Genomic DNA, 143,403 nt, shown 5'->3' with positions numbered 1-143,403 from the left:
CCGCGATCGCCACCGCAGTGCCCGGGCTGTCCTCACTGGGACAAACTGGGGAAGGTCCCAGTGTCACCTGGCCGGGCTGGGACCTGGGTGCTGTCACCCCAGCAGCCGTCACCCGTGGGTGCAGGGGAGAGCGGGATAATGGCCCCAGCAGGGCTCAGGTTTGGGGCTGCAGCGGGTACAGGTTCCCAGCCCCAGTGGGACAAACTGGGACAAACTGGGATGGGGTAATACAGGGCACGTCCCCTGAACCCACTGCCCTGTTGTGTTGCATACGTTTGCATGCAGAGTATAATTTTTATATATTTATATGTGTGCAGTGTCTGCATGGCTGCACACGTGTGTACGTGCAAGGCCTGCACTGTGCACGTGCACAAAAAATGTGTGTGTGTGCAGCCCGGGGGGGGTTTGCAGCACCCTGAGCGTGGGTGCGTGCCCACGAGCTGTGCCCGCAGCCCGTGCCCGTGCCGGTTGTGCTGTGCACAGCCCAGCGAGGTGTGCAGCACCTCCCGCTCGAGACGTGGGGGTCTTTGTGTGAGCTGCACGTGTGCGGCGGACCCGTGTGTGTGCGGCGTGCAGTCGTGCAACGCAGCGGTGTGCTGCCCATGCGTGTGCAACGTGCCCCGAGCGATGGGAGCCCACCCCATGCGCCCAGCCTACGGACACCCAAAGGACCCAAAGTGGTGCCTTCACCCCGCTCCCCGACGTGCTCCAAGCACCCTTGGCCCTCCGGGTGCCGCCGTGCCCTGGCCACACCGCACCGCGCTCCCGTGGGGTCTCCCCTGCGTGGGTCCGGGTCCCTGCCCCGGGACTGCGGCCCCCAGGGGCTCTCCTGGCCCGGCCGTCGGGGATGCAACACCCGCGGCTCCCCCGCTGCCACCCCTCGCCCCCCGACGGGCGCTGCGCTCCGGGGAAGGGGGCTCGGGCACCCCCGCCACCGGCAGCAGAAAAGCGAAGGGGATCGAGCGGCGACGGGGCACGGGCTGGGGTCCCCCCTCGGGTCACTCCTCGCCCCCTTCTCCCCGCGGGCAGGGACCAAGCGGGAGGAGAAAGCGAGCGGCGGAGGTGCGAGCCCAAAGAAACCGAGCCGGGAGCGCGGCGCACGCCCCCCTCCGCCGCCCCGCTCCCCCCGGGGCCCCCGAGCATCCTCCCCTGCCCATTGGCTCCGCGGCGGGGGGGGGAGCCCCGGGGGCCCCCCGGCCCTATATAAAGGCAAAGCTGGGGAGGCTCCAGAAGGGGTTAAAAAAAAAAAAAAAAAAGAAAAAAAAAAAAGAAAAAAAAAAGGAGCCAACAACGAAACAACCCAAACCCCAAAGCCAGCCGTCGCCGCCGCAGCCCCACGGAGGAGCGTCCCGTCGTCGCCGTCGACCTCGTCCTCGTCCCCATCCTCGTCCCCATCCCTGTCCCCATCCCTGTCCCTGTCCCCGTCCCCTCTCCCCGCCGCCCCCAGCCGGGCAGCGCTCCCCGGGCGGCCCCCGCGGCCATGGTGCGGTGCTGAGCGCGGCCCCCGGGGCCAGCGGGGCGGACCATGAACCTGGTGGGGGGCTACCAGCACCACCACCACCACCACCACCACCACATGCTGCACGACCCCTTCCTCTTCGGGCCGGCGGCGCGGTGCCACCAGGAGCGCACCTATTTCCCCGGCTGGGTGCTCAGCCCGGCCGAGGTGACCCCCGAGCTCCCCGGGCAGAGCCCTAATTACGGCCCCGCCGAGTACGGCCCGGCCGGCCAGGGGAGGCTGGAGGCTCTCAGCGGTCGCCTGGGTCGAAGGAAAGGGGTCGGGGGACCCAAAAAGGAGAGGAGGAGGACGGAGAGCATCAACAGCGCCTTCGCCGAGCTCCGCGAGTGCATCCCCAACGTGCCCGCCGACACCAAGCTCTCCAAAATCAAGACGCTGCGCCTGGCCACCAGCTACATCGCCTACCTGATGGAGGTGCTGGCCAAGGACAGCCAGCCCGGGGACCCCGAGGGCTTCAAAGCCGAGCTGAAGAAGGCCGACGGCCGGGACAACAAGAGGAAAAGGGAGACGGTAAGCGGGGGGCCCGGGCCCCTTTCCCCTGCGCTGCCCGGCCCCGCTGCCCAGCGCCCCGCCGGGGCTGGGGGAACACCCTGCCGGAGAATTTGCTTTTTTTTTTTTTTTTTTTTTCTCCCCCTTTTTTCCCCTAGAAAAAAAAATAGAATAAAAAAGCGGGGGCTCTCGGCGGAGGAAAAGCCGCCCCGACGGCTCCGGGGCTGCGCTCCCGGCTCCCGGGCGCGCTCCCCGAGGGATTTGGGGCGGGCGGGCGGGGGGCGCTTCGTCCTGCCCCTGTCCCGGTTGCTGCCCGGGGGGAGCCGCGGGTCTCCCCGCTGCAGAAAAAAGCCCAAAAAAGCCAAAAAAAAAAGAAAAAAAAAAGGGGAGAGAAAACAAATCCCCGCTCCGCTCCTCACCGCTCTTTTCTCCCCGTCTCCCCTCCCTCCCGCAGCAGCCCGAGGTCTACTCCTCGCAGCCCTTGGGCCACGGCGAGAAGAAGCTGAAGGGCCGCACGGGGTGGCCCCAGCAGGTCTGGGCTCTGGAACTGAACCCCTGAGCCCCGCTCCATGACCGACCCCTGCCCGGCCCGGCCCTGCCCGGAGCGCGGCGGCTCCCCCCGGGGCACGGGCAGCGGGGCCCCGCCGGGACGCGAGCGAGGGCCGGATCCTGCCCGCCCCGTCGGCGGCCGGGCTCAATCCACACTCGCCCCGCCGCCTTCCTTCTTGCCTTCCTTCCTTCTTTCTTCCCTTCCCGAGCCGGGCCGGGCCGGGCCGGTGTCACTCGGTCGCTGCTGTAAAGCCCCGAGCCGCGTGGCTGCGTTGAAACTACCTAGAGGTGCATTTGGGACCGCTCCTGGGCCGGGTTTTCTACCTCAGCTCCGCACGACCACTTCCCGAGGGACCGGGCGCGCCGCAGCACGTATTTAAAAAACTGACTGCTTCGAAACCAGCCGCAAAAGCGAACGAATAAAAACTTAAACTTCATGCAAACGGCCTCGGCTCCAGCCTCCTCTCCTTCCCCGCCGCGCGAAGAGCCGTGGCCAAGCGACCGAGATGGTGCTGGAAGGGGCAGGGGAAGGAAGGGGCAGGGGGGCTGCAGGGCTCTGGGCACTGTGGGGGCTCCCAGCCGGGCCCCCCGCCTCCATCCCGTGTTGCTGAGGGGTTTTGTGGGGTTGAGGCTGGGTCCTCTGTCGGTGCGCTGCCACGGGGTCGAGCCGTGCTAAGGGATTGTCTCCGCTACGGCTCGGCCGGGATCCTCTCCGCACGTCTCCTTCGGGGCTGTTTTTGTGCTGTTTGTGTGGGAACGATTTGTGTCACGGCTGCAATGTCTGCAGGGTGAGCGCAGCCATGGGGATGGAGCAGGACCCCGGGAGGGCTCGGCTCAATGCCCGTGTCCTGAAGGGTGGCCGGGGGCAGTGGGTCTCTCGCTGCCTTCTGCTCACCCCAGGAGCTGGCCGGGTCCCCACCACGGACCCGTCCCCAGCCTGCCCCTGCCCTGCAGCCCCTTCCCTGCTGAGCCAGCCCTGACCCACGATCACCCTGGGGAAGGACGGCAGGATGAGGCCTCCGTGCGGGCTGGACGGAGCCTGTTTCATCGCAGCACAGGCACCAACTCCCCGGCCCCATGCAGGACCCCGCTCTCACTGGAAAACCCAGACCCTGCTCCCCCTGCGTGGCTCCGGCACCGGCAGCGCTGTGGCAGCGGGACCGATCCCCGCAGCGCTGCCTCGGACGTGTTTTGGAAGCTGCAGTGTCCCCTCCTCGCTGTCCCAGCGCGACGGACGCAGCCAGCCGCGGACACACCGATGCTCACGCAGCCCCAAATCATCCCCGTGCAGCTCTTTTGCTTCTCAGGCATAAATCTTTAATAATTGTTAATAATTAAAGCTGAATCCTCGTTCCTTTATTCCGTGCGGCGGCTTTGTTACCGAGGACTTGCTGCCACGACGTGCGCACAGGGGCTCAGGGCCGGATCCTGCATCCCCAGCCTGGCCCCGCTGCCGTTCCTGGAGATGCCGGGATCAACCCGAACGCTCGTCAGGCTGCGCAGGGCAGAGAACACTAGGATGGGGAAGAGCCAGAAATTAATTGTATGGCTAATACGAGCTGGGAGCATTCACTTTTATATTTGAAACCACCTATTTTTTGTGATTAACGGCATATTAATAACGATGTGATGTCCATAAGCCAGGGCCGTGCTCATCGGGGTGTGTGCACAGCCCCCAAACGGCACAACTAAAGCTCACCGAGCACCCCGGCTGTGTGCAGCCTCCCCTTGCTCCCGAGCCTCCCCAGCCCCACTTCACGGCTGTTTCCTCATCTCCTCCACCGAGGCGGAGAGGAAAGCTGCCTCTCGGAGCAGAGCAACCCGCCCGCAGCGGGATTTTTTTTCATTCGGGCTGTAAAAAGTTCAGCGCGGCTCTGACTCCACAAGCGAAGCTAGAACGGGGCCTTTCCAAAAACAAACACATCTGAGGGAGAACGAAAAAAAGAACATTTACAGCAGATCAGCCCCAAATATCCTATTTTATGGCTAAGTTTCACAATCCCTTAAAGGGCTGGCTTTCTATGGGAACGTTCCCAAACCATCTCCATAATGCTGCAATCCAGCGTGCCATAAACGCGCCCAGCCCAGCCCCTGCTTACACGTGCCAGCCCGCATCCCCCTGCCCACCTGGCACCACTCGGGGCTGTCCCATGGCACTGGGTGGGACAAAGGGTTAACGGGGTGCTGGGACTTGCTCTGCTGTGGAGGGCAGGGGACGTGCACAGGAGCCGTGTCCTCAGTCCCAGCCCCACGGGATCTGTTGGGAACATCACTTGCAGCCTGGGGACCCTGCGCTGCCCCACCAAAAGTCCCCGGTGTTTTTTCTCGTGTGGGTTTCCAGCTCAGCTCCTGGGACGGGGACAGGCAGCAGAGCAGGCGGTGCTCTGCCTGCAGCAGGGGGATCGCTGCTGCTCTCCCCCCCTGTCTCTGGTGAGCTGTACCTGCCGGCAGCATACTTCTGGGAAACGTCTTGCCCGTGCAAGCTTCCCTCTCTCCTTTGTGATTTTCCAAGCACAAATGCTCCGTTTCCACTTCCGCAGAGGGTTTCCCTGCCCAGCAAGGGGATTTTCCTGTGAGGTTAGATCAGATGGTGTTTGAGGGTGGGTGAAAATGAGCGCTAAACTTTTCCGGTCCCCTTGTGCCACATTCCTGCCCCAAAGGCAGGCTTTGGATGGGGTGTATTTGCAAGCAGCCCAGTGCCTGGGGATCACCGAGCTGGGGAAAAGCAGACTGGGGGATGCCCCAGAGCAGCCTCATTTGCTCCCACAGCAAACCCCACCAGCGGGGAGAGAAGCACCAGCATCCTCGGGCAGGCAGCAGCCGGTCACTCCCAGCCCCCCTTCCCTCAGCATCCCCTCTTTTTTCCCCCAGAAACATTTCCTGAGTGGCACAAAAACCTCTCACCCACCAGCTCCACGGTTTTGGCCACCTGACAGCAAAGCCCAGTGGCCGGGATCCGCACACCCACGGCTCGACCCTGCCGTGAACTTGATGCCGCGGGGAAGCGGCAGCCTCCTGGGTTGCCCGGGCAGAAGCACACGCTCGCACGGCCGCGGGGCAGCATCCTACGTGCCGCATCCCCTCCGCTGGAATCCAGCCACTGGGGACGGTGAAGGGGACCCCACTGCCCCCCGGCTCCCCGCCCGGCTAAAGGGGCAGGAGCTGGGGGCAGCGGGGCCGGGGCACGCTTCCCACCCCACGCTCTGCACCGCCCGAGTTTGGTGCGTGGAGATTTGGGTCCTCGTGTTCTTTCGCATACTTCTGCCTTCCTGCCGAGCCGAGACCCTGCTTGTTGTTGTTGTAGGTATTTATGGGCCTGTTTATCTGATCTCCGGGGAGCCCGGCCTTATCTCAGAAGCAGCGAGGGAAGGGTTACGCTGGACAGCTCGGTAGACAGTATGGAGCCAAATAAAATACCAATCTGACAAAAAAAAAAAAAAAAAAAAAAGGAAAGAAACACGCAGCCACTGCTCACCCAGGAGCGAGAGAGGGGAGCTGGAGCAAAACGGCAAGGGCTGGGGGTGTCGGTGCCCCCTGCACGGCTGGGGGCAGGGAGGGAAGGGAGGGGAAGGGAAGGCAGAGGGAGAGGCACTGGGGCTGACTGGGCAGGGGCTGTGGGCTGGGACCCAGCTCAGCGCCTGCTGGCACCCGAAACAGCGGCAGAGCCCGTCCCCAGCCCCAGCAGGGACTCGCTCAAGGTCGCCCCGAAGGTCATGGCCAGGGCCAGGCAGGCTGCAGTGTCACAGAGCCAGGCCCCGGGTGGTGGCACGGGGCAGGGATGGGGGCAGCTGGGCTGGGGGTGTCCCCCAAACTCCTGCATCCCCTGGCTGGGGCCAGTGGGAGCCCCATTTCTGCTCTGCCTGCTGTAAACCGGGGCACAGCATGGCCAGCACAGGCAGGACGGGGCTGGATGGATGTCCCCATGCAGGAGGGGACCCCATGCCAAGGGGGGGTGTCCCCACTCCCCAGCCTGCACCCCACTAATTACCAGCTCTTAAGGAAGCGCCCGACAGTTTTGGGCACTTAGGGTAGCCCCAGCCCCTCTTGGGAAGGGTAATTGGGCCATAATTTGTTTTCGGTGTCAAGATGGCGTCAAAGATAAGACAAAAATCTCCAGGTTTGGGGGCTAAAGAGACAGGAGAAATCCTGACCCGGGGCCGACCTCGGAGGAATGGCCACAAGCCCCAGTGAGTAACATGGCAGGTGAAAGATTTACAGCCAGGGGAGCTTTTTGATCCTCTCCCAACACTCGGAGCCTCTGAGCCCAGTTGCTGGCTCCCAAGTCAGACTGTCTCCTGCGAGTACCACTCAGGTGAAGGTTTGCTGTCCAGCGGAGGGCCCCTCAGTTGCAAAGTTCAGGGGATTTTTCCTCAAATCTCCATGCCCGGTTCATCACGTGGTTCTGAGACCCACCCAAAGGGAAGATGCATTTCCAACCCGTAGCTGTAGAAACAGCCTCCAGGCTTGGGAAGACTGCGGCCACGAGGGCAGATAAAGGCTCCCACATTTTTTTTTGAATTATTTTTAAATAAAATCGGCTTTGTACACTTATGGCTGCCCCTACTTCGATCCACTCCACAAAAGCCCCTTCTCCAGTGCGGGGTGTTGGGAGAAGCATTCACTCCTCTCACAAGACCTGTGCTTGGAGAGGATTTGGCACATGTGCTTACCATGGCTTTATCTGCAGGAAGACCCTTCCTTGTCCTGCTCAGTGGTGGAGCAACCCTGTCAGCAAGCACCTTCTCCTGCAGTGACCCTTCGTGGCCATTTTCCTGCTGCTCTTCTCAGAGCATCTCAGCATGGCCCTCAGGTAAAGCTGGATGACACGTGCCACACAGCAGCCCACTCGTGGTTATCCAGGTGGCTCAAGCTGAGGGAGCACAAAGCAAGAGGGACCGACGAGGCGGGGAAGGTCCCTGCTTGCAGTGCTTCCTTTTTGCCTGCTTGTTCTTCCTTCCACATGAGGAATTCAGGTCCTGACCACCCTGAAAGGCTTTACAGTAACCAGAGAACCAGGGGAATTTATGGCGTCACCAGTGGCTGAAAGCTGAGGAATTGAGAGGAAAAAGGTTTTTTTTTTCTTAGGCTACAGCTACCTTGACAAAAATCCTCCTGGCCCATAACTGACTTGCAGGAGCAGCTGGGGGAGACACGGGGGTCAGAGCAGCCTGGTTTAGGTGCCTCAGCTGGGAGCTCCTTCCCAAAACAAGAAGCTGGGAGGAGTTACAAACCTAAGCTAGTGCACAAGGTTTGTATTAACCTTAAAATTCCTTCACCTGCTCAACCTTTCCCATTCGGTTCCTACTATTTTGGACCCATGTCTGTTAGAGAGAGTGGAGGCTTTGCTCTGAAGGATCACAAGCTTGACACAAACCCGTGCCTGGGCTGCTGCATTCAACAACCCACGCTGCAAAACAGCCAGGAACCAAGCCAGCTTTTTAGGGTCGAAAACAAGCAATTCCATGCACTTTTAGGCTCCTATTTGTAGGAACATGGCGTAAAGAGGTGGGAAAGTCCTTGCAGAGACACCTTTACTGGCCTCCTTCGGGGAACGCCACTTGGATCAGATGAACAGCAGGGAGGAATGGGGAAAACAGGGTCATGGAAAAGAGAAAAGGGAGGATGAGAAGTGGCCTGGTGAAGGACAGTGACTCCCCCAGCACTGTACTTTGTTCTAGCCTATAAGAAATGGTCAGTGAAGGGCCTTTAACGTGTTTTTAATCCCTGGGGAAATGGAGACACAGAGAGCTGAGGTGACTCAAGGCCAGCAGCAGAACACCAAACACTCCTAAATCCCAGCTTTTTACATGAGGGTCAGGGCGCATGCTCAGTAAGCCAATGGAAATTCCAAGAAAAACAAACTGGTTCTGTTGAGAAGGTGGGTTTGAAACAATGAAAACGTCAACCTAGGGGGCACAGGGATCCTTCCAGGGCAAACCAGATTGGGAAGAGCTGAACGGCCCCATTTTGGGACAGTGGGATCCTGGCTGCCCCCTGTGGCTGGGAAGGTGCTGGGCTGTTCCCCTCCACCTCCGTGCGGAGGGGCTGGACGTGCTGCCTGCTGTTCTCAGGCTCCTTGGTGATCCCCACCTGTGGCAGGAGCAGCAGAGCCATCCACCTACCTGATGCTTCTCTCCTCCCCAGTCTCAGCCCCTGCTTTTCTGTACTCTGGCAGTTCTGCTTCCACCTCGGTGCTGTCTGCTGAGGATGCCGCAGCGATCACAGAGCACTTCCTGCAACACGCAAAGGAAGCAGATCTTGGAAAATGTTCCAAAAACAATTAAGTAAAAGCACATTAGGGGGCTTTGAGGTACTTAGGGAAGAAGCCAACAGTGCTTGCAAGGATAAGAGATGTGAAATTGGCTCCAACTCCTGGCAAAGTGAGATTGAGTGCTGGCAGAACTGTGCAGTCATCCTTTATTGGGTACAAGGGAAATAAATTAAAAGAAGGAAAAAAAAATAAAAAAGCTCTGAGGTTCTCCTCTCCACACTCAGCCTGCTCAACCACATCTCTAAAACATAAAACCATTAAATCCACATTCACATTTTTCCCCAGTCCTCTGCGCTGCCCTTTTCTGCTGAGGAGCAGAGAACCGAAGCCTGGTTTCCATCAACATTGCGAGGAGGCCGTACGAAGGCTCACGCAGAGAATCGGACATGTTCAATTTCAATCTCCACCAGGGAGAAAAAAAAACACACCAAACAAGCCATTTTTATGATCTCCACATCCCACTACAGCGTAATCCCTCTTCCGGTATCTGACAAGTACGGGCAGCTCCTCCGCAGGAGCCATCCTTGGGACAGGAAAATGTCCCTGGTCCCCCCCAGGCAGCCGCACAGCCCCAGGCTGGGAGGTGCAGGCAGCGAGCACCCAGCACCCAGCTTGCTGAGCTAACACTGCCCTCGCACGGCAGCCAGGAGCGCAGAGGGGGGCGTGCGGGTTCGGGTTGATCAAATCAATCTGCTGCTGGTGCAGTTTCTCAGTGTAAATGCGTTAAAAAGAGACTGAGCGGATTCCTCTCCGGGCTTGAGCATGAAATCTTCTGTGGGTTGCTTGGCAGGGAGCCAGAATGAGATTAAGCGACATTATCTGTCTGTCTATACAAATCACAGATTCCCCAGCAGTTTGTTTCTATCACTGCAGTTTCCAGTACACTCTCTCTTGCTGAAGATGGCACCTGCGTAACTGCTGCTTGGTTGTTCTCCTTCAGCCTCTCCTCCCTGCACGAGACACCTCACGGTGCTGGCAGAAGAACCCACGCTCACCTGTTTGGGAATATAAATGACACAGCTTTTCCCTTTCCACTGGGGTGTGCTGCCCTTGTCCTCACCTGAAGACCTTTCCCTGCTACCTCCTAGAAAAGCCTGACAACATGCAAGTGATGCCCTGAGAAGCGACCTGCCCTTGCTCCTTGCGCTGTGGTGCCTGTGCCAGCTCTGGTCTTCTTCAGCTGTGAGCTCCCCGGGACAGGGACAACACTTGCAGCACGCTGCCTCGCACAAAAAAGCTCCCAGTTCTTTGCTAAGGCCTCCAGACATATCCATAAACACAGACGGTGAGGACACCGGGATGTTCCTGGTGTGCCAGCTTGGTCTCTCCCAGCTCTCCGATACATCGAGGTCTGTCTTTAACCAAGAGAGTAGACTCAGGAATAATTACTGATCGCTGTTTCTCACAGCAGAGTGAGAAAGATCATCACAATTTGACTCAGTTCTCTAAGGTCGCTTCCCAAGAATTCTCACTTCCTCACTGCCAAAAGCTAACACCCTGGACGTAGGGCAGGGGGGGACCGAACGCCTGCCGCAGGCACCACTCCAGTACGACCAGACACGTTCCGCATGGCTGGAAGCCACCAGCAGCAAACAGAAGAGCAGCAGCACAAGCTGCCACCCTCCTCCCCGCGGGCATTTCGCTGAAAACAAACAATGAGGAGTGCGCAGCTCAGCTGGCTGCAGGACAGCACCAAGGAATAGGGATACAGGAGGCCATGTGCGATTGTTTCAGGGAGAATTATCTGTGCAAATCTTTACTGCACGTGAACAGTGTGATTTAACTTGACAATGATATATTCGGGTCATGTATTTTGAACATAAAACTCTCAACATCCTCTCATCCTCCTCTGTGAGAGTCCAAGTGTCTGAAAAGCTACGCTACAACCTCTTTCCTGGCTAAAAATCAAGGCTAAAACATGCCTCAGACACTGCCAGCAGAGACTTAGGAAATGCCATGACAGAGTTCAGGAGAACAAGTACCGAATCCCCAATTTCTGGCATCACTCACTTCCTTGCTGCAGAAAAAAAAAAATAGACATCTTTGGTGTACAAAAATGATGTTCGGGATGAAAAACTACAGGAAAATGAAACAAAGCACTACACAGAAAAGGATCTCTCAATGGATTTAACGCTGGGATGCTGTGTGTCAGCATTGCTCAGGAGTAGCACCCACCTTATCAGCCGGGCACGCCGCTGTGACTGGATGACGGGAGCTGGAAGTCATGCATGAAACGCAGCCAAGGGTGTTCTCGAGAAGGAAACAGAAGCTCAAGGCTGAACTTTGCATAAAAAGATTCATTAGGAAACACAATCAAATGAGACATTGCACTTGACTGACTGTTCATGACAGGGAGGGGAAAAAAAGAAAAAACCTGTCATGGAAAAGCCCCAAATTCCCTGCACTGTAAGGTCCCCCAACTCTCCAGCTAACTCCAGCTTGCTCCTGAGGCTTTTTGTTGCACTCCAGAGACTCAGTGATTTATCCTGCAGCAACCCACGCAGTTTTGTCACAAAATAGCCGATGACCTGAGTTTTCTACTTAACGCTTGGCATATCCTAGTCAGCAGGTGCCATTCTCCCTTCCGCGTCTGCAATATTTTCAGCCCTAGGAAGGTGGGTGGGAAATGACGGTGAATCAGACAAGCCTGGCACAAAACATCCATGCAAAGCAAAACTCCATTGGCTCTGGAACCGAAAATGCTAAGGGCAGAAAGGCAAATGCAGCAGGGAACGTAGGCCTTGTTGCTAGATAGATCATTTATTAAAGTGAAATTCAGCATTTGATCTTTGTCAGACAGTACAGAGTTAAAGTCTCATACACAGTGGAAGCAGGACATTTCCTACACCTCAGAGAAATGAGTTCTACAGTCTCGCTATAAGTTACTAAGTCGCTTTAACAATACACAGCTATCTTACAGTTAAAAATACAAGGTGTCCAAAACATTTGGCATAAGATCAGCACAACACATGGAGGCCAGAAACAGAAGAGGGAACACAGTTTTTCTCTCCCAGTAAGCCCATTAAGAGACTCCAAGCCGTTCTGCCAGTTACCTGCGATTTACCTCCCCTGCACCGTGGCCGTGGAGCAGAGAGCTGTGCCTAGGACAGGAGCACACCCAGCCCCGTCGGGGTGCAGCAGGAGATCCCAGAGCCTGCTGAAGCACAGGACGGCCTGCGGAGCTGCTCGCGAGGGAAGTTCAAGTTTAAGGCAGGAGCCCCCCTTCTCTCCCCACTCTTTCTTCAACCACTAATTCATTCCAAACAGATGTGTTCGCAGGCAAGTCAAAAACGCGAGAGCGGGGATAGCTGTGAGAAGTGCGAGGAGTACCTCCCGTTGTAACAGTTCATTTGCACTTTGAAAGGGGAAAATGAGCCCTCCCCAGCTCGGTAAGCTAGAGATGGCTCACGGGCGTCAGTGACAAGAGGAGTGAGGCATCAAAAACATTCCTTCGCCTTTGGGACTCTTCAGTCAGCGCTGCGGGCAGTGCAAGGGCTCCTTTCGGAAGGGAGACCACCTCGTGTTACCCACTCTGTTAATGTGTGGAGGCAAAGTGACGCTAGTGCTCTGGGGAAGCGGAACGATCGGCCAGTGTAAACAAACAGTCCCCCAGCAGACCGCTCCTCTCCCCTCCAACCGCAGTTACTGCTGAAGATCTCCCATTGGTATTTACATTTGGCTCAACCAAAAGACGTAAAGTGCACAGCTCCCCCCTTCTTCCCCTCTCATAAAACATCCATTACGAGAGTCGACACAGAACAAACCTTCCCCGTGCTGCTAGCAGTGGAAGGGTGTTTTGCTCAGTCCTTCCGTGGGCCGCACGTGTCCTGTTTCTTCGTCTCTTCGCCACTGTGACCCACTTCAAAAAATGCACTTACTGCAGATTATTTCTGCTCTTCATTCCAAAGCCTCTCCAAAGCCAGCTTGCACTTTAGATTAACTTAAAATGCCAGACTTAATGTGTTTAGGTCAAGTTTTGCATGCCACAGTATCTACTGTTTTACACCCAGATTTCTAAGGAAAATTGGGATACCACAGTACTGGGGACAAGCAGCACAAACCTGCCCCTTCTGCTTTTCTCAGTCTGAGCATCTAAAGTGCCTGTCAAAAGAAACGTTAGCTTTTGATGCAATTGTTTAGTTCAGGTTGATATACGATATTCATGATGCAGTTTTTTTTTTTTAAATGCATTCTAACACAGCCTCCTTGGATATATTTGCATTTTTCAGCCATCAGATTGCTGCTTACTCCAGTCTTCACATACTTGAAACTCCCTCGAGTTGAGCTCAAGCCAATAACTACCAACAATGATTTCTTCTTCTTCCCTTAAAGTGAGCAGAGGGTCAGCATAGAGGATGAAATTAACTCTTAGAGATGTTTCTGCATTATTTGGATTTCCTACTAATGGCTTTGGATCTGGTCAGAGGTCTAATGAAGTTGATACAACTCTTCAGTGAGAATTGAATTAGTCTATGTAATTGAGTTTGGCTATGTAATGGCTTGAGGGCTTCAAAGACGATTCTCTGCCCCGGGGTGAACGTCACCTATGCAGGCTTGGAAGATGGAAGCTTCCACTATTATAAACAGAAGATGACGTGGTCATCCCCCATGCCCCAAGGCTTGAGCTCCATGGTTCAAAGCTAGACAGAATTTAAGGCCCATCTGTGAAAAGCAAAATGCAAAAAGGAAAAAAAAAAAAAATCCAACAACTTATCACACCAGCCAAAGCAATTTGGGTCTTCCACCTTTCCAACGAGTCCCATCTAAAAGTGCTGAGAAAATGTCCTACCTCATGGCTTCACAAGTGTGAGGTTCAAACACATTTACTTGAAGGTTTTTTTTTAAAAAAAGTTGGAAAGTCTGTTTTTAATTGGCATGCAGCATAAGGAATCAAATACACAGAACGGTATTATACAGAATGACAATTGCATTGTTGCGTTTTCTGGTTATTAGACACTAAATGCTTTTCAAGAATCACAGGCACCCTGAACATGGATATTGCTACTGAATTGACATGTGATTTCAGTTTATAGCGTGGCAGCCAGAAAGTGGCTAACCCTTCCAGCGAGACATCAGCTTTCTTTTGCTCAAGGCGTTTTTGCTCTGGCTAAGTTGAGAACAAGGTAATAAGGCATTTGCAAGGGTTTATAAGGCTATGGGGTCTGACAGCCAAAGACTCTTCTGTTTCTTTGGTATCCTGCCCCGAAGCTTTCCACCTTATAAACAACTGCTAATGGCTGGTAAACATCTCTTCATCATCATATTTCACTAAGAATTTTTCCCCAAAAGTATAATTGCTTTAAGAGAGAAACCAAGAATCACAATTTACATCCATTGATTATTTTCAGAAAAAAAAAGCTTCCTGGATACCACCTCTGCACAAAGCATTCCAGTGAATACACCTGAACAGATGGAACCTGCCACCGTATTTCCTTGAAAAGAATCATTTTGCTGCTGGCTGCTAAAACACCCCCAACAGATTTATTTACTTTTAGACATAAAATCAAATGACAACAACAACAAAAAAAACACAAATACAACAACAAAAAAGAAACCCCCAAACTACATTTTTTACAGTTTTGGTCTAGAAGTTACGATGAGGCACAACTCTCAACTCAGAAACTCGTTTTCCCTTGGTGATATCCTCTGATTACATGAGCACTTGGAATATTAACATGCAGTCAGAGAACGTACCACTTTACCTATCTGTCTTGAATGAGAGAAGCCAGATCATGTTGACTGATGTGGGAATTGCTCCACCCTTTCAGTAAGGAAAGGACCAGGATAATTGGGAAAGTTTTAAACATTCATGAAATACCAATGCAAGACATCCTCTCCTCATTCCGCAAGCCTCTCTCATGTCCAATGTTCTTAAAATCCATATGGAAACAAACAAGGAAATGCTGAAACCATCACACTCTCCAAAACTTCACAAATGGGGCATGTACCATAACAGATTATTGTGCCTATGACACAGGACTTTAAACACATTGAAGTTCATTTAACTTGATAGAATATTAGCACACAATTCACAGCTGATGTGAACAGCTTGCTTTAAATTGACGTGATTTTTAAAGAGACCCTGGGAGAGCTTCAGCAAGAGTTTCACTGCGTGAACCCTTCATGCCTTACAAAACACGTGATGCAGTACAAAGCTGGGATTGTGACCTGTGTGTTCTGTTCTTCAACAAAGCTTCATCCAGTTTGGGAATATTAAAACCTGCCATTGGCAAAATGCTAGCCAATGTTGTGTTTTTTTTTTTTTTTACTGTTCAGTTCATTGCTTAAGGCTTGTTGAAAATACACTCTCTACGCGGAGTCTTGGCATCTTTTGACAGAGCAGAGACATTGGTTAGGACAGCATGGAAACAGAGCGGTGCTTTAAATTGTGAGATCCCCTTGAGTAGAATTTGAGGTCGCAGGAGAACAGACAGTCACGAGCAACACTTTCATAAGCTCCTTTTGCCAAAATAACTACTGTGTTAGTTGTAAGGACACCTCGGCCTTAAATAACAGGATATTATTTCTTCCTACAGTGCCCTGTTAGCGAGCACCAGCATGCCACCCTCTGCTTCAGAGAACTCTCAGAAAGCACACATAATGCTCATAAAAGGCAAGAGCTCCAATACTCAGGATGCTTTGTTTGCTTGTAAAGGCAGATGAAATGCATCATGCTCCAGCCAGTTTGCTACCCTGCTTATGGCACTACACCCGTTAGCATGTCTTTACACTGCCAAGCCTCTTAATCCACACAGCAGTTTTGTGATATCTGCTGAAGCCTAGCTTCAGTGTGAAAATCCCGTCACCTGTGACTGATAGCTGACGTGGCACAGAGATTAAGAGACAGATGTTGAACCCATTCTTTCACCTATCATCACCCAGCCTTGAATACAAGGGAAACACATACAAGTGAATTAAATGAGCATTTCTACCAACGCAATCAAACCCAGCAAATAAGCTGTATTTGCCTTGATACCACATTCTGAAGAACTGCAGAAGTTCTTAAATGCTTACAGACAATTAAGTAGTGAGTTCTTAAATAAAAGAACTTAGAAAAACAGCGATTGTAGAAAGTTGTTTGGCTTCCATGTCGGGTGAAACAAGGTGAAAAAAATAAAATTTCAGACTAGTCAAGTAGCGTTCACTGGAGTACATTTGGTGAGCTGGAGCATTTGTAGAAGTTTGAGACTTGAAGCACTGACTCAAGGCAAGACAGAGCACGTGTAGGTGGGGAGCAAGCTTCAGACAAACTTCTGACCCACGCACCTCGATAATGAATTTCATCTCTGCCGCTATTCCAGTCCTGTGCCAAGACAAACTGCATGGTGTTTTGTGATGCAGTCTAAATTCAGTGAAAAAAATCCATCTGTGATCTAAATTACATTGAGATGCAGATTTCCAGAAATGTTTTAAAACACTGAGTTGGCAGACTCTGCAGTCCTACGAGTTTACTTTGTTTCCTCATTATCCTCATTTCTTGATTCCAATGTGACTTTTAAACGAGGGGAAGAGAAGTCTTCAGAAACATGCTGTGCACATGTTTTCATATATTCCTGATAAGAATGTCTATACTTTCCTGTCATCCAGACTTACTGCGTTTAAAAAAAAATTTACAATATACTTCAACAGTTTTTATATACCTAAAATGCACAATACCATCTGTTCCTTCAAGATCCCTCTTATTCCGAGTCTTGTTAATCTTCATTCTAGTTGCTTGCTACTTTCTGATTTCTGGTCCAGCCTGCTCTTGTTGTTCTTTACCATATAGATGAAATATGCAAGCGTCTCTTTCTCATTCACAGGAATATTCCTGAAGTGACGACTGACAGTCTAGAAGGAGAACATGCAGAAAGACAAAAAATCGGAAATTAAAAAGTGGAAATATCCAGAACTACGGGTTTTCTGTGTTTTCCTAAAATTATTTTATGGCCACTGAGCATAATATGCTTTTAGGCAAACATGCACCAATTCAAAGTGTCAGTCCTCATTTACCTCTCTCTCTCTCTGTCTCTCTCTCTTTACAGCTGCAATACGCATATGAACAGAGCAGTCTTGCTATGTCAGCACTATTTGCAGCCAACCTACAAGCAGAATTTGGAAGCCAGAATGTCCTCCTGCCAAAGCAGCATATTCTCTCTTCAGTGGCATTTCATGCCGAGATTATTTGGAAAAGTAAGCTTTCCCTGCATCATGGTATTTTAAGGAGAGTGTCAGAAATACTGAAACACTTTGCTTTGTGAACCAGATGTAGCAAAGATTTTGAGTCAAAAGAAAAATAAGCTTTTACTTAAGCTTTTACTGAAAGGTACACCAGAGGATTTGCAATGGGAAGATTAGAGTTCAGTTAAGGCTACTCCTCTCTGAACTGAGCATAAGCCCTGAACCATTAGCTGCTTTTTCCTCAGAAAGTGAATTAAAAAAAAAAAACACTGGAGCTGGATGAGGTCTGCCTCTAATAGGGAATAAGCTCTTATTGGTACCCAATACAGCTCCAAAGCTGAATTTTATTCCTCAGCCTGCATCAAGTCACTCCAAGAAGATTTATGGAAGTTTGAGTTTTCCTTACGGTGGGGTAGCAGCAGGAGTCTAAGAGCCTCAGGCAGCAGTGATTCAAGCATGGGAGCTGGACGAGGATCCAGCGTAGGGTCAAAGCTGCTCAGACTTCACAGGAAATCTGGGAAGTGTGTGACAACTTTAAGTTAGGCTCCCTTTAAGGTTATTTTCTGCTTGCACAGTAGTTTTATTTATTATTTTTTCCTCCTGAGCATATGAATGGTAAATTGCTCAAGTATGTAGCCTTTCATGGCAGGAGGTAACTGGCAGACAGTTCGTTATAACATGATAAATCAGCTCTACTAATGTGGACACACAACCACCCTACTTCGTTTACCTTGCTCCTACGTGCATTACACTACACATTCTCTATACTCTGTGCACTCATTCCCTGACTTGGAAAGAACTAGAAAGTGTTTCACTGTCTTTTTTGGTCTGATGGTTGTTGTTCTTTAAAGCAGCAGCAAAACTATTCAGTTCTGGGCAGACAGTTGTGACAACCTCAGCTTACAAAAACAACCTCATCATTCTTAACTGCTACAGTTCCTCCAAGTTTAGAAAAGACTTTTCGTAGAGAAAACCTTCAGATCAAGTGAGGAGAGAGAGCAGAGCAGATGCACACCATGCACAACTAGCCTGAATAACAGAGTTGCACAGTTATTTCTTAAGTGTGGTGTGGAAAAAAAAAAAAACAACAACACAGGAAAAGACCTTAAGAAAAAAAAAAAAAGACTTTTACATGTTAACTTACTAGAGAATCATAAGATAATCTGGACAAGAGAGGGAAATAAGCAATCGGAAGTCATGGTCAGATTTTGCCTTAAATAATAAGCAATTCCAACCAGTTCAAGTGGCTGTGAGGAAAGAGAAAATAATAGGGGCACTTCAGGTGACTATTAATGGGTATGCTTGAGTTCCAGCAGAACAGCGATTTTCAGATAATATCCAAGCCACTCAAAGCTAGGTTCTCTTTCTCTTTCCTAAAGGTATTAGAATGGGGACTACGAACAAGGAGGGAAAGGAAGCAGAGAAAAGCAAGTTACTAAAACATGCTTTCAATAGCCAGCTTCCATGTTTTCCATGACCATCTCCAGTGAAAGAAAGCACGCAGCTTTCTGTTGGCACCATCTCCTGAGAACTACTTCAGAGCACATGGGACGTGCTAACAGTAGCCACCACAGGTACTGGTGTCCAGAAAGTGGGCACCTCAGTATAGGAGCGAAAACGATTTTTAATGATGAAGATAATAGTACCCCTTGCCATCACTTACTTCTGCTAGCTGAGCCTTGTTGAGTCCAGGCCTTGTCTGCAGCTTATAATGTCTTTTGTAACGTCGCAGAGTATTCACTTGGAGCTGGAACAAATCAACCTGGAAGTGATACAGAGAACAGGAGATAAGCACTACCTTTAGCATCTATTAAGCATAAATGCGGAATAATCTAAAAAGAGCTATTTCCTCTTCAGGAGAAAAAGTTCCTTGCTCACATTTAGAACCACATCAGCTTGCCTTATGGACAAATCTAAATCTATTTTGTACTTGTTAATGTTAAAGGACCAAAATAGCCTCAGGGAAATACAAAATTTTGTTCTGGTTCACATGCTGTCAACAGAATTGCTGGCCAATTTCTGCTCTCAATTACACCTCTGCAACCTCTGAGCAAAGGGGAATCTTTTGTTCCCACAAGGTTTAAAAAACTCACATACAAAATATCAATTTAGCAGGCATCGAACAAAGGGCTTGTGACATAAAACAGAGTATGGAGAAGAAATGAAATTCAAATATTTCAATGGGAAGTGCAGAGTTTAAAAGCAGGGGGCAGGGGGAGGCTACAGGAAGATGAAGATCATGTGGGAGATGCCACGTTTCAAAGACAAAAGGAAGCTCTGCCAGAAACCAAGAAGAAAACATCATGAAGAATGACACACTGCAGAGATCCATATTTTGTTACGTGACGTGCATCCCTCCGTTTGTAATCACCAAACAGCTTGCACGCCCTGTAGCACTAGCGTTCTTAGGTGCCAGCTGGGCCTCCACCAGCCCTTCTGGTTAACTGATGTAAACTCTGTATTGTAAAGTTTCAGCAGAGATCCATACGGAATGGAAGCACAAACAGCTACAACAAAGGGTCACATATCCTTGAAAACAAAACAAACATTACTACTTTTTCAAAACCTCCACGCAGGAGGTGCAGGGAGACAGTTTTGCTGGCAAAACATTTCTTATTTTAATTCAGAAGAATGCCTTTTCCCAGCACGGGTGGCATTTCCAGCAGAGGGCTCTGCTGACATGGCCACAACTCAGCTGCTCTGTGAACATTACCTTTGCACAACTTTTTGCGTTGTCAACAGTACCAGAATCATCACCAAAACAAACACTGCACACAACGGGACAGAGAAGAGATGATTCTAGCGTTTTGAAATCCAGAAAGGAATATGCCAGTTTCCTTAAAATAAAAAGCCTTACAAATACGGTCTGTAATTTGAAGGTAATTTTAAATAGTGTTAAAAATAGTACATGCAAAGGCCTGCAGAAGCCTAGTAGCCCTGAGGATCACATTCCCAAACATAGACAGACTGACTGGTTCAAAGATTTCATACAGGGATGAAGAAGAAAATGAGGATACCACACAATCAATAAGAGTCTCCCTCAAAAATCAGAGCAACTCCACAGTAGTTTCAGTGGAGCTGCAAATTAAATTATTTTCTGATACACAAAAACATCCAAGTGAAACTTCATCATGCTCAAAACTGGTAAAGCATCCTACAATGACTCGGTGCCTACTAACCTCTGGGACATCTGTGTCATGCTCAGGAGAGTCACCTCCATCATCACTGGTCTTCCTTTTTCTTTTGTTTCGGACACTTTGAATAAAATTCTTGTGAAAATCACATATATACAGATGTCTCACCTACGGATCAGAAGTGGCAAAAAAAAGCAATCAAAACAGGTAGTGTAAAACAGTACTCAACAGCAGCCCTTAGACACCAGAACCACAGCGTGCGTTCTTACTACCTCATGACTGAGGGTAAGAGGCTGACATTAAGAAATTCCTAATCTGAAACCCCAGGCCTGGTATCATACACTTCTGTTAAAGATAACTTACATTACAAATACCAAAGAGCTCCAGTTGAACCTGAATCTCAGAGATAACATAGTTCTTTTTTATGGTTGTAGTCATATAACAGAAAGACACAGTGAACGGCCTGCAGGAAATGCATTTTCTTTAGGAGTAGCCAGGTAACTAACAAGTAAAATATTATTCTGCTTCACCCTGGTGAACTTTCTGGTTTGAATAGCACATCAGATTATTAACACAAGGGTTTCAAAACCTAGGCAAAACAAAACTTGGCTAATTACATCAATTAAAACAGACGAAGTAAGAGCAAAAGCATCTCCCTTCCACAGCTTATCTTACCCCTGAACTGATGTTTTAACAGATATTGTAACACTAAAATTCGTATACATACAAATGATCAAAATTATTTGATGCCAATAAGGCAAGAATATCTCCAGGTAACACAAGCACCCTACATTTAGAATCCCTTTCTGCAGCATACTTGATACTTTCCCTTCATTTTGAGCTCATTAGGCTGATTTTCTCTTTTTATTTATAAAGCCTTTCATCTAACAACAAAGAGTTTTTTCCTAGAATGAAACAACTATGCCACTAAGTAATTCTGCTGGGGACTACGACCAGGAAAAATCTAATTCTATTCCTAAAAACCACAAGGTTTCAAATTTAGTCACCCTCTTCCCATGACATTTTGTATTTTGGCTGTATAAAAGTGACCTGACCATCTGGAGACGCTGCCACATGGCCGGCCTCAGAACTTCACCTTCTTTGTTTTTAATGCTTTTAACCTTTAAAGATCAGATAAGAAAGGCAAGCAGAGCAGACTTCCGGAAACAGAGTCGCTTCTGAGAAATTCCTCCTGCAGTCTTCATGAGCTGCTGCGCTATACCTGCTCTCTACCCGGCAAACAACCCGCTTCTATCTTGAGCTGTCAGCTGTCACTTCGTGGAATTAAGCGGCCAGCAGCAAACCGGGCTGCTCGGTGCCGAACGGCAAATAACCATGTGGGTACTGTATTTGTAAGGCAGCACGCCGCACGTTGCTGCACATTGTGGCCGTGATGCAGCGGTTTGTATTTTAGTAATCTGCTCCACTGTGACTTTAATTAGTAAGAAGGGCTGTTAGCTACACGTATATAGAGATAGTGAGCTGTATCGCTGGTTTCGCCTAGCAGCACAAGCACGTTCCAGTACGAAACCGAAATTAAAGCAGCGCGGCAGCCCCCGGAGCAAAGCCGGCTCCCTGCGAACAGCACCCTCTGCGCAGAGCCTTCCCTCTCAGCCTCGGCTTTCGGGGCTGCCGCAGTGAGCCTCAGGAGCCCCTCCGTGCCATCAGGCACCGCTGCCTCTGCACCCAGGCGTGAAACCCTGTGCCCTAGCGCAGAAGCACCAGAGGCAGCAAGTTTGCGAAGCAAAGCACCGCAGTTCCTGCCACAAACCATCCCCACGGCTCCTGAGGCTCGGAGGACAGTGGGGAGGGGTGGGGGGGGCAGAGCCCAACTCGCCGTGCGGAGAAGCAACTTTAGGGCCGGGCACGGCGGGCGGCGCACTCACGCTTTTATCGATGTCCAGCTTGAGCTTCTTCTGCGAGATGCTCTTCTGGATCCTCTTGCTGAAGGACGCGTTGCCGGCGGGGCGCACGCAGCGATCCCCGTCGTCGATGAGGCAGCAGCTCTGGCCGTAGAAAGGGGCTGCGGGAGGCCCATCCCGGCTGTCCTCCTCGGTGCTGAAACCATTCATCGCCCGCCCGCCCGACCCTCGCCCGGGCCGCCGGGGGGTGAGAACCGCCTCAGCGCCTCAGCCCCTCAACCCGCCTCAGCCGCCCCTCAGCCCCCGGGGGGGACCCCGCCGCCCGCCCGCCGCACACCGCGGGGGCCCCCTCCCGGGGGGGAGCCCCCTCAGCAGCCCGCAGGAGGCCGCTCCGCCGCCCCCTCGGCTCGGAGGAGGCCGGAGCCGGGCAGGGCCGGGCCCCGAAACCGCCGCCACCGCCGCCGACCCCGCGGGGGAGCCGGGACCCCGCGCGCGCCGCCCGCTCCTCTCCTCACACACAAAACCGCCTCCCCGGCGGCGGAAGTCCCGCCCTCGCCGCCCTCCAAGCGCCTCGCCGATTGGGCGAGCGAGGTTCGAGGGGCGGAACCCGCCGCCGCCGCTCCGCGAGGCGATTGGAGGAAGGAGCCGCCCGTCTGCCTGCGCCGCCCGGCCCCGCGCTCGCACGGCTGCCGGAAGCTCGGGGCGGGAGGGGAGGGGAGGGGGGCGCGCGGCGTTGCCAGGGCAACGCGGTTCGCTCCCCCCCCCCCCCCCCCCCTTCCCTCCGCGGCCTCCCCTCAGGCGAGGCCCGGCCCCGCGCTGCCCCCCCGGCCCCGGCCCTTCCCCCGGGGAAACCGGGGGTCCCCCGCGGCCCCCATCGCCCCCCGGCCCGGCCCCGCAGGCCCCGGGGCTTCCACCGCCTCACAGCGCAGCCCCGCGTCCCGCCCGCCGACCGACGTTTAAAAAAATAAATGTGGTAAAAAATAATAAAAAAAGTGGTCAAAATAAAAAGCAAACGTCCAAATGTGTGCGTTTCTTTCCCCCTGTGCTCGTAAATAAGTCCCCGGGACACGCTCCTGCCTGGTCCTGGTGCCACCAGCACCTGAGGTGTAAAAAAATTATACTTTTCTAATTAGGAGGTGGACAGTGAAAAGATTGAAACTGGAAAAGTGCTTCCTAATGCAGGATAACTTGAAAGTTTGCATTTCTTTCCTCTCTGGGCAAAATAAAAACTAAAAGGACTGCCCTGTGGAGACAAGGCATCGCTTCTGGAGGTGCCGTCAGCTGCGGGACACCAGACAGCAGATACTGGCGAGGGGAAAAGCACTGCCTCCATCTGAATAAAAGGCTTTGTGCATAAACAGAAGCCGCTAGAGAACAAAATATTTCTGTAAAGTTTGAAATCATAAGCTCAGTGTGATTTAGTACCGAAGGAACCGTGCTGCACGCACCCCCATGAAATACCTCTGAAGGGAAGAGGCCGCTTGCAGCCCTGTGGGAGCAGCAGGCCCCCAGCAGCACCCACAGGGGTGTCCTACACCTAAATATCCGTGTTCCAGGCAGCTCCTGCAATACCACGTGTGTCAATAAATCTTGAGGGCAGGGCCCAGTCTCCAGCCACTTCCTCAACAGTTCTGACTCGTCTTAGTTTTTATTGCTGGTGCGCTCAGGCGATGAATAATTTGTTTGTGCTGCAGAACTACAGCGTGATCTTACAGGGACGACGCTCCCAGAAGCTGGCCACCCCAAGGGGAAGGTGGTGGAAACACACAACTCACCTGCAGACCAACAAGCAGATAGCAAGGGGCAAAGAGATGGCTGAAATAGTCTTGGATTGTCAGGCAGGACTGCCTTGACTTTTGGGAAGCTCAAAGCACAAACCGCAGGGGCAGATGATAACAGAAGCAAGCAACTAGATAAAAGGGAGCGTGTTTGTGTCAGGCAGGGCTTCCTCCTGTCCCCGTGACAAGGAGATGCTGCAGGTGCTCCCCTGACTGCTCCATGGAAAGCTGGGAGCAACTGGAGGAACAAGCACCAACAGTGCCTGAACAGGTCGGTACTTACCATCAGGCTGTATTTCTGCCTGCAATCTTATCCCATGCAAATGAAACCATTCTTTTAAAATCGTTTTGCAACACCTACTGAGAGGAAAAAAAAACACAAAACAACCAGAAAAATAAAAACAAACTTGCTCTTGTCACTGTCTGTTTGCTGTTTCAATGCTAACTACCTCCAGCTCAGGCTAACACAATGACATGTTTTTTTTAGTCTTCCAAAAAAAAAAAAAAAAGTAAATGGAGGTCTTCGTATAATTGCAGTTTATTTCAGCATATTAATCCTCATGGGAACCTCAAGATTTCACAGTCTGGTAGTCCAGAAGTAGCTTGCTGTAAAATAAACTGCTTCACAGAGACATTCTTTATTAGGTATCTATCACTAACCTGATCTAATAATTCTTTGTGGGAACTGCAATGAAGTGAGAAACAATGTTTCATAAACCCATCAGCACTGAGGCAGTTTTAGTGCCTTTGAAGCAGTAATAGCCTGCCCATCCAAGTCAGCCCCCTAATCAAATTAGGGAAACCTGCGCAGGCTTTTAAATCTTAGTTGGAGCAGCACTACCTCCTACAGATAAGTCTGCAATGTAGCTGTCATCTGGAACCTACTGTTTTAACAGCATCCATTCAAGGTTCTTGAGACAGAAATGCTACTTTCCAAAAGGTACGTGCTGCAGAAGATGCCCTGGAAAGAAGCTTTTTAATTTATTGTTTTCTTACACCCCCTCCAGTCTTGGACTAAAAGACTGCTCCCACTGCCCAAAGACCAGAGCACAAAAAGGGCAGTGAGCTGTTGAAAGCCCTCCCCTGAAAACCAAGGTGTAGGATGGATCTACCAGCAGTTGTACACAAGTTAGGCACACTGAGAAAGGAAACTGAGGGCTCCATCGTCCCCTAGGCTAGGCAATTGATGTGCAGCACTGCGCTCCCCCAAACTGCAGGAAAAGGTCTTCAGAAAAGATGTGCGTACAGGCTTGGGTGTTTTTTAAATTTAATTCTCATGGCCATTTACCATGGCGGCAAATACACAAGCTGCCTTTCAGGAAAGCTTTCTGTCGCTTTGAACATGTGGCTGATGACAGTCTGGGAAGGACTTGTCCCAGGCATGGTAGCTGCTGCCCAGGTGTCAGCCCCCAGTGACTCCAGGATGGCACAGAGCACCCCCTTACACAAACTTAGCTCTTTCCACATCCTCCAGCACAGTCCACATCTCCCTAGATTTCTCCTCAGGTATCCTCCTTCCCTTGTGGCTGCTGCTTTGTGTTAAACTTAGCTGAGGTGAGATGCTGCTCCTTGGATGGGCTGGTGTTTTGGGGTGCAACGGGGTGTTCCTCTTGGCTTCAGAGCTGCCTGGAAGCAGCTGAGGGGCAGAAGGGAACCCACAGCTCCTGCCCCAAAGGCACCCCAGCTGCCTGAATTTGGTAAGTATGCCCAGCAGTGTTCAGGCATGAAAGCAGTAAACCCTGCAAATTTATAACCCAATACAAAGGGCAGCTGGGAGGGATGTTTCCCAGTGGGGCTGGAGGAAAGCAGTGCGTAACGTGGCCGGAATCCTACAGCAGAGAAATGTCAGACCAGGGTAACTAAGCTTCTTCTCATAAGAAGCAGAGAGAAGGGAAATCAATCACCAGAGCAAAACAGGCAGGAACAGTCATTTCTGCATACACAGTTTCAGAAAACACATTAAAAATTTATTTTAAATATATTATAAAAGGAAGTCCATTCAACTTTAAAAACACTAGGCATTCTATCAATGATTCCCAGTTTATGAAAGCTACTACATTAAAGTGCTACAAGTCCTTTACCACCCCCAGATATTAGGCTGTTGGTCCTAATATGCACAGAAATAAATATACACTGATTCAAGAGGCACCATCCAGTTTTACAGATAAAATGCATGCAATACAAGAAATAGACGAACTTAGACCTTATCACCAAGATTGTGGAGAATGCATTTTAAAACAAATTCCCTTCACCACCCTACAGGCTAAAGCTATTTGTTACTGTTATAATAAGGGCTAATGTTTTAGACTAATTAGCTTGATCATTTTTTTAGCATGATTTTATTGTGGTTGAAGTTCACGTTTGCTTGCTTACTAATTGGGATTAGAACTTTTTTTTTTTTCCTAGAGTTGAACCAGTAGCTGTGAGACCACACAGATCCAGTATCTTTAAATAAAACTCCCAAATCCCTCACATCTGCTGGAATCATTGAAGCCTTTTGGGTAATACAGAAGCATCAAGAAAGCTCAAATGCAGTGATTAAAGCCGAGGAAGAGTTAAAAAACAGACAGGAATTTTTATTAGGATTTCCATAATCTATTGTTGCCTAGTTTCATACACACACAGATCTCCAAGTTAAAGTGTGGCACTATAAAGGAGCAATCAAAGCAGAAGGTGAGTTTATTTCAGTTACACCTCAAACTTATAAAGGAAGTCAATCTGACTGGTTAATGAAGAACGTGAAATGAATTGACAACTGAGCACTGAACGCTGATGGAAATTTTGGATCTCAGCTTTCCCGTTCTCCACCCATCGCATCTCTCCCCTCCACTTGAACCAGGTGAAGACTTGAAACTTCTTTTAAAAATATGGACTCGACACTAAGGTGGCAAGTAAAGCACTTAAAGCTAAATCTTACACAGGTTGGGAAATTGCAGCACACAGACTCGCCTTGCTCAGGATCAAGCAATAAGCCACTGGGAAATGGAAAAGGACCTCCTGCTCCTGCCCCCCAGTCCACCTCCCCTGTTACTACATATCCTGTGAAAGGCCTTTAAACCCTACCTCCACAGACTCTGATAATAACCTAAAGCTATTCACCATTTTGTCAACAACTTGCCAATGATTTAAGAAGCTTGCCATGCTAAATAACTGTTAAATGGAAAGCCAGCTTGCTGCTTCTCAGGTAAGGACTGACCTAGGCACCATCAGGCTTTGTCACAAGTAGATAGAAACACGGTAGGTGAGTGGGAACATGAACTGCAGCAGGTGGGAATGGATGGCACACTCGAATCCCCTGCTAGCAAAGCCAGACTGTTTCAGACATAACTACCAGCACTCTTTTGACTGCAAGCAAGCACGACGGGCTGACTGCTGGGGGCTGTTCTCTCCAGTCAAAACCATTCAAGTCTCTGTCCATATCCTGAAAGACAATTTAAGATACAGGCTTCTCCCTTTTAACCCAGCAGTTATGCAATTGCCCAGTATGACTTTTAGGATATATCCCTCATCTCCCCTCAGCGATGCGAGCCAGCTGCTCTAATGATCCGCACCGTGTTCCTGCAGTACTGCTGGCTGGTGCTGCCATTGTGCCTTTCAGCACATTGATGTCTCAGGGCAGCAGGGAAGAGCAAAGTCTGCTGACTGGAACTTTCCACTAAAGGAAAGCAAAGCCCCGAGCACAGACATTACAATAAAACAAACCAGGAAGAAAGATAAGGGGAGAAATTGCTTTCTTGCTACTTCTGTATTAAAGATTTGAACACACCCTTTAAAGTTTTCTCAGTGACGGAAGGTGTCGACTGTCTGTAAGACACTTTCACCAGAAATTTGATGTGTCCTTGGGACTATTTGTGATTTCTGATTTGGCTACTTAGAACATAAAAAGCAGGACCTTGCATGCCAGTGAAATGTGTCAGCCTTCGCCATGAGGTGAAACATCCAGCAGCTAACTGAAACATGCTCTGGTCTAGCTTTAGTCATCACAGCGTACCAAAAGGAAGCTGCCGCTCTTTCCAACTCTTCCTATGAGGAGAGACACCATCTGTCCTACCGCCCCCAAGTCATTAATGACATCAATTTAACAGAGGAAACTCGGGAGCTTCTGAATTACCGTCATCCACACAAATTTTGCACTTGGAGTCAAACATTTTAAAAAAAAGCACACGCACACAAACACTGCACGAGTCAAGCTTTCTCATACATCCTTAACCCCCCCAACCCCTTCCCCTCTTCTCTCTTGCCCAGCAAGGCACTAGGAAATGGTTCAAGTTTAAGCATTTGCTGTACATTTACATTTAAAAAGGCACATCTTTATTTTAATGATGCTGTATTCCCCCATTCGGTAAGGGTCACACTTTCTTCTATTATGCTGTGGAAAGGAAAGTTAAATGCCCAGGCATGAAAAAGGGCACCTTGCACATATGAGGTCCCCAAACCTATTACTGTCTGTAGACCTTAGAGATTAGCACCTGTATAAACCAAGAACTTCAAGAGCAAATCAAAGTATTATTATGCGACATAACACACATCCAGGGATCCCACTCTTGTCTGGGACTCTGATATTTAAAAGCAGCAGAATTTATGCAGCCATGGAGTGAGGGTTTGTTTGAATATTTCTGGGGGAAAATGGAAAGCATTTATTTTGCATTAGATAATCACTGGTATTTAATCTCCAGTCTTGACTTGCATGCAGATATGAAAATTTGCTTATGTATTCATGCTTTAGCAATTTTGCTTACAAATAACCAAAGGTAATTGGAATAATTAACCAGTTTGCCCAGCAAAGGCTCGATTAAAAGATGTAGACTGTGAAATACAGCTTCTATTTCTCAATCAGCGAATGGTTGGCTATATTAAGTCTTCTCATTAGTCAGCAAAGCCTCTAGGGTATTGAAACTTTTAATTGATGTAAATAAATTAACAGCTCAAAGCACAGTGAGCCAGTCAGAAGTGTACAGAATTTGTGGGGTACTTACAAATTCAGATGGCAAGCCTTGAGAAAACAGATGAGATCAACCACACTGAGAAGGACCCAGTGGGACCAGTCACCCCACAGCTCCGGTTTCCTCGTACTGGTGGTTGGCTGTCAAGCAGGAAACGCCTCAACAATCCCTAACCTTTCGGTGCTTGCTACTAAGAGCTGTCCTTTCTCACCAAATTAAGATCACTCTGTGGTAAAAGACCTGCTTGTTACTATAGTTCTCTCTGAAGCAAGCATCCAGCAAGCTAACCAGCTAGGACTCGAAGCTCTCTTTGCAAGGTGAGCCCAAGTACAAAGCAAGCCATGCATTTTAGAAACAGAAACTAATCCTCTTGTTAGAAAACTAAGCCACAGAAAGCTGCAAGCTGCAATCAGAATGCCCTATGTCCATGTATATCACTTGCTGATTGTGTTCCAATTATATATATATATAAAAATTGCACTGCTCATGGACAAACAGCTTCTTGTTCCACAGGTACTAAAACATTCATAAAGACACCTAGTCAGGCCATGTAGCGATCCACAGTCAACATTACTAGACTAACGAGAGCATTAATAACTTAAGGAAAGCAAGTCGGACACAAAGCACTAGGGAAGTGGCGCTCTCTCCCATAGAAATGAAAAGGGATCCTAATGACAGACAGATCGTAGGTACTGAGAACAAACAGCATCGACACTGCTCTCAATTCCATTGCAATACTGCTGCAGAACTGTCACAGGGAAAGCCTAGAGCCTTTTCCCTTTCTTCACTCCCAAAACGTTAGACGCTAATACATTTGGCAACCCCGGTCCCAGCCGCAATGCAATGCCCATTTCCCCCTGCTCTGTAACAGCATGAACCAGGTAAATTGGCAGCACAGGTCAGATACAGCTTCAGCTGTGAGGATACAAAGGTGGAAATGATTTTGACCTCACAGTCAATACATCAGACTCGAGCACTAGAGATGCAGGTAGTCGTGCCCTAGTCTGCTCCCAGTTTACAGACAGCACTGCGAGGCCTCAAAGACATCTAAAACACAGCTGGCAACAGGAGAAAGGGCTTCTTGCGGAGCTCTGCCAGCCTGACCAATTCTTGACACTAGGCAAAAATCCAGATTTCACAGAAAGGATATGTCAGAGCAGAGCTTCCCTGCCCCAACGAGGAGGGCAGGTCCATTAACCGTGTTTATCTAGAGTCCCAACGGGGTACACTGCTCTTGCCCTGAGCTATTCAGCCTTTCACTCCTGGAGGCGATTGCACACTACCTCTTGCTGCAACATTATTGAAAGGACGATTGGACAAACTGTGGAGCTGGATGATTATTGGAAAAGGCCTAGTTGCATTGATTTAGGAAGCATCTTTGCAAAAGGTTAACTGCACCATCATTCACAGCTTTTGCTAGAAAATGTCACTGCTGCCTTCAATATAAGTTAACTGAATTATTAAATGTTTTCACAACAACTTCGTTTGAAACCAGTGTTTTGTTTCATTTTTTTAAACACTCACTTTTAGATAGACTTGAAACTGATGGTCCTCTGTTCATCCTTCAGTGTCAGCACCTTCTTTTTCCAGCTTCTGGGATGAGATAATTCTGTTTCAGTGTCTGGTCGATCCCACAGCCCAACCACAAGGGTAATACCTTGTGCTGCAACCTGACTACACAAGGACAGGGTACCAGTGAAACCGGCCCCTTGATCCCACACCTCTGCTTAAGCACACAGATCTCCTGTCACAGTGAGCTGTACAGAAAGGGAGAGAGAGATTAAGAGCATGCTCCCCCAAACCTACACCACCACTGACCACAGGACTCATCACTGGAATAAACTACATACAGACTGATGAATAAGTGGATACAAAACAATGGCTAATCCCGGCCCTGACTCAATTATCCTGAATTAATCCGCTCACACCACCTGTGAATTAAGTTAGCCTCTAAAGGAAAAAATAAAGTTGCCTTCGTGTTTAATTCTGAGAAACTCTGGAGGTGTCCATGCTAAAAAGATGTGGTATAAGAGGTGAGTTTGATATCCAAAGGCTCCTAACAAAAACATTAACCTGTAAGAACTGTGCTCACTTAAAAACTCTCTACTAATCTTTCACCTTGAGGATTCAACAGTGAGTGACAAACTGACTGTAAAGTGAATGGAGCAGAAACCCAGATTCCTCATCGCTAATAACCACGGTGATAACCCCAACACTTGGCTGCATTTCCTCTAGAGCTCATTCCTTTATCACAGTCATCATTGGGAAAGTAATAACAGCCAACCTGTTTGAAATATATTTTGGTTTAAGGCAAAAAAAAAATCATTTCGTTTTACATTTTGATGTCTTTTTTTTTTTTTTTTTAATGTCTATGACATCAGAGGATTAAATTTTGTGTTCAAGATTTTACTTAGATGGATTTTGGAAGATAAAGCACCTAAGCGGGAATGCTTCAGCAGGTTGCATAGCAGCTACATAAAGTACGGTACTTTGAGGGTCCTGGAGAAAAAAAAGTCATTTAATGCCAGACCTAGATGGGAAATAAAACATCAAAAAAAAAAAAAAAAGAAAAGCAGTTGGAATCAACATTCAGACTCCTCTAAAAACAGAGTTTCTATTCCAGTCTCAGCACAGAAATGGCTCCGGCAAAGCCTTTAGAATTCCACCATGCCCAGAAGAGAAGGATGCAGCATCTTCACAATAAAGACTGGCCTGCTAGTTTACCTTCTCCTGAGATTCTCCCTTTTACCTTCATTAACTGTTAAAAAAAAGTATCCTTAAAAAAATTTTTCGTAACCCTCCCCAGTAAAAACTATAATTGTAAAATATATATATATATATGTATATATATATACAGTCAGTCTTTTTAAAGATCAAGGTTTCTGTTAAATTTTTCCAAGACGGTTGAGTTTGTATGTTCAAATATCCACTGCTGTGTTGGAGACGAGGGGTTGCAGCTGTTCATAAAGATCTTTCGATCACTCTCACTGCAGTCCATACAGCTGCTGCTTACTGGGTGGTACAGGGTCTTGTCCTGGAGAAGAGAAATTTCAGGTGAGGGCACTAAGCAGAGAAGCAGAGCTGTTTTAAAACTGACTGAAAGAAGTCTTAAAAACTAAGGCAAGCCATTTTGTCACTTGAATGTATCTGAAGAAGTTCCAAGCTTAACTGGTGGGTAAGTAGCACTCCCATTTCCACCCCCTCCCTTGCTGCAGTACTGAACCCAATCCTCCCACCTGCACTGGGAAGGTCCAGAGCTATTGCTGAGAGCAGGTGCTCCAGCACCAGGCTCTCTTCCTGCTGCAGCACTGTGCGTGCAGATTGCAAGGGCTAGGACACGGCATTTCATCAAGAATGTGCTTACCTGTTTGCAACAAAAGCATTGCTTAGCAGGAGGATGAATAAACCCTTATCTACTTTTGGCGTGACCTTCTAGTGCTCAGAAGAAGCCAGTAAACACAGCACACTCCTTTGCAAACTGGTTTTGCAAGGGTGTTGCATCACCTCCCCGCCAGCCCTGGACAGGACTGCACGGACAATGCCCTTTTACCCTGAAGAAGCTGCGCTCACCATTCCTAACCCATGAAGCAGGGCGGTCAGCTCTTTCTGATCAAGGGTAATTAATGGCACAGTGACTGAGAGATGAATAAAACACGGGTGGTGTCATCTGAAGGGAACTCAGGTGCCTACAGGCACCTTGCCACCTTAATGAACACACACGCGTGTGCACGCGCGCACAGCACACACTCACTCTTCTGTATCTCCAGAGCTGGTTCCCCTTCATCCCGTGGCAGTCGTAGAGGGTCACAGGGCTGCTGTGGGAAATGGCATCAAAACAAAACTTCTTGGTATGCTGAGGGTCCCCGGGACGGATGTCTTCTCTCCAGCTGAAGGTGAATACCTGCTAGGACAAAGCAGACCCTCAGGACGGCAGGTACCGGGCACAGCGCTTCCAGCAGCCCTACGACATCGCCTTCTTTGCCCACAGAGTGGGGATGGCTTCAAGGAAAGGACAAAACTATCCTGGAGAAAAACTGCTTCCCCCTCTGGGGACAGGGACTGCTGAGCAGGGGGATCTGTAAGAGCCACCCCGCGGCCTGCCGTGCAGCATGCTCAATGAGGCTGTGCTGCTGCACACAGCCATGCTAGTTAGCTTGGGTACTAATAGCAGCCTTGAATGTCTCTGCAATGCAGACATACATCATGGATTAAGTGAGCAGCTGACCAATTACAGCACTTCGCAGCTAGCAAAAAAAAAAAAAAAAAAAAAAAAAAAAAAGAAAAAGGGGAGAGCTACAGGAGCTCTGAGTTAACACCAGCAGTAAATATCCAAGTCTGCACAAGCAGCCTGCAGTCACCTTGAGAACAGTTTGCCCCGTGCCTTCTGGTACCAGACATCAGGAGGTCCACAGCTTCCCACCCCAGCTCACAGGAGCTTTGGAAGGGTAAACGCTAGGGCAGTGCTTCCTGGTGCTCTCTTCTACTGACCCTGCACTGACTCAGTCCTTCCAGACCTCTTTTTGCTGGGGTGAAGTGAAAGGAGGGATACCAAGGAAAAGAAAAGGTTTTAGCTCTAGTGACTAAGCATAACCTATCAAATGCCTGGCAAAATCATGGCTTTAATGAAAGCTGCTGGATGCCAGCACATGTTTAATCTATAGTGTTGGAACATGGGGGAACTGTCGGTGGATGTACCACCCCGTTCATGCTTGGCTCCCCTGGCACCTGCTTTCAGCCACAGCTTGAAACAGGAGCACGGTCTAGCTGCATCTTATGATGGTCACGGCTTTGCTTATCACATATGCTTTAAGCATTGTAAGGCTGAATCTTACAAGAGATAACAGACGTGTTTAAATGCAGGTGCTGGTGTGAAGCTTCTGCTTCCTGCTCTGACAGAACAGCGTCTCTGGCAAGGGTGCAAGCGTCCCCTGTGACTGGCACCAGCCAAAGTGGAGCTGCAGGGCTGCTGTCCAGCATGTCCCCCCTCCGTCCCCACGGGGAAGGGGCTCTTCTGGGGGCTCCTTTTGGCCCCAGGTGAGGGAATGGCTCTCTCTTCAGAGAGGATCTCGTGGGACAGTAAGAAAGACCAGTAACGCACAGAGCGCTACTACTTGAAGCAGCGTGGCCAAAACCTTTGGCACAAAGAAGCTGCTTTGCTCCTGTCTCCCTTTAAGCCTCTCTTGTGAGAGAAATTACCATAATCGTTTAGGTTCAAGGCAACACAAAAACCCCAAACGCATTCTCCTCCTCAATGTAAGCCAACACTAATTGTTTAAGATCCTCCTGACACAACAGAGGCTTAGTTTTGGACCGTGCCCGAGTAAATTGGTTTCTAGTTTTCATGCATCAAAATTGATATGCAGCAACACGTTATCTCCTAGTACTGAAGCCATTCCCCCGAAGAGTTACGCATGGCTCTGTAATAGAGGCATTGTTTTCTTGATCTTTTCTCAGCTCAGCTACTACACTTTAGACAAACTAATATTTCCCTCCCTTCTGCTACAATAAAGCTGTCGTTTCTGGCACCTTATATGTCGAGAGGGTGAATCTATAGCCCGGCTAGTTTCATCTCTCTCCAGCAACGGCTGGGTGTTTATAATGTATTTGCCTCCTGTCAGGAGGATGATAGTGAGCGGTTATTGAATGCTCCTGCAGCTTTATTAATATGCATGATGCTCCTCTATCACTTCTTTCAGCACAACCTTTGAAGTTAATATTCACTTTGTTACATATTACAGCTGCCTTGTTACCGGTTTCTTTTATTATTTTGGCATATTGTTTTCTTGTGCTTTCTTTTGTTTACTCCGAGAACTTCAAAGCGGAGGTAAAAGCCCTGCACAGTCTGCCAGGCTCCATACCACAAGCTAAAATGCCACATCGGGCTACCAAGCCCATCAAGTGAAATCAGCATTTGAGTCTTGGGGTGCACAGCACCCTCTGCTCACCTGACAGAGTTCTGCAAACGCCTTGCCTCTCAAACCCTTACCTGCACGTTGTTCCATGCTGCCTCTCCTCTGTCCTTCACGCAGCTTTCCAGCCTCAGTGGGGATCCCAGGGCTCCGTGCTTGGTATCCACACACAGCCCAGTTCCTACATTGCGAATCTGAAACAGCAAATTAGTTGCTGAATCTCCTGCTCTTATCAAGTGACAGCCAAAAGAAAAAAAGACTTAAACTGCCTCAAATAGTGGCGGTATTTGTATGGAAACAGTTTTACGATTCCTCGTTTAACTATATATCTGAGCTGGCAGATAGCAGCTAGAAGAAAGCACAGGAGCTCAAAATGGGACCCACTGCCAGCTGTAAAATAACCTGCAGGACACAGCAAAAACCATTAGCTACACAACTGCAGAGCCTGCTGTGCTGTGTACAACAATCCAATACTTCACTCCTGAGGTGCCTCTTCCCCCAGAACACAACTGACTTTCAAACCAGGGATGACTTTCCTGGCTTTCAGATGGGAAAACCAACGAGCAGAGCAGCTCAGAACAGTTGTGTAGCCCTTTGGAAATACAACATTTCTACTATTGCTCAGCTGCCTCCTATTCCTAGTTCTCCCCGTTGGCGTGTTTTGCCTTTTACTAAATGCATAACATGCAGACCGAGCCAAGTCTCCTTTTTTATTTATTTTTCTATTTCTGCACTAATAGAAACTGTTGTCTCACTGCTTTCATTGAGCAGGCCAACACAACGGTATGGGAATGCTGGTCTTTGAAACGCTTTGAGCCTGTTTGCCCACTGCCGACTTCAGACCCCAAACTTGCCTCTCCCCAGGCAGCTGCTGGAGGCTCCACCGGTGGGTAAAACTTGGGCAAGTCCCAGGCCACCTCGCTCATGAACCATTTGAAGCTCTTGCAGTTGAGGTTGTTGCGGAGCTCCTTCTGAGCCGTGACGTCCCCTGCAGAAAGGTGCCGGTACTCAGGCCTGCGCTGGTAGATGTACTCTGCGTACTCATCCATCCACACCTCGGCCACCCGCTTCAGGTTCTGTGGGGGCAACAGCCATGTGGGAAAACCAAGGGGAAAAAAAAAACAGATGAGAGATCTCTGTACAAACCATCAACATTAGCATTCAGAACAGCTCCCCTGTTTTTGCTCAGGAAGGATTTTCATTCACATCCACTCTTTCTCTCCAGCTTTAGGAGAGAGATTATTTTTATTATTCTCTAGTTCCAGGGGACTTTTAGAAAGATATTTTCAGCTGAGGTCAAAACAGAATCCTGGCACTTGGCCATTATATCTAGTTCCTTGTGGCTAAGAAAAACAACATTAATCAAAAGTTGGTTTTCTATTTTATTTTTCAGAATAAAAAAAAAAGCAACTCAGAGAAGGATGCTGGTAAATACCACTGGCCATTCAAAGGTCCCTGACAAAAAGCTTCTTTCTTATATCTTTCCTATTGTATTTTATATTCACCTAGGAATGGAATTTGTACTACTCCCTTCTGGAAAGCTTCAGTTCACAATATTCTTACCACTTTTTTTTGGTTTCCTTGTGTAAAAAGCTGTTTAAGAGAAACTCTGAGATACAGTAGGAATACACAACTTTCAGGGGATGACCACTGAGAACAGAAGCAAAGGGTTTACTCCCTGGCAGCAGAATACTTCACATTGATCTGCACAGCAGTCTCACAAAACCAAATATCCCCCCAGATCATGCCTGTCACATCAGTGTTAACTCCAGCTTTGTACTGGCTCTGCAGTGAGACTTCTTTTCTTCTGGGAAAAATACAGATAACTGCACACGCTGAATTCATGTATCGCTGTAATGCTACACCCTAAAACACCACCCTAATCAACTGAGCAAATCCATCCCAGCAATGCACACACCACCCTCCAGAGTCAGCCCTGCTGCGTGCCATCAGGCACCCAGGAGACCGTCAGACCTTCGAGTGCTCTCTGGCAGCACCAGGGATACTCTTGGTGCCACACAGAAACGTGACGTGTTCAGTCACGACTTCAGTGACCCAACAGCACTGATCTCCTCTCTTGGAGGCAGTCAGTCCAGCAATGGTCACCCACTGCCAAAATAAATTCGGGTGTTAAGAATGAACAGCGCGCTGACCCTGCCCCAAGTGCGGCCTACGCAAAACAAGAGCACGCGTTCACCTCAAGGTGACTTTTATAATCTTAGATGCCAAAAAACAGCCTTCCCTGCACCTGTCCACCATTTCCTTCCAGCACTGTGGGGGTACGCAAGAGACAAATACTGAATCAGAAGAAATATAGCTCCTTCCTGAAGAGATGGCACAGACAGGAGAGCGCTCTGTCCCTCTGACAGGTCATTGCTGGGCTGGGTAATAAAGTCAAATCTGTAACTAGGGCAATGCTATTAAACTGAGAAACATTTTAACACCGTACAAGCTGTAAGACTGCACGACAGCAGGGTACCTTCTTGTGGTTTATAGTTTTGCAGCCTTCCTGCTCCTATGATTTTTCTTCTCCCCACCAGAGGGCAATGCAATCCCTTCTCAATTTGAGAAATTAATTGGACAAAGCTACTGCACAATAAGCAAAGGCTCTTTCCTCTTCGGGGTACATTAGATTAAAAAATAAGATGGCACAGAACTTCCATTGCAGAGAATTACAGCTTGCTCATTCAGTGGTCTGTGATGCTTGAAACCGAGAGGTCTTTCAATCACCGAAACACAATCAGCACGCTGAAGCCTGCTGCTCCTGGAGAGCACAGCTAAAATGACTGAATTATTATACAAATAAAACTGTACCTTGTTTTTTTATTGGTGATTCCATACCAAGTGCCTGATTGCAAAGCTCCTTCTCAACACCTAGCAATAGCTGGTATTTTGAGCATGGAGCTGTCTGTACGTGTCTGTAGCTCCCCTAGACTCTCTTCCCTTTGTGCTAGACATCCTCCTCTGCAACAACTGCTCCGTTTGACCCCCGTATGAGTACAATTTGTGTACTACAAGCCTCAATTTTCCTCCCATTGTGGGGTAACAGACGACAATAGCACAGCCACATTGCGGATGGACATTTTTGTAGCTTGAGATGGAGAAAATAGAAGAGCTTTTGCTTTGCAAAACCTTCCAAGAGGCTGCTGTCTGATCACATGCAGGGTGAGGGGGAACATCGCTGCCACTTACCCTTGCCAGGCTGACTCCTGTTGGAACCTTGTAAGGAACGTATTTTCTGTAGATATGGCCAACTCTAGAGCAAGGGATGTCCTCCATACGACCCCCACACATCCATACCTGTGAAACAGCAGAGATGGATTCACTCTTGGTTATATGGAGAAAAAGAGAAGAAAGACTTTCAAGTTATGAAAAAGCTTAACCCAGATTTTTTTTTTTAACTTTAAAGTACACACACTCTGAAATATCCTCCCTCCTTGCTTTCGTCTCAAATCCTATAACTACGTGATTAGAGCCATGCAAGCCCTGATTTAGTGCAAGTACTATCAAGCACAATGGCTAAACAGTTTAATTTTGCATTTCTTAGAGGAAAGAACAGAAAATAACCCAGAGAACAGCACACTTTCAATTGACATATGTTATTACAGCAATAGCGATCATAATAATCAAACTGGACTGCCATATAAGATCCTGGGTTTAGACTGTTTATAAAGGAGGCCATATATATAGTACAGGTCAGGTCTTATGCAAAATGCTCCGGGGAATTCATGAGCCCGCTCCAGTGGCACAAAGCAGTAAAGACCTGCTACTTTTCCTGGTGGTTATCACTGCAAAGTCTGGGATATCACTCTTATGGTTTTATTGCTGACAGGCACTCATTGCTCTTGCAACCTTACAATTAAGCAGAAATCCCTTCCTGGTAAAAACATAGTTTGCCTTAAAAAGTCTTCAGAAAGTCAGTGAAACACACTGCTAGTTAAAGATGACTACCTTGAGGCTTGATTAATGTCTGGATTACACCCAGATGTTTCCTTCCCCATCTGGGAAGACTTCAGTTTGTGCCAACAGTCTGCAACAACTTTCTGCTATTCCTTATTTATAGCCTGGGTGTAGTCATTTTGCCCAAACAAGTGAAACCAAAGGAGACATTTCTGCAGCAGCTCATCTGCTCCATTAGGTTTAAGAAATATATCGATACGTGCTTCCCAGAGATACCTAATCAATAGTGAAAAGTACTCTTCACTATTCAAGCCAAATGCTTTTCTAAATTCGTGAAGCATGACATTGAATGGCCTTCGTTTTGTCCCTAGATCTCGTGTTAATACCCCCAAGGCAGCAGTATTAAAGAAGGCCTGCTGGTGCTGCAAGCTGATGCAGAGCTCTTGAGCTCTCCATTCACTGTGGCTAATTTGAGCCACCACAGTTCACCGTACGATGAGCTTAGTCAACAGCTTCACACATAGCAGGCAATTCTATTAATATTCCACGGTGACAATATTAAATACTTAGCTCGGCAGAGAAATATTTGGCCAAGGCTGCTGCATAATTATTAGCTCTGACACTAAAGTCCTCTGGAGTTTCAGCTCTGTCTACTGGCCCTAATAATTACAGTCATTTGCTGACTGTGTATAACTTAATGGAGGCTGGTTGCTCTCAGTTAGTGGAATATTTTTCACAGACAACTTCTAAAGTTCAAGGTACTTAATTACATGCCGTTACGGCGAGAGAGAGACAAGAAGAAAGTTGACAAACACTCCTACAGAATTGCATTCCTTTTGTCCCTGCTGTGTCTTAAGAGTCTGGTGCAGAAGAGATGAATATAAAAAAAGAAACTTGCACTCGGCTTCTGTGAAGTTTCTTGTTGAATTAGAAATGCTTCCTATTCTCTGTCTGCTGCGCGTTTTACTACAGAGAGCCACGATGTGATTTCACCACTAGGAAATTAACAGATAGACCGAGAAAAGAATAGTTTGAGATTATTTTTTTGTTTGTTTCTACGACAGAGGGTTTGTACAAAGCTGTAAGAGCTGCAACAGATCTGTCCAGAACCTGGGAACTAAAAAAAAAAACCCTGCAGGAAGAGCTGAAAAGCCTAGAGCTCAGTTGCACAGGCAGAAACACCCCTCACCAACCTGTATTTTCACATCGTACGCTGCACCAGCACCAAGTAAGCCCCGTTGGTTCACAACCAGCTGTGTTTTAGGGTAAAGCAATCCTGAATGAAAACACCAGCTTGTTAGCCCTGCTGCCTGCCCAAACGTTGTATGGCACACCGGGATGAAGGGGTACGGGAGGCTAGACAGAGAGATGAGATGTGGGGCCAAGAGCTCCTTGCTGGTACAAAAAGACTCCAGGCCCACAGGAAGACACTACATAAACCCATGTAATGACATGATAAGAAAAGCCACTCAACTGACTTACTGCATAAGTAAAACCTACGATCAGTTTTACGTGCTCCTTTCCTAATCATGCCTTACAATATTTACTCCCCAGAGATGCTGCAACACCGCTGTGTGGAGCCAGCAGAAGGCTTCTTAATTCCTGCTAGCAGACACCTCCGCGACCCTTTCCAGGTACTTTGCCAACTCAGTGCTTTTTTAATATTGTCTCATGCTGCAAGTGACAGTGTGGCACTCGCAGTACAAATCTAATTTTAAAAGCACGCTTTCCATTCATTCATTGCTGCTTTGATTTATTTTATTAGTGAGCTTCTTTGTGCGGTGACAGAACTCATTACAACCTCCATAAAGACAATTACCAGCCCTTATCTATAAAACTGGAAGAAAGGAGAGAGGGGAAGAGTGTGACGTGTATCAGTAAAACACAGCTAACAAAAGCATTAGAAAGTTAAAGGTCAGGGGAATCACATTCGAGGGCCTGTCAAGGAATAACTGCTAGCGAAGCAAACCCAAAATAGCTGCGCATTAGCTGAGAGAACACTTCCACTCGGCTGGCAATATTTGGTTGTTTTTAAACAAGGCCACAGTTCACAGGCATGACACATCAGAACTTACACTGCTAAAAATACAGCGCTGCCAAACAGCTGAAACGGCGCTGCTCTGGGGGGAGCTCCTGGTGCCTCCGCTCTAACACTGCCTGCCACTGACTGCATCCTCCTTAGTCCAGGGAGCCAGCTGCTTTTCTTTTTTCCTTTTTTTTTTCTTTTATTTTTTTTTTGGTTGCTGTTTTATAGAAGGGTGAGCTGGTGCCTAACCTCACTAGCTGACATGACAGCAAACATCAGAGCCTGAACTTGATGCGCTTAATTCCAAACAACAGTTTACTGGAACGCTGCAAGAACAAGAATTAAAGCTGGTCCGGCAGGCTGGGCTTTACAAAATGATCTAATCAGATCTCATTAGGAGAGAGCAGGAAATCTCTCTTCCTCCCCAGGCACAATTTCACCAATCTACATTTTGAGATAGGAACCTAGCAGCTGACAGATCTGCTGGAATTAACCGAAAACCCGGCTACAGTAAGGTCAGTGGGAATACTGCAGCAGATTTCTCTATGGCTACAATCTCTCCCTAATCATTAAAGCATATACAGGAAAAGTGAATAACACAGGTGGTATTATTTCAGTCTTCTCAGTGGCCTGGAGAGCCATAACTCCATATTCATAAAGTGACTCAAGAGCCTTTGACTTAGCTATGAAAGCAGAAGATAACACGGCACCTATTCTCTACATGGGAATGTTATTCTGATCCAATTCCCGTTCTGCCATTTCAGGAAACAATGACACGTAAGACAGCTAAACCTCTCCTCTCAAACACACAATACAATACCACGATTGGTGTGTGAACACAAATTATCCGGGTGTACAAGGTTTATGGTTTCCAGAGACTGCAGCACGATGAGCCAATGCTTCCCAAGACAGGAAGAAAAAAAAAAACACAAAAGCACACACACACAAAAGAGTGAGTCAAGCCTTGAAAAGAAAGCTGCTTCTGCAAGGCACAACAAATATAAAGCGCATGGGGTGGATCAATGGAGAGAAGCTGGCTGGGTGTCTGAGCATACACTGAAAGGTGGGAAGAAAAGGACACGGAGGAGAAGCCAAGGGGGTTCTCTGCGTAACGAGGTAAGTGAGAGGATGAAAGCAAGGGCAAACAGTAATTCAGGAAAATTGTAATTCTTTGCATTGTAAGCATCAGCTGCCATTACAGCTGGGACTTACGGCTCTATAAAAGATTGAGGTGACTAAAGAGGCGTTGGGATCTGTGTGTTTGCACAATACACACCAGCACGGCTCCTCCTTATCGTCTGGAGCATTTTCCAATAATTGCACAACGATAGCACTTTCCAATAATTGCATTTCACAGGGGGACAGGGGTGTGTGCATGCCCATTTTCCTGCTGGTGCTTGGTGGAAGGCTACTCCGAAATCTGACCTAAGCACTTAGGGTGAACAGAGAGCAAAAATTCTAGTTGACAGTCTGAAACTGATCTCTGCATCAATAGGATAGGAAGGGAGAAAGAAGCCACCCTTCACTGCAGCTGAGAGCCTTAGAGTTAAGCAGGATGTGCTGTTTAAAAAAAGAAAAAGCAAAATGCCAGGCCTGTTTCAGTGTGGACAAACGTGAGCTGCTGGGAAGCAGCGCCAGTATGTGCCTGGAATAAGCAGCAAAGGCCCCAGTCAGCACTAACTTCAGTGACACAACCAGAAATGTTGTCAGAAGTGACCACTGAACAGAGAAACTAGGGCTGTAGAGTTAGGGGCAGCAGAAAGGAAATGTAGCCAGTGCTGCACAGAAACACTTGTGCATGCTTTTTTATCCTTTCGTCAAAATCCAAGAGTGCACTCAAAGGTTAGTATTTGTTAATCCACTGAGATGAAGGAAAATGGTTCTCACACCACACAAACCTGCAGAGCACTTTGCCTGGAGCATCCTGCATGTAAGGCTTACAAAAGGATGCGGCTCGTTTGAATAGGTGTAATGCCAGCAACTAAAATTCAAGACTGAAATCTTCTGTTTCACCTGAACATGACCTGACACAGGAAGACCTTTAGAAGAATTGGTTTGATACACCGAGCTACTCTGCATATACACAAGTCAAAAGAGCACACATTTTTGTCCTAAATGGATAGACTGACTGTCATTTCTAATCTACAAATTCCTGTTTTAAGGGATCGAGATTGCTAGCCAGTATTTAGGGTTAGGACCCAAGTTAGGAAGTTTGTTTCTAATTTAACATTTGCCTAAATTATTTTTGTCCCCACTGTATGCTGTGTTTTCTAGTGAAGCTTTGTGTACACATTTCATCCAAGAAACAAGGCTTTTATTAATGGAATTTGATCCATCCCCTGGTTAAATGTTTCCTGAGGTGCTAAAGACTGATGGTTTCTCTGCTGGCTTGCTCTCAGCCTGAACGTTCCTTCAATGCATGCAGCAGAACTAGCTGATGGCAGAAATACATAGGATCTCAGAACAGAAAGGCATGAGACTCCTAAATAAGCTTGTTTATTTGCAGTCTCTCAGGCACAGAGTTCTGGATTTTAAAATAAAAGGAAAAAACTGTAAAGTACAGTCCATACATTGCCGAAAAAAAAAAGAATGTGTTTGAGGGGAAAAAAAAAATATCTCCTCCTGGTGAGGCTTGAGAAAGCCAGAGCTGATGCAGTGGTTGAAAGACCATCAGTATAAACCAGTACCTGCACCCACAACTCCCAGCCATAGGAATGGACTCTTTGTTAAAGCTGAGCTGTAAATTTGGCACGCTTAGAATCTGAATCTGCATTAAATAATAAATAATGTGAAAGTAGGTACCCCATGTCTATACCCAGTGCTTTAAATTATTTGACAGTGCCCCTTTAATTACAAAATCTCAGTCTGCTTCCAAAGGTAAGAACATAGCTCTAAGCTCTCCAGGAAACGTCATAGCTTCATAAATTCTATGAACAAACCTTCTATTCTTGCAATTCCAGCAGAATTATTAAATCTATCAGCCACAGATGAATGTATCAAATTTATCTCAATTTCTGAAAATATACCAAGCCTCCTTCAGTTAAAACTTCATTTTTTTCTGTTGCACAACGAAAGAAAAAAAAGGGGTTCTTTGCAGAGATTAATTAAAGCAAACTTATCCCTCCATAAATTACCATCTCTGGCCTGAAATAAAACACAGCGTGCTTCAGAGAGGATAAGCAAACAGATGAATGAAGCAGCCTTATTTCCTGCAGATCAAGCAGTGTGACTGTCTGCTGGGGCAGTAGAGACAAAGGGCTTGCCCAGCCACTGTCATCACTCTTGGAAACCAGCACTTTCGAAAAGGGCCAAGGAAAAGAGGCTGAATGCTGCCACTACCCCTCCTGCAGAGAATGACACCGTTACACAATTTTGTTACATGCAACACAAAGAATAAATGGCACTACCTGTAATGGCATCCCCAAAGAGCGAGTCCCTCCCTCCCTCCCTCCCTCCCTGCTGCTGTTACAGAGGAGAAGGGATCTCCACATTGGCTTTATTATTTTTTTGTGATTTTTTTGTGACTGAAAAAAAAATGTTTGCTGTATGGTGTTATGTTGTACATATGCATGGTCATACGGCTTGCTGTATATAGTTTGATATTGCCCAGAGGCATTGAGATCTCAGAATCTGTTTTGTTAGACATCATCCGTGACTTTGTCAGGGGAGACAGATGAGAAATTTCGGTTGCTGAAGCTAAACTGTGCACTATACGAGCATTGCTGCTGACTTCTGGGCCTGTGCTGAGGCCAACTAGCTTAGTTCAGTGGCACCCAGACACCTATGAGATATATTCATATACCCATTTATCCCATATCCACCATATATTCAATCTCTGAAAGAGAAACCATGCTGTGGCCCAGAGTTAAATGTTGAAATCTTTACTTAATCCTCCACAGGCTATGGGAAGGATTCCCACCACTGAAGAGAAGCAATGTGGGGCAACTCAGTGGGTTTCCTAGAGTATATTTCAGAGTGCCATATTCCGTGATAACACAGCTACCAGTGGTCTTTTTGGGTCACAGTGCCTTGTTACTATTAGTATGCGCTTTTGGCTAACTCTTACTTTAAAGCCCTCGAACTGAGCAGCTTGATCACGCAGTAAGTAACAGAGCTGTCCCCATGCCAGGTAGATAATGATGTGAAGTCACTGCCAGCAGCAGCGCTATTATTCCGATTGTTGATGATTTCTTTCAGGGTAATTAATAGGCTCGGTTCCTCGCAGCCAGGACTCAGATGGATTGAGCACAGACAGTAAGTTACTCTCATCGCTGGGAAACTCAAGTTCAGGCCCAAGGTACTCAACCAGGCGAGCAATGAGATGCCTGGATTCCTTTCACTGAAGGAGAATATTTCATCTTCTTGCTAGGGTGAGTGCAAAAAGCCTAACAGTTACAGATAGCTCCACGCAAGCTGACTTACCCTTGCTGGGAAGAGCACATGCATCTGCAGCTGTGAGCACAGAACGGGGGCACCCCAGCTAACGCTCCAAAACTGACCCTCATCATCGCTGATTCTTCTGCACACTATCTTACTACTCCCAGCTCTTTCACCTTTAGTCACACGCAAAAGCAAGGACAAGATAGATCATTCACATTCTGTGTCTCAGAACAATTCTTACTTTTCAAAACAAAAGTAATTTCCAGAGAAAATAGCTCACCTTAAAGGATATTTCATATTGCTCTCCTCCCCATATCTCCAGACCTGCATCATACCCTCCCAGCTCCCAGAACCACTTTCTATCGACTGCAAACAGTCCTCCAGCCATTACAGGAGACCTTAAGGAAAAACCAGACTCCATATTACAAACATATTCAAGGATACAGATCTCTAGCTAAACATTTAAAAAACAAAAGCAAGATTTCACAAACATTCTTTTCACCACCCAGAGTTCACAGTGCATTTGCTGCCCTGCAGGAACAAGCAATTGTTTTTGCATTATCTAGTAATTTCCCACTTGCAAATGAGGAGGACTAGACCAGGCTCATTTCAGAAGCAATAAATGCCTCTCCTTCAAAGAGGCAAGAGAGTTCACCATTAAGTGACAGAACATAACCTCTTCCAGAGGGACCCATATCCTGCACATTAGTGCTCTTTGTCTCAGTTGTATGATCAAGTCATTGAGCTTGACCTCCAAGGGTGTTTTTTTGTCGTTGTTTTTTATGCCGCAGAAGTAAAAAGGACAGCAGAACTGTCTCAATGTTGGCAAGCACAGCAACAGCAGAACATAACTTGATCACAGATTTACTTCTGCAATGCACTGCAATCATCAAAATTGCTGTAATTATTCTGCTAGGTTTTCTTCTCCCCCCACCTGGGAATGACATATAAGCTGCCACTGGCTTGTTGTTTTTGGCAGAGCATTAGGGATACTAAGTTATGTTTGAAAGATCTCAGTAATAAATGACCACATTAAATGTTACACATTACAGTTTTAAATGAAATGTTAACTTCTGCGGGAATTAAGGTGGCAAAAAATAGCAATGAAAAGGAGAGTGTTCACAGCTACTACACAATACAGTTCTTTTAAATCAACAAAGCAAACAGCTGCCAAAAACCAAGTAGCTTACAATCAGCTTCTGGCTTCTAATACACGGAGGTGTAAACCAACCCCATAGCAGGGTGTTATTTTGTTAGCCAGCTCTTAGCACGCTGCGTTTCAGTAACTTACTCAAAGGGATCACTGGGATCGGGTTTCTGTAACTCAGGAGGAATAGGGATCCTCTTGTAATACATCTCCCAGTCAAATGCACCTCGCATTGCGTCTCCAGCCTGAGTCTCATATCCAAAGTGGTCATGATCAATAACATCGATCATTGGACAAACGATAGTCTTGCGGTTTCGGGCAATGCGATCTGAAGATTGGAGAAACACATTAGAAGACCTGCACCAGTTGGTTCTTTTGACCATCAAATTACCGAAAAGAGCACCAAAATACCAAGTCGTCCGAGAACAATATAGCTTTCTCCCCTTTCATTCTCTTTTGAGCAGATGCTCCAATTTTATCAATTTATCTGGTGTTTCTGAGATAGCTGGGATATCAGAGCTAAAACTATTGACATCAAAACACCGGGCACTCTTGCTATGATGACCATCGCTCTGAGGCAGAATAGAAAAACACAGTCATGCCACCACAGATACCCAAACCACCAGGTTTAAAAAAAACAACAATCATTTACTTAGTTAGCAGCCTTGTTTTAATGAGTGACCGGGATGTGAACCCTTTCTGCACGGATTCAAAACCAGGGCAATAACCCATTGTACCACCTCGCTTTAATTGCTATGCCAGGATCTGGCAGGAAGCGATCCAGACTAATGGCATAACTACTCTCAGCAGGCTCAAGAAATGCAAGTTCACCTCCTCCTCTCAGCCTTTTCTTCCAATCAAATAATACAAAACAGGATTAATTCCTGAATAAACATCTGGAACTTCTTAAATACTTTATTACTGAGAAGGTCTCTTGTTGGAAGTTAACTTTCAGAGCCGAGGCGACAAACGATGTCTCAGCTTCCAATGCACGTCTAACAGAAATCCTTTCTATGCTTCAAAATTAAAGCTCAGTGTACATGTTCTCATTTAAATGGCATTTGAGCTAATTCTGCCCTCCCTCCCTAGAGCTCAAGAAGCAGCAAATGTTTTACGTTATTACCAGATACAAACTGTTGTGAAAGCACCAGCATTACCATCCAGCAATCCTGCTGACAAATCTGACTTCTTTCTCAAACCTCCACTTGATTGCTGCTGCCAGCATATTCCACAAAGCCACACCTCAGAGAGCACTTGCACACATCACTTGCAATGAGGTTGTAAAGGAGTTTGGTTTTCTTTAGGAGGAAGTTTCTACTTTCATACAGCATCATATCTGGCAGCCAAAGCAAACTGGATACTGCAGGATGCCCACTCTAAATAACGTGGGAAGAGCTGTTCATACAACTGGAAAACCTACCAAATCTACAGCAGGGCACAGATCACAGAGAACACACCCCTCCAAAACAAGCACAAAATCCAGATAGCATCATTCCACTCAGCTGAGCACTGCAAAAACAAACAAAAAAGGCAGCTCGCTACTTAAAACAGAAATTTCCTCAAGAAGCACCTGGGTAGAGGTGTGGCTGGCCAGAGGCACAGAGACACCAGGAGCAGAAGGCACTGTCCTTTCAATTTGTCATCCTTGAAACAAACTAACATAAAACTGATGCCTCCTTAAAGATGGAGCACTGCCTTGGAAAGGACTACACATTTCCACAAATACATACCAGCAGCTGTTATTCACAAGAAGTGTTTTCCACAGGCTAGCAGACTATGAAGCTGAATATAGTTATACAGGAGAAAAAAAACTGGAAGCTACTTAAAATCTGTACATAAAGGTCTTTTCTGAATCATAAAGCAATTGCTCTCTGCAAGCTGCAGAATGACCATGCTATTGTTTACTCTTCTAGCAAGCTGTAAATTATTTAAGATTTTGTTTAGCGAGGAAATAGAAGAATATGATCTTTACTCTTTAATAAAACTAAGCATATGAGAGGATTTTTGAACAGTCTAGCACAGAAAAAAAATCTTGTAATACAGGCAACAAGTTGCCAACAATTCACTCATCTTTCTTTTTTTTTTTCCTCTTCCTTTTTAAGATATTTTGTGTTTTTGTCCATTTACTCACAGCATGAGGAGACAACAGCAGGTAGAAATAAAAAAATCAACATAAATAGGCATTTAGGCATTGCCAGCTCTTTACCAGTTCAGTCTGCAGCCACGTACCACACTCAGCACCACCATGCTTACCTAACAGGGGTGGCAGCCAGTTGACGTTGGCCTCGCAGTGGGAATCCAAGAAGGTGATGACATCCCCTATTGCCATGGAGGCCCCCAGCATCCGAGTTCTTATCAGCCCTTCTCTTTTTTTGGTTCGGAGGATTCTCACGTTTGGGAACTGGGCCATATAATCTTCCAGGCGTTTCTTCAGGTGTTCTGCATGAAAACGAGGAAGTAAAACACTTTAACAAGTAATTTCGTCAAAATGTAGTTCCTTCTTTACCAGAAAATGATGCCTCTGGTAGGTAGGTCCACAGCAGTTAACTAATGCAGTAACAAGAAAAAAGAATAATAATTGTGTTTGAACCCAAATTTTAAATGTAACATTTTAAACAAGACTTCTGAAGATGTTCTCAAACTTCAGGAGTAATTAAAAAAAAAAAAAAAAAAAAGGAGGGACCAAGGAGAAGATGGAGGAGTACAAGACAAAAAAGGAAAAAAGCAGAGGAAAGAGAAAAGAAGAAAGTCAACTAGCAGACCTCTGGGAGAACTTTATCTGAACAGGCTGCAGGGATTTCTGCATTTTTCAGAAAAATAACATAGCTTTGAAGAGACATGGAAGAATTTACGTTTAGAATTAAGCTGCACTCAGTGCATTTAAGTTGTGTTTGGTTTCTTCTAAACACAAAACAGGACCATCCACTCATGCTTAGATACAAAAAGAGCAAAAAGCCAGATGTCCCTCCAAGCCAGCAAGGCAGGCATAGCCTCTGTATATATTTGGATGGCTACATAAAATGCTTATCAGAGGAGATATTTGCATTTAAATACGGGAATATTCATGCTACTGAATATGGACTGAAGCCACATTTGAAATAGCACAAACATTTGCAGTCACCATGATTAACAAGAATTCAGATAGAAACGCTGCAGAAAAAGATTACTGAGAGATCAAAACAATGGATAGCTTGTTTAGATGTGGAAATAAAAGCTTGGTCTACACAGAGAGTGAGGGGCATACAGCTGTCTTTACATCAAAGAGCGAAGCACCAAAGAAAATCCCAAAAATGGGCTAAGAGCTGATGCTAGCCTAATCACTAATGGCATCTGAAGTTCTGACTTGACAGCAAACCCCATTCACAGTGTGCCAGGGACTGTTCATTAATGCTTCGTACTATCTGCTGCCATCAGCCAAAGATCAGGGAGACAAGCCTCTCTAAGCAAAAGCCAGCCAGTCAAATCTAAGCAATTAGCTAATCTTAAAATCTCATACACTAAAAACTGCAACGGAAGCGATCATTCAAAGCCAAATAACCTTGCAGTTTATATGCCTTGACCTCAGGGAACCAAGCAGGAGCTTGCCTAGGTGCAGTGAGTGGTCCTAGAACACACACCACCCCTGCACCAACAGGCTGTGTAGTGGAGTCCTCCTCGACTCCAAAACAGGCACAAAAGGTAGGGGCTGAAAAGGCAGACAGTGTAAAAGCACCCCTGAATAGGGTGCTAGGGAAGTCCAGCACTGGAATAGCTCTGTGAAAAGAGGAGCAGGGCAAATAAATAAGTTATGAGCTCTCCTGCATGGTGCTGACCCAGCAATTATGCATTAGCATTTTAGCAGCTGGAAGAAAAAGCAGGTGAAATCCTTTTGACTACCTAAGTTCTGCACCTCCCCTTTCAAGCAATTATACCTACCTTCATTGGAAGATAACCCAAATTGACTTCTTTTCTTTGGAGGTAATACTAGCAAGCTCTTTACCTTTTTCAAAGCTTTATTTAACATTCCCCAGGATTTTATTCTCACAAATGCATTTTACTCTTTGGCCTAACAAGTCTAATTGTCCCACAATATCCACAGAGGTTTGCCTGCTCAATAAGGCCTTTAGTACTTTTTGCTGTCTAGCACACTTTTTCGTCATCCTTTTCAAGTCCTTTATGAATAGATCTTCACAAGCAACCAGAAATTTGGTCCACTCAATTACAGATTTTTCAAATAAGAGGCTTCCATAGAGACTAGGTTCATTATTAGTACATCTGCCTTCCTCATGAGGTAGCATATAGACTTAAAAAGAAGAAAAAAATAAAGAAAAAAGAGAGGGGAGAAAAAAAAAGGCGACCGCCACCATTGTCTAACATCACAGATCATCCTTTGCCATTGTTAGGTTATCACAGAAGAGAAAAATAGTCCTCACTTCAAGCAAAAACTATAAGGTACGGCCTAATAATTCTACCAAAGACAAGTTAAGTAAAAGAGTAGCTGCCAGTGCTCATTATAATAAAAGGAGGAAACTGTCACACAGAAGATTTGTGTCTGATCTGATTCCCCTACCGGTAACTCCAGATACGGTAGCATTTGCAAGATTAGATCCTGCAATATTTATTTAAAGCAGAGATATAAAACATGGGAAAGTCCAAAAAAATCCATGGCTCCAAAACAATGGAAAATATTCATGTCTCCTGTGACTCTGTTTCAACAGAAATGAGAATATGAGACTGTGAAAAATCCCAGAGGTTTGTCTTCCACCTGTGTGTGGCTAATTTTATGTTTTGTCATCATCTACCTTTCTGAGCTACCCTGGTTTGTTTTGCAATTTCTTCTGCGATGACACCTCCAGGCAGCCTCGCAGTTTCTTGTTCCATAGGAAAAAAACACTGTACCAAAACATTTCATGTTTGTAGCAAGTGGTCTGCTCTACACTGCATTGACAAGAAATGTGTCACAGACTAGAAGTCGTCTTATATCTCTGACGGATGGAAGAGGCAAGGACAAGCTGCAGGTACTTCATCTGCACATGCCTGTTCTCACTGATGCAGTGCCCACACGTTATCTAGTGCAGTCCTCATTGCTAGGAGAGATGATGCTCAGACAAGCTGCTCCCAATAGCTGTAGAAAAATCCATGCATGATCATTGCATTTTATAAGTTTAAGACTCACATATTACGAACAGCAAGCTAAAAGACTTTATTAACATATTTACTTCCTTTTACTGAAGAGTCACAGACTTTGAAGCAACCTCACTAAAAAAATACAAAACGCAGGGAAATGCACGTTTCAAAGAGAAGTTTTTCTTCTTTCCTTAACCCTGCTCTATTCCTGCTCCAGCCTGGCCTTCAGGAGCCCAGATGGAAGTTGTTTGATGTTTGTAAAAGAATGAAACAAATATTGTCAAAATTAAGTCAATTTTTACTTTTAAAAGAAAATTTCCAAAAACAAACAAGAGGCATTAACTGCTACAAAATTTTATGAGGCTTTAAAAAATATATTATAGCGTCTTGTCACACTGAGTAATTTTTATTACAAGGACAATTTTCTTTAATGAAAGTTGTTAGGTGAGCTGGATGGATTCCAATGGCTGTGCTTACTCTGGGCAAAGTAATATAGCCCAAACATATAAACGAGAGTAAGATTATCTCTAGATTAAAAACTAGGCTGGTAGCTTGCTAACAGACTTTGCTATAAACTTGATATACAGTGTATACATTAACAGTGCCAGCCAAGAATTTCTAAAAACTACCACCAGTCAGGAAATAGTTTCCTTTATTTTGAACTGTACATAAAAATCTGTGCAAAGGAAGAATAGAAGCTTCGGCAGGCCTGCGTAAGGTAAGCAGTCCCAAAGATTTTTTCCCTGGGACACCTTCCTGTGGTCTTGCTACTGCACTTCTTTCTTCTGGCCTCACCACCCGAGCAGAGCGACCCTCAGACACCATTAGGCTGGTGACCACCTGCAGCATGGCAAGGACTTTCCAAGGCTGGGATTTTTTACATCCAGCTGAGCTTTCATTCCAGCTACTGCACATTTCCCTACTGAACAGGCACGTAGGAAACATTACCACTTCAAAACCAAACATACGTAGAAGCTGGATGCAGACAGAGGAGCCTAAGGATTATCTTCTTTAAAGCTTAGAGAGGCAAATAAATGGGAAACGGGGCAACTTAGACATGGATCCACAGCACAGACCAGCTTAAATGGTACTGCAGTCCCAGGATCCATAAGACTAAACTGCTCAGGCAAAGCAGAAGTTACCCAAACCCATCCTCTCCCTGCCGGTCTCCATGCAGCTGTGGCTGGATCTTCTCCAGTGGGAAGGTTCCCTCCCCATCTCTTCTGCCTCCCAGTGGCTCAGCCACATTTTCAGAGAGGCAGGTGCAAAGCCACCGGCAGCTTTATAGCTTATTTTGAATTGATTTGGCTTGGACCAAAGGTATTTTCCCTCAGCTATCAGTGAATAAGATTCAGCAGTTGTCAAGTTTTTAACGTGTCCTTAAACACTGTTTTCCCTGTGTACTTTAAGTTAAACAGCTATTCCTCTCAAGAGCTGCCATGGGACACAAAGGAACCGTATTCCCCTGAGCTTACACAGTGTGGTTTTGCAGACAGCAGCAAGCTACTGTATTGCCACAGCTAACAGATGAAGCCTCGTCTGTTTTGTGCCCTTTCCCCTCCCACAAATCACACACCAAGAGCTGCAGCACCTGCTTAGAAGCAATTGCATATGGGGACACAGCTACAAAACCCACTGCTACGTGCGGCTCTGCAGCCATCCCTCCCCAGGCAAGCTGGGCGCACACAGCAGGCTGCTGCCAGAGGCCGAGAGCTCTGACAAGAAGTGCTCACATCAGGCCTGCTGAGCAGCCCAGAGCTTGGTTTTGCTTTTAAGTAGGGGCCCTGCAGGAAGCAGAGCTGATCGGTCTGGTCATTCTCATCCTGAGACACAAACGTAGGTGTTGCTTTGAGGAAGACACCGGGCTCTTATAGGGCAGACCCATGCTCAGGAGCAGTTTGGGACTCTCCAGAGCCTGACTGATCGAGAAGGCCTTCACCTCAGCTGCAGGGATTGACAGGCAACTGAGAAGTGCTCATCTGCTTTCTGTGCTTGGAAGGGTTTGAGTCAAACATTCTGAATCACGTGGCCATTGCTCAGGCTTTTGAGTTGTCAAGGTTATTAACCGGTCACAGGGCTGAAAAGACAGCAGAGTGTTTTGGTCCCGTTCCATGAAACCTTTATTTTCACAGATGCCTGAACTCACAGTAGCTGCAGAAAAAAATAACACTTTACTTTCACTCAGGAAGAGGTGTCCTCTGCAGAGGAGGGCAGGGTAAAGCTTCTAGGCCTCAACGCAGAGCTTGTATGACAATGGCGTGGTTGGCATAAAGACTTTTTGCACGTCCCTGTAAGATCTCTGCGATATTTGGAAGGGAATGGGGTACCAACATTTGTGATCTGGGCACAGAAACATATTTATTCGTTGTAAGTACCAGTCAGGGCTTGAAACTACGACAAAGATTTATGCCCAGAGAAAGGACAGGGGAAGTGCTTCCCTCCTAGTGCAGTGCTTCATGGTTCATGTGTTACTTCAGACCTATCAGTTCGGCTTCTGCATTTTACACTGTACAGCACATCTGTGACACCAGTGCCCTTGCTCTTATGAGTACTATCGACCTCATCAGACTGAGCAGCGCTGCAGAAACCAGGAACCTTCCCAGACACCTTCCTGCATTATTCAGATGCCACAGAAGTTCCCTCTGCCCTACCTCCTGCTGAGATACTTCAATTATGAAGAAAGGAAAGCTGCTACACTCTGAAAATCCAGAGAACTTTCTCCCTCCAGCTGTAGGGCACATGGCGCAAGAGAATTGAAGGACCTGCGGGATCTCCTTGCAGCCACACAGGGCTAGTTTTTCTTTCCCCCAGGTTATTTTGGCTACTCTCTAAGCACCAAAAGCAACTGTTTGCCCAGCCTTTGTTTACTGGTTATCCCAGCCTCCCACACACAGACACGCTCATTTAAGATTACAAACGAGCCCATTCATCTTTACTTAGATACTTGGGCCTAACGTGCTGTTTAACAATTTAAGAATGAATTATACTTCTTCCTGAATCTATCACAATGTGCAAGCCAGGCCTCCCTGAAATAGAAAGCTCTACATCATTGAAATTAACTTCTCCCCCTGTTTTGGTACAGATGAGTAATCCTTTTAAACAGCAAAATGTGCTGTTACGCAAACAGGCAGCACTTACACTAGTTTTAATTTTCCTTCAGTGTTTTCACCCTCTGATCAGTGAAGTTTCAGAGGATAATAAACTGATTTAATAAATTACTGTGAACACCAGTCCCTATAATAGCAACTGATTAAGCTGATCACAGCCTTCCAAGCAGAATCTTCTTACAAAGGAAGAAGAAAAGGCCTGGGAAGGGAGAATATCAATAGCTGTTGCTTCCCTGATTATAATTCTGTGGTAGATTGTCTAAAAATGACATTTAGCTTTGCAGACCTGTGCTCTGCCAGCTCTCTGTCCTGCTTAACTGGCAGTAGGGACAGGGCCCAGTTTCCACAGCACACCCTGCATCAGTGTTGGGTCTCAGCCCTGGGGAAGCTGAACTACCCCACTTGCTAATATATATGATATACAGAGACAATAAATTAAGTTTCTGGAAATCTTTGAGTCAAACTGGCTTTGTTCTCTTTCTAGATGTTCACTGACAGAAATGTTAACTGTATGTTCAATAAAACGCACAAAAGTAGAAGACCTAAGAAATAAGGCAGACTGCAAGTTGCTGGGGGCAAAGGCCACATGTGCAAACCTGTGCTGTATGCTTTCAGAAGCCCAAGATGTTTAGACTTCAGCTGTCTTACACGTATCAATAATTTCCTGAATTTGCAAAGGGAACTTTCTCATAGCTTCCTCCACCCTAGAGCTGACATCCAAACCCTGCTCAGCTATGTTTCCAGGAGATAATGGGAGTGAACAGAGATAAAGGATTAACCATGAAATGAGAAAATTCACTTACTGGCATAACATATAAATACACCTAGACCCCAGGGGAAGTTTAGTACAGGCTGCATTTCCCAAGGAGGGAAATACATAAGGAATGATTATCTTAGCTATGGCATAACCTTTTATTCTTTCAGGAAAGTTTAATTTGTAAAGGAGTCCACTCCAACTGTTTCTTCCTGAGGGAATCCAGAAAAAAAAAATCATTTACTCATCCTTCCTTCATGCTGTAAGGTTTAAACACCTTTTGTTTGTTAAGAGCATCAGTTCTTACATCTTCCATACTGACTCCCTGGTTCATCTACAATATTAGTTTCTCTTTCTGCGCCAGTCTTTCCTAGGATGAAACAGTCATTCTCATTAGTTTACTCTTCTCCCTTCCAATTTCATTAAATATGTATCAAGATTAAAGCACCCACTTTGTTTTTTTCCTCCTCTGTTGACTGTATTTGATCTAAAGAGGTGATTTTGTGACTCAGTTATTTCCCTGTTAATTGCTTTTGATACCAGAGAATATTTTGTTGGCATAGTACATAGCTACAGTTTTTCAGCTACATAGCCTTCGCAGCAGCTGAAACAGAAGCAAACTCCTTGCAGCACACTTAATATTCAGCACAAGTTAGATGTAGCCATGGTGACTAGCAGGAAGGGCATTACTGTCCCAAATACTGCCTTTAAAGTGGGGAATCTGTGCCCTCATCTTAAGGCCAAATCAGTGTTTTTGATTATCTAGCTGCTTAACCATGGGGATGTCTGTACTCCGGCTCAATGCTAATATACTTTCACTAAATTGAAAAATACTGCATGGGCAGATGAAAACACTGAAAATTGTTAAGACAAGCCATTGCACCAATGGCATCACCACTGACAGCAATCAGAGGCTCATGTATGCACCACACACTGGTTCAGGATCCTGAAAGTTTATGCTTCATTTTCCCTACTGGAATTAAAAATCACAAGACCAGATTGATCTTTAACTGCATTTAATCTACATTATCAATTGCTTTTTGAGCACTACAGAGACAAGTGAGGGTGTAAAAGTGTTTCAGAAGTTTACTCACAGGACATAACCAACTCAACACAATTCCTCTGCAATCAGCAGGCTTCAAAACAGAACAAATGCACAGGGAATGAATGAGTCAGAGGAAGCTGCTGTGCTAGAGGGATGAGCTGCTTCTACTTCTGGTTAGTGTATCAGTATACTTGCACTGCAGATAGTGATGTATTAGGTAAGATATCATGACTAAAACCTATGACTGAGACCAAACAACCCCCAAATTGCCATCAATTGGTGAGATGCAGGCAGATAAAGCGTTAAGACATTTCATGCTGAAACATTTTGGAACATATCAAAGCTGGGAGATTAAAGCCTTAAAAGTTACTGATTTTTGCTGGGGAAAAGAAAAAAAAAAAAAAGCAACCACAAACAAGCCAGTCCACAGAGGTTAGGCTTTACGTGAATACTGCTGATAAACGCAAAGAGAATTTCTTGGCCTGAAAGTATTTGGTTTGTGCAAAACAACAACAAAGGATTCCAGAAAGTGCAAGAATTAACAGAAAAATCTATTCTGGACTTTTCTGTTAGAGAATATGCCATTAGGTCCAAGATGACCCATTTGAAAGTTGCTTTGATTTGGTAGGAACGCAACCCTTTGGAGTCCAAAAGCTTTGATCTCAAGTGTCTAAGGTGAGGAAGAATAATTATGAAGGCTAAAATTAATAGCACAGACCTACAAAAATTTTGCTTTGGGGTTGCAGCCAAACAGAGTATTAGAAAACTGACAATCCATCATTCTTACAATGATACTCATATATTAGCAACCATGAATGATGAAACATTTGCATTATAGTAAGTTAGAACAAAAAATGAAATATTTGTCAAACAAGAAGTTACCAATACAGCTGCAGGAAAAAAAAAAAAAAAGACTTATAGTAACAAACTCTGTAAAATAAACTTCCTAAATGCCAAACTTAACACTTCGCTCATTTCTTCCAGACCTCTTTGCCATCAGTTCCCAATGCTCTTGTTTATTTTATTGGCAAGAGATGCAACTATTAAAGTAAGTTGCTGACATCTGCCAGAAAGGTCAGTAAATCTATTAACTCCCGAAGCACAAATCCAGGACTGTTCACAGCTGTGCTGATACCACAACTAAAACATCTAACGGAAAACAATATTGTTCTCACCTCACACATTCATTTTAGCTCGATTACACAGAGGAGAGGGTAGTGCTGATACCTGAAGGTGTGCTGCTTTGACATCTTCAGCCTTGGCTTCCACTGTCCAACACAGCAAACTACCATTTTCCACCGGAGATGTCACACACTTAGCTTATTGCTAACAGGCAACATCAGTTTTCATGATATTTATGAATAGATGCTATCTTGAAAGAATGAGTGTCCCACTTCTTTATTGAGAAAATATCACTGCAATTAAATCTGTGCAGAAAATGTTTTAGATTATCACTTGTATTTCTAAATTGCATTATCTTTCAATTTTCTCAAACTGAAGAAGTGTTCACCTGTATCAAAGACTCTATGTTAGAACAGCTACTTGGTCAATACCACTGAAAACTTTCACTTAAATAGCAGAAAGTGTGATTACCAATAGCAGACATCACATACGAACTCTAGCAAAGGGTGTTCAAATCACATTTCTAATTAGCTTCTATGGAGAAGCAGCTGTAAAGCATTAAAATGCTGATTTGCACTGCAGCTGACAGGTATCTAGATATTTTTGACTTTTAGTAGATGAGGACACATACTTCAAGGTGAGGAGAAGAAAATTAAATCTGTTTTCCTGCAGCTTGCACTAATAGCTAGCTACATGCATTGGGTATCATAATAGCAAGCGATGCAGTTAGATTTATTTAATGAGCTGTAATGGAAAGCCTGCTCCTCAATTATTTTCTCTAAACTTTAGTTTGCCAGACATCCTTCACTACAAAATAATTAGCTCAGAAAGAGGTCAGAGTAAACTGGACCCTTTTAATCTACCTCATCTCCTTTCCAGAAGGATCCTTCAGCAGTAGCAACTGATCTTAAAGTAATAAATACAAGAAGATGAAAAGTAAAGCAGCGAGTTAATTTAGGCTGTCACAAAAAAAAGCTCAAGTAAACAACTAAAATGGGCTCTCAGGTCCTTTAAAACACTAGAGAATATACTTTTAATACTCTCCAGACATTGCTTAATGAACAATGCAGTTTTTAGATATCCCTTTATGAAGGTACACTCAGGTACAGAAACAGTGTTTGAAGACATTAAAAAATGAATACTCAAAAAGGAAAAAATTAGAAAATTGAATCCCAGCCACATTTCGCTGTGCATCCAAAGCAAATTTTATCACTCGCTTGTCTGAAATATCTCACATCCACAAGACATGGCCGGAGGTAGAGAACAAATTACTTGTTTTCATTAACTGAAATTGGACAACTGCACCCGGCTTTATGCTCCTCTCTCCTTGGTGCTCACTATAGAATAGAATATTGCGTAGTCCACAAATTCACTACAACAATACAAACTCTCTGCTGTAATCCCTAATCCACACAGGAGTTTTGGTAGTGAACATCACATCTAGACTGTAGGTCACAACCATGTAAGTGACTTTGGAGCCTGAATCGTATTTCACTTGTAATTTCATGCCACTACTTGAGTGAGTGATATTCACCAAAGTCAAGTCATCATGGAAAAATTGCAAAGGTACTGGCTTCCATCAGAAGCATTTTAACATTGGAAGTCTTAGACCTTGATTGCAGTCTGAATTACTTAACTCCTTACACTGTGACTTCATGCACCTGGTAGCATTAAACCACAAGGCAGAGGACCATGTTGAAACCAGACATCATCCAGAAGCTGAATTTTAATGAAATACAAATATCAGAGTATGTTTTGTGATAATTTTATTCTAATGAGAGTGAAAAGTATGTTTTTCTCAGACTTGCAAATGTGTACGCCTAGCAGGACCAACCTGCTGCCACTTACCCAAGGGGAGATGTCACTGATAGTTATTTCAAAGCTGTTATGAAAATCTAAATAAACCTGAGATGATTTTCAATGAATGTTAAGGGCAAAAAGAACCACCTCTTCATCCTGTAACTTAATTTACAAAAATAATCCTTTTATAAGTTGTTCGAGACAGTTTTCACGGCTTCTAAACCAGAATTTGAAAGAAACATTTAAGAAAAGGTTGTAGAAAAACAGTTGCCTAAGAAAAGCTTGTTGTTCCCTCCCTCCCCCCAAATACTTCAAGGTTAAAAGCTTTAAAATAATCATATTCAAAATTCAGTACGAAAAACTGTCACCACTTTGTCCTAAGCACAGTCACTCTATTCAGAGATGTACTAACCAGATGCACTTTAGTGCATTTAAGAAGAAAAAAATGACTTTTACAGTGCTTGTGCCTAAAGATGAAAAGATAATCTCTTTAGCTGCATAAATCCTTTACTGTTCCATTTAAAGATCAAAACGAATTCAGGTTTTAAACCCTTTTCTATTTTAGATACTAAGAGCATGATTTCTTTCAATTAAAGCCTGGCAGATGTGGTTAATGGAACAGAGTTGTATTTGCTACATACCTGATGCTGCACCAAATTACACATTAATCATCCCTTGCCTTTTCTTTTCAATACGCTGTGCTTTGTGGCATGCCCTTCAGACCAAATTATGCTACATGTGGTTAAGCCAAGTAGCCTTACCCACATTTGTTTTTCCATTCAGATTATCCCATATGGTTACCTTCCGAATTACTTGTACTGCAATATAAATATTAAAAAGTCATGGGGACTTATCTTTAAAAGGGAAGAAGGGGATTTGGCTGCAGCTACCTTTGACACTAACTGAAGAGATAAGCTCCAAGACTCCCACCAGGAAACTTTCAAACAAGCTACAGAATGGTGGAGACAGCACAAACAGGGAAAAGTGACCAACCCTACAGGATGCGAGGATGAATGAAATGGAAAAAAAGTTGGTCAAAGGCAATTTTATCAGAGGTGAAGACAGGTGACATTACTCAGGGAAAACATTTCTTGGACTCCTTTATTAAAAGGTCTAAAAGACTACTGCTGTCTTTCAAAGATGAGCGGTGGCTGTAGGTTGCATTCTAGGCTCACAACACTTAGGTATCTTCCAACCATAAAACAGCTGCTCTAAGTCTTATTGCACAAAGTCCTGCTGAAAAAAACAGCTAAGCAAAGAGCCTGTAAAAACAGCAAAAGACATTAAAAATGAATGAACAAAAACATTTTCAGAACTGCTACATTTTCACAAAATACAGCTCAGGGGAACAGAGTATTGGTGGAAGAAAGACAAAAGTTTTAACCTGGAACCACCCTAATGATCCCCCAAGGAAAAATAAAATCCCATGCACCCTGCTTATAACATTTTTCTCCTCAAAATCAAATATATTTGAGTGTGCATGCCACATTCTGAAAGGCCTTTTTTTTTTTTTTTTTTTTTATCTCTGAGCCAGAAGGTTGATTTTGCAATTGCATTGTCATATTGTATTAAATATATTAAATTCATTCAAAATTGTTACTGCCTTTCAGTCACAGGTGTGGATTTTGACCAGCTACTGTAAAAAGGACGTTAAGTCTTTATGTATTGCCTCTGTACATACATACCACGCCGTGAGGCTGACAGCCCAGCTGAGCTAACACTTCCAGAACAACCCTGATGCTCCGAGACTGCAGCATTTTCAGTGCTGCCACGTTCAGCTTCAGCACTGTATCACCACAGTGCTTTGCACGTAACATATGCTTCAGAGATGACTGATGCTGCGGTTCTCATTCTTCAACAAGGGACAACACTTGTACTAAAACACTGTCATTTACACAAAAGGAGTCTTAAAACTGAGTACGAACAGGCTGTCAGGCAATATGCAAATAACCGAATGGTAAAACGTGATGCGTATGAAATTTAAGCACTTAGCCACAGTCACTGATTTCTGTCAAGCTAGACCATAGAATACGAAATACCTACCCAAAGTACTTCTGAACCGCCTGTGTGAAGGTTTTCTTCTGCACGTAGCTAACCCCAAGTACATGGCAAGATGTTTCTTTCAAATGACATTCAACAATAGGTATAGCCTTCTAGTACAAGGTTTACAATGCCTTGAATAATTTAAAATTTTCAATTACTGCTAAGGGTGAAAAGGTAAAAATATGACTTTTTAATTTAAAGGAAGGTCAGAAAATACATGATATCAGTTTGTTCCAGATAATCATACTAACACAAACAATTTCTTCAATTTTTTTGAGCTATGTCTTGCCTAGACTGTTGCCTTTTGGTGACTTAGCAAGGCAACTAGGGCATTGGAGCATACAATGTGCTTGTGCAGCCCATTTTATTAGGTCTACTCTTCCAGTACATTTGGATTCCCTCATTTTGGAGTTTTTCTTACCTATATAAAGCTTTCAATGCCGCCTCTCGTAACATCCTTATGGACAAACCAATTGAAATATTTGCTAGGTAAGTGGACAGTGGATTGAAAGCTGGCTGAGCTTTCAGGCCCTAAGGGTTGTAATCAGCAGCTAGGGGGCTGGACAGTCACTAGTAACGTACCCTAGGGGTTGATATCAGGGCTAATACCATTGAACATCTTTATCCGAGACCTTGATGATGGAACTCTGCCCTGTTCTTTTAACTCAAGGCTGAACATTGATGTAGCAAGGGACAAGGGCAGCTTTACGCTTGCTCATGCAAGCTACAAGAATTAGATGGAGACCAGCAATCCATTTTGCACAAGACACACTTGAGATGAACAGCTTGACTTCTCCCAACCACAGATTCAGATTGTTCGCCTAGAAACAGAAGCAGCCCCCGAAGCGCCACAAACTGCCTGTCTGCTATTCACTGCCTGCTGGCAATAATAAAACACCAGAGTCGATACGAAAACCTGCAGTGTTACAGACTGACCTGCATTTCAACTTCTCTTCCCCTCCTCATTTCTATGATATAATGGAACTCGCTTACCGCTCAACAGCATTGTAATTAAATAATCAAAAAGCAAACAAGTTTCACATCTGACAGTCCCCAGGAGAAAATTGATATACATGAAAAAAGCATTTTAGTTTACTTAGGGCCATTCTGGTAACAACAAGCTCTGAGGGATATAATTAGTACCCTGCAAGTCAGCATATGAAAAGGCTTAATTTAACTGAGATCAGAAGTAAAGAATAGCCATATAAATGAAAAGCGAAGCCACAAATCCACGGAGGACTGCCACAACTAAGCATTTTTATGATCAGGAATTCTGAAGTTATAATTTACATGTATAGCATTCTGATTTCTGCTTATCCAGAGGGTGTTATTTTGGACCACCATGATATAGCTGAGAGTCGTTAGCATGGGTCTTCAGCAGTTCTCCCTGGGATGCAGGAAAAGACAATGCCAGGCAGCTCATTTTTACTCTCCAAAAATAGCTACTGAATTGGTTTCTCCCTCTAATATAACCTATACTCTTCTGCATATTAAAGCCTTCCTATTGCTTTTAAATACTCATGGTCAGAAAAAGAGAATCCTTGTATCACCAAACATCCCCACAAACTTTGGGGGGAAAAAAGCATAAGTTATCATAGCAGCCTTATAGCAGGAGGGAACACTGGAAAGCAGCTTCATTTCATTGGAACATGCTGGAAAGCAGCTTCTTTTAAACCAAACTAGGTTATGAAGACTGTCTAACAAGGGTATCCCCACAGATAAAGAAAGCCCAGTGTTAGCAAAGGCAGCTGTTGGAGGCAACAGCATGCCCTGCAGCTCAGGCAAACTGGACGCTACTGCTGCACGGCATTAGACCGGTCCCACAGACAGCTGGGCTTTCCCAGAGCAATGTGGTTGATATGGAATCCAGCACTAACTTTGAAATAGGGCTTGATTTTGATCATTTGCTTTATATTCCAGACATCCAATAAAATTCCAGACAGCAAATTGTTCCAGCACATTCAGATTTTTCACATACAAAGCAAAGGAAACATTTCAAAAGCATGACTTGTAAAGCTTTTGCTCCTTGCTGTTACGATTTGTTGTCATCGGGACAGCCTTTTTTGGCTGAAAAATGTTTATTGTTAAAGGTCACAGAATTGTGTCTCAAACAAATTAAGAAATAAATGGCTGTTGACACTTCCAGAAGATGATTCATCTGTCCAAGAGCTCCAATAATGAAAGCAACCCAGCTGCCTCTCAGGTATGCTGGGGAGCACAGCAGCCGCCAGCTAACCCAGAAATCTGTCTTCACTCTCCTGTCACTTTGTTAGCTGACTTCTCAACTCTCTTCATAACCACAGCAAGAATTTCTTACTCTCAAGCTTGAAAACAGATGAAAAACTTAGGAAAGTCAGAAAACCACTGATGTGTGCAGCATACTTACTATGTGATGTGTCTCCACATACTTACTGGTGTCTCCATACTCACTATTTCTATTATTAAGCCCTCTTTATGTGAAGTAGAGATTCTCTGTGTATGAGAATTGACCAGGGAGACAAAAAAGGCTGATGGATTGACACTAATTACCACCTACAGAAACTAGTGCAATAGCAGAACAATAGAGCAACACTAACAAGAGAACCCCAAGGGCAGCTGGGCAAATTCCAGTGCCTTTAACCCTAAACGCAGGCAGGTCAGTTCACAAGACCTGCTAGCAAGAGGGATACAGCCTCCTTGCTGGGGATAGCCCAGTTTCTGAAGGTTAGTCTATTTTAATGAGCTATTAAGGTGCTAGAGGTCTGTTTAGACAACCCTCAAGTGAAAGGCCACCAGGAGGCACAGCAGAGTGTATCTGATATTTTATCTTGTCTGGGTAATCTCTCGATAAAAAAAATAACAGGGTTTTATTGAGCGATTATTCTTCTCATCTTTTGCTATTCACAGGAGTTTACGATGACTGTTTACTGATCTCTTTGGGAAAGAAGCTGACATTTACTGTTCTTACTCTGCTTCTCTAATCTCAAACAGGCCCTCCAGCTATCACCATGTTCAGTAATGGTTCTATAATTTCAGAAGAAAGATTGTTACAAATCTGTGGGACTAGTGTTTAAAACAGAAGCATAGCATTCCACTTGGCAGACAACACAGAAGACTAATCATTTATGATTTTCAAAGAAAATCTCTCCTCACTATTAACTGCTCACCAGTTCTGTGGAACAGAGGTGGTGATGGTCATCAGCTCAGGACAGGAGATAAATAACCAGAGCAGTGATCAAAGAGCCCATATCCAAGAATGTAGACTTCTCAAGTGTACATATGAAGTAAAAGTTTCCCTCCTTCACACAACTCAGTTTGAGGTGTTACATGATCAGTTTTCAGGTCTTGGGTTAAAGCAAGACTTTTTTTTTTTTTACATGCAACAAATTAGAACCAGAAATTTCTAGCCAACAGTGTTTTGAGTCAAGATTATGTATTTAGGACTTAGTGCTCCTGCCTCCTGAAGACTAAGGATCTATTTAAGCTCCAGGAGGCATGTGGAAGCCAGCTCCAGCGTGGTTAGGGAAGAACACTGACTGCTGGAGGAGAAGCAGCCAGCGGGAAACGCCACAGTGCAGACACAGAACTGACAGCAGGGAAGGAAATATGCTTCATCCTAACCAGTAATTGTCTCAACACGCATAGATCAACTGAGCTAGCAGGAAAACATTGGTTTCAAAAAAAGGTTTTCATTAGCACACTGTGCCTGTGTCTCGTTCTCTTCCCTTGACAATTCAGCTCCCTGTCCAACACCAGCAGTCTTCTGTGTCCATCTGTAAATGGTTGCTGCACGCAAATTGATCTCAGCTACTTCCTGCAACCTTAGTATGGAAGGTGGATGACTGACTAGAAGAGCTTGCATCTTGTCAGATGCACGTGGAACAGAGCAAGAGGGACAGAAGGCATGTGCATGGACTGAGGAGGAGCAGAGATGGGAGAGCCACAGAAGTGCTGTCACCTGGTCAGAAGGACACATCTAGAGAACAAGGAAAACAGATCCATGGAAGACCAGATCTCATTACTTCTACTTCTCCCATAAGAAACTCGTTTGTACAATCCAGCTGTGGTTACTGCATGTCTAATTTGCTTCTAGACTGCGTAGCAATAAGGAGACCTTGTTGGGAGGGTATTTTATCTCCCAGCTTAGTCTGAAAATCCTCTAAAGAAATACTTCATATAACTGATTGATTTGTTCCAACCAGCATGCCTTGCTTGCAAACTAATTAGAGACATACCTTAGAACAAATACCGTAGCTACTGGGTAGTGCTTATTTTAAAGTCAATAAAGGTCAGAACACTAAATACTCACAAGCTCATTTTAGGAGTTTCCTATGTGCCAGAATTTTGAAGATGCCTCCTTTAGTATCCATACAGAGAGCTTTATCCTCAGTTGTATAATCTCAGTGGCAGGACTCAAACTCTGCAGCTCGTAAAAAAGCTAAATAATCTTAGTAATTTTAATGGAGAAAACAGTTGCTAGATCTGACCAAAATCCCTTAAAGTCACTGTACCCTCTTCAACACTGGAGAGCCAGCTATTTCACAGGGCTTTCAAATTCCACCTGATCTCATTAACTCTGTAATGTCTACAGGACAGACTTTCATTCCTCCGTCACTTGAGTGCCTTTTTCACCATAGCAACAGTAAAAACTACACGTTTTACCTCAAGATATAAATTAAATTCTATCTTAATTTAAATCACACAGTGTGTAAATAGTTCAGAGAAAAAGATCTCATCTTTCTGCTACAGAACACGTACATTCAGCAGCTACACATATACATTGCTGCAACAACTAAAAATGGTTCCTCCATCTATGGTGATGTCTTATGACAGCAGTTTTTTGTCTTCAAATGTAACGCTTAAACCCAATCCCAAATGATTGCTCTTTGCTCGAGACCCCTCTCCCTATTTTGCACCACAGTGTAAGTCAGCAAGGGAAAGCAGTCAAAGCTTTGGATGCTGCAGATTTACTTTCCAGGGGCACAGCACTCAGGAGAAAAGCCAAATCATTGCAAGTCCAAGGTAGAAACCTTTCTATCAAGGTTTCTTTTCTGTATCTAGAAGAAAATATGAGATGGAGGAGTGAGCTATTTCCCTCCCCCTCCTCCCCCTTTTTTTATTTTTTTTTTGAATTCTGAATGCCAAACACCTAATCCTGCTCAGCTGGCTCCCTCTTTGTGGTGTCCAAAACACAGGACAGTCTATGCCATCAGTAGCTAAATATCACAAACTGAATATGGAACATAATTTTTGCTAGACTTTTGGCCTTTAAAACATCCTGGAATAAGATTTACCTGAACTCTGTTGCTGGCCAGAAAGAAGTTCTTTAGTCACCTTCCTTATACACCTGCTTGCAGGTTCATCGATCTCTTAGGTAGATAAGCAGAGATAAAGATAGGATAAAATGTTACATGTGTATTATCATACCTCTGTCACTGAAGTCATCCACCAGCACTATCTCTGCTATCAGCTCGGGAGGGGAGCGGTTCAGGACGCTGTGCACTGTGCGGAGGAGAGAGGACCATCCTTCGTTGTGGAATGGTATGATCACACTGGTGTTCGGAAGCTTCTCCAGGTATAGTTTATTCTTGCAGCTAGACGTAGAAGAATAAGGTCAAAGGTGGTGCCAAGAAACTCCAGCACTTACATATTAATTGCCGTTAAGCAACTCAGTTCATCCAATTTATGCAACTGCCTGAAAAAAACTTACTCAAGACAACACTGACCTGGTCTAGCCTCCCTTGTTTTGAACACAAAGCACAGGAGAACTGGAATGAGGCTGGAAACTCAGGTTTGCAAAGTCACCATATGGACCCCTCGAATTTGTGGGCATTCCCCCATGCCATTAGTCTCCCTTAAGCTTGAAATGGGGGTAATGCTCCCTCATCTTGCAGGTGTGTTTTCAAGATAGCCTCACGAAGAACATTCAGACTACAGCAGTGAGTGCAGTGTTTATTTTCCTACAGGTGCAGCCCTGGGAGTGGAGTTTGAACTTTTTTAAACAGGTAAGATCCAAGGCCACACAAAGCGCAGCTGCAGTTAAAATTACCTAACAGCTGTTCACTAGCAGGTAAATCTATTACTTTCCTGGAACCCCAGTCCAGTTGAAAACAGACAGAGTTAAGTACATGAGCACAGATTTTTGGAACATATTAATGACAGAGCTAGCAGGGTGGGCTGTCTTCTTTCCACTGTCACAGGAGGGAGGCCATCCTCCACTCACTGCCCTGCCACAACACTGTGCTTATCACACAGCACGCACAAGAGCTCATTTGCAGAGTAGGATTTTAGCACATGCACAGCAGAGTGCATGCACACAGGTAGTTCTCTCCCTGCTCTCAGAAGGGCAGATGGGAACAAAATAGCTCTGGCACTGGCATTTTTTTCCTGGTGCCTTTCCCAGGGAATGGAGAAGGATACACCTATGTGATACAAGCCCAATAAATCTGTGGTTACAGGAAGTGACTGTGGTGCCTGCGTGAAAAGACAGTGGCTTATTCTGGGTCTAATGAATTGTCTTGGGGTACTGCCAAGAGTTTGCAGGCTATGGCTGCTTTCATCCAGTCCTTGGCATTGCAATCAACCTTCTTCTGAGGTAGCTGCTAGCTGTAATTCTGTAACAGGATGAAACGAGATTCCCCAAATCTCTTCTAACCCTTCTTAAACTGCAATTCTCATCTTCTGACTTGAACAAGTAGAAACTTTAGCTATTAAGTTTAACCATTAAACACGGAAAGAAACAGTTTCCCTCCAGCTATCACATCCGCAAATTGCTTTACAAGACCTGTAAAATTAATATTAAAAAAAAACCACAGAGACACTTAAAAGAACTATTAACTGGGGAAGACATGACTGCTGGAACAAAGGGCTGTATCATCTGGATGCACAAGGTAGATCCAGCATGCTCCCTTCCCCAGGGCCCTGCAGTTTCCACATTTACAAGCAGAGGTGAGGCACTTGTTCACACACATCCACACAGAACACCTCAGAAGTGAGCTGGTTCAGTGTCAGTTCAGTGTCAGCATGAGTGTTAGAAATCCACGGGATTTCCAGACCCTGACAGGCGATGCAAGCCAGCTGGCAGCTCTGCCCAGGCAGGGGAACGTCGGCCAGAGCTTGTGGAGATAACAGGGCTCTCCCCTCTCCTGGGGCTGCAGAGCTGCACAGCAGCTCCAGCACCTCACTGCTGCGAACAGTGGCTGCTTCTGTCCCTCCCCAGGCCAGCTGTTGGGAAGAACCTCAACCATGGTCCCAAAGCATAGTAGAAAGGCAGGGCAGATCTCTCTTTTTCACCAGTTCACCTTGTGCTTACACTGCCTTCTACCTCTGGGCATACTTCCAAACCTCCGAATTCCCATACTCTTACCAAAGATAAAAGGCTAGGTAAAACAAGTGCTTTAAAGCACAGCTTGCTTCTTTCTGTAGTGCTCTTTATGGGCTTTACCTCAGCCAAACTTCATTATAAATTGCCCCCATCCAGCTCCCAAATAACATGAAACATAGCACCTCAAGTGTATCTTTTCTTTTAATGGGCAGGGAATGCACAACAGACCTTTCCAGTTGTGAATTCCTTTACTGAAGATCTCCATTAAATGCAGCCCCATTCCCTGCCCACCTAATCCTTGCAACCATTATATACATGCTGTTTATCCTCATCTTGAGACCTCCGCAATTATAACTCACTACTTTGGGGGAAAGGATGTGTCAAACGTCAAGCAAAACCAGCTGCAGCAGGATCATTAATCCCAGCTTAAGGTGTTGGTGACTTAGACACTTCACTTATTAATTTTAACTGGGGACTAGAGTCAGAAGTTTCATGTTTTTAAAAAGTTTAAATTGCAGAATTAGCAATGAGGAATCAGCAACTTTGCGAAGCACTGGGGAATATAAGGTGATATATTAACACCTCAGGTGAGGAAATACTTGTATTGTCTAAAGCTTAAATTCTTGAAGCCCACAGCAGCCCCAAAAGGAAACTATTTAAGTTAGCAATCTCAAACTATTTCCTAGAATTTCAGTATTAGCTGACCAAACATCTTTAGTTACCTGAACAACCTCTATACTTAAACATTTCAGCTGCATGCCAAAAGCATTTATAGAGCTATACTCACTACGCTGGTTTATGGGTATACATTGAGAAAGGATGTCAAGACAGAGTATATGGTTAGGTGGCTGTGACAGCTAAAGAAGCACTCTCAAATGCCCAAATTATAAAAACCAATTTCTGCAAATTATACCTCATGCATAAAGTAAATGCTGGATTCAGATTCACTAAGTTGTGATAAAAATGGCTTTACACAAAACAAGCTTTCACTCAAATGTCTAACAAGGCTTTCAAATTAAAATCTGCAGTTGAAAAACCTCTCAGCTTAGTATCAACAAGAGTTAAACAGGTGAATCAAAATCCAAAATTAAATTGGAACTAGTCTCTACTTAAAAGCCCTGGAAAGGATTTTATGAGGAAGATGTTATTGCTGACAAAACTCTTCTTCACACATAGAGTGGAGCTACCCAAGTCTTGTTCTGCTCCTAAAAATTTCATGGTCATTTCCAGCTACACGCATACCTAAGAACCGAACAGTGTTTAGCGACGAAGTTACTACCCAACTGTGCTTAGTGCACTTGTGAAGCAAGTCAGACGTTTACACCAGCTTGTACTATAGAGAGAAACAGCTCTGTCTTGTTAGCTGCTAAAAGTTGTTGGCTATGTCTGTGGGCTCAGGAACTGAACTGCCTACTTCCTTCATCTCTTGCAACATGCGACTCCTCCCGTTTAAGTTCGCGATTCCTTTTGTGCAGGGCTGCAAGTTTTAAGTAATTTTAACTATTTTGGAATTGAAAGTTATTTTTTTCCTGGTTCGTCTCCTGCATTTCCCATTGCAGTTATTACACACTGTCCTTTATGAATAAGACAGCAGTGCCAACAGGAACTCAGCTGTGAAAGGCTTGTATTTGACAAAGATACAAAAGACCATAATAAAGAGCACAGTCCTGCAGATGTGGTAATTTAGAGCTTGTAAACTTTCACTTGTTGAAAAGCAAACTATGTACTCACTTTGGATGTCTGATGTCTGGAAGGGAACGATTCAGAGAAATTTTATCACTCACAAAGATATTAAAGCCATTTTCCCTGTATGCCTGGTCCACCCGCTCTGCATCAGTCATTGGGTAAGGTTTTCCCTGTTCTCCATTTCCTACGGACAGAAAGTAAACATGCATCATTACTACTAATTGGTGCTTAACTGGCCAGAAACTAACCCATATATCAAAAGGACGGCAGTTACCTTACAGCCCTTTCAAAAACCCCTTCATTAGTTCTGTGCTGTATGTCATACTTAGCACTAGGTCAACCATATCAGCCTAACAATTTTATTTGATACGAGATTTTGCTACAAACTACTCAGCTGTGCAAATCCTACAAGTTAGTCTTCCTTCTAACATCAGAAACAGATGAAGGAGCTATGGCAATGCTGGGGAGGATCTATAGAGTATTTTTTTTTTGTTTCACAGCAGGAAGAATACATATGGTTTAAATACCTCGATGTTGCTTTTTTCAGCACAGATGGATATGTATATTTAACAACCTGAGTTCTGGTACAGAGGAGGAAGAGCCCTTGCAGACACACTAGTGTAAAGCTGTGATGCTCAAAATGGAGCCTTCTATATAATGCAAGACAAAATCCAGAACAATGGAATAAAAATTGAATGAATGTTATGATTAACAACATTTTTCTTACACCTCTTTTCTTTCTGGATCCCTTACCACTTTTGGGAAAGGCCTAGTGTTTTGTGTTTTTTTTTTTTTTTAGTAAGCTTCTAAAAATCAATACTGTACCTATCCTAAAAATACCAGAATGTTATCAACATCCTTTGATCTCATAATGGTTATTTTAGAGTTGGTGGAGGCAGCTTTAACTGGGATTACCATGCAATAACTGTTGCATCATGCCAACAGTATCTTGACCCTCAAGTTCAACAATACATTCTGTGCTCAGACTACTAAATAGAATCAAACTGATGTACAGACTGTATTAGAACATGCACAGTAATCTTACGTACATACCCACACGCTCTGAGTCCCTCCTTATGGCTTCTTTGTTATGCCAGTCCTTTTTCCTTTGTCCATCACCAAAGTAAGGGTCTCTCTTTTGCCTCACGTATGACGCCTTTTAAACAAAAGATTGGATATATAGAAAAAAAGAAAAAAACAACAAAAAAAGCTTGTGAAACATTTTTGATAGCCTCCTACTTCCTGTAAGAGAAGACAATACATCTTCCTCAAGGTCAGACTCTCACAAGCAAGCAGTTTTTAACCCCAAAAGGGATGAGGAAGAAAGCAAGTTTTGCTTGCCTCAAAACAGTACTTTATCTATAGCTAAGTGATTTTTTCCAAGTGCAACATCATGTATGCAGACCAGTATTCTTAATCAGAGAACCTATTAAAAGCTCCCATTTTCATTTTGAAAACATCTAATACATCTTACTTCCTATTTAATTAACAATAAAGCTTTAATGGGTGACCTATTGCAGGATCATTATTAATGAGCACACTACTATACCTGAATAAAATAAAAATAAGATTTAAAAGGTCATTTATTAAGACTCTTGCTGCTCAACTTAAAAGCAAGTTTCACATGAGGCATAAGCCTGCACCGAATGCAATTAGAGCTGCTCTTTTCATGATGTTTTTTCTGAAATTCAAAAGCAATGAGTGCTTTGGGAACAAGTTAGCAAATGAAAGATGGGGTGAATTCTGGTTCAAAGAGACTATGGTGTGTGGAAATAAAACCGCAATACATCTCTAGAAACACTGACATCCCCAGAAAACAAGGGAGATACATATGTATATATATTTTAAATAGGCTTTAGGATCAAGAAGAGAACATCTCTAAGAATGAGAATTTTTCTTTTTAATGCCTCCAACTTGCAGAGCAAGCTCCACAGAATACAAATTTCTATAAAGAAAAAAAGCTAAAGCAGGGAAGTGCTCAGAGGGCGAGAGGCTTCAAGTCTCACTCTAATGGGTCAATCAAACTAAACCACCACCAATAAAAAGCAACAGCTGGCATAGTAACCTTGCATGGTTACCAGATATCTCTGGCATTAAAAGCACAGATGCCATTTGCTTTAATAAACTACAAACTCGTTATTTTCATGCCTAGATTTGTCTTGCACAAGTAGGGCATCTGGGCATTTTACTTGCTGTTTCACTCCCTTCTGTCTGCTGAAGCACATCTCACTGCAGTCTGGCAGACAAGCTCTGCTGAGCCTTGCCGTGAAGGTTTTGCAGGTTTATCCCCATCAGAGCAACCCTTTTTTACAGTCAGTAGGAAAGGCACACTGCTAGTGTTTTCTCCACTCCAGCTCAGCACCCTCAGTGCATCAAAGTTGGACTTAAGCTAAGATGTCCAAGTGAAGCAGGGAAGCTGAAGGTGCATACCCTGTTTGCCTGGTTTTGGGTGCTAACCCTTAGCAAAGGAACTGCACAAACATCACAAGTTGTGCTGGCTGTATTACCAGGCCAGAGGGTAATAAACGAGTGGTCCACAAGAAAGAGAGCTCAACCCGATTACGAGCTGCCCTATGAACTATTAGAACTTGCTTGGGATTTTCTTTTCCATGCAAGAGATTTAAAATCATTCTAGATCCTTTCAAATCAAGGATCACAGAGTGATTTACACTCAGCTGCTTGACTTATCTGGCAAGACATTTTACAGACCTGGCAGAAGTTGAGTTTCATCCAAGAAACCAGACACTCGGTTACACATATCAACGAGTATCAGTATCAGAGCATTTCCCTCCCTGCAATTCAGATGTACTTTCTCTGCAGGAACGCTGATGGGCACTCGAAATGGACAAGGAGTCACGCAGCTACTTCTCAGCGTGAAGAACTATTACTGAACTTCCACCTCTGTCACCTGGAGCTAACAAGGGTATTCTCTGAAAAATATTCGTGACACAAAGATGGAGGGAAAGGAATTTCTCAGGGCTTCACGGGGAGAGTGAGACCACACTATGCGATAGGAATAACAGTGGTGAAAAACAGAGCTGCCAGTAAAGGCTGGTTATCAGGAAAGGGCAGTTATATCCAGAAGAAGTGACCACTTCAAAGAAAAAGCCCGGTGGAGTTGTATTTAGATGGTATATCCGATTTCTTTCATCCTGCCCATCATTATTCATCTTCATCATCTGTTCCTTTATTTTCCACCTGATGAAGTTACCTGAATCAAAACTGATAGCTCATTTTACATTAATAATCACTGCTCCTTTAGCCTATTAATTCTACTCTTCTAAATCTTTATTTCCGTTCAAATGCTGAAATGTGTGGTGTACCTTCCCAAATTCCAATCTGCACCTATTAGGGCACAAAATTAAGATTGTCAGCAGCAATCTAACATCTTCAATTCACCTGTTGGCATTTGCTAAGGGAAACAGGCTTTATAAGAGGCACTCTTATAGGGAACAGGCCTCACCTATTCCCAAATCACAGGTACTAGGGCAGTGCAGCTCCAGAGCAGCAGAGCTGTGGTGAAGAAGCACAATGTCCCTTTTCCCCTTCTGGATGGGTTTCTGACCATCAGTGAACTTAGATATAAATATCAAACTAAATTGGATAACTGTCCCATTAAACACCACTGTTCTTACGCAGATTTCTAGACATATCACCTGTTGATATGAAAAGTATGTTTAAGTGTGAAAACGAACACGTGCACCAGGAACCAAACATGAAAGAAAAAAGTTTCAGTAGTAGTGCAAACTGAACACAGTGGACAGCAGCACGCCTGGGGGAAAAGAGTAAGCATAAAGCTTGTCCTCTGGTCAGTCTGAAGCTGGTGTCAACAACACAATCAGAGCATCTTGAAATCCAGGGGGTTCATGCCCAGACCAGCCATAAAGCTGTCTGTTCCCCAGGTCTCCCCATCAACCCCACTAAATATTCCACAGTGCATGCTACCGTTTCTTTGAGATTTGTGCCTCTGTTTTACAAGATCTCCTCTTTGCCAGGCCTGTTCAAGGGCCCCTCTCCTCCCCAGGATGCTCCTGTGCCAGCAGGAGCCCTGGAAGGCCTCACACACCACACACCTTCCCTGCCAGCAGCCTTTTGCCAACCTCCCTCGCATTCGGCATGTGCAGAAGTGTCATACTGGGCACGGGAATAGCTGGCCAGTTTGAGAACTCAGTATTTTAAAGTCTTTTGTCTGCTCTTTATAGCTCTCTGGACTGGATGAGCAGTACAAGGAGAATGGCTTACAACGCCACTGCCTGTTCCACCATTTGCTGTGATCCAACACTTGTAAAACCTGCTACCTGCAGTTACTCTGGAAATCCCTCCCACCACAAGGCATTATAAGGCTGTTTAGGGGCTAGATCTAACCAGAAATATAGAGTGCAGCTCAGAGCCTTGTAACGCCACTGTGCCACCCTATGCCAGATGTCCAAATCTCTACGAACTGACCAGGGGACATCAGGCACAATGAAGAAAATTGAAAAAAAAAACAACAACAAAACAACAACAACAAAAAACATCTGCAAAAAGACATCCAAGTTAACAAGAAGCTAGGAAGAATGTTTCACATCCCACCTCTCCCTGGGACTTCAGCAGCTTGAGCCCGAATTGCAGAAGCATCTCGCTCCCTTCGACTTCTAGCCTGTAAATGTCCCTTAGGAAAAGCATCCCAGGGGGATTGCTCTATCTGAAATACACTAAGAAGGAAAGGTGGATCTTGAGCTCCTGCACACAACAGCTCAGGAGATGGGAGACCAGCTCAAATTATACCTCAAAGGACTCAGACCAACATCTGCATGAAGCCTACAGAAAGCACCTTAACTCTCCCGAGGACAAGGAGCAATCTGAAAGCCATTAAAAAGCAGTTTCAGCCTCCATGCTCGGGGTGAACATCTTCAAGTACTGGGCTGGAGCTGACCTTGTGCTTCTGTTTTCAATATGAGATACTATGAATAGAGAAATAAATTTTCTGCACAGCTTCAAGCCATTGTTCATAGAGGTCAGCAATGTGCATGTAAATACCTGCAGAGCAAGCAAACAAACCTGACACGACAGCATGCCATCCTCCAATTCCATTAAAAAGAAGAAATCACAGAGACTGCCACTGCATTATGTGGAGTCCAAATGAGGCATACGGACAGCAGGAAGTCTAGTAGAGACATCACGTCTTGCTCTCAAATTTATGCGTAAAAATCTTTGAATTTGGCTAAGCTAAGCTGGGTCAAAGCCACACATCAAGAGAAAGACTTCAGGAATTTGCAAGCTTCACATTATGGATGAGGGGAAAACGACAGAGCACAGACATCAGCCATTCAGACCCTTCCAAACTACAGCACTGGGCTTTGGAGAGACAGAATATGAGTTATTTATCCTTAAGTCTTGTACAGAGCCTTTTCGTAAGCTCTCACTCCTGGAGACTCGAAAGGCCTGACTTTTCTGTACGTTAGGACTGGAGAAGGAAAAAGAGGTCTGCACAGCATGACTCATCTGTTCCTCTGCCTTCCCTTCTTACAACATTACTGCCCTGTACAAACGAAGCCAGACAAAAGATTCACACAAGATAAACATGGTGTTAATCTCCTTTGGATCAACATACCTTTCTAGAAGCACCTTTTCAATCTTTAAGGCTAGACGTAGCTGCAGATGGCCATGACAGACATGCTGCATTGTGGAGCTGTTTTAGCCTTGGGCAGATAAGTCACACGAGTCAATACAATTCAGAAATGCTCCACTAAATTTAATTCAACTTGGGTAAGTGTTAAGAGTTTAAAATATTTCTCTTAACGGTATCACTTGCAAGCAAACTTACAACACTTACATTGCTTTCACAGGTCACTATTAAAGCATCGTATCTGAAAAGCCTGCTGTGAGTCACTGACAAGTTCTGTCAACAATGTCTGAACATTAATTTTAAAGTGACTTTCAGTGCTAGAAAACGAACGTCAGTGTCTTTGCTTCAGTGAACTTGCCAGCACCCACGATCAGCGTAGCCCTGCAGGGAAGGTGCAGTCGCAGCAGTCTGGTAGCAGAGCATTTTGTGCTAGAAATCACACTTTGAAAACCAACTTAAGCAGACTACTGAAAAAAAGTCAATGCAAGTGATAAACATTTACCTTCCCCCCCAAACGCAATTTTTATGCTCATGTCATCACTATTAGCGGAGCAGTGTGTAAAGGTACAGGCAGCATGCCACCACTGTCACAGGGAATATGTGCATATACGCCCAGTCTCCCTCATTGTCAAAATAAGCAGGTTCCTGACATTGACATTATTTTGGAAGCTTTCTTTCTTTTTTTTTTTTATAAAAATTTTATGTCTGAGCTCTAGAAATCCAGACAGCACACATGGACCAGAATGTTACTTTTTTTAGTGGTTTTCTTCAAGGATGCTGCATGGGATTTGACTCATTTATGCAAATTAAATAACTTGATGATACTCCTTCAACAGAAGCTCTAGACGGATATCTAAGCAGTCTGCAAAACACAGAAAGTTTTCTAGGACTGACTTTTGCCTTCACTATTAAACAAGCATCTCATTTGTGGGGAGCTAAGTCTTACCTGGAATACTGCATTTCATGTAAATTTTCACTTTCATCCTTTTTCCCCATGAATTCTAATTGCATAGTTGAAGGCCTAACATTTTTGTCTAAAACCCACAAGCACAACCCCCTCCTTATCTGTATTTTAACTGTGAAATACAGAATCACAGAATCATCTAGGTTTGAAGAGACCTCCAAGATCACCTCGTTCAACCTCTGACCTAACACTAACAAGTCCTCCATTAAACCATATCACTAAGCTCTTCATCTAAACGTCTTTTAAAGACCTGCAGGGATGGTGACTCCACCACTTCCCTGGGCCATTCCAATGCCTGACAACCCTTTCAGTAAAGAAGTTCTTCCTAATATCCAACCTAAACCTCCCCTGGCACAACTTCAGCCAATTCTAATGGCCATTGTTTGAACATTGAAGTTATCTGCTCCGCACAGTTAGGGTAAATTGGCATTAAGGCTCTGGATTTCTGTCCCTGTAAAACAGGTCAGCAAACAGAAGTACCAGGCTATAGACTTTGTAGTTCTGTTTTTCTCTACCTTAGCTTCTCATTTTGCAAAAATCTGTCCATTTTTTGAAATGGTCAGTTGTAAACAGCAAAACAAAGGGGAGATTTCAAAGCCCAAAAGGTTTATTGCAATCATCTAGTCAAGTTATGTAAGTGCACGGGCCATTGAATTTTATCCATTAACTCCTAGAGCAAGCCCATAACTTCTGTTTCAGCTCAAGCACATTAACTTTTCCTTAAAAACTGGAAGCTGTTTACCACTAAGTGATTACTTCTCCAGCAATACCTTAAACTAATCTCCTGCCTGCTTCAATTTTTTTTTTTTTAAAGTAAAAATGAATTGAAGTAGAAAGGCATATTAAACAATATATTGAAAATGGATTTAGACAGATTGCTGCAAATAAGCCCCTTCTGTTGTCTACCATGCTGTTACTTAACATGCCACCAAAGGAATCGATCAGCATTTAAACACCAAACACAAAAATGGAATTTTAATCTTTTCTGTAATCACTATTTAGTGTGCCTGGCTCCAGCCAGAATACAAGAAGAGTGGATGGAGATGTAAGCCAAGAGCTTTATATACAAGAAGAAAAAAGATTTGTTCAAGTGCATACAGCTAATCATAATGCTGTATGGATTTCAAACCCTGTTCAAACATTTACTCTGTTGAGTTTTCCTTTAATTTTTTTTTGTAAACCAAGTAGCTATAATGAGACCCAAGGAACTATGATCTTCAGATGTTATTAAAAGAATGGCAGATTCACCCTAGGTCTCTCCATTTATCCTAGCAACTCAGCAAGTATATCTTGCATTTATACCTTACAAAATGCTGAAGATGACAAAACGATCCAGAAAAACAACAGAAATGGAGAGCAAATAGAAAGCATTCCTTTATTTATTACAGGAAGTTTTAGCCTGAGGCAGATGTAGGTAATGTATCTGTGTGCTAACTTGAGCTAGGTCAAAAATATTGAGCAGAAATTCACTGCAAGAGTTCAGTTTTGATTATAACTCCATTAGCACTCCAGGCAGCCACTAGATATTTTAAACCAGCAATTGACAGCACACACACACACAAAAAAAGGCAGGATTTCCTCCTCTGTTGTTAATAGAAATTGAGCTTTGAAAGGCCAGAAGGAAGAGCATTTCACTTCCCAGACAGCTGTGACTAAACTACACGAGGAAAGCTGGGGACATGGTTCAGAGGTTCCTCTCTTTGCTGCTGACACCACCAGCCAAAAAATTCTCTGCAGCACTCCGAACATTTGACAGAGCTAAGACACTATCATTTCAAAATCTAGTCACTGGCACAAGCTGCAGTGCTGGCAAGTTGCAATTAATAAGGGCAGAGCGTGCAGACTGCTCCATCATTCCAGAGGACACAGTGCAAGACTCAAGAGCACGCACTTTGTGTGCAGCCTGTCATGAGCCGTGCCCCAGCAAAGCAGAAATAAGAAACTTGTAACCTCACCAGCATGCAGCACCAGCTTTGCTCCAGTCTTCCAAATCCTGGAAGACAAACAGCTTTGGGAGGAAGGAAAGCCTACATTTTAATTATTGTGGGACCATCGACACTAAATGGTGGTAACCTTCTCGTAAATGAAGTTTTATTGCACCATGGGGAATTTTTATTTTATTTTTTATAATGAAATGTGTTAGATTATTAGCATGCGTTGAACAAATATGTACAGCACCCATGCAGTGCAAACAGCCTCCACCCCTGGTACTAGTGTGAAAATAGCTGAGATTTTCAGATCTAAAAAATAAATAAATAAAAATCTGCAATGTCAGTTGGAGGCACTCTTCCTGGGCCTGGAAGCTGAGCATAACCTAAGTCAGTCACAGCTCCTCATTTACTGGAACGGGAGATAGCGTACTAGTAGAAAAAGGAAGCTGCTAAAAGCTTGTCCTGCACCCTACCCAAGTGTTTTCAAAAGGTTAGTTTTTGAAGCTATTTCAGTCCATCAAAAATTTAAAAGCTACATTAATATAATCCATATCTACGGCATTTCAGGAACTGTTAAAAGGCAAGGCAGAACTAAATGGCAGCACATCATGCGGAAAGATTAAGTGCTTTCAAAGACAAAAAAGTCAAGTACATCTTCACAGCTATGTTGTGACTCAGATCCAAGCAACAAGTTTGAATCAGATCTAGAGGTTCCCTGCAGAATGCCAAGATCCTACAATTTGGCCATCGTGCTCTTCTCTCCCACCAGAAACACCACGAAAATCGAAATCCATATGTTCGGATTTGTGCTGTTCTTTGAGACAGTCACACTTCAGGGGATGGAGATAACTTGCCTGGCTCCTCCAGGAATTAAAGGCAGAACTGCTGCCCGTACTCCTGAGCAGTTCTTAGCCTGTGTCAGTTAATTAAACCACAGCTGAACCCGAACCAGCTGAAGAAATCAGTGCTCCAGGACAGAGCAGAGCCTTTTCTGCAGAATACCTGGGGACAGTCAGTTTGCAGAGCTATTAAAGAAATAATTTTGGGATTCTTTTAAGAGGCCGTGCATGCTGTAACTTGGTGGACAAGACGGCCTACTGCTTAAGCATTACCCAATTTTAGCTGACACAATACTTTTTAATGCAGAAAGCTTTTTGGATCAAGTGCTAGGGCAGTACTTTGTTGAACCAAAACTTTCCCCCTTTTAAATTCCTTTGTTTAAGTTTTATTTGACCTCAATTGCTGAAAAGCCCTTACCACAAAGAAATGTTTATCTGCAAAAACATCCTGGTTTATCAGCTGATTAAAATCTAAAGACATCAGCTGAGGACAGTGATCTGACATCCAGCTTAGTCATCTCTCTCTACCAAATACTTTACACTTTGTTCTTCACTTACCTTTAGAAATAATATTATGGTTTTGCAGTGTTTGCTGTTCTAAACCTAGTGTTTGATTAATTCAATCCGAGCCTCCAAAATGCACAATGCCATCTCAAAGTCAGTGCAAACAGTGACTTCTTCCCCAGGTTTTAGAGCATACCTGATAGCACAGCACAGTTTCAGGCTCAAGATTTCTTTCAGCTGCCAAAAACCCGGCTGAAACATTTTTAGACTTCGGAACAGGACTCATAGGTGTTGTGGGCAAATTAAAGCACTCGTCTTTTCCATTCACTTAAATGTTTAAAGCCCTTGATATCAACATAAATGCTGGATTTCCCACATAGTAGCATGTCTAAGGGTTCTGCTCAAAGTCATGGAGCAAGCTCCTGCGGGCATTTAGTTGCATCAGAAACCTCCTCATTTTCCCCCTCAAGCGACAGGCACAGGTTCAGTGACCTTGCTTTAATGTACAGCAACATGCTCTAAGTTTCCCAAACAAGAGTTTGCTCCCTGGGCTATCCTCGTGTTGAGATTGGGAACACGTTAGTCACACTGCCCGAGGTACTTCTACCACGATGTGCTTTGACAGCGAATATGGAAGGTATGAGGACTTACCTAAGTCATCTCCCAACCGCCATTCAAAACAAGATTAAAGCTTTCCCATCTCTCTTCTCCTTCCCTTTCTGCTGTACACGCTTTCTGGAATCTCTGACTTACAGACTATGCTGCATAAGCAGAAACACTTGACTAATCTGCATTATGCTTTAAGAAAAACGCTGGATGTAAAACCTGTTAATTCCATCATCTCCATGAATTCCCTGTACTCAAACTATAAACGCCCGATCAGATTAGAGGAACATCAGGCCAGTCAAAGATTGCTCAGATGGACACAACTTCCAAGGATTTCGAAAATTAGCAGAGAACCACACTATACATGTATATCATACCAGCAGAAATTCAGAAATCTCATGGCTGATACCACGAAGAACATAGTGTACCATCCTCAGAATCAATACTACACAGGTGAGATTTACAGTACGCAGACAGCAAATACAAACTTACACGTACGCTAGGTACTGCAAGTAGTTGGACCTGGTAAGTACATGACTGCAAATTTTACTTTGTGCGGTTTACAAAAAAATACATTTGTGACTGGAAAGGTGGAAGAGCTACCATTATTTTTGCAAATAGCATTCAATTTCGTGAAACGGAATGGACAGACCTTGGGAAATCCTAGTGTAACTGCTGAGAAAATTGAGACGGCTGCTAAAGGTCCAACAAACTGAAGTGAGAACAGGACAAAAATCTATCCATTTTGACAAATCTATCCATCAGAGAAATCTGTCTAGATGTCCAGAGAGAGGTCTAAGTATTTTCCTTCAGACTGATAAACCAAGATGAAACCATGCTGCACAGATCTCAATTTTGAGACTTTCCAATGTGCAAACTATGCTACTAGGATGCCTCGCATTTTGTGATAAAGACAGCCACTAGTAAGACAAGAGACTGTATTATAAACATGTTTTCTTAGTAGGAGGAACTAGGCAGTTTGAAAGCTTGCTGACAGTGATAGTTTAAAAAAAAAAAAAAAAAAAAAAAAAAAAACACTCACAAAACAGAAGTGATCTGGATTTTACGTGGAAAAATAGACAGAGCATTGCTGCTTCCCTAGCAAGCAGGGTATGAAGCTTAGAAATTGCCTTTTCCCCCCAAAATTTTGAAAGATACTAGAAAGAAGTCTGTATTTTATTTTATTTTATTTTATTTTTTTTTAATAGAGGCTTTATCCATCACTTGGAATCCCATAAAACGATAGAAGTGTCTCCTACCAGGGATGCGTGGGGAAGCATGATGTGACCAGGAGCGACAACAACATCTGCCAGCAAGTCAGACTCAGCGCTGGGGGATGTCAAGCAGCCACCAACCGCACTCACCTGCTAGCACAGGAGAGGATCCCCAGACACTGCCAGCTCACCCTCCCCAGCAGGTCACAGCTGCAGTCTAACAACAAACTGTCACTGGAAATGCAGACGGGTGACACAGGACCTCCCCTGCTTTCCCTGCTACAGACACCTGCTGAATAAAGACCCAGGCCCAAAGGAATCTAAGAAGAACCTAAGAGATCCGAAGGCTTGCAGGTATTTTCAGAGATTGCTTTTTCACGTTGCCATCTGCTACAGGAACAGTAACTTGCTAATGTAAGACTTACACACCACTTGAACAAAGTAATTCTAACCAACGCCAATAAAGCAAGGGGAACCGCACACATTTGTTTTATTTTCCACACTCCTCAGTCAGTAACTTCAGTGCTGACTCTGCTTTCCTGCCTTCCAGTTACTGCTCAACCAACAGGACCTGTCACAACCGCTGTGACAGCTGTGGGTTAGAAAAAGCCTCGGTTTTAATTGAAGGTGTTTATCACTATTACTTCAGGTGGTGCTCCAGGTTCTGCTCCCTAGTTCATGCGTCTAGCATCAGGCTCCAAGTGACATTTTGTTAGTAGCAACACAGTAAAATCCCTTTTTGCTGTTGTTTAAAACAGAATAGCACTATTTTCCTTTTAGATATTTCAAGAATTTTAAAGGAGAATTTTCTACCAACTTCCTGGCAGACTTGATGCTTCTTGACAGTGTTATGCTAAACTGAAAACATCAGCACTAAAAGGCAACGTTTTACACGCCTCTTCTTCCCAACAAGTTATTTAACTGCTGGTTCAAACAACAAGCACACTGCATTTAGCAATAGCAAACGCTCAGATCGATGCCAAAATTAATCACGCTCCTCTCACCATCAGACTTCCTGCTATTACCTCTGGTACTCAAAAAACGTTTGAGCCATCCTCAAGCCTCCGGTTTCCCCGTTTGTGCTGTCAGTTCCTCTGATATACTCGTGTTCTGTTTGCATTGCCAAGTTCTCCTTGAGCAGAAGGCAGTAAATAGAGTCGCTGCCCTTGATGGCAAGGAGTCCTGCTGGGCGCTGCAGAGCGGAGAGGCTGTAGGAGACTCGTAGTCAGAGCATTCCTGAAAACAGCTTTCTCTGTCAAAAAGCACGAGCCACTCCTGGAGACCAGGCAAAAGCTGCATGATCCCACTTGGAACAAAAGGTAGAGCTAACTTAGCTAAAATTAGCTAATTTCAGTCTTCAAACACCTTCTAGAAATCCAAACCATCACTGGTGGGTTACAAAGATTTGCAGGAGACATCACAGAGTTAAGGACCAAAATCTCACCGTGAACTGGCTGCTGAAGTTATCCCACAAAAGCTCCGGGCACGCTCACAGGAGGTTGTGTTAATGATAAATGGGTGGTGACTTCTCCCCAGTTACACACTGAGGTGCCAGGCGTGCGTACCCAGCAAGGCAGTGTCTACCACAAGGGAGGGATGGCAAAAGGGAATTGGCAGAATTCCCCCAAATCCTATCTTATGTGCCATCTGGTCACGCTTCCCAAGTTTAATACCTCTCCCCTATGCCTCTCCCCCTTTTGAACATGTTTAACTGTGAACATCACACATCTTTACGTTGTCCCAAGGCTTTTACCCTCCATACCTCTACCCTGAAACTGGGATGAGGCTGGCCCAAGGCCAGGAACGAATCAAGCAATTTATGCTGAAATGAAGAATCTAGAGGCCAGATTTGTGCCTCCTGGAGATGTTCTCTAGCAGTGATCACCACTTGACCCAGGTAGCTGAAAGTTGTAACGCAGCAAGGAATTACCTGGCTGCTCAAAGTGTCAAGAGGGGTAGCAAGAGCAGCACGCTGAGCCTGGTTAGGGTACAATAGGAAAAAAGAAATTGAATCTGGTGACATAAATTGGTTGAGTCTGGGGAGAAGGCTATTGACAGTCTGAGGTCAACTCAGAGTTGTATCCAACTGCCTGTGTAAGACAGGTGAGATTCCCAATAACTGGAAAAGCATAAGCACAGCTGGGGAATTATGGAAGAGGGGCTGGGGATGCAGACACAAAAACTATGTACACATACAGGTGACAAATCACTTTTGGATATCACCTAGAGAGTGACAAACAAGTACTACCTATAGCAGCGTCAGGACAAAAACTAAGAGCCATGCAGCTTCTTCTGGGACAGGTAACAACTCTGCGAGAGAAGGCATCACTCCACTGAGCAATGCAAACATGAGTAGGCAACAGCCTTGTTACTCTTGATATCCAGATTGTAATTTACTCAAATTTAATCAAGACCTACATGTTTTGATGCAAACATCCACGTCGTGTCAAAATTAGATTTTGCAGAACCTTTCTAGACCCTTTGAGGTTACCTATCGATTTCAGTATGGGGATAAAAAGCATGTTTAAGTCTGCTGATGTTGCCAGCTAAGTGGAGAACAGGATTAAAATCCTGAAGTGGTCCTAACATAACCGAAAAACATGTCAAAAAATTAGGATACCATTCAAAGGGTAAAGAAAACAACATTACCTAAACAAATGCAGGATATGAATCACTTATTATGCTGCTCAGCAGCTATTTGGTCATTTTGTCATGGGTGATGACAGATCACTGACTTTATGATTCTTTCCTACTGCTCAAAAAAAATTTCATCCTGAGATATTTACAGAAACATCACATACAAAAGCATGTAAAGTTATGAGCGCTGACTAGGGCAGAGATGACTGGGTGGACAGGAAGGATAAGCATTGCAGAAAGTCCCCTTGCTTTTTCAGACTGCTGCAAGAAGAAAATTGAGAAACATGAGATTAAAAGCTGGAACTGTGGCAGAGGCTTTTCAATCACACGAGAAATTAATGTGTCGCATCTTAAGCCAAAAGCCAGACTTTGAGGAGTCTCATTTTACCACAAGGGTCTTTAGGGAGATCTCTCCCTTGAGCATACATGTACAGTGAGAACACCCAGCTCTGGTAACCTTCACTGACTGGCTTCTAGAAAATTAAAATAAGCAAGAGCTACAGCAGCTGGACAATCTCACGAGCATCCAGTAGGAATCACACTAAAACTTCCTACAATGCTTTCCTTTTTCCTAGGTCTGCTTCAGTTCCTACAGCACAGAACTGTATTCCAAAGAAACTGAATTATTTGGAGCATTTACTGTCCTTCAGTATCATTACAACAGCACAGAGTTAGCCCTATAATAAAATCTAAATTCTTTTCTCCACAGCACATAGCCTGACCTCACTATAATGAAGCTCCATGGGACTGAGAAAAATTGTTGTATAGGATGACATTCCCTGCAATGGAGATTTTGTAGCTTGTTGTGCTAGAATAAAGTAACCAATCTGACTGGAACATGTTATACTTATTTTTTTTATGAGTCTCACTTCATACTGAAAGAATACTGTTTAAGTGGGGACAAAAAAAATCAATAAAGAAATAAAACACGGTTGTACATAAGGTACAGAAGAGAATGGCCTACATAAACTCCTCACATTTGCTTACGTGTTTGTTCTACCAAGTCTTATTAAACAGGCAAAGAAGTTTGTTCCGCTGGGACTATTTTAAACAGGGAAGGCTATTAGCAGGTCTTGTTGAGGTGCATCTGAGCAATTCATTGTATGCACCATCTCGTGTTCTCCTAAGATTTATGGTGTAACACCTCAAAGCAAAAACGGTGCTGGTAAAACAGTGCTACTGCACAGCTTACATGAAGTGTACAGAGACATGGCACTCTTTTATCTGTCTGGAGGAATTTTAAAGGTAAACTTTGTTTTTGTTTTGTTTTGTTTTAAGCCTTCTTTCAATGAGAGCAAGAAGTGAGGCATATCCTTTATCCTGGATTTCGGGTGTTTCCAGAACAGTTGTTCCGGGTAGTATTCAGGTGATGCTTGGTGTGGTGACCTTGCTGAATGTGTATTGTTTAGTTTTTATTTCTCCTCCCTAAGATAAGTCAGAAATCAGAATGAAAGCTTGTGCTGTTTGCTCTGCTGCAAGCAAACAAAGACACGGAACAAACACCCCCGGTCTTGCAGCAGGAAGAGGACAGGAACCTTGCTCACTGTACAGCAACGTTACCTTCCTCCTCCTCCTCCTCCTCTTTAGTGCAGGAGGGCACAGGGAACCTCAGCACACACAGGACAAACCTGCCAGGTGTTTGGAGATGCAGAGCTGTTCCTTACACCACACGGACGGATACGCCCAGTTCAAAGACCCTGGGATATATAAACAAGTACTAGTTCTTCAATCACTGCTACTGGTGACCAGATGTTTCGTTTAAATGGTCCTGTCACTGGCTTTTAGTACAGACGGAGATAACTCTACAGAAAGGTGTTATCATTAGAGCCATTCAGAATGATAAGGATGATGCAAGGAGTTCCAGTGCCTCTGAAGAATAATGTCCTGCAGAAAAGTGATGGCAAAATCATGGATGTAACAAGAAACATGTAAATAATAGGTTTTCAGACCAGTGTTTGCAATGCTGGCCACATTTTCATTTTCCTCTCCCTGTAAAAGCAGAAATATTTTGAAAATGGAGCGCTCCAAGTCTTCAGCACCATTTGCAATGGAGATATGCAGAGAGCCTCCTCCACTTTGAAGTCCGACTGGACACTTGCATCTAGCATTAGGCAGACTTCCTAAATTCTGTGCCACAGTTGATTGCAACAGAACAAAATTATTTTAGAAAGTGTTTTTCTATTTTAAGCTGAGTGGTTTTCAAATGTTTTGTAAGACGTGTATCTGCTGAGTGGGGAGTAAAGCAGGCTGAGCAAACCGGGACTGACGAGACACAGTCAGTGATAATGAACTGCTCTTATTACCATAAGAGACCAAAGTTCAAAACTCGATCTGTGTCATAAGTGAAGAATCAATCTGATTAATTTTGCCAATAACCGCTCTTTGGAAACGTTTTTCATCACTGCTCAAGGAAAAGCCCTGACCCAATGAATAAGTGCATTCACCGGAGCAGCTCCGGGCAGCCGACTCTCTCCAAGACCTACTGGCCCTTCAGACCGATCTCCTGACCACAAAAAGCTTTTACAGAGCATCCTTTTGTTCACGACAAAGGCCTACTTCACAGACACTTTCTGCAAAGTCTCTTAAAAAAGAACAACAACAAAAATATCGACAGCACTAGAGCACTACTATATAATAACTCTAGACTAATACGGGAATGCAGGTTCCCTCCCTGCAAATCAAAAAAGCTTTCTGTTCAAGAACAATTTTGAAGGAAGCATACCACATATACAGACACAACACAGCTCATTACAAGTTCTTTTCAAGTGACAAACGAGGCGTGAACACTGCAACATCTTCAAACCTTTTGGCATAAGTGAATCGGCTAAAAAGTTCGGAGTGACTTTGCTCGGGAGGTGGACATCCCTCCGTGCTCCACCTGACCTCACTCATAATCATTCAAGCTTCAAATCTGCTACTAAAGCCTCCGTTGTAAGCAATTATTTGCCTCTGTGCAAAAATGTTAATTTCATGCTCTGTAAACACATCTCCTTGCGAAAGACCAGCCTGCCTATAAAGATTGCTTTTGACAGCCTGATGACCATCTTCTGCAGCAAGTGACTGAAACACCTTTCGGTGAGCTGGAACATCTGTTCTCTCCTCCAGAAAGGAGAGGACACGCCAACATGACATGTTTACAGGTGAGCCACGTATAATGACCTTTATAGAAGGAAGTGGGAGAGTTTAGGCACTTACTTAGAGCAGAGCAACTTGACATCGTAAAATTAAAGACAACAGCAACTGCTTTCAAGTGGCTATAGCATGTCATAACATTTCATCAACCAACCTATCGCGGAAAACATTTGTCTCTGCAGTGCTTCTCTTAGGGAATGGATGCAGGGATGAAACGGGCTGGGGGTAAGAAAGGTGACTTCTTAAGTAGCAGTGGAACTACAAGGGAAAGGCTGGTTGTCATGCTTCAGGGAAAAAAAATAAGCACCACGCTTTACCAAAACCAGTAACACGATGTAGGCAGTTTATTTGGACCATAGCACCAAAAATCAGCCACACCTACACAAGCAAGCAAGAAACAGACACTGCCCATGAGATCAGGGAACATTATGCTGTATTGCAAGCTTTTTTCCCCCCCTCAGTGTTGATCTGAATCCCAAACTAAACCCACTAAATACATACAATTTTAATTTTGGATGTCAGCACGCGTAAGATTGCTGGGAGACAAGATAAATATTTTAAGGCAATATAAAAAAGCAACTGTCTTCTGAAAATGCTACATGTAAAAGTTACCACCTTTGCTAGAAAGGCGAGAATCATAAATATGCCAGGCATCTAATGCTAGGGAACAACTCAACTTTGAATAATTTTATGCTATTAAGAGATACACTCTGAATACAGACTCAGATCGCTTCATAATTCATATCTAACATTAAAAGTCAGCCTCAGTACGGCAAAGCAAGTTGCCAGAGTGGTCTTTCAAATGCATCTGAATTCCCTTCGACATGCATACAGAGCAAGGAAACACTTTCACCTCTCTCAAAGCTTTCACTTCTCTCAGTGTTGCTTCGCAGATGCCCTCAACTAGACCCATTTTCTCATGCCTCATGTTATAAAACACTCCAGGGGCCACACATAGAGTGATCCAGTTCTTTTTACTTCTAAGAACATTTCTTGAAACTTGAAGTAACAAGCAAAGAGACTTCAAAATTTAAAGTCTCAAGACTACATTTCCAGATTAGGAAATATTTATGTATTCCCACGAGTTTACCACTGTGCAAAAAGGCAAGACAGGTTCACCATCCCAAAAAGCATAAACCAGAGCAGTTGCCTAATATGAACCCTAAAAAGCTCAGATAGATGGCAACGTTTCAATAATCTCATTTGGGACAGCAGCTCTGAAGCAGCCTCCGTAGGACCAGATTCTCACAAATGACATTAGGAGGAGGAAGGACCATAACACGTGCTATAAGAGATGAGACGTCAATCTTACAAAAAATAATAAGATTCTTAATACTCAGTCTGGTGAAATTACTTTCCAATTCACAAAACAAACAAAAATCAAGGCAGCTGTGTACTTTCAAATAAAACTAGCCTTAGACTGATAAATCCTGACACCTTTTTTTCCATGGCCTGAGGTAAACCCTTGCAGCTTCTTTGAGCAGGTGAGAGCAGACTCGTTGCTTTACACAGCACCACAAGAGTGTTTTTGCTGAATTTCATTGCTATTTTATACTCATCTTTTTCAGGAGCAAGCTTATTTAAAAAGCCTTTTCCCTGTTTTGACTCCAGCTCATCTCCCCGATCTAATTTACAGTAAGTCCCCGTACAGATCTGTACCAGCACAACAGAGTGGGAAGTGAGGCAAGGCGAGGGCAGACCATGGGATCGCCTCCATCACTGCGACAATGTGCATCAAAACCCCACGTAACACATGCTCTTGGGTTACTGGATTGCTGGTAGTCTAGAAGAGACTATATTAAGGTAACTCATCTGCCATTCTTGATACCGCTACCACGAGCAACCTCGAATTCACACTTTCATACTCCCTCATGTAGGAACTTGTATCAGGCTCCAGCTTCCCCTAACTTGCAGACCCCTTTGGTTCACTAAGCCTGAAATCTTGCAAAGCAGAAAACCGCTTGTGTGAAAAAGGGAAACCTCAGTGCCAGCCTTAAAGGAATCCATAAATGCTTACTGGGAGGTGGGAAATTCAGCACATTTTTGGCTGCTCAGTACACCTAGTTTCAACACGCCTAGGCAACTTTAACTGGTTGCAGCAATTTGAACCACCCTCCCTATATAAAACTTCAAACAGCTTTAGTTCTCAGAACTGCATCGAGCCCATGCTAACATTTTAGTCTCAGTAACAAAGATTCTAATTAACCGTGACTCCATAACATTATTCTATTTAAACAATCTTTACAAGCTTCAGAAAAATCATTGCCCCCCAAAAACTAAACCAAACCCCACAAACCAAAATGGAAAATGCTTATAGTTAAAGACACATTCTGACTGTCTGGAATAACTTATGCAGCAGCTCTCATTAGAGTTGGCTAAACATTTCATCCAAGAAGGAAAGTATGAAGAAACTATAGTTTCACCACGGTGGTGGTGATGTGGGAAAAATCAAATACTTCTACTTCCACAGTTCTCTTAAATGCATTTTCAAAAAGCAGCATTGGTTTCAGACAAGCCAAGATATTCCAGCTAGACCACGGGGACAAGAAACCATGCCAAATTCCTTAAAATCAAACAGAAGCCAACTTTCTGCTAGTTTCCATTAAAGGTGGGATCATATTCTTTTCCTTAAGATGCAAGCCAGAACTCATAGCTACTACAGATTTCAAAGTATTGATACGTTCTGAGCGCTGCCTGAAAATGCTTTGTTTTTAATTGAATATTCCGTTTTAAATTGATGCTTCTGCAAATGAACTGTGACTTGTCTTTCAATCAGAAATGCAGACCTTTAGAAAATGCAGGCCCTTCAAATGATGGCCCACACGTCAATGGGGTAACGAAGTTACCTGCCAGCAGAGCCACCTTTGCTTTGGGCCAAACACAGTATCCTTTATTTGATAATCACAGCTACTCAAAGAGGCAAATCACATAAGCTTGTAGTCCGTGACAGCAGGAAAACCTTAATTACCTCGACAGAGAAGTGACAGTCCTCCTAGCTTGTGGTGGCACCTCCTTATGCAAGGGAGGAAGAAAGTCTTGGTGAAGAGGAGCCTGGCTGAAGGACAGCCAAGTGAAGTAAGGGTGAAGAAAAACACCACGATACACACACAATAACAGAGGGGACCTCTGAGCACACGTCAGAGCAACTCTGCAGCTGAGGGGCACATGCAGCTACCTGAGATCTTCCTGATGAAGTCAAAGCAAAAAAGCAGAGCGAGCGCTGCAGACAGTGGAAGCATCCTGTGTGACTGGGGGAAAAACTTCTCTGTGGTTCAGATGAGCAACCACTAATAAAGATATGTGGTATGAATGGTAATCGTTAGTTTAAACTTTCCCAATTATACTTTGTTAGACAGGAAAATATGCCCAGCTAAGCACATGCAGCCAGCACCTCTACAGCAAGCCACAGTCAGCAGAATTCCCCCCTCGCTCCCACACCGACCACTGGGTATGTATCATTTTCCGGAGTCACTACATGACTGGGAAGCATCAAACCCTGAACATTTGGCAGTTTCATTTATTATAGCCCACCAATACAAAGAACCATTTTCTGCTCCTATACAAACAGAATCAAAACAAGAAATCTTCTCTTTGCCAGGCACCAGCGAGAGCCTTTGTTCAGCTGCACAAGAATTCAGTGTAACCAGTTCATACCTAAAAACCAGTGTGTGGCAGTGAATGTTCACCATCTCAAAGCATGGAGAGATTTGCTGTGAGGATTATATCTAAGCAGTTTTAAACACTAATGTGAAGTAACAAAATCCAAATCATTAGACTTGCATTTGCTCAATGCGGCTCCCCAGTGCAGGGCAGCGTGCCATGTTCCTGCAGCAAGCAGCCAGGTCCCTGCTCAAGTAGTTACCCACTGACGCCTGCCACCTCTAATCTCTTGGAATTGTTCCCCAGTGCCAGGCAGCCTCTAGGGATTTCAGCGAGCACAAGCTGGCTTATACTTAAACTGGTCCAAAGCCGGAGGAATGATCTTTAGGGGTAACAGACGGGCACGGCCACTGCCTTTGGCTACCCTGAAGGGTATAAATCAGATGTATCATTAATCTTTAAACATAAAGGTACGTATCCTGTTCTGAAACATCTTTTACCCATAAAGACTTTGCACAAGAAGTTAGTGATAACATTTAAACAATTCCTATTTCCCTTTCAAATCCTCTAGAAACATTTCAAAGAATTAGGACCACTGTTACTTAAAGAACTGCTAGTATATAAGCAATTAAATCCATGTCAAATGTATTGCTTGTCTGGGACTTCACTGCCTAGAGGGATATTTCTGCTACCTAGTTTTGAGCAATTAACCTTAGGCACTCAGCCTATCCCCTAACATTGCCTCTTTTCTCAATTTCTGCATCAACCAGACTAAGAACTCAGGGTGATGAATGCTGCATCACTTTTTAATGAGGTGTGCGTAGCAAAGCATAGGTATTTCTCCAACCTCTCTCAGGCTATGCAGAAATGAATGAATGGTTTATGTACTAGTAAGTCAAGCTGTCTGAATTTTGGAAACCGAGGACACCTGATGCAATTCCCCAATGTCATTAATCAAGTAGCTCCTCTCCACCACAAAGCCACATACTTGAACATGGAACGTCTCATACTATGCATACACACACACAGTGCAACGAATGAAGATTCCTTTCTGAGCAAGTGTTCACTCCAAAGATATGCAAAGACAAAAAAAAAAAAAGCACCAAAATATCTTTATTTGAAATCCTTTATCTCAATCCCAAACAGAACAATTGAAATATCACAAGAGCTTCTGTAGTAGAGGGTCATGCCATTGCCACTGGTGTGCAGAACTCAGCGATTCCATAGGTTCAAACACATGCATCAGAGTTTTGTTGACTTTATGCTTAAGAGTTTCATACCAGTTATAAAACTCAGTCCAGCCCTTAGATATATGTTGAAGTACTATCTCAAGCAAATGTCCACCTTCAAGTGTTAGTTACTGAAGGCCAATAAATAACACTGTGTAAGACCATCCACAGCAATATTTGTTCTGGTCTCTATGCATGCCCCCCTAACATCTGTGTATGTCTTATAAAAGAGTTTGCAGCCAATAAAACCCCTGACAAGGGCAGAAAGTAAATTTTCTTGATTCAGCCACTGAACATTTAATTCCTAAAACTTTATTTTCAACATTTCCTTCGAATACACTGCATGTAATATTTAGAACTCCTGGCTTCCAGGAGACATTTGTCAAAGCACATTTAGAAGCTTGCAATGTCTAAAACATCTGCAGCTGGTTATAATGCATCAGGAAAATAAAGTTGTCTGGCTTCAGTACTGTGCCAGTGTTTGAAGGAAAAAATAAAATCAAAACCATATGCCTGCTCTTAGGTTATTCTCAAGTGGTCTATATTTTATAAGGGAACTTACCATTAATTTTTAAAGTCCTATGAATTGAATTCTACTAATTGGGCTTCTTGGGCTTCTTTAGAAAGATGTTTTTTTAAAAAACTTGAAATTCCCATAATCCAGCTGGCTTTGATACTACAGGTCAAACATCCAAAATCTTACCAGTAAGAGGCATAAGCTCCAAAAGTTCTCACACAAGTGCCATACCCGAAGTGTCTCCCTTCACTTCTCCCCTAGAAAGGAGTTCCCTTTGATTATTATTTTAGCCAGGATATCAACACGATGGGTGCACAAAATGATATCCCTCTCCTGAGGAACTTCCATTATGGTTTTAATATTTAAACCATCTCAAATAGGGGTTTACAAAATGAAACAATAGCAGGGATTTTAACCCAGTGAGAAACTCGGTTCTAACCCAGGTCCTCTATTCCCTCTGAAAACCACTCAAAGGCAGCAGTAAGGTTGTTCGCCTGCTCCAAAGGGTCCTGAGTTGTGCAAATCAGTGTGGCCACACAGGCTGCCCAGAGAAGCTGTGGATATCTGCAAGTAATATGTGCATGTAATACTGCAAGTGGAAATCTTCTGAATAAACACCTAACTTGTGCTTCAGATTGCAGTGAAGCGGTCCCAAGCCTACATAAACCTTCCCACTTTCTCACCTTCCCAATGTCCGTTCTTGTGCTGGTCAGAGGGAGGCAACTCTTCTGCATCTAAACTCAGTGACTTTTTAATGTGAGCAGCCCTAAGCCTCATCACTCAGGCTGCTCTGGAGGAAGCATCTCTCACACCAAGCAAATCTGCAAAAATGCTTTCAAGAGCAGAGCAACAATAGGGGAGCAATGCTGGTGCTAGAAAACCAGCTTCTCTAGGTAAGATGCTTTACAAAGAAATTATGAAGTACGGTGATAGAAGGGGCTGAATACTTCAGGTTCATATCTCCTGGGAAACTTATATAATTAAATAGTCCCGTCATACTTTTTCCTTCTAGGAGATAAATGTTCTCAGCCCCACAGATTAATGCTCTCACTCTGCCTTCACTGCATAGCCTCTGCCCTGCGTGAAGCTCAGAAAGTACCACCCTCCATTCTTCTTTCAGAGCAAGAGAGTTCAGAATTTGCCTTTGGCTTAAGCACTCAGTAACCACACAGTTTCCCAGCGATGCTTTTACTGATTTACCACCTAGCAGGCTTCCCTGTTACTTAACAGTAATAGCACAGCAAACACAGAGACAGTCATCCATTCCCCCGCAGAACCTTTAATAAGGATAGATAATTACATGGCTGTTGATACACCAGAAGATTGCAAAGGAAATATAAAGAACCAGCTTTTCATTTATTGGGAAAGGAAATATAAAGAACACAATTAGCTTTTTGTTTATTGGGAAAAAAAATATCCAGACGATGCACATAACAGAGCTCTTTACAACCACACATTGGTTTTCGGGCTGGGTTTGATGTGCTCTTGCAGTTGCCAGTCAAAAGCCGAACATCAGCTTGAAGAGCAGTTTCACGGCTGCTCACAGGTCCCAAAAGCAGCAACACAAGTTGTCAAGGTTCTGCTTTTGTTTCTTATACCTTTTGCAACTTGATAAAATTGAGCAGCCAGAAGTCAAAGGTGAACTGCAGGCTTGGGAAGACCTTCGAAGCACCAAGCACTCCTAGCGCCGGCTGAGTAAGGGGAGGTTGAATATCAGCTTCTAGAGCAGTTACCTGCTCTCACCTGGAAAATACAACTCTGAAGCCACTAGTTCTATCAAGCTACCTCTAAAATGCAAAGAGCATCAAGATCTATGCAGAACATGAAATGGGAAGATAGCAGACCTAGAGCTCTCTTACAAAGAGAGCTTATAAGCAGAGAACTCCGCATTGCTGTTACAGAAATTCACTGCCCTCCAGTATGCAGCCTTTTCTGTAGCAGCCTATGAAGCCTGAATTTCTGCTGCTGATCTGTCAGCACCTTCCCTTCAGCACTAAGGGCTGCTTTCAGCCTGTAATTGCTTCTCTCGCAGCAGCCTGGCACAAAGTTCAGCACCGCACAGCGTACGAGGGCTCTGAGCCCGCTCAGCGTGACACAGCCAAGTGTTGCTCGGATCTTGCTTCTGTACTGGGGTTTCTGGATACAGCTGCTATGACTTCTGTCCTGGGAAGGGCATGAATAGTTTTACCCTTCAAAATGCAGAAGTGGCTTGTGGCTTTAGGACAAAGGATTTCATACACAGCTCATGGGGCCAAGAAAGTTAAAATACAGCTACTTGGGATGTACCCTTAAGATCCAAAGACCCTAATTAAAACCCCGAACCAACAGCACAGTCCAACAGAAGCACCCGATCCATGCACGTACACGTGCCTAGAAGTCACTGCATCGTTTAGATTCAGGGCTTTAATCACCGTTTATAACAGCAGAGACATGCTTCTCAGCTCCCAGCAGGGACAGACCCAGGGCAGCACAACTTGTGTACGGGCAAGTTTCTCTCTCAAGCCCTCGTTACCTTCCCATCACCCAAACAGTGTATTAAACGCTTGTTGGCATCCCACAAAGCTGTCGTGCTGCAGCTCCACACAATGCAATTTTTCTGTAAAGTACTAAATCTATCATGTATGATCACCCAGTGTTTTATAAGCAGCCACAGGCTGTGGGGAAAAGAAGGAAAACATTTTAAATGGCTGTTAGTCTGTATGCTGTGCTGCCTTATGCTGACATGCCCAGGGATTTTGGAAATGCCCTCCAAAGAACACCAGATTTTTTTTCCATTACTGCTGAATGTCCACAGCTACAAGATTAGAAAATCCTAAAGAGCTACTCAATGGCAGCATTAGTTCAAGAAAAGGCAAAAATTGCTTTAAGAAAAAAAATCATTTATTTGAACTTATCTGTAACCCGCCAGCAGCACAATATCACTTTGTAGCCCAGAACAAGGAGTAGATCAGCTTGGAAAGGAATGTGCAGTCAGCTTTCAGAGACTTCTAGAAAATGCCTGGAACATTTTAATAACTTAATTCTGACTTAGAGAAATCTTTAATTAAGACAGCATTTAGAAAGCATTTGCAGAACAATCTGGAATCCCGTGGAATGCCTTAAGGCCTCCATGGAAGCCGCTCTCGCTCGGAGCCGAGATCAGCCACGACTGAGAAGAAGAAAGCAGCAGCCAGAAGTCGCCGGCACAATCCGAGCCTCACCGTGCAATTTGCCTGTCTGTCATGTCACTGCTTGGCACGAGGATCACTCCGTCTACCCTTTATCACAGCCATTCGATGTTTGCCGCATTTTCTCCTACAAGGATGTTACCCAAATCACAGTCATTCAGGACTTGACTTACAAGAATTAACTGCCGCTTACTTTTCCTGGCAAGCCGCTGCTAATCCACGCTTCTCTAAAAAGCAAGAGAATTAGGTCAAGGCAGCTTAAGTGCTGCTAAAATACGTCGCATAGCACCTTATATCCACAGCTCAGACAGCACCTTGTCGCCCACAAGCAAGCAGCAAACAACATCGCAGACAAGTCCGGATGGCCAAAGGGTCTTTGTCTGGATGCAAATGAACTTTCCCTTACTCTTTAGGAATGCTTATGCCTCCTTTAAATGTCTGCTTATCAAGCAGGCACAGTTCCCAAGAGATTACTTTTGAGGAGATTACACTCCGCTGGGGTCCTGTTCTGTAACTTCTTTTAACTATGACCTTCTGAAGTACAGCAGCTGTCCTCACAACAGGAGCAAGGTTGGGGCAGCAAGAGCTGCAGCAGAGGGATCCTTTCCTTCCTGCCTGGTCCTCAATTGACAACCAGTGCTTCATCAGCTATTCTTTAAGAGAAAGCTGCCCATCCAACTGACACCCCTGCACACTGAACTGCAATGCATCAACAGTAACATTTCCAGTTTCTGTGATATATACAAAAGAAAAGAGCTATTCTGTTAACAAAAGCAAGAGGACACACAATCCATCACATCCAAGACTGCTGCTTTAGCACAAGCACTTTCCCATCAGCTGGGCACCATCATCCTGCTGGCTGCGCCCAGGGGATGCCAGCTGTCCAGAACTACAAAACCACCAGCTTTGCTAGAATCGGTGCCAAGCATTTTGCCCAACACAGCCCATTCTGCCAGCTGGGTTTGGGAGGATAGGATGCTGTCTGATGGCAAGATGAGGAAAGGGGCAGTTGCATCCTCTCCACCTCAAAACCCAGTGCTCCAGAGATGCATGCAGTTGCATTCCCACATCAGCCTGTGCAGCCCCAATAGAAGTGGAGGGCAGTCAGTGACCCTCCTGTGGTCAGCAAATACATGACTGGCAAGAACTACACCAGTTTTCTTATTGGACTATTCTGGGCTTGAACGTAAACCACCAGGAAGAGCAAGAATCACTATAGCAACATCTCACTTCAGACTGGGGCACAGCCATACAACAAAAGTGTAAGAATAACCAGAACAGTTTGACAATCCAGGGAATAACATAACCTTCCTGCCCACCTTTTCACACCCAAACAGATGAATTATGAAGAACTTGTGTGCAGAGGTCAAAGGATAAAAGGCTCGGCAGCATTCCCTATAGTCTTATTGTCACCCTTCAGAAAGGGCTGGTAAGCAGAAGCCAACAGCAAGGAAGCCAGGGTGACCAGAGCAATAGCATGGCATTATATGGCAGAGATTCACCTAAACTAACTCTTCACCAACTCCTACTGAAAACTGTGCCATTTCCCAAATTTTCCAGGGATACTAGCCAGCATTTGTAGCTACTTGTTGAATTACAAAAAAACCCTTTGGAAAGCTGCTCCACAGTTCCTTTGTGGAAGAGCATTGTTTAATGCTTCTACTATTTTGGCTGCAGACCACAGTAACCTCTTGCATACATCCTCTAAGTTGTCCAAGCCATTCTGCAGAATAAGGAGGTAGTTTTCATAAACTAAAGGCAAGATTGCTTTGAACCACAAAAGAAACTTAAAACCTGAGGAGCTCCAAGAAATCAGTGGATATCTTTGCAACTGCTGCTTCTCCCTCCCTGTTTTTTTCCAAGTATTGTGTGTTAAAATTAAGATCTCTTGGTGAGAGATTTCTTGTTACACAGGGAGTTTCAATGCATTAGGTACTAAGTGGAGTTGCTAGAAGTCACCATCAAATTCATAAGCCCAGACATGCAATTAGGACGCTGGATTACATTTCATTAAATTTTAAGAGTACTGTATAACCGAGCAGCTTTCAGGGTCCTCACCACCAGCCAGCTTCCTCTGAGGATCCGCTGGGAGTTTTTATAGGCTTTAGAAGCTTTGCACAGTGTGATTTCAAACAAGACGCAGGTGCACAAACTCATCTCCTCTAATTCCTAACCCTTCTTGCTGACTACACAGCACAGAATCGAGGACAGCTTACAGGTACAATGAATGGTGATGTGGTACACATTGCTTTCATTTAGGAAACAAGAAGAGAAGCCTGGCTGCATAATCCAGGAGCACCAGACATGCCCAAACCCACATGTTAAGCTAACGGTTTATAAATAGGATGGAAGAAACCTTTCTTTGGTAATGCTTCCCTCATCCAAAATGGAAGCGATTGCTAGAGTCTGTGCACAAATTTACTTTAGCAATATATCAAGACAATTCTTGAGCAAGATACAGATACCTGCGTTTCAACAAGCTTCCACCAGAAAAGGAAGGGCGCCTCACTGCTGATCTTCTGATCAGAGCCATTGCCTTTCCAAAAGATGCTATTTCTGGGAGGAATAGCCACACATTTGCAGAGTTCTGCAAAAATAGGCTGTACCTGCACATAGAGTAAACAGCCCACATGAACTCACTACTGATAAACACAACTTCAATGAGCTTGAAAACATTTTTTTTAAAGATACACTGCTAATGTGAAGATGTGACTCATTTATGAGGTAAGCTAGTGCTCCTCGTAAATGTTTAAACCTCTTAACAGTTACAAGGAATTAAAAAAGGGATTAAAAACAACAAGGTTTCAAAGTCAGATCCTGTCACAGCTCTGACAAGCTAAGGAAGAAACCAGATCCAGAAATCTCATGTCTGAGATGGGAGATTGAAAGCATAAAGCAATTGCGCCAGTCAGAAGACTGGAAATGCCAAAGACCTTTAAACACTGGATTCAGTAACCAGTGAAAGCCCAGCCAGCCCTTTCAGGAAGCTGTGGTGTACTTGTGATACAATATAAAGTAAAATTATTGAAGCTGCTTTTCTTGTACCAGTACCAGCAAACAATCTGACTTTTAAGGCATTCTCTATAGAAAAACTTTAGGGAAGGAAAATAAATGTACTTTCAGCTGATGTGACTTTACGAGAAGCATTTTTTTTCCTCTGAGTGTTTTACTTTTTTCCTTACAGATTTCTGACCAGGTCTCCTGGGCACTGCAGAAACACAAATCAATTCTCGTGAAGCCATCACTTTTCCCTAATGGACCCAGAGAATTTAATGGTTTTTCTAATCAGCTCAACAGTTACTCAGAAGCAAGAACTTTACAGGAAAGTAAAAAATAGACCTAAAACACTTGTAAGAGCCTTGGGAGCATGGGCTTAAGGTTTGGGGAGGATCAACTGGTTTCTGAGGATCGCTGTTAGCCTAAGCCCTTAAACCCACTTAGGCCGAAATCCACAGGAGTTAGGTACCAAAGGCTCTCACTTTCTAGGGTTTTCAGTTCACTCTGGCATAAACAAAGTGTGCAAGTATCAGTGTTATATAAACCACGGGAGATAAAAGGGCACACACTTATCTAAATGAAGAAATTAAAGGAAACGTGCAGAGAAGGGAACAAGCTGTCCACCTCCTTAAATGTGAACTGATTTACAAGAAGGTACATTAGTTACAAGCAGATAACCCAAAAATAACTATTTTTCTTTCCTATGTTACAACTAATCCATACACCACTATATCTCTCATGTTCAGCCCATTCAGTGTTTCCTACACACAATATTCTCCCATTTTATCCTGCAGCACCGGTCCCTCTAATCACTGACATATGCTCCAGCACAAAGCATTTCCTCTGGCATGCTTTAAAAAGAAGCACTGTCACCAGAGCAATGTAAGTGCTGGCAAATATGGTCTGTCAGGTTTTGTTTTCAAGGACTATAAAAATAGACTTCACTGCATAAGGCTTGAAGATTCATACCCTCTAGAAATAATTTTAAAAGAACAAGTTTTCAGATGACTTATTGTTTTCAAATATCCAGAGAGAAAACCCATAGTTTATTTCATTTAACATTTTCAGGTTAAGCCAATATTTTAACTTTTCTTACATGACTGACAATTCCCAGCTAATTTACCTGCAAACACCAGTGCTCTCCTCATGTGCATCAATTTACAGAATGCTTCTCAGAAGCTTTTCCACTACGAGCAGCTTCTTGTTATAAAAATATCAGCGCCCTGAATGGCACAACCACGCTACTTGTTTCCAGAGCTTAAGCCTTTCACCCTTGAAAAGCAGTGTTATTTTGAACTGATAACAGCTTTGGCCAAAATGCAAGGAAAAGGATCCTGGCACAGACTGAAGTTTGAGACACTTTGTTAGTTTGCAATTGGCTTTGCCGACTCCTGTTCTGTAATCAGTTGGCCCAAGTTTGTATTTGCAGAACATATGCAACTATGGTAGAAGGAGACCTATTATCTTTTATACACACTCTGCAGCAATTGAAATCAAGGACAACTCAAGTAGCACCTTCACTTGTTTCAGATAAGACTTTTCCAATCTTCCACATCCCCACTCACAGAGCGTACAATCTGCATCTGAAGATCAGAAAATTTGAGGGAGAAGAGGGAAATTTCTCCTCAGAGAGATCCACGAGACCGTAGTTGGAAGAGAACGGCTATAGATAGCAAATTTAAATTCAGAAGTCCAGCTCCAACATAAGAATTAGTTTAGGTGATGGTGCCCGTGACATCCTGCTTAGCAGGATACAGAGGAAGAAGAGAACCGACTTCCCCTACAAGTGGTTATTGAGGCTTTAACTGAAGTTTGTGTGTGCAGAAGCCAAGCTACGTTGCATGTAGCAGCAGCACCATTTCTTCTTCGATTGAGACAGCACAAGGCAGCAGCAAACTGCACACATCTGGCAGGATGACCGAGGGAGTTCTTAAACTCCATCTTACAGTCCAGCAACAACGCCCTCCCCAACACATACCTGCAGATGGAGACTATGAGAAAAGGTAAGAGAAACTTTGGCTTACATGGGTCAGCAAAATACTGATGGTCAAATAGGACAACAGTCCTGTCAAGAGAAAATAAGGGAAGAGATCCTCTGGATCTACTGCCAAGGACAGAAAAAAAAAATAAAAAATCAAGAGACCAATACCTATCCTGTCAAAACAGTGGCTGAAATCTGTGAACTGAAATAGATTTCATAGTAGAATTGTGGTTGCTGTTTTTAAAGTCAATTACAGAAACAGTAAATATTGGATATTTTTCCTCACAATGTTTTTAAACATCTGTTTTATAAGCAACAATGATAGAAGACATCACAAAAAAATGGTTCCTCTAGCAGTATTTGAGCAAAGATGCCTTTAATTCTTATATGAAATTCAGGCTGGGACATTTTGATAAATCTTGACTAATTGGAAGAGTGGAGATGCAGCTTTTGCACATTCTAACTACACTACAGGAAGAATTGGCCAAATTTCAATACAAAGATGTCAAAGATGTATTTTTAACTACAATGTATATGCTCCATGAAGCACAGCACACAATTCTCCTCTCCAGCTTCTCTCCAAAGGAGTTCTCCAGCACCCGTAATTTAACAGATCCTTCTGCAAAGTGCAACAGATAAACGCAATTGATGCAAATTCTGTAAACAATGGAGTTCAGATAAACTGCTAGTGTCTTGGTAAAGAACTGAGCCCTACGCACCTACACTTTCAGTGCAGCATCACATGCTTCCAGCTTCACTAGCACCTTTTTCTGTAGCTGGAACTGCCTGTACTGGAAGTCAGCTGTTTATTGAAAGTTCTTTTTATTCCTCAGTGCATCCTAAATTAAAAAAAACATGTTTGGTTTGAATGATTAAAGGAAGAGGAAAGAGATATACACATGGCAATTACTGGAACAATTTACTCCTTAAAGGCTGACCTCCCTTCCACTTTTCTAAAGTAGCAGCAACAATAGCAGGAAAATGGTAGCAAAGAATGATTTTGGTAGTCTTTTGGTCTCTCTATACAAATAGATTTCTGCATCGAAAACAGGTCTACCAATACTTTGCAGATGTTTTTACAGTTTAATTCCATGCCCTCGGTCCCAGGCAAACAAAACAAATTTAAGAAGTCTCATTCTAAACAGTTTAATTGTGCCAAGATTACTTCTTTGCCACTGTGAAGGAGACCTGTGAACAGATGCTGCTTTTTTGAAGTGAGATTTTTTTTTTTGCAGACTAAATCAATTCCTTGAAACAGATTCCAAAACATCACAAAAAAGTTAGCATCTAAAACTAATTTTTTGTTGTTGCTGTTTCCATCATAGCAAGCTGCAGCCTAAGAATACGAGAGAAGCAGCACATCAGAGTGTATTGGCGGCTAAGCAAAACTACCATATGCATGAGTGAGAAAAGGGTTAGTCCTTATTACTTGGCTATCACACACTAAACCCTGCCAACTGATCACACGTGCAAGATAAATGAGAAGACAAAAAGATAATCAGCGTTCACTTCTTTTTGAGATACCGAATAATCTTAAGTAGTAGTTAATACGAACTGACAGTCTGGCTAAATTTAAGTGACCTTCTGTAATGTTACAGCTAGAAACTTTCTTGCCTAATTGAGGCCCTTGCCAGAGTTATGCTTGTATTTACCTACCTTTGGGGGTTCTGATTTTCTTCAGTGAAGGAATGTATTTTTGCTTTTACTTATCCAAGTTGAAAGTACAGTTTCTAAAGAGTGCCACTATCAAGGAAGCAGAGTTGAGATTAAAGTCAGCCTGAGCAGAAGTGAAGGAACTGCTCTTTCTTTAAAAAAAACAACAAATAATCTTATACATAACCAGGTCTGGCATCCCATATTTTTGTATCATACCCTAGATCAAAGTCGCTAAGACTCTTATTTTTCAAAGGAGCATCACACCCTAAGACACCTTTGAAAACTTTAGTCTAAACATTAAGAACACTCGCACACTGTTTCACTTGTTTTATTCATTAAGCAATAGCTCGTGCTTACTAGTCTCTGAAATTTCTTCTTAGGACTTCATCTAAAGGCTAAGAAATGTTAGGTATGCGCAAGAAAGAACAAATTACCTCTTCTCCATCATGGAGAAAAATTGTTTTGTTGCTAGTGTCATGAACTGGATAAAAGTAACCTCCCAAATGACTTTGAACACAAGTAACCTACGCAAAGACAAGGCTATACAATCTCCTACTTTGGAAAAACAAGACAGGCTATTAGAGATTTTAAACGTTAGATCTTCTTACGTAAACATAAGCAAAGATGGAGGAGATGACTTACCCTTGAAAAGTCACCTTAGTTTGCACATACAACTGCAAGGAAAGGATTGCAGACGTTGGAGATAAAGCAGAGCAGAACCCTATCTAACAACCCTGCCCTGTAAAAATAATTGCTCAACAGGGCGGAAGCAAAGCAGCTCTACCCATGAGAGACACAGCTAACAGTGCTTCCAGATAAGATCCCAAGTCCGAAATCAGGGCGAGGCTTTGACCAAAGAAAACACTCCATTCCCCTTCCAAGAGCTTGGGTAAAGAGTAGTGATATACCGATGCAGATTTTATTTATCCAGAAAGTTCCTGCAGGAGACAGACTAATTAGTTATTAGTCTGCAACTCCTTTATTTCTATTACTGAATAGAAGTTCTACAGCAGAAAGAGTTCATGCAAGGTTAGGATGGAAGTTCTAATGTTTGTACCTGAAAAAAAAAAAAAAAAAAAAAAAACACTTTTCAACACTTCTTTGAAATTTAACACCCTGGCTGGTCATTATTTCAGTAAACAACTGGAGTTCCTATGCATTTTTAAAAAATGCACTGCAATGCTTTTGGGGATTTTGGCTTGGGCGGTCACTTTGCGAACCCTCAGCCACACAGGATAGACAGTTTTGAATTCAAAAGCTACATCAGGGAAACGTGTCAAGTCACTGCTACATCAGCTGAGCATGACATACATGCAAGAAACACACTTTAGTGCTGAGGGGAGCAGCTCTGGGCACAAATCAGTGACCTCACTGCAGAAGCAGCGCTCAGCGTAACGGGAGAGGATGCCAGCATCCACTGCCTTGAGACGATTTTTTTAGAAGTTACTTTCTGCCACTTCTTGTGCTAATTGGAGAGAAAAAAAAGCATTGCAGCTGAAAGATTAATAAGAGGTTGAGACTGGAAGACACAGTCACTGAATAAACACTGAGCAAACTTAAAGGGTGGGTGCTGCTCTGCATTCAAGTCTTGGCCGACTCCATTTTTCTTCCCTTTATTTTGTTTCTTGCCAAGGGAAGAGTCACAATATCCACACTTGTTACACCAGCTCTCTTGCAACGGGTTTTCCATTTGAGACCCTCACTAAGTTTAACTGTTTGTCATTTTAATTTGACTCAACAATAAAAGAAATCAAAAGCTACAGAAATACAAGCCACGTTTTGCAGGGAACAAATTTCAAGCCCATCAGCCAGCATGTAGTAGCTGCCTGTAAATATGCTCTTGCTCACAGTAGTTGTAAGACATCTCAGAGCACCCAGACAATATGAGAGACTTCATCCCAGCAACGTGCTCGTGTGCTCGTATCATGATTTCCAAGAGACAAAAATGAAGAACCCAGTTTTCCTTAAGATGCCTGCACAGAGTTGTAGCAAAACCCAAAGAAGTCAGACCTTAAAAATGAATTCAATGACGTTTCAAGTTCTCTGAATACACCAGTGATGGACGCTAATTGCTGTAGCTGGTAGTTTGTGCTTCCAAGAAAGCGACAGGAAGAATAAATAAACTTTTCTCTTGTGAGCTACAGAAAACATCATCGACCTGAAAAAGGTAACTTCGTGAAGTGGGAAGGCACAAAATAGCATCAGAGGGAACTCCACGAGTGGGATAGCTGAAAGAGTTCAGTTTTAATAAAATCAGCAGCTTTTCCACTAAAACGAGTTTCTTCCCAGAGTCTTGGCGAGACTGGAGCGCTGCTTATACTCTGCTGTAGCTGTGGTTGAGAAGCCTTAATTATAGATATATGCTCTAGAGAGCTCTCTTTTAACCCTGAAGCTAAGATTAGAGAAAATGAAGCAACTGCAAAAGGGCAGGGAAAAGAGCTAATTATTTAGAAAGAAAAGCAGATTTAAGGACCAAGATGTGGTAGACCTCCCTTCTTTGAAGCTGCAATTTAAAGCTTTATCAAGTTTATGAACAATAAGCAGAAGTGTCAAGTGACATATTTCTGATATTTTCAGGGGCACGCAGGACTTGGATGCAGAGCTGCCAGCAGATCTAAGGCTCAGCAGGTTACTCCTCTACACAAGCATTTGGGAAGGAGGGGCAGCCTGCTAACTGCACTACACATCGATTTACTTATCTGTAGCTTTCTGCAATCGTGGCCAGACCCTTTAAATCTACTCACAAAAGAGGCACAGTCTGACACGTCAGCCATAATTTGATATCCAGTACTACTTATGTTCGTAACAAAGCCGTGTAGATAAACACCCCCATCCTTGTTACCTATCCATTATCCAGGCAAGGTAACACAAAATGCAGCAAATAACACCATGGTGTCAGTTACCCTGACAGAAGAGATACCATTACCACCCAGGGGTTATGCTTCAAGTTGAATAAAGCAGGACTAGTAACACTTCTGGCTCTCTGGATTGTTAGAAGGCATGAGCAGCATGCCAGATCTGAAAGTAAAACCACAAGGAAACTCTAAAGGAGATAATGAAAAGCTCGAAAGGGTTTTTTTTTTATGGCAAACAAAAGAAAAAAAAAACATAAAACAAAGGAGGGGGAGGCACCTGCTATGGATTAGGGAATAGAGTATCACTGTTATACTCTTGAAAGTGACTTGAGCATCAGGAATTGTTCAGAAGTCTGAAATCAGATAACAGATTCATGCTTTCTGTTCACTGCTAAAAAACATTGACAGTTATCAGTTTTGCAAGCAAACTGGGACCTGAAGTCATCACAGTTTCTCTTATAGTTCTCTCTAGAAGCAGAGGAATCCCAGGCCAAGCTGCACACTACCATCCCTGTATATCCTACCAGATTTTTCCAGTTTTTAATTCATTCAGCTCTGGAAAAATTCCTTTCCAATTTTCCACTAAAGGTGATTCAGAAGAAAATGTGCACATGCATTCCAGTCACTTAACTTGAGAGTGCCTCTCTGCTACTCACTCTTCAAGGATTTCACATGCACAAAGTTACTGCAGCCACCTCTGTCCCCGTGTCTGCCTGGTATCGTGCAGTATTTATGTTATCAAGCTACTTAAAGCTGCACAACTTATCGAGGTCGCTCTACAGAGATAACATGGAAAACATGAGGCATGACGGACCCTGGAGAGAGGCAAAGTCCTCTGATGGTAAATACCCCAGCAGCTTTGTTCATGCACACGTTTCTGCCACCCTGAAGCACGCTGTGCCATAAAACTGGGCACGCTGCATGCTGGTTGGGGTGCACTCCCTAAAACCCTACAAACGACAGCTCTGCTGTGCTCAGCACGATGCCAAGCTGGCACGTAGGAACACCTGCTTCCACAGGAGCTCCAAATACATTTATGCAGCACAAGGTCTTTTTTTTCCCTAGTGATATTTCAAGCACAGGGAGCAGCAATACCTGCTACCAACTCCTAACTCTCCCCAGCAGCTCCGTACTTTTCAGGGGGAGCCTGAGGGCTTCCTGCCCGTGCCAGGACAGGGCTGCACAGACACAAGCAGTGCACAGGGTGCTCTAACACCAGGATAACAGCTTCCTCTGTGTTAAGTTAACCCAAACCCGCTCCTATGTGACGCAAGTGCGGTTATAGGTGGCTCCCAAGGGAAGCAAACAAGAGAGACAGCAAAGTTAACAGCAGCTCCTTATCTTTTTGTAGCGATGACTGCAATTGTATTTAAATAGGGAGTGGAAGGTAGCACTGTGTAACTAAAGGTCTGCTAGAAAGCATTTTTGCCTGACTTCAACACGTCGCTGGTAGTAAGAAGCTTCCCATTATTTTCTCAGCCCACTTGGTTAAATGCCTGACAGGGTATTTGTAAGTGCAGTCGCTCACAAATCTCGCTGTCTCACCAGCTGATCCTCGTTCATATGGGAAAAATGAACGGCTCCGCAGATGCCTGTATGATTACAGTTTTTACTGGTGACCTAACAAAGCAGTCAGGGTGTCAGGAGCCAGAAAGTTTTCCTGCTGAAGTCTTCATTCAAGGACAGGAATTATGCATCACAGCTTTTAAGAGCTTTGGACAGAGCACGTTTGAACAGCTAGCCATGGCACGGCTGGGCTGGTAACAGGAGCTGGTAAACAGGGCTGGTAAAGAGGAGAACCCCAGCAGAAGAGCAAATACAACACACCTTTCATCTTCATGCAGCATAGGAGCTAGAGCACAGCCTGGTTGTGCTCTCAGCTCCGTGTTACCATCACAGTTAAGACCACCAGAAGGAATAACAAGACCAGGGAAAGCCCTAATTTATCAGCCAACATCCCTTCCCGGCTGGGCTTTGAAACTTCACGGCTGCAAGATGGTTTAGCCACTTCACGTGCTCCAAACCCTTGTCTTCTGTCCTTTGGAGAAGGAAGCAGGGCTTTCATTTCAGCTCGCTTTGCAGTACCACATGTAACTAGTCCAGGAGAAAATGCTCATTTTGCAGCTGCACTAAAATAATGAACTTTAGCGTAGCCTATACTAGAAATCAGGCATAAAAAATGCTTTTTATCTTGAGCACTTGCACTTTAGCTCTCAGTTGTCAATTGTTGTATGCTGTGCTTATCAAAATAAGCTTTCCAAAGTTTGCCTTTGTATCAGCAGACAAGCAACGAGCAAACAGGAGGGATAACGCGGCCGCCCCGCAGAGGGCAGAGAGCCACCAGGCAGGGAGGTTTATGGCACCACCAGTTCGGCTGTCAAAGACATGGGCACGGGAAGCACGATGAGTTGGCTTTCCATTCACCTGCTGGCAGAGAGCAGGAAGGTTTTCCTCTCCCTCTCCCCAAGCCCTCGGGAAGCCTTGGCAGCAGGGGAAGCCTGCTAAGCCACCCCCTTCCCGGCCAGTGCTTGCCAGCCGCGAGGTGAAGCTGACAATTGGTGACAGTTTCATCGCTGCCCTGAGGCCGGGATGGCAAAGCCGATCATCTTCCCCTGCTGACGAGGATGAGAGCAGCAGCAGCAGCTGGGCAGGCAGCACCACGCTGCTCCCAGCCCCGAACCAGGGCTCCTTTCTCAGCAATACAGCCTGGACACTTTAAGCTTAATTACATGAAAGCCAAAGTTTACAACCCCAAATCATCCAAGGGCTGCATTCTCGCAAAGGCTTTTTCCATCCCATTTGCAGCTCGTGTCTCGCTGCCGAGCCACGAGCAGCCAGGTACAGCTGGCAGCAGAGGGCACCACACAATCAGCTATGTGATTTATACACTTCCATCATGCTCGCGAGTGAATTTATAGAACACAAATTACTATTACAACAAGCTACAGGGTGACTTTATAAAGCATGCATCATACCAAATGAAATGCGTAAAATGAAAGGCTGCTAATTTGCTCCAGTGCTTTTATCCAGCAATTCAGAGAAGGAGACGTTCAAGCTTAATCTCTCCCAGAGTTCATATGCCCCATTCCCCTAACAGGGCACATCACACAGATCTCCTGCCCGACCTGGCAGGTACGGAGCAGCATCTCTGCAGAGGATTAAAAACCACGTAAATAATTGCATTAGCCCAAGCATAAACCTCCAGCCCACAGCCCACCTCATCTGTGGTTTTGCAGGCTGCAGGACCACACATCAAACGCTTCAGCTGCCGGTGCCCAGCAGCCTCTGAGGCGGACAGCGGGGATTCGAGACAGAAGGAACAGGCTGAATTTCTCTTGCAATCCCCCACACCTACAGATCATATGTTTTTACCTATCCAATACTTGTTAAAAAAAGATGAAGCTACACCGGAGTCAATCTGCACTCCGTGAGCATGCCAATATACACATCCTGCCATTTTTTCTCACCAGCACAAGAAGCTAAGCTAATACTTTTGCTGTCAGCAGAAACATTTTAGCACCTTGATCCCAACGTCCCTGCTGAAAGCCACCACACCAGCCAAAGCTGTTACACACTCCATGAAAAAAGGGCTTGCTAGTTCGTATCATCCAAGGAGCAACTGTAAATACATAATGATAAAGGAAATTTCCTCACATGCAGGTGTACTAGAAAGAAACTCAATGAATCTGCTTTCCTAATGACATCTCTAGCAGGACTTTAACAACTCGAGGCCATCCCCTCTCCCCAGGGATGGAGAGCCAGCCAGCAGAGCTCCAGAAGAAGAAACCCAACAGCAGAAGGAAGGAAGAACGCCGACCTAACCCCGGTATTAAGGCAATGCATTATTTTCAGCCACTGTGTTTTCCCCTCAACATGTAAATACAGAAGCAATTAGCTGCCTAGGCACTTCTGCAGAAACAATTTAGCATAATCTTTTCTAGAATATATTTACACGGCTCCTGATTGCTTAATTTCTGACACGTCTGTTTCAGCCACTAGAAAGATTAAATAAAGTGAAATAGCGTGCACTGATACCTTGCCATTTTGAAGGTAAGAAGCTGCACAAGGCACACTGCTACACGAATTCTTGGCACAATTTGAACTTTAAGATTTTAGTATTGAAACTTTGCAACTGTATATTCTAAGAATTGCCTTTTTACGGTTTTAATCCAACTGTTTCTTAAAACTTTGCCCTTTTTGCTGTTACTCTGAAAGATAAAATTACCAAAGAGCAGACACTATTTAAGCAAAAGAATGAGCACGGGCAGAGATTTCATGGAAAAACTCATTTCTCTATCACATCTGAAACATCTTCAACTCACAGATTAGCCTGCGCAAGTAGGCAAATTAAAGCCAGAAAGAAAAAAAATATTTCCTGAGTGCTATGCATATCATTCTTTTAATGATATAGCCTCCTGTGGTCTTAAACTACAGTACTGGTGTTAAGAAGTCGGCTGTTCCATACAGCTTCGTGAATGAGCAAACAGCAAATTAATTTACAGGCTGGAAGTTGATTAGTGAGTACCAAAACCGTGAGTATTTGTCAAGACCATAGGAGAAGAGACGGGAACCACCAGAACTGAAGACACCCAACAGACAAACTCTCTGCAGTCAGCTGGCAGATAACTCTATGACAACAGTAAAAAAAAATGTTTTATCTTTATTCTGCATCATCTGAAATTATTTTTACCAAGACAGCCAGCTGTCCTTCAGGGTATGTTTTGCTTTGCTCAGTGTAACACAAGCTATCATTTCAGGGCGCAGTCCTTAAAAAAAATATCGGTGATAGACGTGTATCTTTACTGTCAGCCCCACTGCAACCCATAGTTCCTCATTAATTGGGCAGGAAATTTGAGTCTTCAGCCTAAGACCCAGCAATCCTGATTTACACAAGAGCAGAGAGCTTTTATTTCAAATTCTCCTGCAATCGGCACAGACATTTGCTGCCCAGCTCACCACACACCCAAACCAGTAGCAGATCTCAGTTTATTGACAGCCGTCATACTTCAAACAGACATAGCACAAAGAAAAATAGGATGAGCGCTCTGTATAACAAGTGATATGACATTTTTTAATTCTGAGAAGACAACACACCGAAACCAGCAGTGATGCACTGCACAAACTGCCTGGCCTACAGCTGCTCCGACCCAAGGCCCGCAGCACAGGGATGACTTTGGAAGACAAAAAATAAAAAGTCAGCTTTTTATTGTATTTTCAGCCCTGGTAGATTTAACCAATGTTAACTGCTACCTCCAGCGAGGAGCTTTGAAGCCTGAGAATAATTACCGACTTCCTCCTTCGCCACCTCTAGAAGAGGCATGATTTTACACTGGTCTTCATGTACTATGTGGAGCTGTGCAGCAGTAGCCTACAGGGCTTAATTTTGTCAGTCATGCAAAATAGATCGCCTGCATGCAACAGAAATACAAGCATAAGGCAATAGCATCAGGAACTGTGGGCACACAACGATCACTGTGCATTAAAAGGATCTCTGGGGTCTGCTACGTAACCCCACGTTACAGCAGGTACCGACTGACTTTTTCTTTCCTTCCCCTATCAGCATGGCATATGACCAGGACACAATCACGGTTATGCCTGGGTTTACCCAAAATGCTTGAATTTGAACGTTTCTGCTGGGAAGGAAGAGCTCAACCTCAGCACCTCATTCCTGGAGCCTCCTCGCTCTCTGAGCAGAAATTGCCATGCTAAGTTTCTCCACCTTTACGGTGCAGTCGTAATGGCAAGTCTCCGAGGAGGGGAAGATTGAGACAACTCAGAGTTTTAAGTGGTTTTGAACAAGGAGCCGAACCGATAGTTACACACTGACATTTCAGGCTTTCAAGCCCCCATCATTCGTAATGGTACGAAGCCAAAGCAAGGATGGGATAAAGCAATTACAGAGCCAAAAGTAAATGCAGCTAAACCGAGCTTACAAACGTCTAATCCGGGTGATCTGGCATTCGTGTCCCTCACGTTAAGCAGGGGGTTTGCCTGTTTCTACCCCAGAGGGACGAGCAAGGAATGCATTTTGCTGCACCACCACCAAGCAGCAGGTACCCAGCGGGCATTCCCCACCCCGATGGGCACAGCTCCGTGCTCTTCTTTTCCCAGAGGAGGATCAGGGCACAGGCATCACCCTCACGCTCCACCCGGTGCTTTCTGCTAGCCCTTGCCACAAGGTCCATGGGGACCCTGAAGTAACTGGTGATGCGCGTTCCCCGTACCTTCCCGAGACAGGTGAGGAGAAATGGAGCAGAAGGGATGCCCTCAGGAGACACATTTACTATTCTTTCCATTGCAAGGAGGGGGCAAACTTCCCTTCCTTACTCCTCAGAGCGAAGATCCTGCTTTATTCCCTTACCAAGCCCGGCCAGAAAGGCAAGCAGAGCTCTGGTCTCTAGATCCATAAGCTGCCAAGAAAGTACTCACCTTCCACCTCCACCCCATCCCCTACTCGAGCCCCTTCTCTCCTCATCTTACGTCAATTCAGCTGCTCCCATTTCTCACGGGAGCTGTGCTCGGCTCCCTCCCTGCAGGCAGCCTCCCTCCTGCCACTGCCTCCTGGGGGGCTGCCTCCCCCCTGGGCTCAAACCACCAGATCCCTGCTGCTGTGGGGCAGCTGCTCCCCTTCCCCATGTACAGAAGGGACAGATGAGACCCCCCCCCAGACACCGAGACACAGGCGGGGGGTCCTCAAAAGCTCAGCCCCATCCTCCAGGCACGCACGAACACAACACACCGCAGCTGAGCTCCGGCCCCCACCCACTGCAGCCCCACACTGCTGGGCACTCCCTACACACACAGCACCCCATATACACCCAGGACCCCCCCCCCAGCATCCCCCACACATCCAAAATCACCCCCAAGACCCCCCCAGCACCCCCTATGCCTCCACAATCACCCCCAGGACCCCCCCAGCAGCCCCATACACACTCCAGGACCCCCCCAGCACCCCCTCCAAGCCCCTCACACCCTCCCAGTACCCTCCCACCTCCCCCATACACTCCCAGCACCCCCCTAACACCCCCTAAACTCCCAGTACCCCTCCAGAAGCCTCCCTCCAGCATCCCCCACAGCACCTACCACTCTCCAAGGACCCCCCCAAGGACCCTTTACACTCCCAGTAACCCCCCAGCAGCCCTCCCCTCCACTCCCAGTACCCTCCCAGTACCCCCCCCACTCCCAGTACCCCCCACACACACCCTCCCAGTACCCCCCCCCCTCACTCACCGTCTCTTCTCCAGCCCCCACCTCCACCACCACCGCCGCCCCTTGCCCTGCAGCCCCCCCCCCGCCACCGCCGCCGTCCGGCTGCCTCTCCCGGTACAGGGACCAGAGCCCCACGTTGGGCAAGAAGACGAGGGCGGCCAGCGCCAGCCCCACCGCCTGCAGCAGCCGCTTCTGCTTCCGCCGCATGGGAGCCGCGGGGAGAAGGAGAACGACGGCGGCGAGGAGGAGGAGGAGGAGGAGGAGGAGGAGGAGGAGGAGGGGATGAAGGCGAGCAGGGGGCGCGGAGCCGCCCCCGCCCCGCCGGAGCCCAACTTGCCCCGCGCGCGAGCAGCGCCAACTCCGGCACTTCCGCTCCGCTCCGCGCTGAGGGGGCGGGGCCTCGCCGGGACACGCCCACAAAACGCCAAATATGGGCGGGGCTTAGCACAAGCCACGCCCCCTCCTCCCCCTGTGCCACCCCCCCCCTCCCTCCCTGGAGGTGCCCCCAGGCAATTAGCGCCCTGCTGCGGGGGGGGTTGCGGGGTTAATTAAGCTGCCCGTGAACTGGATGGGTTGGCTCAGCATGTGTTCTTTTTTTCTAATTTTTTTTTTTTCCTTTCATTCATTTTTTTAATTATTATTTTTTATTGTAAATACACCAGTGGCAGCAAAATTGGGGGAATTTGGGGAATATCCCCAAAAATGTGGGGGTGGATCCTGTCCTTATTTACGAGCCAACTTGCCCCTTTAGCTAGGAAGGTGCCCGGCTCGGCTGATGCCAGCAGCAAGGCTGTGACACCGCTGGGGCTTCCGCTAAAAATAATAATAAAAATAATAATAATAAAAATAATAATAATAAAAATTAATAATTAATAAAATTTAATAATTAAATTTAATAATTTAATATTTGGTCTTTTCCAACATAAAGGAGTTGTTATTTTGCAGGAGGGCAGCAAAGGGCTTTGAACTTCCCCAAAGTTCCCCGGGCCGCCAGGGGGCAGCTGCTGGGGAGGGGGGCAGCTGGGGGGCACAGGGTGCAGCTCCCGAGCTGCAGCACGTTCAGGCAGCTCCTGCTCCCCTTTTAATTATAAATGAGGATTTGTCGCCAGCTGATTTCCCTTCCATTGTTCCTTCCTGGGCGGAGAAGATGGTGACTCGTGAAACGCCTCCGCTCCTGCCTGGGAGGGGTCTTCCAGCATCACCAAACCACCCCCGGGCAGTGCAGAGGCTTTGGCCACTGCTGAATGATGCTTGGCCACCAAAATCCTACAAAAAAAAACCTACGGCGATGTTATCCCTGCTTTCTCTGTGAGCACCTAGGCTGGAAAGCTCTGCTGCCTCTGCTTTAATCCTGCAGCCATATGGACCCCTACAGCATCATCCCCAGCCCCTTCCCTGCCTCTGCCCCCTTTGAGAAGTGCTCGTGCCCCAGCAGAGGTCTGTAGGTAGGCACGCGGGACCGCGTTCTGCCCTTGGCAGAACATCCTCGTTTATATAAAGAAATGACAGGCACAAAGTTGGAGAGTTAATTAAAACAAAGCTACTGGCTGGCTTGACACATGCTTAAATGTGGGATTCTGAGCCTGCTTGCTAAATGAAATGTTTGCCTGGTGTATTGACTTCAGCGGAGTCGCACGAGCTCAAATTGGGGCAGGAATTGGCCGGTGCTGCGGGTAGATCAGTTTTGTACCTGGGAGCATCCCAAACAATCAAAGCGTCTGAAGAGCCTCGTAGCAAGGGCACCGTGGCTGCTCCTTGGTGATCACACTGGAAATGGATGCTCTGGGTTTGTCCTACCCGCTTCGTGATGGATTGAATCCCTTGGGGTTACCAAAGAAAACCATTTATACCTGTGCAGCCGCCTGTACAATAAATGGGTGGACTTCCCCGCATGGCAGCAGGAACATGGGGGTGTCTAGAAAGACCCCCGAGAAGTGTTTGCAAGCCTGGCTTCAAGCAAAGCCACGGGCAGATCTCCAGGAGCCCCAGGAAAGCTGCTGGCACCTGAGGGGCTCCTCGCTGTGATCCATGACACCAGGGAAATGCACTGCCGAAACACTGCCACGCTGAGGCCAGTCTCTTTGACTAAAAGCCCAGCGTTTCTCCCTCTCCTCTTTCTCCTGAAGTGTTTCAGCAGAGGCAGAGCTCTCGTTTTGGCCCGCTAGGTGTAATGCCTTGGGGATTAATCGGGTACATGCAAAATAAATGGGGATTTGCTTCTGAGACAGGAGAAAGACTGCGGATGTTAAGCCTGTAGTTGGAAAGGGAAATGGTGTACCTTGCTGAGGTGCTTTTCAAAACAAATATAGGATGAATTAATAGCAGCTCAGTCCCTGTGTGGAAGCTCTCTGCTAGCGAGCTGGGTTGCCCGGCTTGCAGCTCCTGTGCTGAGACGCTGCAGGGGAGGGCGCAGCACAGGGGCAGCGGTGCCAGGAAAGCTCAGACGGAGGACGAGGAGCTGGGTGCAGGAGGAGCTGGGCCAGCAGGGGCTGGTGGAGGGCTAGAGAAGAACACAAAGTGCTAAGGGGGGTGTACAGAGCAGGAGCTGTGGGATAAGGCCCCCAAATGGCACAGCAGCATGGGGACGAGACGGCAGAGCCCTGGGTCAGTGCACCTCTTCTGCTCTCCTCTGGCCACAGCTCCTCAGGGCAAGGACTGATGCTGGAGAAGGGCCAGATTCTGACCTGGGGATGCCTGCAGGGGTGGGCAAAAGAAAGCAGAAGGCCCTTTACGTGCTGCAGAGAGCTGCCAGCTGTGCCAGCCCCTCTCTCCAGCCTGGGAGCGAGATGAGTGCTGGCTTTCTGTGCCCTCTGCTGCTGTGCCAGCCTCGCCACAGCGGCTCTGGAAGAAAATCCTGCTGGAGGCATGGCACAGCTTCCTCTGACAGCAAGGGGGAAGCGATGATCAAAATACCACTCAGGAGCCTGCTAGGTTTTTGGCTCAGGTTCAGCTCCATGTTGCCACGGCAGGGGTTGGAGAGCAAAAATCCAGCCCAGACCTCCACGTCCACACTGGGCCGGTGGCAGATGACATCCAGAAAGCCAGCTCTGCCACACCGGCTGGGACTGGGGATAAATGTCTGTATGCTGGTGATGCTTCCTCTTTGCTGTACATGTTGTTTTTAACCAGAAGAAAAGGAACTCCTTAAAAAATAAATGAACCTCAGACATGGCTGTGTCACAAGACCTTTTATTCATGGCACTGTTTTATCCTTCAGTATTTATCGGTTGAAGTTCAGCTCAAATCTCATGTGAACTGAATTAATTTGTTGGATTTTTTTTTTCCTTTTTTTTCCCCTCAAAAAGGCAATGTGCTGTGTGCAGCAACCAGCTCACCTGTGGGCAGGAGCAGAGCCTCACTCTGCGGCAGTGCTGGATGCCCCCAAAACTTGGAGCTGCTTCCAGCCAGCACCTGTGGTGCTGCAAAACTTGAATTGTAAGGACTTGAATAGCTCAGGGAGCTTTTTATAAGAAATCTAAAGCCCTGGCACTGTGTGAGGGCATCCCGCCCTCCTGCCAGCCCTCCCGGGGAAGGGGCACCAACACCGTGAGCCCTGGTCCCTGGGGAACGAGGCGGGGAGCTGGCTGCAGTGTGACCAACCTGCAGGTTAATCCATACAGGACAGACCCACGCGCAGCTTCTAGCAGAAAAATAAATAAAACAAACATGTCGATATTCCCCCTGGATCCACCTGAATGAACAAAATCCCTGCAGTCAACAGGGAAGTCTGCCTGTGTATGCTCTGGACAAGCAGAGCCCGGCGAAGGGGGTGGCTGGAAGCTGCGTGGCCGCGGGCTGCTGCTCCGCCTGCCTGCTGCGAAGGGGAAGGAGCAGCCCGGAGAGGTGCAAAAGCAGCTGAGCTGTTGGAAGAGTTTCCCGGAGCGAAACACTCTTTTAACTCCCCTGGCCTTAAATCAGCTAGGTAATTTCGCCGATCTCCCGTGGCAGGGGAAATTGCTGATGTCTAAGTGGAAGCACAGCCCTGGAGGGCGAGGTGGCAGCGGCTTGCTGGGAGGATAAATGCTGGAGCAGAGCACAAAGCAAGGAGGGATGTGGGCCGCATTCATCTCACATGCTGCCAACAGTTGCATGAACATACCCAGAGATTAGCTTTGCATGGGGACACGTTTTTTTTTTTCCCAGGAGTTACCTGAATCCATCGCCCACCGCAGGGCCAGGCTGCACAACAGGCACATCAGTGGTTCAGGAGGAAAAGGCTTTGCTGTGCTTTTCAGGCACAGGAGGATGCCAGCAAACACAGGAGTTTTGAGGGAATTCCTCAGCTGTGGGACCAGGAGCCTTGCACAAGGATGAAGACGTGCCAGGCATGGCCTTGGGGGCAGAACCTGGAATAGAAATGCGGGACGAAGCCATCCCTGCTCTCCTCTGGGTGAGGATATTTTATGATGGGTGAGGAGCTCGCTTCTCCAGACAAAGCCACCCCTTGCACAGCACCACATCATCCTGCCTCTGCTTTCCCCAAGCAGCCCTGACAGCCCGTGCTCATCCATCAGCAGGGCTTGGCGATGAGGAGCAAGAGGGCCTCCTCCAGGCTCTCTCTCAAGTAACCTTATTAAAAAAAATAATGCAAACCACAACTGTTGCTGGAGACTTTCTGCCTGGAATAGGCAATGAGCCTTGTCTGCTCGCTCTGCTCCGAGCTCCGAGATGCTGCAATGAATCGGACCGGCTCCAAGTCCGGTGGAGCCAGCGAGGCTGGCTGCAGCAGGGATGTCCCCAAAACTCCCTGGCTCCAGCTTCTCTGAGCACACCGTGATTTTTTTAGGCCAGTATTTTCCGTGCTTCTCGAGGGATGTGGGGGCTCACGCTCTAATAATTAAAGCAGCTCCGAACGCGGAGCCCTCAGCCTCGCTTTGCTTCGTAGTCGGTTTCCCGTCACAGTCGCTTGTGCGTGGAGCAGCCGGCTGATTTCTGACTGTGCTCACGGGGTTTTAGCACGAAGTTTACAGCAAGTTCTCCGGTGCACACGTGAGATAGTGAGGGAGCTTTGCTGCTTTCCTCTGAGAAGCTGTGCAGGAGCAGTTTGCACAGCACTGAGCTGAACCCGGGGGAGAAGTTGGCTCCTCTCCGGCTCACTGGATGCCCGCTGGGATGAGAGGAGCACTGCTTGGTCCGAGGTCTTCTGCAGGGTGGATTGGGAACATTTCAGTGCTCGAGCCCTCCTTTAGGAGGTTGTTTGCAAAGTGTGCTAAACTCTGCTTGCACTGTTAAAAAATAACCTTATGGAAAGGGGAGAGAAGGATGAAGGCACTTAAACCAGCACTAAAATGTCTAATGCTGAAGACACCCAGGAGAAAGGGAAAAATTAAGCTGGTTGTGAGAAAATATAAGTGAACTGCATAAAAACTTAAACGAGGTGGATAATATCACCCCAAGTTACTGCACTCAGCCCCACCGAGGGGAGAGGAGCCCAGGCTGCAAAATGGAAATAGGGGAGAGGCAAACCCAGAACGGGAGCTGAGAGTTACCTGCCCGAGGGGAGAAGCATCAGTGCAGGGCTGAAGCTGGTGCCCTCCCAGACATGAGTCCCCCTCCCCATGGGCTCTGCTGCTCGGGGCTGCTGGCGTTTGTCCCCTGCTGCGGTGAAGTGGCTGCGGGCAGGTGGCTCGAGTGCCCGAGCGGAGGGCACGGCACTGAGCCTGCCGCTGCTGAGCCGCTTTTCCAGCTGGGGGTTGCTCTCTGCTCTTAAAATAGGTCCTCTCCAAGGGCTCTTGTGTTTGAGAGCTAGAAGAAAGCCAAGCTTTTTGCCCTTTATTTTCCCTCTCTGAAGGGAAAGGCAGGAAACCCAGCACATGAGAACAAGGGCAGTGTGGGGTGGGATGCAGGGTGGCAGCAGAGCCCTCGAGATGCTGGTGCACCCCAGCCCACAACCTCCTCTGCCCCCTGAGATGCGTTGGTGGCTTTTGTTTCCAGACCTGAAGGAAATGTCCTCATAGCTTTCTCTTCTTTTTCTCTTTCACTCCTTTTGGAGGGCTTTCAAAGAGCTTTGTCAAAGGGAAGTGCTCTTATCTTGGGTTTAACAAGGTGTCAAGGGGCTCGCCGGGGGATCTGGTGCCTGTCCCCATCCCACACACACAGAGCATCCCCTGGCTGGTACCCAGCTGGTTCCCCTGTGAGCCCCGGAGCTTGCCAAGTCCCCGACAGGATAAGGAGAGACTTAAAGAGGGATGCAGAGAGGAGACAGCAAAAGCTGGGCAGGAGGAAATAAATTAAAACAATAAACAAAGCAGCTGATGGCATTCTGTTGAGCTTTCCCAGACATAAACCCTCTGCTCTGCGGACACTTGGGTGTCTCTCATCAGCTGGCATTGTTTTGTTCTTCTGCGCATTTCCAGTTGTTTGGATGAGAGAAAAGAAATGTTATGGCAGGGAAGAAGAAAGATAGGGGAAGGCTACAAAAAGCTGCGAGCTGCCAGTGTGTTTTGAGTTGCTTTATTCTGAATCAATATTGAACTGAAGAGGAATTATAAATCTAGCAGATTACAGCTGAAGCAATGCCAGGGCATCTGTTTCCAGATATTCTTTTTTTTTTCTTTTTTTTTTTTCTTTCTTTTTTTTTTTTTTACTTGCTAGAGCAGCTGTTTTTACAAGAATCCACAGTAAAAGAGTTATTAAAACAAAGGGGGAAAAGAAATAACAATAAACGGGAGATATATAGCAGGCGAGGAGCAGCAGAGACATGGGGCTGGGAAATAAATGGAAGAGAGGAGGAAGAACCCGGCAACTGACAGTTTGTCACCAGCATCGGGCGCTACAGAATCTGGAAGATATTTGTTTTACAAGACAGCCAGCCCGAGCTCCAGGATTTTGCTCGGTGATTTACGATGTCTGGCAGCTGTTGCAGAGGTTGAGCTCAGCGCAGCAAAGAGAAAAAAATAAAAGAAGTGGAAATCACCCTTAGCACTCGCGTGTTGTTCCCTGACGGGAGGAGATTTACGGGGGCAGGCAGGCGGGGGGGCTGGGGGTGCTCGCAGACAGGTCCCGGCCTCGTCGCTCCCCTGTCTGCCATCGGATTTACCTTTGACGATATTCAGGGGGCTGCGGGAGTGTAACCGAGGGCATTCACGTGGCTTAAAGCCTGGCTGCACATCGGCCGGGGTGATGTAACCACACAGGCGTGCTCACAGCCCAAGGATGAAATAATGCACGGGAGAGGGAAGCACTGTGACAGCGTCACCACCACGGGTCACTGCGAGGCGTGACCCTGCTCGGCACTGGGAGCTGTGTGCCCAGGCTGTTCCCCCGCCTGCAGCCAGCCACGTGGCCATCGTATTCCCAAATTTCCCTAATTCCACCACCAAGCAGCTGGGGTACATGGGCTGCTCCTCTCTGCAGCCCTGCATTTTTCCCCCTTGCACACCAGCCCTGCACGCCCAGCGGTACTGCTCGCGGGAGGGCTGGGGTCTCACACAGCTGCTGGAGAGGTGCATTGGGAAAGGGCTGGGGGATGACCCGGCACAGACAGGACCTGTGGAATTCTTTCACGTTAAACCTTTTATGTCACGTAGCTGATTTTTATAGGAGCTAATCTAATCAACCAAAAAATGACGTTCCTCCCATATTTTGATCGTTCTCTAACTTCACCCTTTGGCAGTCTCAGACTCCCCGAAGGTTGGCTCCCACACCTTGATAACCTCCAGTTGTTACAGGGACAGTTTGCAGGATTTGCCCCACTGCCCTCCAAGTTGAATGATGCTCGGGATCTCTATCCCCGCACGCAGTGAAATGCTCCACCCTGCCTAAAGGTGCCCCGTGCTGCCTGCTTGTCTTGAAATCAGGCTGATGGCTGGCACCAGCACAAACAAAAAGAGGGTTTTGGCTCCCATCTGAAGTCGCCCAAAAAGCCAGCTGTCCCCCGTCCTGCTTTGCTGCTGGTGCCTGGAGCAACTCCTGTGTTTCCAACCGGCTCTCACCAGATGCCTGCTGGGGAACGTGGGCTCCCCTGCAGCCACCACAGAGCTGGGGATTTGGCCTTGGTTTTGCTCTGGGTTTATTGATTCATTTTGCAACCGTGCTCTATAAATAGACTCATTCTTGCAGTTATAACAGAGTCGATGAGAGCTTGGGAAGTGGAGATGGTAAGAAAGCCGAATAGAAATCAAGCCCCAAACAAGACACCCGCAGAATGAATGCATCCCCTAGACGTGAGAAAAAGCCAGAAATGGTTCTCTCACTCGGGCTATAGCTATGCAGACTGTGCTGCTGGTGTTACCTGGGCTAGGGGGTGATGCCCGATGTGCTGGCCACAGGATGGGTGTCTTCATGCCCTAGGCTGTGGGCAGGCTGCGATTCCCCATGGCAAAACCAGCCTGGAGGGTGTGGGATCCCAGCCTTGGTGCCATGGATGGTGTGCCAACAGATGCCCTACACCCATCCCTCCTGCTCAGCAGCTGTGCCTGCCCCACCTCTGGGCTGATTTACTGCAGAGCCCTGGGGGCTCACAGAGCTGCCCAAATCACACCACAGATCATCCCAGGCACTGACATGCCCAACCTGCTGAAACACCGGTGACAAACCATGCCTAAAAAGCTAATTTTTAACCTCTTTTTCCCTTAGCCATCTCCATTAAACAAGCAGAGTCAGAATTCTTTCCTTTCCCCTTTTTTTCTGGCTTGTGTTTCTGGCTTTAATTGCTAAATCTTCCGGACAGGGATCGTCTCTTCTAAAGCACCCGAGGAGCGCGGAGCACAATGGCCCTCCAGTCGCTGCTGGAGCTCCAGGATGCAATCCAAAGAGAAATTATTCACTGAAATCTGCAGTCAGCTCACAGCGAGCTGCCGAGCAGGAAGGAAGCAATCTTCACCTAATCCACAGTTTGATGCAGATTATTCATACGGTTCTGCTGAAGAGTAATACACTCGGCCGGGACAGAATCAAAATGATGCCTCCTTAATATGATGGAAAATAAATAGAATCTGCTTTCGAAGGATGCATTGACTGAGCTGTCGTGTCTGATGCTGGGGAGACAAGTGTATACAAGCTTCAGCTTAATGTAGCGTGGAAATGTATTGGGTTGTATTTATGCCCATATACAATACTTAACCGGCTATTGTGCTGATTAAATATTTAATTAGCTGTCTGTGAGGGGAAATGCACCATTAGTCTATAGGGAATTACACTGCTCCTTGCGTCTGCTCTTAAATAAAATGTGTAATTCGTTGTCACTTAAGCATGATGTTAAGTGCCCATTAAGGAGGTGTTTTCAAGGGGAAAAAATACAAAATGTTGCTGCTGGTGGTGTGTCAGGTGGACCTGCAAGTGCCCAGAGCACAGCCTTCATGGGTGTCCTGGGGAGAAAGGAGCCATGCTGGGGATGCTCAGCCTGTCCTCTGTGTACCAGTGCTGGTCAGGGCACGCTGCTGAGCCAGGGAAAGGCCTCGGGGGTCCCAGCTTTCATCCCAGATCCAGCTGGGATTTACCCTTGGGAAAACAAGTCACAGGGTGCAAGGAGTCAGGGAGCAGAGGGAGGTGTATCACGGCTCAATGCCATGGTCCCTGGGCTGGTGAGCTCGTTTTTCATGTGGTGGTGGAGAGAGAGAAGCAAAGAAGGCGGCTGCTGGCTGGTGGAGCTGGGGGAAGGAGGGCTCCATGTCCCCTGACGAGCTGTTCCTCTCGTCCCCAAACGCAGCCTGGCTTCTCAGACGTCTGCTGGGTGCAAAAGGAAAGGGAGAGCAGTGAGAAATATCCAGGAGAGCCAGTGGCTCCAAATGCACTTTTTACTTCCATACAAATCAAAGACACTGACCAGGTATTGGGATTCAGTAGCAAACTCCAATAATTCTGAATAACCCAGCTTCATCCGTGTACTTCCAGCTAGCTTCTGCCTAAGTGTGGGGCAGCTCTCCCACTCTCCCTGTGCTCAGGTGGGATTTACTCTGCAACAAACGTTCCCATGCTCCAAAGGATGCCTTGACAGGGCTGACGTGCAGACACAGCCACCCTGAGTGTGGTGACAATGACGGAGGGGCACGGTGTCACTTGCATTCATGTGGTTGGATGTGGGGCTGCTGGGAGCCCTGATTTCCCCCAGCAGGGGCGAGGGGCCCTGATGCTCGGCCATGCTGCGGTGGCACACGGGGCTCCTGTCATGTGGAGAGGGATGGGACACTCCGCAAGGGCACAGGGAGGACAGCCCCAGTCCTTCCTGGCACATCTGCTCAGGGGAGTGAATGATTTATCGCTCCTGGCACCAGGCTCAGGAGAGCACCAGCTGAGAGAGCTGCTCTGCCACGGAATGTGATGCTGAGGTGCTGGCGGCCTGGATGAAGACAGTGTGAGACCTCCATCTCAGCAGGGTGAAGCAAAGAGCAGGTCAGACCTGTTTTGGGGTACAGAGGGAGGAAATGATAGTTTTTAGTCCCCTTGGGTGGCTGAGCCGGGGCTAGCTGTGCTGGGAAGTGATGTGCAGAGCTGGCACTGGGTCATGCTGCGAATTCACAGATTCACCAGGTGACTTCCCTGTCAAACGAGGTGTCACTCAGCCACCCCTCGGCTCCCCTCCGTGTGCTGTGAGAGGTGCAGCAGTGTCAGAGCTGCCCCAGCCCCAGCAGCAGAGCCGGGGCCCTGGGGAGGTGTTGGTGCTGCCCTGCATGGCCCAGCCCTGAGATCTCAGGTTTGGGAATCCTGGGGGTGGCGGAGGAGGCTGCAGATTGCCTTAGTCAGGTTGCTTGGGTTTGCTTTCTTCTTCTCTCTCTCTCTTTTTTTTTTTTTTTTTTCTCCTGGCTTTCACACCTCCCCTCACTCTCTATTTTTGATGAGCTGAGTCAAGCCTGGCTTTGGCACCAGGACAAGCGGAAAGGTGATGGGAGAGCTGCGAGGCGGGAGGGCAGCGGTGAGGCTGAGCGCTTGAACCCCCAGCACAGAGCTGCACCCCACTTGGAGTGATGCAGAAGTGTGTGGGGTGGCATCCCACATGCTCTACAGACCCCAACCCCAAAACCAGGACAGCAGCAGGGCACAGACATCAACTGTGCTGAGGGCAGGGAAAAGGGCAAAGCGAGCACAGGAGCTGGGGAGGGCTTCGGGGGCAGACAACATGGGGTGAGCGGGGGGCTAAAGCTCCTTCTTGGTCCAGGGATGCATCTCATGCAGCTCCCAGGGGCTTTGTGCCCTTCTGCAGCGTGTCCTTCACGGTGCTGGAGGCACATCTGGCTGCTGTGCCCTGGATCCAGGCGTGACGGCCTGAGCCACGTGGGGTGCGCACGGGGAAGGCTCCGGGCCCCGCTCGGCTGCAGGCAGCTGGCTGGGGGAGATGGGCTGAGGAGAGGCAGAGGTTTTTAGCTTTCCTTTGGAAAATTAATCACACTTTAATTACAGTGAAACCTGGAGACATGGCAAAGGATTAAGTGGATTATCTTCAAAGTAATTTGTTATCAAATATTTATCCTTCTGGGAAGGGAGACGCAGCCTGAGAGAGGCTGTGTTATTAGTGCCGCAGGCCAAGGACGTGCCGTGTCCTTCCCACCCGCCTGCCCCCAGCCCCATGAGGCATCCCAAAAAGCAGAGCAGGGTCCTTCATTCCCCAAGGCTGGTGACTTTGGAGCAGGAGCTGCATCAGGGTTTTGCCCCCGTGAGCTCATTGTGTGGCTGGGACTGGTGATGCCGTTGCCTTTGTGGGGCTGCCTGGTCCCTGGGGTGACACTGGGGACAGCCAGCACTGCTCATGGCTCAGAGGGGACGGATGACCCTGCCAGGCTGCCTCAGCCCCACTTCCCATGCGAGGAGCCAGTGCTGTGTGGCAATTTGGGCTCAGCCTGAGCTCTTCATCCACTCGCAGACTGCGCGTTTAGTGCTTGGATGCTTCGTTAGCTGATAATAATGAGTCCTTGTAGTTGCCTCCCGGGCATTGCAAATGATCCAGTGTCAGGAGATGCTGCGGGGCTATGGAGATGCAGTGAGGCTGGAAGGGGCTGAGTCCTGAAGCAAGGATAACCACGATGCAGATTTAGCTTCGTGCGCCCAGGCTGGGGATGTCCCCATGGGGAGGGTGGCTGTAGGGATGGGGACAGGGACAGGGCCACATGGGGGCTCATGGGTGGCTGGGTAGGACCTCTCCCCACCGCTCACGTGCACTGAGCAGAAGCTTTCCTTCTCCTTCCCTTTGATAAAGGACTTTTTGTTGCTCATGCTGCCCTGCAAACAGCTCTTGCTGTCCTCCTCCAGTGCTGGTTCTGGCTGCGTCGGGACCCACTGATGTAGCACATATTTATCTTGTAAGGACAATTCATCCTCCTGAGTGAAAGCAGAGTGCTGGGCAATGTGTGACAAACTTCTGCCCTCCAGGTGGGCTGTGGTGGATGGGATGGAAACACTGAAAGCACAGCAGGATGCAGCCCCCCTTCGGGGGACATTAGCTCAGGGAGATGTTTTGGGACTCCCCAGCACCAGCAGTCCAGTTTGAGCAGCCTGAAAGCTGCCAGGTAATGCTGGGGCTGTTCACACCCCACATTTTATCCTGCTGCCGTGCACTATACTAGCAGGCATCACAGAGGATTTGGGGGCCAGGACACCCTCAGTTTTGAGCCGGGCCCAGCGAAGCGCCGTTCCTGCAGCGTGCAGCCGCCTCTGCTAGCCAAGCAGCACAGACGGGCGCCAGGTTTGTTTGACAAGGCATTGTTTTCCATAAAGCCATGTGTGCTGGCATTAATTAGAGTTCTATCCTTTAATTCTTTATTAATTGAATCTCCCATCAGCTTCTCTTTCATTTTACCGTGGATTAACGCTGGGACGAGCAGCCAGGATTTACCAGGGCCATCCCTTCCCTGGTCAAGAGCCTCTTGCCTTTGCCACCTTGCTCTCACCCCACAGCACCCCATGGCCTTGGGCTCTGCCCAGGACCCCCATTACATCCCACGGCTCACGGGGTGCCCAACCTGCCACAGTGCCAGTGTTTATTGCTGGCAGATGCTATTTAGTATGCCTACATCTTTAATGAAGGAGAAAGCACTTCAGCAGCCTGACACGAGACAGATCTAGTTGCCTGCTCATTTCTGAACAGCAACAGAAATATTTGCTGCGTGTCTCTGCCTGCTATGTATCATCATTAGCACTTTTGCAGTCTCTATTAAGCATTTGTCTGAAATAATATAAATATAATTTTTAAAACGCCTTTCTTATTGCTCTTAGCCCTTCCAGTCATGGATTTTCCTCGGCATTTTTACCCTGCTTTTTGCATCCTTAACACTTCACATCTCCCATCGAGTACCAATCACCATCTAGTTTTCCTTTGCTCTGTATACATTTTCCAGTGTAATTGCTGCTTTCATTTCACCGCTGAACCACAAGGCCTCTAATTGCTTCCGTTCCTAACCGTGCAGCTGGGCTTGGTGGTCTGTAGGCTCCCTTTCTCTGCCTGGTCTCCCCCTCGCAGCCATCCACAGCCCCCTGGCTTCCCAGGGCAGCTCCTCCATCCTCCCTCCCTCTCTCCAAGCAGGTTTATTCCCCACCATGACAACGAGCTCTGCAAAAGGGGATCGTGGCCCCAACCTCTGTCTGCAGAGCCCCCTGCAGACACAGCCCTGTGGGTCTTGGGCTCTGCAGCTGCCAGGATGTCCCACCAAGTACAAGAAATCTCCCTCTCTGTGAGCTGGGGACAGGTTTCTTTCTCCTCCTGGGCACTGCAGCCAGCAGAAGGATCCCTCTTCGGTGCCACTTCACCAGCTTGGCACGGCTGGGTGCAGGCGCTGGAGGTGGATCAGGATGCTCTGGGCCAGACAGGAGCCTGCAGGAGGTCCTGGACTAAGGGCAGGGGGAGCAGAAGGGAGAGGAGGACTGGGAGAAGCTCACCGTGGTTTGGTTTCCGCAGCACCATGGTCACGGTGGGTGCCCACACCAGGGACATGCCCCATCTGCGCTCCCCTCTGCTCCTCGGCTCAGCAGCCAGACCCTATTTGCATCCTCCGTGCCCCATGCTGTGGCATCATCCCCCAAATCCCCGCTGCATCTGTCAGCCACCCCTGCCACTCCTGCTTCCCCTGAGCCTCCAGCTAAAGCAGGAAAAATGAGCAGCAAGAGGCAGCACGGCACCAGCACACTTGTTACCTGGGCCCATCTCCCAGCCCGGCGTCCCATGGCACAGGGATGAGTGTGCTCATTAAGCCACGCTGCCCCAAAGCTGGGCTTTCTGGGGCCCAGAGGAGGTATTTATCACACAGCCCTGCAGCCGCTGGCTCCGTTCGTCCCCATGGCAGCAGCTCCAGGTCCACAGGGCTGCATCAGTGGGGCACTGATGGGACCAATTTACTGAGCGAGAAGAAAGCAAATTTTGAGTCGTGGTGACACGGTGAAGGAGGGATCCTGCTGGGTGTGCCAGGGGTAATTGCTCATGCAGCTCTCGCTCTCCCCAGCATGGCCACGGGTCTGGCACAGGGGGGTCTTTTTGGAGCTCCCATCCTTCAAATGTCTGACCCTGGCGGCTGAGCAGGGGCTTTCGTCCACCTCCCCTCGTGATGAGAGGGGAGGAAATGTCCAGGCAGGGAGCTAGTGCCATCGTTAACCTCCCTCTCTGACATGCTTAGTGCCCTTATGGCTCGCCAGCCCCTCGCTCTCCCTCCCCTTGCCCTTTGTGGCAGGATTCAGAGCAGGGAGCAGCCTCTCCTCATTAGCTGGGCTGTGGACGTGCTCTGAGTGCCCTGCGCTGGGTAATTGGCCTCAAACAGGGCTGTGCCAGGAGAATCGTGGGAGTTGGCTCAGGGATAAGAGCTGAGACTCAAAAAGTGGTCCCAGCAGATCTGGTCCTGCCTCCAGGATCTGCCTTTACACCTGGACAGGGAGAAAAAACGGGTTGAGGTCCAGCAGTGTGGCAGTGGGGGGCTTTTGGGAACAGAGCAGCTGCCGGGGCTGGCCCTGGGGGCAGTCCTGGTCACCAGGAGATGGATTTGGGTCCGCATGCATCCTCTGGCTGCCTCCTGCCCCAAAGCTCTTCAATACCAAAGATTCCCCAGCAAAAAGCAAAACCAAGACAGAAGGGGAAGAAAGAAGAGCCTGGAAGCTTTGCTGACACCCATGGGAAGCTGGGGGAGGAGAGGTGGCACCATGTCCCCATGTCCTGGTGGTGACACGAGCTCTTAAACCCTGTGGCCCTGGGGATGCAGCAGCTTCACTGCTTCACACAAGCCAGAGCCTGGGCAGATGCCAGTGATGCTAAGCAGCGTCGGACCTGCCTGCCTGCCCTGGGGGTGGCTGCTTTCTGAGCTTTTGGGCTGGTTCGTGTTGTGACTTCAAGGCTCTCTCCATGAGCACGAGCTCCATCAAGCTGCTCCAGCTCAGGAGGGAAGCCGAGGGACGGGGATAGCTGGCACTCGAGAGATGCAGCGAACCCCATGAGGCTGGTGTGAATTGGCTGTTTGCGAAATGAGACTTGTGAGCAAACTCACTGCAGGTAGCCCCGAGGCAGCCGCCTGCACTGCAAGTACACGCACACGCACACACACACACAGGGCTTGGGTTTTGAGTCCCTTTTTTTGCATTTGCTGAAATCCTGCAAAGCCAGGCTGGTGAGGAACCCCTCTCCAGCCAAACCGCAGCAGAGATCCTTGCCCTCCTGCAGCTTCCCTCCACCCTGATGCTGGGGGGAATTTTGCCAGCAAAACCACTCTGTTAAGCTCCTGCACCACACGGAGCATTTCAGGTTTTGGTCAATGAATCCCCCCCCCCCATTGAGCCCATGGAGCATCTCCAGCAGCAAGACAGAGGGGGAACTTGGGGAACTGGGAGGGGGGAATGGGGCAGATTTGGGAAACGGGGCTCTAAAATGAAACAGAAATGCACAGAGAAATTTTTCTTCCCTCAATTTAACTGGCAGAAGGTGACGCTGGGCCTGTCACCCCCTTTCATTACATCTCCGAGGCTTTTCATGCAAATTCAGGCAAACAATTTCTCGGTTCCATTTTAGCGCTCCGGGAGGGCCGATTTCATTTCAGGAGCAGTGGGGAACAATAATCATCTTGAAGTGTCTTCCATCCTGAGAGACGCAGATAAGAGCCGCGCAGTGGACTAACAGCACTAATTTGACGTTTTCAGCTGATAGCTTTGCAGATGACAAAAATCAGGCAACATAAAAGGACGGTAAACCCCCAAGTGGCAGCGTTACCCCCTCCTGTGCCCACTGCCTGCTCCCCTCCTGTACCCCAAGAGCAAAATCAAGCCCAATCCCTTTGAGCATCGCTGCTCTCGCTGTGTTTTCAGCACGGACGAGGGCAGGTTTGGCTGGGGAAAGCAGGGGAAAGGAACAGGACCCCATTTCAGAGCCCAGGGAAATGGGGGGCAGCCTGGTGCTCGGTCCTGCCCGCTGGTACTGCTCCAGTTCTTGGGTGAAAACATGCCTGCTGTCTTCTGCCGTCTTTCCATCAAAGTCCCTGAGCACATATCCAAAGGGAAGGTGATCGCTTTCAGCCCATCCCATCTTGTCCTAACCAGCAGAGGATGAACAACAGACGCTTTCTTCCTTGCACTCACTTCTCCCATCATCACTTCGTTACTTTTAGGCTCTTTTTGAGCCCAAAACACCATTTTTTTCATCCCATCTTTTTTTGTTTTTCACCCCTACGTGGTAGAAAATGCCCAGATGGTTTTCTACCCCCATGTTTCTTGCTGGTGCATGCGGGAGCCCAGCACAGCCAGAGCAGCCTGGGTTGTTCACGTGAGGTCCAGCTGGGCTGCAGGCATCCAGGATGGCAGATAATTAAACTGGCCATGCTGGGGGCAGGACATGCTGGAAAGAGCACGGGTTTTGCTGATGCAAGTTCACTGCTGCCAGCTGGAAAATGAAATCCCATCCCATGCTTGAGAATGCGATTTCAGAGCAATTTTTTTGACCTGAATTGGGGCAAAATGCAATATCAGATTTTTTTATTTTTTTATTTTTTTTCCATGGGAGGAGATGCTCAGAGCGGGGGGAAAAACAGCTTTAGGAGAGCTGCAGTGGGGTTTCACAGCGACGCGTGACTGCTCAACCGGTGCCCATTAATTCTGTTTTCTCCCTGAAGGCAGAAATGGGACTAGACGAGTGTCTCCAGTTCTCCCATCCCTTCTCCCAGAGGAAACTCATAATTTTTCATCCATCTTGAAATTTTCCCAAAGGAAAAATTTTCATTTTCATGAGAGTGGCATTTTCAGCCAGCAAACTGTTCTCACGGGAAACTCCTACCTGGATTGAAATTCACCTCAGTCTCCTGGGCTTCGATTTCTTCCTCTCTCCTTTTTCTTTTTTAATTTTGACCACAGGCTGCTGAGGACAGGCGCTGTTCTCCTGGAGCTGCTCTCAGCCTCCTGTGGGATGAAAGACAGATGCCCAGGACAGCCCACCAGCAATCTGGGAGAGCTGAATTCTCAGCTGAGCCTTGACCAAGCATTTCTTTTAGCAGTGTCCACAGCTCTGTTTTTATTGTATGTGTTTGCCCATGATTTTTTTTTCTGATTGCTGATTACACTCCTTCAAGCATCCCTTCTCTCTGTTAGCTCCCCCTGCCAAGCACGCTGCCTCTTCCAAAGCCTTGAAATGTCATTTTGCTGATATTTCCCCCTGCTTAGCAGACTGGATTTCGGTTGCATTGCACTTGCTGGGCCAGGCTCTGGTCATCCCTCACATCCTCAGCATCCCTCGCCCGGTGCTGGCAGCGCCCTGCCCTCTCCTCTCGCCCTCTCTGATGTTTATTGTGGCTCTGCCAAAGCTGGAAGAGAAATCAGCCCTATTTGTCCCTTGCAGGGAAACCACACAAGATTTTTTGTCTCGTTTCCAAACAGATTGGGATGATGTCTTGCTGGCCTGGCTGGTGGTGGCTGTGGGGAGGGAGGCTTTGCTGATGGGGTGCTGATGCCCCACTGCGGTAGGCTATGTGTCACTGGGGAATCTGGGATCACTATTATTATTATTATTATTATTATTATTATTATTATTATTATTATTATTATTATTATTATTATTATTATTATTATTATTTTCATAGGCGGATTTGAAAGGCAGGGATCACTAGACATTACCAATTTCTGACTAATTGGTATTTGTCCACCCTGCCCTTAATCCCCCCTCACCCCCTCTTGGGGTTGGGCTGCACATCCCAATGTCTCCCTCCTGACTCTCAGCTCCAGACCAAACCCTGTCATTTTTTCCTCACCCAGAGGCTGGGGAAGGCACCTCCAGCCTGTGAAGGCTGCTGGCATCCCTGGAGCAATTTCTGACAGCCCCTGGCTCCTGGGATGCCCCTGAGGCTTCCCGTGACGGCTGGCACCCACCAAGAGCCTGCAGTGGCTGTCCCAGGGCCCCGGCTCCATCACGTCCCCAAAGCTCTCCAACGAGGCACAGATCACCCAGCTCTGACGGTCACTTTGTCCTGGCTTTGGTTCATTCAGCATCACCCTGATCGTGGTGTGGGGACAAGCGATCTGCAGGGCTTTAGGAACACAAAAATCATGAGGAAAAAACAACTTTCCATTTTCTTTCTTTCTTTTTTTTTTTTTTCTTCTTTTCCTTGAAGTCTGCTGGCACCTTGAAGGAATTCCCTTCAGGGTGGGGGCCTGGTTTTGCTTGCACACAGCAGCCCAGTCTCCGGGAGTGGACAGGGCGCTTAGACCTGTGAGATGCCGTCCTGAATTATTCACGCTGCCCAACGAGCAATTTCGCATTTAGCCGGAGGGGAGGACTTAATGACTCAGCCCTGCCATACCCCAGCTGCTGCAGGGAGTGCTCCTGCTGGGGGAAAGGCTTTTTGTGCCAAGGCAGTCTGATCCTCCAGACATCCCCCCCACATTTTTTCTTTTTAATTATTATTTTTTTTTTGGAGTGGCCAGAAGGAGCTGTGAGTACTGGAAGTGGACCTGGAGATGAGCAGAGCCCATCCGAGGCGGGCAGCCCGCTTGGACTGAGGGTGGGCCGGCCAAAATATTGTTTTTCCAAATTGTCACCGTGATTGCGACTGAAGGATGCTTTATGCTCTCCCTTCCCCACAAAACCTCGGGGTCCTGTTAAGAAATAGCAGCCGGGTCCTCGTTATCTCCGTGCCAGCTTGTAGCCCCTGGCTTAGCTGTAGCTTTTGGCTGCTTTTTCAGTCCCTGTCCGGCCATTCGAGGTGGCTGTGTTCATCCTTATCCATCCAACAGAGGATGCTTTTTGCTCTTGCCTCCTGTAAGCAGGGCTTCATCCAAGCTGATTTTAATGGGTGACAGCAAAAATACCTCAAGATACTTTTAAAGCCCTGCTGTTCCTGGAACTTTTGTTTAGCTAGAACAGCTCCTGCTTGGGTTGCTCTAACAACAGCTGGAGACTAATGTGTGCTGCGTCTCTTGGGGGCCACCAAAGCCAGAGAGAAAGGCCAGCAAGAGCAGTGACAGAAGTGATGATCTTGCTAAGAAAAGCTGTAATGGAAAACGCAGAGCTGCCCATAAATCCCATTGTCTTGTTATGCTGCTGAGCGAAACCCCAAAACAAGAGAAAAACCCATCACAGAGCATGCCCTGCTGTAAAACCGGCATACTGTAAGACTCGGCATGTAAAAGTAATAATAAAACTGCAGGAAAATGTGGAGGCACGGGCTCAGTCCATGTGGTGGTGGAGCATTGAGTCCCGTTGTGGTGGGGCAGGCAGTCCTTTGGGTCTCCCCTGCCGGGCTGCAGGTCCCACCTGCGAAACCTGCTCTCCTCCATCTCCATCTAATTAAAATCCCTTGGACTACAGAACAACCACGTGCATTTGGAAACGTTCCCCACCCCTGCTAATAGTCTAATTGCCAGCCACTCCCTGCTCCGGATGGGGAAAGCTGAGGGAAAGTTGGGAAGTTGAAGGGAATTTGGGGGAGCAGCAGCCGGGGGCACGGGGCAGGGATTAGCACTCGGCACACGCCTGCATGCACACAGGCACAGCAGGGCTGCTCGCTGCGTGCCGAGGAGAAACCAGTTCAAACAACAGGTCTGGCATTAATATCTCCTTCTCTATAAATAAATCAATACAAGGAGAGCTGTTCGGCTGCTCCTCCTCCGAGTTGCTTGCATTCCCCCGGACGCTTTGTGTCCTTCTTCATGCCTGGAGTTTCCCTGCCCGGTCTGGGGTTAGAGGGACGGGGACATCGCTGTCCCCCTCTCGCATGGGTGGCAGTGGCTGTGGGCAGGACACAGCCCCCTGTGAGCCCCATGCACCTCTGGGGGAGCAGCCTGGCTCAGGAGAGGGCCACCCCAAAAAGAGGAGCCTGCAGGTGTAGGGCTGTGCAGTCTGTTCCTATTATCAGCGCTTTAAAGAGATGGAACCAAAAAGGAGTCGTCTGAGCTTGTTTCTGAGTTACGGAGAAATAAGTGACTCGGTGGAATTATTGGGGGGGAAAGGAATTTAGAGGATGGTGGAGGGGCCAATGAAGAGCCTCAAAAGACAAAAACATTGCTTGACAAACTGCCGTGCAGGGCCAGGAGCAATTCCTGCTGCAGGTTGGGAAGCAGCTGCGCTTCGCATCCTTCTGCCTCCAGTTGGTTTGCAAATTTAATAGGACACTCAAGAGAGCATAGATGGGAAACCCAAAACTTGCTTTTCATTTTCTCCATATGTGCTCGCAGGCTCCCTGACATTTTTATTATTTTTTTTCTGTGTGTTTGCTCTTTTTTTTTTTTTTTTCCCAGCAGCTTCTGTCTTAGTGAGGAAATCCGACCTAAAACTGAGGCTCCTCTCAGAGCAATGTCACGTAACGCCTCCCGTGGTGGGAGCTGGCAGATAATGTACTGAAACAGGGAGTTCAGGTGGTTTGAGATAAATAACATGAGCTGGGTTTTAATGTATTTACAGAGCTGATCTGGTTTTTGAGGAAGGCGAGGAACTGGCCTTCCTCAGTCTGCAGCTCACCACCACCCTACAACAAAATTATTGATACGTGCCATCAGCATGCAGCCCGTGATCCCTGGTGCTCCTGGGGGCTTGAGCATCTCTTGTATCCCAGCCTGACCCTACAGCAACGAGGCAGCGTGCACAGGGGGAGGGCAGAGCTGAACTATTTATACCTGTGGAAAAAAATGGACCCTTCCCTTGACCTCCAGCAGGCGATAAACAGCCTCAAGCCCAAGCTGGAGCTGCATCCTAGGACCTGCTCATCAGTCTTAGGATGAGTCAGGAGCTTACCAGTGCCAGCTCCTTCACCATAAAGTCATAAAAAAGATGGGGCTGCCCCCTGGGGAACCCCATTTGGGAGCTGCTGGAGGCGGCAGCGGCGTGTTCCTGTGCCGGGGGAGCTCTGCAGGAGGAGCAGTGCTGTGCTCGCTCACCCAAGCCACGCCAGCTGCAGCTTTGTGACAATTTTAGGTGAAATAAAGAAGTCCTTGGAAGAAGTCGCAGCTCCAGTCCCCTGGAGGAGCTCCAGTGGTCCTTGGGTGCTGTTCAGCCCTGTGCTCAGCATCTCTGAGGGCTCATGGCCGGGGTGGTGCTAGCGTGAGCCACACACCCACGTGCTGGGAGTTGCTCGGGTCTTTGAAATGTTGGGCACACTGAACACACCGTGCTGGGCTCGCTTTGGGTAAACCCTGGCCGTGCTCCTGACCCTAAAAGTCTTTAAGACCATAAATAAATGATACCGCTCTGTCTTCTCCTCTAGCTCTCAGTGCCTGGTGAGCTCAATAGCAGACAAGCTGTGCTGTGGAGAGCCTGTGCTCTGCTATCAGCCAGTAAATCCCCCCCGAACGGGGGTGTAAGGGCTTCAGTGGCTGAATTTGGGACCATGTCCTGCTGGGGCAGTGGCAGCACAGGGAGCTGGAGCAGCAGGAGCCCTCTGCTCCATGTGTAACACGGGAAGGATGATTTGGGGGGGCACATCCTTCACTGCAGCCAGATATCGATGGCCTCCTAACTCCCGAGCGCTGGAGCGCAGCACGCTCCTGGTGCGTTACAAAGTGATCGATAATGAGTGGAAATTAATGCAGTGGAAATGATGCATTCAGAGCCAGCTGGGGGTTTGGCCGCGGGCTGTTAGCGTGGCTCTGCTTTGTGGGGACAGCAGGACATGGCACAGGATGCAGGTGGTGCCTTGGGCATCTCCATGCATCTCCCTCGGGTTTGAGATGTGCAGGTTCCCAGAGAGAAAAGCAAACATTGTTATGGCCTGGAGTGAAAGTTCAGCCCCTCTTCATGCTTTTTAGGAATAACTGGCCACAGTCTGGCTGTGCTCTGGCAGCAGGACGTTTGGGATCTTTCCCCAGCCCGTGGCACAGCCTCGGCTGTGACTGCTGCTCCCCTCCTCTTCATCCTTGCTGCAGCCCTGGGGCAGTCCTGGCTCCGTGCTGCTCCGAGCAGCCACAGGACATAAATGTTGCCCTAATAATCAGATGGGTTTTCATCATTTTTACCCAAGTCCTGCTCATGTTTCCTGCAGAAACAACCCAGAACCCATCCGCTCCCACCCCCCTTATTTTCCGCTTGGTCTGCCTCTTCATTGCCTAATAATGAGCTTCTGGTTCCATTTTGTGATCAGCCTGCTGGGGCCCCAGCCTTGTGCCCAGGGCAGGCTCCTTGCCTGGCCCCTACAGCCCCGGCAGGCAGAGGGGGTCCTGTTCTCACCCCAGGGACATGGGGGCATTGGAGGCAGGGCACCTGAGCTCATCGGGGCATCAGAGAGGCTGCGTTGTGCCTTTCTGCTCCTTGTGTGGCTGGGTTTTGCCAGCATTGTTGTCATCTGAATAGAGATTTCGGTCTCTCCATCGAGGTTTTCAGGGAGCAGAGACAGAGAGGCATGCAGTTTTGGCAGCTGCTGAGACCGGGAGCCTGCAGGACGTCCCTTGCATCGTCTGCCGAGGTGAGCCTGCAGCTCCAAACATCACCGCAAGTGGAGGAGCAAAGCGGCTCCTTGGCAGCTGAGCTGCTCCTCCCGGCCGTAGCTGCAGCATTGCTACAAACATGGTATCTCTGCAGGCCTGGAAAGGAGAAAGCTCGGTGTCACAAATACCTGCCCTTATAGTGAGATGGCCAAGCAAACAGCTTCCTGAGCAGTGCTCCCTTTGAAATGTTCTCAGCTGGGGTCCGATACAGCTTCTTGGGCTTCTCTTGTAAGAGAGGAAAGATTCAGGTTTTATTTTAAACTACAAAATCTTGGTCACTTTTCCTGCCCAGCTGTAGACTGGAACAGTGCTGGCATGATGAGTACTTCGCCCAGGAGTGAGACAAGGTGCTGCTCTTGGTTCCCAGCCCCAGCTCCCCCCGGCGTGTGAGGCTCTGCGCATCGCTCTCAGCAGCGGCACAGTGGCGAGGTTCCCTGAACACTTTTAGTGCATAATAGGACTGGTTCAATAATCCCATTACAGTCTGTCTTCGGGATGCCAGAACTAATTGGCAGGCGCTGGGACCTTCTTCCCCAGCTGGAATTTTATTGCTCATCACAATTAACCACGATGCTGAAGTCTCTCGGCTGCACATGTGCCATTAGCTCAGTCTGGAGCTGTGTCCTCGCTGGGCACTTTCGGGTCCCCAATGCACCCTGTCCCCAGCCTCTGGCAGGAAAAGTACACGGTTATTACCGTAGCTGATTTGCCTTTATTTCATGCCGTTTGCACTAATAGGATTTATTTTGCGCATGTCCAGTTGGAGCATCTTAATGCCTGAAATGCTGAAGGCGGCCGTGCCAGGGGCGCTGGGAAGCTGGGGACAGCACTTGACATGTGCTTCACTCTGAGCACGGGCAGAGATTCAGCTCTCTCCAGCATGATGGACACATTTGTTTAAGCATTTTTTTTTAGTTTTTATTTTTTTCCTGAACTAAAGCTGTTAAACAGCCTTTGCAGCTCATCCTGGCTGCCTGTGTTCAGCTGCTCTGCAACGTGCCATTTCTGGGGCCCCGGGGAGGGCGGAGGGCTGAGGACAGGCTCTGGTAACACAGCTGGAGGCAGTTTTGTTGCCTTTTGAGCAGTTCTGACTTCAGAAACTCTGCTCCCACAGTGGCACTTTGTAGGGCTGAGGAGCAAACTCTCGGCTTCAGTGTTCATATTTCCCATCTCTGCACGTGACCTGGATCACAGTGCCACCGATGGAGGCTCTGAAAGCACACGAGCCAGAGGAGAAACCTCCTCTTCCAGCATTGACCAGGGACTTATTACTGGAAGATACTGCAAAAGCCCATATTTTACAAGGCTTCAGAAAGTGATCAGACAAATTCTAGGAATTTAAAATCCACCGAGGGCTGTTAAGTGCCAAGACAAGCTCTGAGCTGGTCGGTGAAGCCAGGAGACGTTGTTGGGAAGCAAGCCTGGGTCTGCGCAGTCCCTCCTGCTCTCTCCATCACACCCACGCGTGGCCAGGACTAGCGCCAGGGTGCTGGGATGAAGGGCCCTTGGTCTGTGCAAGGCTTCCTTTGTCATTTTAGCTTCTGGAGTTGTTTTAATCAAGAGCTACATGATATTTGAGCAGGACGGCAGGAGTATCTGGAGTGCTGTGAGGGATGAGGCTCCATTGTGGAGCCAAACGGGAAGGCAGAGTGTGCCACTTCAGAAGACACTTGTTGGAAATAGGAGCAGAGGGAGGCTGGAAGAGATTTGTCTTGTTTTCCACAGCTGGCCTGTGGGGTGGCAAAGCCCCAAAACCCACGGGATCAGGACAGGAGGGCTGGGACACCAGGCTGCAACCTCGGCTGGGGCTGGGTGTCAGCAGCAGCCAGAGGCACCCCACCACAGTTACGATGGCATTTGTATTAAACGCAGGCTGCAGGATCAGATTGCCACCCAGCAACAGCCTAAATTACACTTCATTCCTCTCTTGATTGCCTTTTAGGTTGGCTATAACCCTGCCTCAGTCCATTTCTTCCAGCGATGGCTTTTAGTCAAAATAAAACCCTCCCCTGAATTCACCACACTCCGGTTCACGCTCTCAGTCCCCAGCTATCACCTCCAGCACCCCACACAGCGAGATGCCGTGTGCCTCTCCGCCCAGCCTCAGCCCCAAAAATACAGCAGGATCGCTCCTTAGCATCTCCCCTCCGATAGCAAGTAGCTAGGGAATGCCCCCAGGATTATTTTATTTCCAAATAACTGAACCAGCCTCTTTTTCCCACTTGGTCACCACTTGGAGCAGAGGGATGCTGCTGGCAGCTCTGGGCTGCCCACCCCTGCCCGCTCCCACCCTAGGGGTCTGGGGAGGGGGCTCACCAGCAGCACTGGGGCCAAGGGAAGGTTTCTTCGGTCGGCGCTGAGGCTTTGATTTCAGCGTAGAGCCGCGTGCTGGGGCAGTATTTCATGCTTGCCGGTGTCGGCTGATAAACCTTTGATTTTCACTTCTGGGAATAATAGCACGGTAATGAATTATATTCACAAGAATAACTGTAATAGTCATAAAACTGCAAATAGAAGAAAACTGTAAATCAGTCATCCCCTTGTAATGTGCTTACTTCATCTGAATCACCCTCCCTGGGCAGATTATCAATTTTATTTGGCTTTTCCATCCTAAACTTTTATTAAGTGGGGTGCCTCATGCGTAAAGATCCGGAGCACGAGCCATATGTTCAGGGGATTTATCTGTTTATTTTGCCTGCCTTCCTGCGCTCTCCCCCTCCTGCTCACAGCTCTCCAGACCTGCAGGCGGTTGACGTGGGCCCATAAAAGACACACATCCCTGGTGCGGCTTTACCTTTATTATGCAAAAAAAATAGATGCCGTCATGCCGCACGGCGATGAGCGTGCCTGCCTTCGTGCTGCGCAGAGGTACCCAGGCGCTGCTGAACGTTCAGATTTCCGTGTAATTAATGCAGAAAGCCATTAGCATAGCCCCGGAGTGATCAAGGGGGCACATCTCAGACCACAGCGTGCCCTGGGCTGGCAGCACAGAGCTGCTCCTGCTCCGTGGCATCGTGGGGAGGCAGTGGCAGCAGGGTCAGCATCATGGAAAGGACGGTGACAACCGACTGCTGAGCCAGAGCCCAGACGGGGAAGGTGGCTGTGAGGGCAGAGCTGCTGCACAGGAGGCTCCGGGTGTCTTGAGTGTGACCTGCTCTCACCTCGAAGGGAGGGAGCAGCAGGAATCGGCTGGGCCCAAGGGATTTCTCCTGCTGGGTGCAGGGAAATAACCTGGTAGCTTTTAGTAAAGAATTGTCACCTCCATTTCTCTTTTTCTGGGGGGAGTTATATAAAAAATGCCTTTGTCTTTCACAACAGACTCCCTGCATCCCTTCCTATGTTTCCCCTCAGCCGAAATCCACCGGTTAAATTAGTGTAAAACCACAGCAAGAGCAATGCTGAATCTGGCCCAGATGCAAAAGGCATTGACGCAGCCAAATGAGGCACAGCAAAGGTGCAAACTGCACCCAGCAAGATGTGACTGCAGGGCTCGGGGACCTTCCCGAAGCCAAGCAGGGTTTGCTTCAGCTGGATGTGAACCTGCCAGGGCCTGCACTGCTTTTGGAAACCCCGGCTGCAATGTTCCACAGCTGTAGAGCAGGGAAAAAGAGAAGAAAGAGAAAAAAACAGAACGGGTTATTTACGAGGAGCTTCTCTTGGATATTTCTATCTGTGATCTGAAATTGCCAAGCGATGTAGAGACCCAGAGCTGCAGCTCCAAATCCTCCCGCTGAGCTGTGCTTTTGCCATCGTTTTCCTGCCCGCATTGCTCCAGTCCTGACCTCCCAGTCTCACTGGAGGAGGTCACAGCTGGAGTCCCAGCTTGCCAGCCCTTTCCCAGTTGCTTCTGGAGCTGCTCCGGCTTTTCCAGAGCTCCTGTTTGGCCTGAGGTAGGGAAAACCGGAGCCGGCTGCACAGCTCGAGCTGTTCCCAGCTTTGGCAGAGCTGGAGAAGAGACAAAAAACGAACTGCAGAGGTGACTGAGATGGGGAGTGGGTGGAGGACAGGCAGAGAGCTCCATTATTTCCATGATTCATGTGGGTGCTCCGCTCGGCACGCAGCACGCGGTGTGATCCCGCACGGATCCCATCACGGAGCTTCGGCGGGGGAATTAAAGTGCAACCAGAGCAAAGCTCCTGTGGAGCAGTGGGGTCTGCAGGGTTTGGCTTTCCCGTGCTGGTTTGTGGCTCTGAAATCCTATTTCCAGGAGCTGTAGGAGCTGGGGGCAGCCAGCAGAGGAGCTCAAAATCCCTCGTGGGAGCTGTGCAGGGTGTGCAACCTGCCTCGCATCCCCCAGGCAGCTTTGGGGTCCTGCACAGCCACGTGTGCTGCTTCTCAGCGAAGAGAGCCTGAGCGGAGTCATGCTCGGAAGGGGGAAAAAAATCAGCCTCGTAGGAATTGGATGTTAAGGACAAGCCTGAAGTTCAAAAGTAGCTGTGATTTGAACATAAATCTGCTCTTTACAGCCAATTAGCCAGTCTGCGAGAGCAGCGGGAGCGTCTCATGTTGTGACAGGCACCGAAGCCAAACAGTGCGGGTTGTGTGTGCCTCCTGTGTGAGCTGCAGCTCGGGCAGCCCCAGCACCAGCCCCAGCACCACGACACGGGCTGGGCAGCAGCAGGATCCCACCTGCTGGTTTTGGGGAGCTCTGGTGTCTGGGGCTCATGCGCACGCCTGTGCACAGTCCCTCTGGGATCTGCTCATAGCAAGGGCCTCTCGGTGCAATTTCTTGTGGTTTCCTAGGAAGAAAGAGCTGATAACGCTGTGCAGGTGTGTCCATTGGTAGCTGTAGTTCCTTCAGTGCTTTCAGATGCAGACAAGGGACAGCTGCCTCCCTTACCCCCAGCCACCAGAGACTCTCAGAAGGTCAGCAGCCAAAACACCCCCCCTAGAAGGGCAATGTGAGCCCAGCCACTGCAAGACACAGGAGAATCTACACCCCCCAGCACTGGGGAAGGGTCCTTGGGGTGTCCAGGACCCCCCCAGCTCATGCAAGCCCCAAGATGCGTTGGGAGCCTGTCCGTGAGCATCCTCTCGGCAGAGCTGGCCAGGAGCCTTCAGCATCCACCGGCCATCCATGCAGCTCGGAGGCAGGGCCTCCCCGAGCAGCTCCTGCTGCTGAAATCACAGCCCTGATCCCTGCTCCATGACCAAATTAGCGAGGAGCAGCCACGCGAGGCGCATCGCCCCCGCCTGCGTGCGGCGAGGGGGCGGCGGGGGAAGGCGGCCGGGGGGATGCTCTCGGTGAGTCAGTGCCCAGCTCCCGCTCGGGTGCTTGTTTTGGAGGTAAAGGCTGGAAAGTGGCTCCCTCCCTCCCTCCCCAAGCCAAAAAAAAAAAAAAAAAAAAAGCCGTGACAGCTTGATTTAGTGCTGGATAATGAGGCAATTGTGAGGAGGATGGGTACAGCGGGAGCCTGCGCTTGCCAAATCGTTCGGCTTAATTGATCAAATATTTTTATGCATCGTTTATTCCTTTAAGGCCTCCGTAAGCCGCCTCTCCTGCCGCACTGAAATGAAAAGAGCAGTGCTGGAAATCACCCAGGCTGAGCCCTGACGTGACAGGGAGGGACGGGTGGCAGCCGAAGACCTCCCGGACACCACAGACCCTCCTGGCTGCCCGTGCTGCCCACCCTGCTCGTGCTGCAGGGCCAAGAAAGGGTGGGCTCGAGGATCGGGCCTCCCCAGGGCTCCCCAAGGCAGGCAGCAGGTGGGAGCACAACCACGGGCAGTGTTCATCCATCCAGGCTTGTTCTGAAGTCCTGGCCAGGGCATGGGGACAGCCCCGTGTGCCACCCGGGCTGTGCCTGCCCGTCCCCGTGCCAGCCCCACTGACCCCGCTGTTCGAAGTGCCAAGCTGGGCAGACAAGGAATTGCCGGGAAAGGTTTCCCCCATGCAATTAAGTCACTGTAATCACTAAATCCTCCCGTCAAAGCCGGATCTGTTAATCTATGAGGAAAGAAGGACAAATCCTTCTTTGCTGGCTTTTATCTCCTGCCCTCCTGCTGCCAGGCTCCCTCGACGTGCTGGGGGTCTCCTTGCCCTCCCCCAGGCTCTAACGTGCCGTATGTGCCCCCATGGGGAAAGCCGCTGCTGGGTGGGACCCCCGGTGGGCTGGGGGGCTGCAGGTCCTTGCTGGGGGGTGGTGTTGGGCTCAGGCAGGCAGGGAGCCCTGCAGGACAGTGCCTGGGCAGCCGCTCGGTGCCTGCGGGCTGCTTTCTCCATGCTCAAAACAAGAGCTGCCTCTAGCGGCAACGGACACAGCCTTGGGGCCTGTGCCAGCTCCAGCAGAGGCAGCTCCTTCCCCACCCCGTGCTGGGGTCTTGGGGACATGCCCCTGACCCCCAGCAACCTGGGGGATGCACAGAGCATGTCCCCAGGGCATCTCGGCCTGTCCAGCACCAGCACCCCCCCCCCCCCCCAAGCACTGTGCATCCCCCCTCACGCCCTGCCTGTGTCCTGTTCTGTCCCTAAGGTCACCTTTGAGACCAGGAGATGCTGGAGCAGGCTGTGGCTGAGCTGGGAGATGGGGCAGCAGATGGGTACAACATATCCCGCAGTGCTCCTTTGGACTCTCCTGACACCCAAATTTGGTTTTCTCTTATTTATCCCCCCTCCGTGACAAACCTTCACCCAAATTCTCCTAGAACGATGAGTTCTCCTAGGAAACTAGCGGACAGAAAACCTCAGCATCCCGTTGGAGCTCCCCCCTGGCTGGGGCTCCCAGCCCCAAGTCCCTGGAGAGAGGCGGCGAGGACCCTGCTGGGAGCCCGTCGGGAGGAACTGCCGTGCTTTATGGCCACTAATGGTATTTGCAGCTCCCCGTTTAAAGATGATGATAAAGGTAATCAAACTGTCAGGGACGAAGACAGATGGGGAGCTCGCTGCAGTCAGCGAGGGATTCCCCGGGTTGGGTGAGCAGCCGTGATTTATATTCCCTTCGTACCTGCGGACTCGGAGCAGGGAGCAGGGCAGCGGGGCTTCACAAAACCCTGCACGGAGCGCAGTGACACTGAATTTATCTGCGTTGAGCTCCGAGGCCTATTACGCCTTCTTTAGCCATCACCATGAAATATGGCTGGGATTATCAACTTCTCCTAGGAAATATTTGGTGAGCAGAACTGGCTGGCAGCGATGAACAGCTCAGCATCCTGCAGCCAGATGTGTCCCAGCCAGCAGCAAGCCCCTTTCCCTTCCTTCTCCAGCCACACAAGGCTTCGAAAGGGCCCTGGCAGAGCAGGACTGTGGTCCTTATGATCCATCGGAGCTATGAAGTGATCGATTGGCTTGGAAATTCAGGTTACAAGAGCATCATCAGGGATGAAGGAAGGGGATGGAGGTGCAAGGACCCCCCCTAGATGCATTGCATTGATCTGGACCTGCCTGCAAGCCACAGCTCGGACCTCTGCTGTCCGTGGCTCCCTACCTGTAAATCAGAGAACAAAGAGCAGCTTCCCTTGCTCTTCCCCAAGCTCTTGCCTCATCCCAGCCCTGGCAGCCCTCCTTTTCTATCCCCAGACATTGTCTCCTTTCTCATCTTTCTGCTGAGCACTGTCACAGCGACAGCAGGGCCAGCCACCAGCCCCGGCCTCGCTGTAACACAGCATCGCTCCACGGGGCTCTGTGCCGGCGCTGATACCGTAGCCATGCAACCCGTGTTTGTGTTTCAGGGATTGTGTTTGCTTTATTTCCCTGGATTAAAAAGCGGTAAGAAAACAGCCGCACCAAGAAGAGCTCGAGCAGTTAATTAGTTTCAACATTGAAAGGGCCGCTGCCCAGCAGCTAAAAAATCATCGTGTTTGAATGGTGAATTAAGTCAGCCAACCAATAAATCTGAGCAACAAAACAGTCCCTTTAGCCCAGAGGAGCTCTCTTTCCTCAAAACACTGATAAATGGCTTTTTCTCAGAGCCCACAAGGTCATCAAATT

The 143,403-nt window shown here is 46.6% G+C and overlaps 3 protein-coding genes across 5 annotated transcripts; 1 reads left to right on the top strand and 2 right to left on the bottom strand.

The window, feature by feature from the left end:
• The first annotated feature begins 1,277 nt into the window (after positions 1 to 1,277).
• On the top strand, positions 1,278 to 2,994 carry HAND1 (heart and neural crest derivatives expressed 1). Of its 2 annotated transcripts, none has more exons than XM_068698460.1 (2): positions 1,278 to 2,029; positions 2,466 to 2,994. In XM_068698460.1, the coding sequence occupies exons 1-2, from the start codon at positions 1,526 to 1,528 to the stop codon at positions 2,565 to 2,567; spliced, it is 606 nt and encodes a 201-aa protein (XP_068554561.1). In that variant the 5' UTR covers positions 1,278 to 1,525; the 3' UTR covers positions 2,568 to 2,994. The 2 variants fall into 2 exon arrangements, with proteins under 2 accessions (XP_068554561.1, XP_068554560.1); XM_068698459.1 differs by having other exon boundaries at positions 1,284 to 2,029; positions 2,463 to 2,994.
• Positions 2,995 to 15,075: 12,081 nt separating this feature from the next.
• On the bottom strand, positions 15,076 to 22,496 carry SAP30L (SAP30 like). Its single transcript, XM_068698472.1, has 4 exons — positions 22,009 to 22,496; positions 20,168 to 20,290; positions 18,652 to 18,750; positions 15,076 to 16,658 (listed from the first exon to the last, which is right to left on the bottom strand). Exons 1-4 carry the CDS (start codon positions 22,192 to 22,194, stop codon positions 16,530 to 16,532), a joined length of 537 nt encoding a protein of 178 aa, XP_068554573.1. The 5' UTR covers positions 22,195 to 22,496; the 3' UTR covers positions 15,076 to 16,529.
• Positions 22,497 to 25,707: 3,211 nt separating this feature from the next.
• GALNT10 (polypeptide N-acetylgalactosaminyltransferase 10) lies at positions 25,708 to 113,071 on the bottom strand. Of its 2 annotated transcripts, none has more exons than XM_068698469.1 (12): positions 112,701 to 113,071; positions 71,087 to 71,189; positions 70,079 to 70,217; positions 66,451 to 66,617; positions 48,321 to 48,506; positions 46,212 to 46,395; positions 45,201 to 45,318; positions 37,807 to 37,914; positions 35,469 to 35,690; positions 34,692 to 34,808; positions 32,457 to 32,609; positions 25,708 to 31,739 (listed from the first exon to the last, which is right to left on the bottom strand). In XM_068698469.1, the coding sequence occupies exons 1-12, from the start codon at positions 112,884 to 112,886 to the stop codon at positions 31,572 to 31,574; spliced, it is 1,851 nt and encodes a 616-aa protein (XP_068554570.1). In that variant the 5' UTR covers positions 112,887 to 113,071; the 3' UTR covers positions 25,708 to 31,571. The 2 variants fall into 2 exon arrangements, with proteins under 2 accessions (XP_068554570.1, XP_068554571.1); XM_068698470.1 differs by having other exon boundaries at positions 32,457 to 32,606; positions 112,701 to 113,070.
• Between the last annotated feature and the right edge of the window lie 30,332 nt (positions 113,072 to 143,403).

The sequence above is a fragment of the Anas acuta genome, chromosome 14, assembly GCF_963932015.1.
Source record: "Anas acuta chromosome 14, bAnaAcu1.1, whole genome shotgun sequence".
In the NCBI taxonomy this organism is placed as follows: domain Eukaryota; kingdom Metazoa; phylum Chordata; class Aves; order Anseriformes; family Anatidae; genus Anas; species Anas acuta.
This window is presented reverse-complemented; position numbering and strand designations above follow the sequence as displayed.

Bases quoted from the DNA above. Each gene is read 5' to 3' on its own strand.
- HAND1 (XM_068698459.1), top strand. From the start codon at position 1,526: ATGAACCTGGTGGGGGGCTACCAGCACCACCACCACCACCACCACCAC. The intron at 2,030-2,462 runs GTAAGCGGGGGG...TCCCTCCCGCAG, and splicing joins ACAAGAGGAAAAGGGAGACG to CAGCCCGAGGTCTACTCCTC.
- SAP30L (XM_068698472.1), bottom strand. From the start codon at position 22,194: ATGAATGGTTTCAGCACCGAGGAGGACAGCCGGGATGGGCCTCCCGCA. The intron at 20,291-22,008 runs GTGAGTGCGCCG...TCTGATCCGTAG, and splicing joins AGCTGGACATCGATAAAAGC to GTGAGACATCTGTATATATG. The intron at 18,751-20,167 runs GTTAGTAGGCAC...TATCACTTCCAG, and splicing joins ATGACACAGATGTCCCAGAG to GTTGATTTGTTCCAGCTCCA.
- GALNT10 (XM_068698469.1), bottom strand. From the start codon at position 112,886: ATGCGGCGGAAGCAGAAGCGGCTGCTGCAGGCGGTGGGGCTGGCGCTG. The intron at 66,618-70,078 runs GTGAGTACATAG...TTCTACGTCTAG, and splicing joins CCAGACATCAGACATCCAAA to CTGCAAGAATAAACTATACC. The intron at 37,915-45,200 runs GTGAGCTATTTT...GCTGTTTCACAG, and splicing joins AATATGAAATATCCTTTAAG to GTATGGATGTGTGGGGGTCG.